This window comes from Patagioenas fasciata, chromosome 2 (assembly GCF_037038585.1).
Source record: "Patagioenas fasciata isolate bPatFas1 chromosome 2, bPatFas1.hap1, whole genome shotgun sequence".
NCBI classification, from domain to species: Eukaryota; Metazoa; Chordata; class Aves; order Columbiformes; family Columbidae; genus Patagioenas; species Patagioenas fasciata.
The window spans coordinates 61,515,682-61,659,860 of record NC_092521.1 but is presented as its reverse complement, the minus strand read 5'-3'; the positions used below and the strand labels follow the sequence as shown (position 1 = coordinate 61,659,860).

Genomic DNA, 144,179 nt, shown 5'->3' with positions numbered 1-144,179 from the left:
TGAAAATGAAAGAGATCAAAATTGTGTGTTGTGTTTTCTCAGGCTAAAAAAATATGTGTTAGGCATTTTGTAGGCAGATTACTTTTTGTGTCATTTGCGGTAGCTTACTCACTCACACTACACAGTGCTTTAACCTCAGTTTTAGACATGCCCACAGAATGATTTTCAAAGATGTTTGCTGTTGTTCACTGTGAACAGCACAAAGAGCTTGCAAAAGAAGCAGGATAGTAAGACCATAAAGCCAATTTCGAAGGGGACTGACTGTCAGTGTGCAATGATTGACATTGATTTTCAGATAGGCAATGATGACGAAGTATGCTGAAAATCTTGCCACATAATATCAGTCTGAAGCCAAGAAAAGCAGCACTAAAGAAACTAAACTCTTCTTTATTATTCAAATAACACATCTTTATAATCTTACTTTCCCTGAAGCAGTATTTCTTTGCTGATCCTCATGCAAACCTTTTTTTCTAACAACTGCATAGATCAAGTTGAATGTTAGATAAATAATGAATCAAGTGACTTGGGGTTATATGTGTTGTTTACCCAATTGACCAAATTGTTCCTGTTACACTGTCCTTCTCTATTTCAACTGCTATTAATACCCACAGTGTGACTTGAGAATTAATTGCCTGTTTAGTGCTATTGTTCTGAGGAACAGTTGAAAACTTATGCTAATAAATTACTTGATTAGTGTCATTTGACACAATGTGAATAATTTGTCAGTGGCAAGTGTCTTTCCTCTTGAGAGAGTGAAGGTTAAGCGGAGACAAAATAAGAACACAAATATGTGAACATCAGCATCATTATTCTTGGAACAGAATGTGAGTATCTTTCTCTATTTCCTATGTAATGGAGGTTCTTATTTACTATTTTATACCCTTTCCTGGTGACCAAACTTTTTTTGTTGTCTTGCCTACTTATGGAATAATAAAATGTGAAAGATTAAAAAAGATACTACAAGTCTAAGGAAACAAATGATAAAATATTTCCATACTTTAGGTTATAGTAATTGTTGTCCTTAAAACATACAGTATAGTTCAAAGATTTTGTATTCCACCAAGATTTTTTTTTTTCCTCTGAGATGAAGACAAATAAAAGGTGGATTGTTTAAAAAGTGAAGTTTCAAAGGAAAATCTCTTCATCTCTTTTCAGAGAACTTTTTTTTTCCCCCCAATAGCTGGTCTGGTATAAAATCAGTAGGATATGAATTTTTCCATCTTAATAGTGTCCATTTAAGGGGTAGACTTTTACAGAATGTCTGTCCTTTTGAAGCAACAAGACAGAACAGAGAGTGTGATAAAGGGATGTAGCAAACCCCTTAGACATGAATGTACAATACTCTGTATCTTCCCAAGATATTTTTCTACACCAACACTTTTTATCTCATTGACCTCAATATGTGAATTTAAACTCTAGCATAGTGAATGGAGCCTTCTGAATGTCATCTTTTTGTTCCTAAGTAAAAAAATTAGATATGTGTTTTCTCTTAAATATGTATTTTAGAAAACACTTTTCATTTGCCTTTTACTATGCAGTTAAAGTGCTTTCATGATTTAAGCCTGAATATGTAATACAATAGTGTTTACCTTCTGTAACTCTGCAAAATTACAGTAACAGTTCTGTTTCAATTTGTTCCAACAAAACCTTTTTGTGTTAATATATGATATGGAAACCAAGCTGAAATATTTCCTTTCAAAATAACTGAAATCTCCATTAACTATTTTTTTTTTTTGTATTTCTGTTATGTTCAACTGTGTTAGTCTTGGATGATGGTCCCACTGTTGCAACTACTGTACAAAAGCAGGACAAAAAAAAGAGTACCCGTGACTTTGTGCTTGAATTTTATCACAATGTGTAGGATGATCGGTGATCATAAAGAAAGAGCAAAGAAAATTACAGAGTAGTGGATATGACAGGTAGTCATTGCTGCACATTTTCAGCTTTATTATTGTCTTTGGTAGACTTCATGAAATGTGAGATATGCAGAAAGAGATTGTGGTCCTGATTTTCCAAATGCTGAGTGTCAGCATAACAGAGAGAAGAGTGGCCAAAAGAAACACACAGAAAAATGGCAATGACAGCTGTCACCATGGAGCAGTCAGAAGTGAAACTGTTATTTCTCATTTACTGTAGGAAAACTTAAAAAGGGAAGGGGAATTGAAGACAAGTTGCAGAAGTTTGATATTACAGTAAAAGGAAAAAAGCATTCAGAGATATGAATCATCTGGTCAAAGAGACAAATTGGGGATCTGATCTGTCAGACAAAATTCTGAATGTTTAGCAGTAGAGCAACACCAATCTTGTTCAGAGAAAAGCTTTTTGCATTCAATGTAACATAAAATGACAGCTGAGAATTTTAGTTGTGTAGATGGGAAAGAGCATGTACCTTCGACATCTTTTGCTGAATGATTCTGAAAATGTATCTTCCAGTGTTGCTCAGTTTCTTGTATCTTTTTGCAGGTGTTTCAGATTATTTTACTCACAGCTACATTTGAGAATAGGTAGTTGTCATAAATCATTGCAAAGCATTCTCAGACCTCTGTGTAGTAGAAAACAGAAGATAACTAAACAGAAGTTTCATGTGGGCTGTGGACTTACAGATGCTGAATGGTTGTTGTTTTATTAATCAAGGTTAATTTTGCAAAACAAGTTTCTACCTTTTTTAACATTGTTGCTCAGTTATGTTCACTAATAGAGCAAACAGTAATTGGGAATGCTCTTGAATGACATCATCTTTCTTTCAGAGTAAAAGGGAACTCTCCCATTCTATCACATGTATGACAATTCATGTGTTGTAGATTTTGTATGCCTTAGAGAGAACAGTGTCATCAAAAACAAAAACAAAACCAAAAGAGATAATATATCTTAGCATAAAGCTCAGGAGTCAGGAGAAAATGTGATGTCAGTCTTTTCAGCAAGAGTTTGGAAGAAAGATTGGTAGAAATTAGGAAAGAAAATGACTGAGAGATCATCAGTCTGAAGCTTGATGAAGCAAGAAAAAGGGGAATTGTTGAGCTTAGAGCAGTAATCAAACATGGTTGTGGGCCACGTGAGATAGGAATTTGATGAAGATATAACTAGTAGAGACATGTGGTACAAGCAGAAACAGGAAAATTGCTTAACCTGACAAGAAAAATCCAGTCATCTCGAAGCTGAATGTCTGCAGATTTTTTATGTTGGATTGTAGTTCAGAGATGTAAAATGGAGAGAGTCAGGATGTGCATACTAGGAAGAAGACAAGAGACTATAAAATTACATTTTCTTTCATTTAGACTTCATTGTTCCAAACAGGTGAATTCTTGACATGCTTGGTGGACCAAAACAGCTAGCAACCCAAACACCTACTGAGAGACCTGGAGGCATCTGACTGGAATGATATATTCTGCACACATTCACTGAAATCCTGCAAGTACCACAAAGAATAGAAGATTTTAAATAATAGATTAGTTAAGGAAAAGGATGAATAAGATGGTGAGCAATATTTCCAATGGAAAGAGATCCTCTTTGCAAATGACCTTAGTGATCAAGGGCATTGTCAAGAAGAAATATTTAAGAATAAGACATGCAGAAAAGAGAAACAAGGAGCTACACTTAAAATTTGGTTACAAAAATCAGAGAAATCTGGACACAGATTTTTTTTTTTTCTCAGACTTATCCTTGCTATTGTTGCCAGCTGGTGAAACATCAAGCAGTAAGCAATATCATTTCACACTACTCTAGCATCGATGTGGTGGTCATTTACACCATCTGTCACACAAATGTTATTGGACATAGAAAGCACTTCCTGAGACCAATGTTGAAATATCACTAGGAATCAGATAGATAGTTCCTGTAGCAAAAATCAAGGAAATCAATTATACTGCTACATACAAAACAGATGAAGGAAACAGAGCTATTAAATATAATACTTCTACTGTGTCTTGAAAGACCCTCTGCTACAGTCCTATTCCTGCCATTCATATTAAGTCAAAAAGATGATATCTATAATAAGGCTACAACTGGCTGGTGTACTTTTAAGACAGAAATAATGCAGAGCACATGCATTATTACGTGATATGATGCAGAGGAAAAGTATACATTGCATATTATTCTATGCCTTTGACACCATAACATTGATGGATGAGCTATAACTGCTAGTAAACATGCCTCCTAGTGAGACCATTGACTGTATTCATAGATTACAAGCCTTGATGATTTTATACTCTTCATGTCCCTGCACTATGAAGTTACTCAACCTAACTTAAAAAAACAGGCAGGCTAACAGTGCTAATGTAGAGCTCAGCTTGAGGGAATTATCAAGTCTTCTCAGCAAGATAAATTAGCACAAATTCGTGCAGTTGCAAAAGCTCTGTGCAGCTGCTGTTAGGCTACTTCTGGTACCTGATCGTTTAAACTGTCCAAGGTACCAGGATGCCATCTGAAGTATGGATATAGCCTGCCTCTATAGCAGTAAAGTCTACAGTTCAGTACAATAACCATGAAATCTCTAAAGCTTTCTGACTGGAATAATTGTCCTCCCATAGAACTTTATTCTGCAATTGCAAGCCTATAGCAAGGCAGTATTCACTAAAATCAACATTAATGCATGGTTCCCCAAAGCCACTGCTTTATATAAAAGGCAGAATAAAAGATGGAGTTGCCTGTGATATCTTCACACATAATATTAAGCATTTTTCTATCTGGTTGTTTTAAGTGACAATCAATGCAAAAGTAGATGTTTCCAGAGATTTTTTCTCCTGCTGTTCTGGCTTGTTCTAATTAAGCCTGTTTGATTTTTAGATTTGGGAGATTATCTCTGGTATTAGGCTACTACTTGCAAGGGTTTGCAAATAAAGAGGCTAGGGGTTTGGAATTTTTTTGTCTTTTTTAAAGTGATATGTTAGCTCTCATATTCCAGCATATATAATTTTTTACCTAAATCTCACAAACACCTCTGTTATACCTAAATAGCCCCCTTAAGGTCCAAATGGATTTCTTTTTAGACAACCTGAAAGCAGATGGAAGTATAGCAAAGTGTTTTGCCTGTACAGGTTAGACTGTTCTTGCAATATGAGCAAACCCCAAAGAAACAAACATTACTAAATGTCATTCCATGTTACTATCACAGAGAATTCAATTTGAGAAGGCTGCTTATTTAACAGTGCAATTAGATGGCATTTCCTACACTAGAAAGATGCTTAGCCTTAAGGAGATAGGGATGCAATTTCTCTAAATGACTGCCTTATGGTTAGAAATTACCTCAGGAGAAAAAAGAATGCCTGCATTTTAGTGCTCAGTTGTGCAAATAGAATATGGATTTCCATTCTATGCCTATTTAATGTACTTTTTGAGGAAAGCTTGTACTTTGAAAATCTTTCATGATCTTTGTAAGTATTTTGTCAATAGGGTAGTTGGCAAGGAAACATGGATTACATTTTCAGTGTTAGTGAAGATAGTGTCCATTATTAACTTCCAATTAATATAATTTTATATAAGTTTATAAACACTTTGTGTGCAATTAGTAAGGATATGTGTGCTTGAGTGTGTGAAAATGTGCTTGTATGCATTACTTCACTTCTCCCAAAGTCAATATTGGTGTAGTCTCCAAAGAATACATAATGAGCAAACCATTCAGGTTAAATAGTCTGACTGGCTCAAATTATGTACAACAGAAGGGCTCCTGAATCTTACACCAAAGAAAGGTCCTCGATTTTGAAAAGTGTCATTTCTGGTGTCACAAAATATTTCAGGACATCTTCACATACTTGAATACTGAAATAATTTGAATACTTAGCATTCTCAGCTATTTGTACCAGTTAGCACAAAAGGATTCACAGCTTTATTTAAAAATTTTTGGGTAGCTCAATTTCTACCAAAAGAAAAATATTAGTGAGTGGAAACACCTTTGCTGAGAAGACAATGATTTTGTTGGTGAGGTTTGTCAGTGGAGTTCCTTGAGGTTTAGTCTTCGGGGCAGCCTTTTTCTATTAATGACACTGGTGCAAACAACAGGATCATGCTGATGAAACTTTCAGTTGACACAAAGTTGATGAGAGATTGAGTCAGCACAGGAGAGGACTGGAATATTTTACAAGAAGATGAGGGCACAGACTTGCAAGCAGAAGGTGGATGGCAGAGTTGCAGGTCCATTAGGATAGCCCTTAGGAATAGGAAAGGTGCCTAAGCCCTTTGTAATAAAGATTTGAACATTCTGAAGATATCAGGGAACAGCAACAAAATCTATGAAAAAAAACCCAAAATTCTGCTGTGACGACAGTCTCACATCTGCTGGGTCTTCCTTTTATCTCCCCTCATCATTCCCTGCAACTAGGGGGGACAGAGGAGGACACAGATTATGCTCCTGACCCCCTAACCGGTCATCCCAAGGCCCTGAAGTCCCTCTTGATTGGCCTCAGATTTCCCATTGCAACCTCATTGCTGTCTACCTGAAAAATCAATTACAGATAATAATCTGCAGGCCATACCAGGGCAGGAAGTTTTCTTTTCACATCTTTAACCCTCAGCCCAGGGAGGCAGCAGACTTCCCCAAGATCTGGGTCCAGTCTGCATATTGAGCCTTCTGTTCCCTGCAGAAGGAAATTTTCTGTAACTGTCTTGTTTTCTTTATGGAAGAGGTTTTAACTGCAGGTGTAGACTGACTTACCCTCTATGACACCTCCAACTTATCTGAACCATTGTCCTAATTATGGTTGTTTGATTTCACTTGCAGAACCTCATACCTGTTGTGCAAGGGAACCTGGGAAGGTGGAGTAGTCACAGCAGAGACCTTCCAGCTTCCCCGGGTAGGAACATGTTGCCATTGCTCCCATCCCTTAAGTCATCAGGGCCAGCCATGCAGAGGGAGGACAGGGAGTCCTTCATGCCATTTGCCCTGTCTACCTGGTGGGCCTGCCTCAGGGAAGATAGGGTGTGACTCCAGTAGTCAACAAACAAAAAACTGAGCTTCGTGAATAGCTATTTGTGTCTTATTCAAAGCAAAAGCTGTGAATGATGTTTCAGTTCTTGAAATATCTGCTTCACTTCTCGAAATACCTACTTCACCTGTGACCTGTCTATCACCTGGCATGAGTAATGAACACTTCTCACTAGCTCTGTATCTTTAATCAAAGGGAAATGAGTGGATAACAAATAAAGGGTCAGCAAATTACAGAGGATCTTACTAGCAATAGTTAGAGAAACCCAAGGAAATTCCTGTGATTACAGTAATATTTGTGATTATAAAATACTTCTTGCACATCCTTTACTGTATCCTTTCTTCAGTGATATCACTGATACAACCTTTAAAGCATTTGAAAACTGAAAACTGAGTAAAAAATGACAGCCACCTCAACATGAAAGTTGTTGTCCAGTGTTCTTTGAGACTAAGATAATGAATAAACAATTTATAAGAAGCACTATGCACTGCTGTGACAGAAGTGATCTTTACTCTAATTTATAACTTTGCTGAGATGTTTTCTGTTCTTAAATACACTATTTTATGTGACTTGATAAAATAGATTGTTTCAAGTTTAAGTTTAAAATGTTCATTATTGGTACTTGAAACCTGATATTTCAGCTTATAGGAAACCATGAAACCACCATTACTTTAGAGGAAGATGATGTTATTTGTACAACAAATATTTCAAAAGTTATTTAGCTAAACTCATAGTTAGATTTGTGTCTGAACAAGACATGTTTCAGCAACTAATTCTAAACCACCTACAAAAACGTTGCTGTAGGATAGCAAGCACATTTTCTTTTAACAATATTTAATGTAAGCTACTTACAGTCACTATATATAACACTTGCACAGATACCTCTAATACATATGTGTGTATATACACAAAAGAGCTGGCCTCACTTTTTTATTTTTCCTTTTTTTCCCCCTGGTATTGGATTTTATATTGCTATCCAATGCTGCTTTGGTGTTTAATAAAATGACCCGAACCAGTTTTAATTTTCATTGTGCTGTTTTCTAAAACCTGATTTGAGTAACTTAAAGTGAACTTATGATTTTAACTATACAAAAGCACATTTCTCAGCTTAATGAGAGACATTTGCTTAATATACTAACACTGATGGTGGTAAAAGAACTTCAAATAAACAAAGTGCCTGAGCAGAGTGAAAGGCCCAGTGCACTTATGTAGATATCTTCAAAATGATATATCCACTCAGTGGAGAGAGATTAAGATAATTACTTCAAACAATGTGAGATTTTATAAAGGGCTTTTCTTCCCACTGCGATGTGAAGCTTTGAAGAGGGCTTCCACAGTGATATGAAGCTTTTCCTTATGAAAGGAGTTGCTCAGACTTCAAACATTTTTCACATTAATGGGAAAAAAAAAATTAGAAATTATAAGATTGCTCCAAAGGCAACATTCAAGACTGAAATATGTACATCAGACAAAAATCAGGAGAACTAAATGTTCACTTCATAAGACTGTATAAATACCATTGTTATGAGTATATCTTCAGTAGAAATAAACATGTGTTAACAGATCTTACTGTAGACTTATAGTATTACAGATTTTTCCTCCAAGTAACATATAAGACAACTTCCAATCTCTGTAGATTAAAAAAAAATATCTTAAATGTTTTTTGAGTCTTGAATAGGCTAGGTGCTGCTTACTGAAGCTGGTTTTACTTAGTAACTACTGTAAGTTCCTCCGGTTGTGGGAAATGTTATTCAGTTTTCCAGACAAAAAACTATGCTGATAAGCTGTGTCCAGCCTATTTAGAAGGCTGGACTCTTGTGAGTGAGAAGTGGCCTGAGTCAGGCCCAGGGTCCACACAGAACATCTTATCAGGAGTAAATGGAGATGGTGCCAGAGACAGGGCTGGAAACAAGTGGCAGTGTACGTACAAGGTATATGATAGTGTGTGTATGTATGTATATTTAGGAGATGCCTAACATAACTTCAAAGACAATCCAAGGAGCAAGGCCAGAGACAGGACTGGAGAAATGCACACCCACAATATAGCTCAGAAAGGACTGACAGCCCCCAGTATGAAAATTCCTGATCAAACTGAGGTAAGACAGGGTAGACACCTCAACTATCTTTGATCCTTATCAGTGTGGGTATGGAAATAGCACCATCCCTTCATTGCTGCTGTTCCACTCATCATATTGGTATAATTGCAAATGCCAGGCACACCATTACTTTTGATAGGAGAGCTCTTCAACCTTTGGGTAAACTTACTGCAGAAACATGTTGAAAACATACATCTTTCTGTCCCTGCACAGCTTCTCATTTATTTCTGCTTGAGCCTGAGAGAGTTTTGATAGTCACCTTCAGCTGTGCCCTACAGAGCTCCCTCTCAGGTCAACATGGGTGATTCTCATGCTCTGTAAACTTTCTCTAGCTAGTACAAAATGTTTAAGGCAATAAAAAGTCTGTTGAAATGTTTCATTTATGCTTTTTTCCTGTGGGTGTTTCGAGTATTTCCTCACATGAAACAATGACGTTTGAGGAAATTATAGTTGTGTTTCAAGGCAATTATTTTTGAGTTCCAATACAATCTGAAAACATTTTAGTTTGAAATAGTCAAAACTTACAGGTTACTTTGTGAAAGAAAAAACAGAAAACAAACAAAAAACCCTAACATAACAACAAACCTTTGGGAGACGATTTTGAACGAAAACAGTTTGTGGTTTAATTGTTTCTTTTGGCTTGGATTTTGTTTGTTTGGTTGTTTTTGTTGTTGTTGTTGTTTTTAATTGGGCTTTTGTTGGCCATTTTTTTAGAGGAAAGTACTTTTATATATTTATATAGTGAAAAAATTGACTCAGATTGAAAAAAGTTTGAGATCTGAAGTGAGAAATGTACTGTCCCTGTTAACGCTGAGACTCAAAAAGGACTTTTATTGGAAAAACTTCTGAATATTTTCATTTGTGTCTTCCATCCAAAACATCAGAGGTGCTCAATTTTTTGATGGTGTCTCTGTCTTAATCCTCGAGGACAGATAGTATGAAAATTTCTGGTACCCCACCCCATGCCATTGTCTTTTCTGAGGACTCTGCAAGCTTTTGCTAGTATGCTATCACATAACATCATGTAACACCATACCTTTGTGTGGTTGCTTGACCCCAGTACCCAAGCAGGAGTCAGAGCATTAGCATTGCATGGGATGCACAGAAACATGGGAACAAAGGGAAGTTGCAGCTTGCACATTCCCCTGTGCAACTAGAACTGCACCCATCAGGTGAGATGGACACATCTGCATTATATTTATGTAAATGATACATTTGTTATCCTAAAACAAGAGAGATCAGAGCTCACAAAACAGTAAAACTAATGTGACACCGTTGGTGTCTGCCTTTGCTTCAAAGACAATATTTGGTCCACCAGCTATAGCGAAGTTCACAATCTCTCTCCTCCACCCACCTACAGGATCTAACATCAGTGGGTAAATTGTTTTTTACAATCAGATGCTGTGGATAAATAAGGTGATAATTTCAAAGTCAGTAAAAGGGACATTTGGAGTAGAAAATACGGGTGTTTAGTTAAGAATGTATGTTATAGACAACAGGAGAGAAGAAGACTGGATGATGGTAAAATGAAACATGAATACTACTTGTCCAAAACAGGATTTTCCTTTAGGTAGGAATTTCCAATATTTAAAAAAAAATTCCAAATTATTCAAAATTTTTTAGTAGATTTTTGGTAGATTTTTTTTCTGGTTTAAGTATGCATTGCATTAAAAAAAAAAAAAAAGTCGATACCATTTTTAGTTATTAAAGTCAAACAAATTCTTGATGAAGTAAAAAAAGACACATTTTGACTTTCCCTGTTCATCATTTGTTGTTGCTTCTAAAAACTATGGGGGTATTTTTGACAAAGCTGCTTTTATATTTGACACCTGCTTTGATACCTTACTGAAGGATTTTGAGTTACAAGAGTACTATAGAATGTAAGGATTACTAATAAAGAAACAAAGAGAAAAGTTGAAAGTTGATAGGGTACAAGAAGAAGAAAGTAAGAAAAAAAAATACGTGGGAACTAGTTTTATTAGTACAACCAGAAAGTGTTTGTTCGGTTTGAAACTCAAGAGACTGACATGTTCAGGTGACCATTGTGTTGCTGAAAATTGAAAACTGAAATCGTATATCTCAAATACTCTTTTCAGATATAAATGCAAAACTTGGATAACTCTTTGTGAAAGGAGTATCTGTTTCTATCCTTATTTGCATATATAAGTGTAGACTAATGTATGCCTTTGTGTGATATGTACCTATTAAATTTGATTCAGTCCCTAAGAGCTGTGAAGAGTATTTGTGATAGATAAAGCTGAGAACTTTTCGCAGATGGAGTTGAGAGGGACCCACTTGACTCCTAAAAGCGAAGCAACAATAAACTTATTGATACCAAACAATGAGGTAACGAAGTTCAATGATAAATGCAATAGTGATTTAAGAAGATTCAATGTCAAAGTACCTGATTATTTACAGCACAAAAACTGTCAGGAAGAGCCTCCTGTTGAGTCATGAGCTTCAGAAAGGACTCTCTTGCATTCTAAACTTCTCAGAAAGGAGTCTAGGTGTGACTGGATCCAGATTTAGTCGCAGACTTGGTCAACAGTTCATGTCTAAAGGATTATATATGCTCAATCAATCCTTTATATCACTTAGCTAAGATTTCAAAATTTCAGTGTGCTTATTTCCAATTCACTTACCAAGTAACTGTCATGATAAGGATTCTTTCAACTTGGAGAAGTAACCTTTAGAGGCACCCATACTCAAGGGGAGATCCTGGTGTGCAGCCCACTGCCATGCAGGAGAGCTCAAAGGGTTCTGGGTTGCCCACTATTTATGGAATAATATGATTTACTCATAGTCATATTTGCATGCTGACTGCAGATGTTATTTTCTTCCAAATTTGACTTGAGCTGGACATTGACCAACACTGTGGTTAGGCAGGCGCATTAACCCTTGGCTATTGTGTTGTTGTCTGTCTCTTCTGAATCCACTATGAGCCAGATGGATCCATCACGACCACCACTGGTGGTTATCGCTTTAGCAGCGTTACAGGAAAAGGTCAGGTTGGAGGGGGGGCAGGGATAGCCCATTGTCACACAACTAAGACAGCCCATCCATGATGGAACAGTGGCCTCAGGAAAGGCAAAGTCATTGTTTTGTTCTGGAGAATAAATGCGTAGATGCAAATGTCGTGATATATTGCAAATTTCAAAAATAACAATATTCATAGTACACTGAAAATTTAAATAATTTTTCACTTTGTTGTGAAATTTAAAGTTCATCTTTACATTAAAATCCCAAATAAATTACATGAATTTGCTCTACTGAAAACATTGCCACAGTGTAGATGGTTGTTTGAAACCATGTCAGCTAGTTTGCAGGCCACATGCCAAGTGACGATGGCTGCATTTTGGCTGTGTCCTCTCCTGTCACCCTTTGCCAGACCTACTGTGGGCCTGAGCTGCTGTCTAACCTGACTCTGCAGTGGCTAAGAGTCTTTCCAAACCAGATTTCTTTTTAGCTGGTAGGGTTTCATGTTTCCTTCTTCTTCTGTAGTTTGGAGCAAACCAAGATGCCAGACTAGTTCTGAGGTTGCAACTCATTTGGTTTGGACTTACTAAACACAACATAACAAACAACTTCTATAAGTTATTACCCTGTTGCTTGTCCATCTTTCCTTCCTCAGCCTTACTGAAAGGTAATCATTAGTTTGTGTATCAAAAAATATAAGCACAAGTGGGCTAAGAAGGGTAAAAGTCAAGTCTGAAATTCTCAGACTCCTGTTGCTAGTAGTTTCAAGCAGAAGACCAAAGTTCTGGGAAGCTGGTTGAAAGCTGAGACATTAAAAGACTACAGCTGAAGACTCTAGCTGTGTTTCAAGACATGAGCTGTTGAGCCATTTCTTCTAAAAAAGGAGCTCTTTCATGTTAGAAGGTTTTTTGTTATTATTATCATTATATATGTCTATATATTTATTATATATTATTCCATGATAAGAAGGTTTAGGATTCTTTATAGCCACAGCTCTACTGCTGTAAGCAGTGGACATAGAGTCTGGGTCTGGAAATCAATACAGACTTCCAGTTCATTTCTGTAGAGAAGGCAGATTAGAGAGGGACTTGGTATTATCAAAGAGTCAGACTGTTCCACATGTACTGATAGTGTTCCTGAACCCTGTATATTAGAAATAAATGTTAGTAAAGTATCTAAGGAAAGCTGTGCAATATAGCTTCATAGTGAAAAAAATGTTAAATTGGGTTGTATTGACTGTTCTTCTGATATGGAACTAATATGACTTTTTCCATGTACAGCAAAAGGAAATGCAGAGGAGTAGCAGTATGATTGTTGCTTTAAAAATAGAGTAGTATTACACTATACTCCACTAAGTTTCTAGAATAACACAACGATGCCTTTGTGTTATTCATTTAACTTGTGCTCTTATTTTTCCACCTGCATTCCAACACTAAAAAAAAGTTGAGCTATTGATTTTGTTTATTCTTTCATCCCTTGCAGTAAGTTGCCTTACGTACAGTGAAAAGTGCTGACAGTTTCAAAAGAAAATCACCAACTGGCAGACATGTAGGATTTCACAGATAGCTGGTTAGGTTGTTTCTATAATAGAATATTTACAGAGTTGTGCCAAGAAATTAATGACAAGTGGAGCTCAAAAATCCTACAGGATATGCTTCTTTGCTTCACTGTAGCTATTTGAATATTTTATTACTTTCTTACCTCTTTGATGCACTGACATATTTGTCATATTTTAGTCAAATTGCTTTGCTATATCCAAAACCTTTAAAAATACAAGTTGAAACATAAAAAAGAATGTCAAATGATTCCTCTTTTACATCAGTATCACTGCATTCTGAGAATCATTCAATTAAAAGTAGTTGAGGGGCATGAATACTCTGTGGAATAAAGCTGCATAGAATACCAGGATTTGTTTCTTTTGAAGATCTTTGCAGCTTGTTCTAGATATTGACACAGGAACTCTCAGCATGCCGGTTCAGTAGCTAAACATTTCTACTATCCTGCCTGATATTTAGCACAGAGAAAAAAACATGTTTCAGGAATCAAGGAGAAAAATGGCTTCTGAAGGCCAAGTTGTTCAAAATTACAATTAACAATAAAATACATATTCCTTAATTTAAGAGACGTAATATTACAATACATGCATTGACAAATTAATCTTCATATTTATATCTACAAGCAAATTAACAAAAAATGTTAAACTGTAACCACACAGGCAAATCACTGGAAAATTGGAACACTTGCTTTTGACTCGTGCATCTTGTAACATCTCAACATCGAAATTAACAACAAAAGACCATATGTTGTCAAATTAGCAGAACTAAGTTCGTGGCTATCTTTCCTTCTCACATAACAAAGACAATTGTACGTTCTCTCTTTCAGTGTTAATGCCTGAAATCACTGTATTATCCCAATTAAGTATTTAATGTCTTTTCTTAAATAAAGAGAATTAATTAAATACATAGATTTTCTGCAAGCTTCTTGAATATACAAGGAGGGATAATCCTTTTTTTCTGTGTGTTCATAATATTCAGCATAGGCAGCCAATTTAAACATCTGGACATAACAAAAACCCAGAATAGCATCCAACATAGTTTTCAGAAAAGCTGTGATAGTATTCAGTGAGTAATTGACTTAGGCTATGTATTTCTTAATGACTAAGTATGAAAAAACTACTGTCAAAAAATATCAATATGGGTGTACTGAGAGCTGGCTGTTATTCTTTGTCTCCGAATGAACAAGAAAAAAAAGAGTAGGTTCTTTGTTATAGGTTGTTTGGCAAGCTTTAACTTTCTTCACATTTTTGTCATTTGAATTGCATCCTGCTTGGCTGATCTATAGCATACCTTGTCTAGTGATTGATCTCCTTGAAGGTTTATGGAAAACTTCAAGTAACTGAACAGTGTCTGCAGCTGCATTGATCAATATCTGATCAATTCTCCCCCCTGGCATTTAGTTAGAAGGAACCTGTAAATGACTGACTGGCACAGAAGTCCAGAGGACTCACTCTCCTTGCAATGCCTCAGAGACATTCTTCAATCATAGGTGGCAAAGTAAGGGGAAGCATACTGTGGAATTATGCCCCTCAAATTATAGGACTGGTTCCAAAGAACAAGATGCAAAATGCAGAGTGAAAAAAAATGTGCACCTGACTCTCAAACTAGTAACCAAAAAACATTCTTGTGAGCATTTGCTGATCTCTGGAAGCAGTTTCTAAGCATCCTGAGGATCAGTGGATTGCCCTGCACACAGCTAATCTGCAGCAGAGGTACCCTGGATCTATTTGTAGGGCCTCAAAATGGTCAGGTCCCCTCAATTGTGCATTCACACTTATTTCCTTTTCAAAAATAAAGCCAAGGGATAAGATGCAAGCATATTTTTCTCAAATAATTATAGAAGCTTTGATGGGGAAGTGAGAGATCAGTTTCCTCTGTAGTCTGATGGGGTCTCACACTCCCACATTTTTTCTGAGGGGTCCTCACGCTCCCACATTTTTCCTGAGTGAATACCCAAATTGGGTATTCAGATAACAGGTAGTCTTAAGTGCAGGAGAGAAGACAAAGTCTGTCCTGTTGAAGGTGTGCAGTTGTTGTCTGTGTTGGATCTACATATAGTCCCACAGAAGAGAAAATACTCAAGTTCTAGAAGCAGGGAGCAAATCCCTCCTGGATACAGTTTTGCAGCTTCAGCCAAAAGGATAATTATATATATCTTGTCCTCCAGCCCTCTGAAGTGAGAAGTAGGGATTTGAACTTATTCAGGTAAACCAGGAACTGGCTCTGGGCTCTACTTACCATACACGTGCTGTGGCCATGAGCTTTTTCTGCATAGGGCAGGAGATTGTGGCCTCCTTGTGTAATCTTGTGTGGCTCAGGTTAGCTCTCCAAAAGTAATGTTTTAATACCATCTTTCCATATTAAATAGCTTAGAGGTCCTTCTGGATCTCTAAGTTAGGTGTCTAAGATGTAGGGAGAGTTAAGGATCCAGACTTTAACATTATGTAAAGAATGCTCAATATTGTTTTTTTCTGGCTTATCCTTCTGAAGCCCTGAGTAAAGGTACCACTTTAAACCCTGCATTCCAGTCCGAGGGTCTGGCAAACGAAATGCTTGCAGAGCAGCACTAACTTGTAGGCCCTCATATCTTTTATGGCATATTATGTCCACTCTGCTGGAATCTTTAAATGCAATCCATTAATTATAATGTGTTGACATCACACCTTTCTGGTAAAGCTTGCATGTGTCAATTCACAATAAGATTGTGGTATATAGGTTTTGTAACTTTAAAAGCAGATTAAAACTATTCCCTTAGTTAATTACTTTGGATCCTGTGAAGGACTGACAACTTGCTTTTCATACAGCTATTTTCCTGGAAAAAAAAAAACGTGGTTTTTGTATTGTACTTGGTATGAAACTGATCTGATAAAGAAAGATTAGTCCTGTATAAAATCAGGACTGTTTAACAGTCCTTAAGATACACCACAAGAACAATATAATCTAAATCAAGTTGTAGGTGACTGAGCACATAATAAATGTCCATTCTTCATAGTTCAGATATTAATAGTGGTGACTACTTTCATTACTATTTTAACATCTTCCTTACATTTAAAAAAAAAAAAAGTACCAGTCTTGCAAAAAAAAAAGGGTTCTAGTAGCAAAGTTTTTGCTCAGTTTCTCTCCCTTCGCTATCACTCTCTCTGGTGTGAAGGAAAGGCAGTTGTCAGGATCATTCTGGGCAGAGAAGCTCTTTCAAAAGAATGTCTTGCACATCACTGAAAGTTCATAAACATAAGTGTCTCCTGAAACTTTGCAAACGTTGAAGAATGGTTAAAAAGAATGAGCTATTTTCAAGTAAATAGCTTATTACTAATATAAATTCTATATCTTTGAAATATTGTACAATAACTCTCTTTAATAAACTTCCTCTTTTGTTACCAACATATAACATAAATAACTACATTTCAGACAGGTAAAGCACAGCTTTTACACATACTAGTACTGAAGTTCATGGGGAAAAGACCAGAATGGAGATCCGAGATTTCGGGAGTTCTTCAGGCTTTAAGCTCGTATTTTATGTTAGATAGTTCAAGACTAAGAGCAAGACTCCTTGATAAGGAATATCATAAAGTTTTACAAATGTCAGCAACCTTATCTGGAATCATAGTCTCATTGATTTAGATGTATTTAATCAAAGATAAGGCGCTTTCTTAAATAAAATGACCAAACTTTAAAGTGCTTGTGGAACTATCTAGCACTATTTACCTATACAGAAGTGTTAATACACATCATACTGGAGCATCCTTAGAAGAGCACTCATACTCAATACCTCAATATAATGCCAATTTTAAACTATTAACAATATAACTAATGGATCAGTTGATTAATTTAACTCATGGCTTCCATTTAATACTGGCTAAGTGTTACAAACTTCAGAATTTGAGTTTTTTTAATGCAACCTAAGGTGTAAACCTCTTTTTTTTCTTCTTAGTTGTGCTAAACTCAAAATCTTGTCACAGTCACAAAGGAACACACATTATAGTTAGAGCCTAATTCATGATTTAACAGCCTAATCAAAATGCATCAAAGAGTCATTGTAGTCATGGTTCAAATTATCTAAATAAAGAAAAGCAGCATCAGTAGTAGTTAAAACTGTGTTTTAAAATTGTGTACATGGCAGGGTATTGTCAGTGGGGCACTTCAGAGGTGGCCTCTGTGAGGAGGTCACTTTGTGCAGGACACAGCCAGTTCCAGCTGGTTCCAACGGAACCACTGCAGGGCATAGCCAAGCCCCTCAGCCACTGGTGGGGCATCACTGGGAAAGTGTATGTATGAAAGGAAAGACACCAAGTCCAGAAGAGATTGATATTGTAAAGTCGACTAGTTGAAGAAGTTTCCAAAACCAGAATTTGTGGTTTTAAAAGCAAGCATCACCTTTATTGATGCACCAGCACACCCACGGGGATTGTTCCACCTAGTGGGGGACCCAAATAATTCCCAGATGCAGGTTATATCCACACAGATCACACATATTAATTACATTTCCGAGAAATCCTTTGCATATGCATTATATTCCTTTGTTATACAACCTGTAACGTGCTTGTGCTGGTGTCGCCACGTTATCTTCTGAGAGCAAGGACATTGTCTCCTACCATTCTTGTGACTTAATGCCTAATAAGTACCTAAAACCTAGCATCTGTGAACTTTATTAACTGATTAAAGTCTAAAATCTATTACCCTTTCTCATATAGACTTATTTTATTATGAATTACTGATTTTAAGTATCAAAATGGAAGGGAAGGAGGTGCTTGAGGTGCCAGAGCACAGATTCTCCTACAGTCCATGGAGAAGATCATGGTGCATCAGGTTGTCCTGCTGCAGTCCATCGAAAACTCCATGCCAGAACAGGCAGTTCCCTGATGGAAACTGCAGCCTGTGGAAGACCCCACACCAGGACAAGTGGATATTCCCTGAGCAAAATTACAACCCATGGAAAATCTCTGTTGGAGCAGGTTTGATGGACTGCAGCCCGTGGGAAAGACCGACCTTGGAGCAGGGGAAAAGTGTGAGGGGGAAGGAGCAGCAGTGAGGAACAGTTATGGACTGACCACAACTTCCATTCCCCATCCCCCTGTGCAGCTCGCGGTGGGAGGAGGTAGAGGAGTTGGGAATAAAGGAGTGAACTGGAGGCTGGGAAGAAGGAGGAGTGAGGTGAAGATGATTTAGTTCTTGGTTTCTAGTTTTAGTTCTGATATTTTATAAGCACAGAACCATGCAGAAAGGTCTTTTTCAAACCCATCCGATGACCATGTTCACCATAGGAAGCTACTTTCTTTATAAGGAGAGCAACTGCAAAAGTGTTTTGCCATTCTTCTTTACAAAATTCAGTATGTTGATGCCATTTTACTGCCATGTCAGAGGCTAATATATTTTCATTCCACATTTGTTGGATCAGCATTTAGATTAGAAAGAGTGGGTTACCTGTGGCTCTGCACATCTTATGGTGAAATGTGCCCCACAGATCAATCTGTATTCAGTTCATTTCTGGTGCCACAATCACAAATTAGAAGACATGATCTTGATTGACAGATGGACAACATAGTTCACTGGAAATGATATTCAGCATCAGCAGTCAGGGGTCAAACTTTGCTAGAACCTAACACTAAATAAGTTAAATATTTTCAGTGTAGACAGAACCTTGGCAACCCATTCTGAGTGTTATCAGCTTTTATGCGTACATCTCAAACACACAAACAGGATCAATTTTCAAGGCCATCATTAAATCCTTTGATAAACTTTCCACTTACAGGTCTTCTCCTTCCCAAACCTTCAGTTTCAATGAAGTTCTGGAAGGAGCACAAATAAAGAACAGAAAAAGCTTATGAGTGATGTGAATTCTTTGGAAAAATGAGTTTGCAGTATTTTATGATTACCCCTGTTCAGACATCTTATTAATATACCATATACCGATCTTTAAAGGCGTGTCCTTTGCTTAATGTAGCTTTTGTAATGTGGTTAAAATGTAATGTTTTCTTACTTGTGGTTGGCAGCATAGACTTTTGGACATTCTTGCCTCCCATTTGAAGGAAAGAGCTTCAAATAAGCTATGAAACTATGCTCTACAAAAGAAAAAACAAAACAGCATTACATCTGGGAAATGACTGACAGAAAACCGTCACAGTCGAAATGCGGAGGAATTGACTTTCCACTGAGAATTGCATTTTCTGAGTTCAGGAACCTGGGTCATATGGGGCTGATATGGATGTTAAACTTGCTCCATTTCTATAGCTTTCATGTTTTTCCCACAGAACAGAGTAATTTTGCTCACCTTTTCAACCTATTTTTCCTTTAAATGTGCAAGAAACTAAAAATTTCCTTGGCTTACAGGGAAATGATTCTGAGGCCCTGTACATAGCCTATTATACACATGTAAGGAGAGATTTCAAGCTTGAATACATTTAGTAACAAATTCTTCTCTTCAATGCATTTGGACAACTGTTGTTGATTTTAATGCATACATCAGCAGGTCACATTTGGCTCGTTGTCAAGGTTAATTTTAACTGTAAGTTTTATTTTTGTACTGTCCTGTTTAAGGTCAGGGAACAGAAAGTTTTATTACAAAGTAAATATATCCTTTTTATATTATCCTGTTCTTATTGAGCTCACTCAATTACAAAACTTTGAAAATGTTCAGAGTGCAATTTATTGCTTTCTTTTCATTAAGGTTAGAATCTTGAAACTCCTGTATAACTGAGGAACAATCATTTTAAAGAATTTATTTGGTACTTCTCTCAGATTTCTGGGATAATATATGTCAATTTCTATAATTTTCCTCTTTTCTATTTTGATTATACTTAGAAAATAATGAGCAGATTAGTCTTCTTGAGGATATATTATAAACGAGACATAATATTTTAAATTGCTAAATGCTCTTGAAATAGCCAAAGTTGAGACAAATAAATACATCAGATATGCTTAAAAACTTATTATTTCTTCAGAATTAGTAATTTTAAGATCTATTTTCTTTTTAAGGAAATTTGGCATTTGAAAAATTCTAAGTCTCAGCAAACCATTTGAAATGTATACTGAATGTTCGTAAGTTAATATTTTCTGGTGTTTTATCAGCCCTCTTTATCTTTAAAAGATTATGTATAAAGTTGCCTGTATTTATGTTATACATAATTTCATTTTCCATTGAATTTGCTTGCTAAATAAATAATAGTATAACAATATTTTTGTTGCAGTTTTATACACCACCGATGTAATTTTTCTGCCCTTTTTGTTCAGCCTTATTTTCTTACCTTTGTAGTGATATTTTAAACCAGAAATTAAATTATTTAGTAATCATAAAGATGCTGGGAAGATTGTCTCATTGTTTATCTCAGATAGTATTTCTTATCATGTTGTTTTTTTGTCTAAATTCTTCATATAAAGGCTGACGGTGATCTACAATTAGCCTGCCATTCTTCTGTCTCAGACCAATACTAAGATAGACAGCAAGATTTGTCTTCTAAGGTGTTTATCTTTTATGACTGATTAGTCAGGAATGCAGGGAAATTTAGATGTGTAATGTTACGGGCAATATACCATCTAAAGTATACTTTTTCCTATTATGTCCTGCATAATTTCTAAACTCTGCTACTTCCCACAGTTGAAGTCAATTTTTGAAAGCAGTCTAGTCAGTGATCACCTAATTGCACATAACTGTAGAAACAGTAAATATATCCTCAAATATGCACAGTGCAATTCAAACAAATTTACTAAAAGTGTTGAAATAGTAAAAAACAAATAATGCAAATAAAACAAAATCTAAAAATATAAACAAATGTACTCAGCCTGTAGTTGCCACTGCTGAAGTCTATCATGTACACTCAGATGACATAAAAGAGCGTTCGTACAATAATATAGAAAGTATCAGAAAGATTGGATTGATTTTTATAAGGCATACTAAAATCCAACATTTTAAATATCCTGTGCCACGCTTATCCTTTAGTTTCAATTTGCATTTGCAGAATATTTCCACACCATCCCTGAGCCCCAGTTCCAAAGGGGTAATTTTTCATTTGCTGTTATTACTCTGTGAGATATATGAGTTGTTCATCCAATAAATTCAAATTTTCAAATAAAATATTGATGTGTAAGGAAGTCTTATGAGAAAGATTTTTATGTTTTGAATTTTGAAAATAAACAACTGCTGCTTTTGTTAAAATAAAATCTGCACCTCTTAGAAAATGGTGAGTAGAATAGATTATGGAAAAAATTGCTTTTCTCAGGCTCTTATTGAAGAAAATTTTATTTTGCTTTCGTATTTAGTCCCTGCTAAATAATTTCAGTCATCAGTCTGGTTGCTGTCTTCGAATTTGTGACCACTTAAAGTCGACTTAATTGTCATCCCCTGAAATCTGTCATTTCTTCATGATATTGTATCTGTACCATATCCTGTTTTAAACTTTTTAATATAAAGAAAGTTATCATTCCTGATAATAAAATATCTATCCCAGGTTTTGGCCATTCTCAACACTTCACAACAAGGTACTTCAAAAATATAAAAAATAGTAGATTTAACGTGTCAAAAAATGTCTTCTCTTAAATGAACAGATTTGCAGCTAGTAAAGCCTGGAAGCCTCTTTTGCTGCTAGCTGTCTCAAAGGCAAAAAGATACATTAGAGAACATATGTTGAGGAACATAAAGGTACAATTATGTTGATTAAATCAGTGTATTATAGATACTGTCTTAAATTTTAAAATATTTTTCTATTTTAAAATGTCATTCTTCAAGAAAGGTAGATGGGAAGGAGCATAAGATAAGGAAGACAAAAGTGGCTTTACTTGTGATATGCGTTAAGAGGAGTGCATTACAAAACTCCTCAGTTGACCTTGCTAATCTTATTTCATTTTTTATTTAAACACACATTTTTTTTTTCAACAAGGTTTGTATGAGATTTCATTCCATGAACCCATAAGATACATTAGCAAGGATGATAGGGGTGTGTTTCCTTTTCACTTGGATGCTAATGCTCAGAAGATCATACCTTCTATTTCGCATGTTTTTATCTTAAATGTAAGTCCAAAGAGATGATTAAACTTCACTGTTCCTCCATCCAGGGAAGGGTTGTTGTTTGATGAGGGTCAAACATGAAGAACAATTTAAAGGGAATTCAGTTTGTTGAAGAAAATAGAAACTATCTGCTGTGTTTATGGAATAAGAGTGCCCACTTGAGTTGGTCAAAAAGAGAAAAAAAGCGGGGGGGGGGAGGCAGATCTCATTTTCATTCAGCTATTAAGTAGGCATCTCTGGCAGGCAATGAGTATTATTTGGTTAAACTCGACAAGCCTGTTTGAGAGAAATCCTGCCCACAATTCCTCTGCAACAGGAAATACATTTTCACTTGTACCTTTCATTCAAGACTTTCAAGCAGATTCCAGTCAGTATCAGCGAACTAAACCTTCCAGCAATGATGTGAGATATTGCAAGTTTTGTGTCCCTTTTTTATGACTTGAGGTCTAAAAGTTTAAATTGTTAATCCATAAAAGGCCTTTGAAGCCTGATATATCAATTAAATGGAATTTTAGGGTTCAAAACATAGGTCCTCAACTCTTCCTTCATCTGTGGTCTAACCCTGGTGATGCTTAAACTTTGTTACCCTCTCAAATTAATTTATTGGAGAGAAGGAAGGTATTACAGAAAAATTAATGAGTGTTAAAATGCTTTAATAAATAACTGGAATAAAAACACTGAGCAATTGGAGCAGGGCATGCAAACCAGGTTTCCTGCCTCTCAGGTGAGTACATAGTGAAACATACATAGTGAAATAGGAACCTTCTCCTCACATTTCTCATTTCAGTGAACTTGTAGCTCTACTTTGCAAAATGTGTATCTTCAAAAATAGAAGTAGACAGTGCTGTCCTGCTGCCTTGTGATCAAGTAATTCACCAGGGGTATAGGAGAGAACAGAACCAGATTCCAACATCCTGAATGGGCTGTTCAGAGTTACGGAATAAAGTATACATATTTTAAAGATGGAATAGGAAGTCAAGGGATTCAGAAACAAAACTTAAAAAATGAAAAGGAAAAAGGAAAATCACATGAAAAGGGAGATGGTGCAGAGGAGGGAACGAAAGACTGGACAGAAGTGCTCATATTCTATATGCTAATAGATCAAGAACTCTATTACATTTAATTGGCTATACTGCCTCCAGTTCTCAAACAGATTGTAAATCTCTGTAAATTGTGGCTTTTCACAATACTGAGAAATCCACCATAGTACCGGTAAAATTATTAATAAAAATAAGAAGACACCGGTTTATGCCCAAATCAGTGTTCATTTGGATGCATTTTTTATATTTCTGTAATATTAGGAAAGAGAACTACTCAAGTCCAAATGAAATATATCATAACTTTCTCCATAAGATGAAAGCAAAAACAAATCAAGAAATATATTCTGGAATGATGTGACATGAAAGCAACATCACACTGCAGTGATGGTATAGCTTTTCTTCTAGCCAACATAAATGGGTAAAAATAACCATTATTTCATCAACAAAATTATGGAAAAGAAATTCTTTATTTCACAAATAAAAGTAAAATTATAGTTTTGCATTGGTTTTCCTCTGGTCATCCTCCAAACATTTAAACTTCTTCAAATAAAACTAATGACTCTGGTTTCAATGTTTCTGATTCTGTTAATAAAATCCAGGCTGAAATTTAAAAAGGCATCACAAGTCATGAATCAAGAATAATGATGTGCATCTTATCTCCTTCTGCTTCCACTGAACAAATGAATATTCTTTCTCAGAATAGTTTTGAAAAAATCAAGAGAATTGTTCATGTTTTTAACAGAACATATGAACACATGGAGCATTTCTCCTTCCATATATAACTAGCATGCCTTTTAATCAAACATGTCCACTTGCTTTTGCAAAGTCAGTCTCTCTTCTAAAGTTAGTAAGAAGCTGAATACATTTTCTGTGGAATTTGCCTTTTTTTTTTTTTCTTTCTTTATCCTATTTGAGGTTGTATTTCCTATTTTTTATGGCTTTGTTTCTGATTTTTCACTACACTGTAAAATTACTTCAAAGGTTGATTTTTTTTTTTGTCCAGTGAAAATAGAGATTCATAAACTGTGTTTGTAGAGAGTTATTTGCACTATAAGGAATGGATCCTACAGTAGTTCGTAGTTCTTGGATTAATAATACCTTGTGTTCCTTACTTTGCATGTTTGCTGCCATCTTGCACACTGAGATTTTAAGAAGAGGAAATAATGTTACTTTCAGGAACACAAGATTTATATGGGTCATTATTGGTATTCAGCATTGTGGAAGGAATAAAATAAATCCATTATTAACTTCTTCATTTGAAGACTAACCTTCACATGTTGTACTAGCTCTCCAACTTAATTCCTTATCTATATTATAATTTGCACGTTCTTTTCTCCTCTGTTGCCATTTTGTGTGTTTCCCTGCTCCTCTCGCTCTTGCTTAGTCTCCCTCTCTCCACTTCTGCTTTTTTCACAAGTACTTTCCTTCCCAGCTCCTTCTGCCTGTTTTTTATTCCCCCTGTTTTCCTGTGGAAAAGCAGTCATCATGGTGTGACACATGTAGCTGAGCAGCATTTATCATAAGCAAATACTATTTGTATTATTTACAGAACCTTATTTACAGAATAAGGTTGACACCAAATTCTTTGACTAAATCAACTTGTTTTCTTTAAAATGAAAGTACTGAATGAGAAATGTATCCACTCTGGACTATCCAAACTGTACAAAATTTGTCCAATTCCTATATTTCTAGTTCTTCCCATCCTATTTCTCACAAGTGCTGAAACTTATTATGTGCTCAATACCTCTAAGTTTTTCTAAGAATCTAATAATGAATAATCATGAGTGCTAAAAAACATCTAGCTCCTACAAGTGCCGGTACTGTGAGAGTTGGTGGACTTTATTTACTTGAATTTCCTGCACCATTATGTTTTACAGAACAACAATTAAATTCTCTTTTATATTATAAACAAAGAAATCTGAGATCTAAGTGCTAAGAACTGCATAATAAAAGCTCAGAATTACCTTTTTTTTTTTTTTCTTTTTAATCTGGACCCCTAAGACATACATGCAGCAGACAGTAGATTTTCAGGATTTATTTGAGTTCATGAAAAATAGTGGATGACAAATTTGCCTGACCACTGAATAGAAAATATAGTGAATGTGTTCTCTTGGAAATATAGACATTGGTTTTATTTTATTTTTTTTTTTTAATACAGTAGTTGTTGATTTCAGAAGTAATGACCACTTATCTTAAGAAATGTTTTTTACTTCTGTAACTGTGTGTAAATTGGAATGCCTTTGCATTCTAAGTTTGTGATAGATTTCTGAAGCACACTTTAAAAAAAAAATTTTTTTGCTCTTTTTAGAGCTGATTATGCCATCAATGAAGTCTTATTGATTGATAGATAACATGTGTGCGTTGCTGACTCAATGTATCCATAAGTTTTTTAAAAAATATATACTGTTGAACACAACCAGCACTCAAATCTTACTAATTTTATTTTGCATTTATTAAGCTCTTGTATTCCAATTGTCTGATTATCTTTTGAGAACAGCTTGCAAGATCATTTTATCGCAGCATATTTTCCATTTGCAGTATCTTTTTCATGTGCATGCTTTCACAAACTGTCCCCATACATATGCTCTAGAAGGGGCTTACTGATTAGCCCAGGATGGATGAAAATGGCATAAAATTGTATTCAGGAGGTATGTCCCTATGTGTTTTCAATCCCATAAATTGAATTTTGATCTTCCAATGATTTCTCCAGCTCTGAACAGCTAATGTTTCCTTATGCCCTACTTAAAACTGCTCTTTGGAAACTGTTCCTAGCTAGTTCCTTTAAAAAAAAAAAAAAAAAAAAAAAACAAACCAACCAAAAACCACCACCACCACCAAAAAAAAACCAAACCAAACCAAACCAAACCAAACCAAACCAAACCAAACCAAACCAAACCAAACCAAACAAAACAAAACAAGAAAGGAACTTTCTTTTTTTTTTTTTCTTTTTTTCTTGAAAAGGAATGACATATATTGTATTTTCATATAAATTATTTTAAGTTTTGCATATTTTTTTAATATGTAGTGAAGCAGAAGCTACTCAGTTAAGGTTGTCTTTCCTTAAGGTTCAGAAACTCAAGCACATTTTGACTTTTAGAGCACTAGCTAGCTGTTTTGTATCAGCAAAAAGAAAGGGGGAAGTTATCAACAGTGCATTTAATCTATTGCTTTTCAAAAACATTAAGCAAACTGCATTTCATGTGATTGTGAAACTTGTATTGAACTAGATAACTAGATACTCTCCAAAGTTTCCAATATTTTGGATACACTCTTCAGTCTTAATTGAGGCATCTCTAAATGTTTCACACTATCTTGACATTTAGCTAATGCTGAACACCCCGTCTAATAAAGCGAATGTCCTGGTGACAGAAGCAAGAGATTCCATGTGTACATAAAAGACCATGGAACTTCTGTGAAACCATCCAACCTCTTCTAAAATCCTTTAGCACTGGAAAAGTTTTGTGGCAAGGAATTCCACAAGTCTTCTAAGCACAGTGTATAGACATATTTTCTTTAGTTTCTTTTGTATCTGCTTGTTTATTTGATGCCCTCTTGGTCTTTGACTAGAGAAAGCAGTGTAATGTTTCCGTTCCCCTTCTTTTCATCAGTCATGATTTTACGGTCTGAGGACCAGCCAGTGAGAGGATGAAATTCAAAAAAGACATTAAACCCTAGACCATTCACACTTCAGTAATTCTTGAAGTTACTTGCAACTTACATCAGATTTGGACAACTTTTTGGACTTACATAATTTATTTTCAGTCCCATCCAATGTAACAATTCTATATAATCTAGCTAAATTTCCAAGCCCAAATCAAGAACTGGAAATATTGCTTTAAAATGGAAATTTGAAAATGGACTGCAAGATTTCCAGTACACAGTAAAAAATATTGAAAAGTCAGTTTGCTTTTATTCTGTAAATACTTCTGACAAGTTTTCTGATATTCCTCTAGAAGGTTGACATTTGAGTCATATGGAGAAACCTAGAAAACATTTATACATAAAGTGACAGTAATCAAAGAGAGACATGAGTAGATTAGAATGAAAACAGTTTAAGACACCCTTAAGTGCCTAACCTCTTAGCCGGTGCTTTTTTAATGATGATTTGGGAAAAATATTCTTAAGCAGATGGTGTCATTACCTGAAGATGTAAATCTTCATAAAATTACTAATGAAGCCTGACATTTTCATACAAGGTTAAAACAATGTTACATTGCTGGTCGTCCAATTCTGTGAAGGAAACTACATTTAAGAAGAATTTGCTGAACCCTAGAAGCCACTTAATTGAGATTGCCCAGAGAATGACTTACAATTTTTATTATCAAGCTATTCAGGTCTGCAGTCATGTAGCAGCAGCAGCAAGTTTTTGTCTGGACAAACGGAGCATTAAAAACTCTATTTCAGTGTTTTTTGCCCATGCAGTGCTTTTTGGTTTGGCAAGAATTTACTCCAAACACTTGTGAGCATCATGTTTAGGAAGTACCTTGGCAAGAGGCTTAGTTTTCAGGAACTCTAAAGCAGACAGTGAGAAAGCTTGTCTGGTATGTGGTGGGAGAGATGGGATTTTGACCCGTGCATACATTGCCATACGTTTAGTTAGGATTGCTGTTGCACCTTGACTTCCACTGGCAATTAAGATGCTTTTGTAGTAAAAGACTTATTTAAGGCCAGATGGTGGGATGCTTATGTTTCTAGGTAGCGATAGGTAATAGCATGTAAGGTGAGAGGACAAGATCTCTTTCCCATTTTGTAACATCCCATGCCTTCCTTGAGATTCTAGTCAGAAGGCACAGAACAAACCTGACCATTACTGCAGCTAGTGCTCTGCATCGATTTTGTCTTTGTGAACTATACACAAGAGGTTAACTAAAGTTTACCTTTATTCCCCTGTATTTCCTTCACAATTTTCTGGACCTTTAATGCAATGATAAGCTAGCTAATATATTCCAAAAGTGCCACTCTGTCACTCTCTGTGACATTTCTTTTCCCTACGGTAGCATTTCTTTATATTAGTAAAATGGGATATTTTGATACAACAATGACTTTTTTTTTTTTTCCTGAGTTCAAATACTGTAATTTGTTGGCATTCTATGTGCAATAAAAATGGTCAATTAAAAAAGACAATTCAGTAGAAGGTACCTCAACTACAGATTGAAATGTATTTTACATATTACTGTTATTTAAATTCTCGGATGCTAACAGTGATTTACAAGGTGCAGCAATTTCGTCTTGGTAGAAATTTAATTCTCCAGAATATTGAGCTAGAAAACTAAAAATATTTAGTCTAAGATATGAATTACTGGTATGAATCTGTTACAATGGATGCAAATCACGTTTTCATGTAGTGTTACAGTAAGACAGCTTCTGTGTTACTAAAAATTTTGACTCATTAGCCTCAGACTAATATTAAGACCAAGATCTAAGTGTATTTTATCTACGATATAAAGAACAGTATTTTTCTCACTTTATTTCCTCTCCTGTCTTTAGAATGTCTTCTTTTAGTGTCTTCTGAAATGTTGCATGGTTTATTGCTGTTTTTCCCTTTGTGGAAATTATTAATCTCTTATATTCACTTTAAGTCTTGTGGATTTCTTTGTTTATCAGCCTGGAAAACATGACTTTCAATGAATAGTTGTCCATCTTATTTTGGCAGGATTTTACCTATTTTCTAGAAAATCTAATATCAGCCATGTGAAACAAGTCTGACCTCGGATATCTGTACATTCTATTGTATCCTCTTCAGTTTATGTCTGAAGCTCATTTAATTTCTCTCTGGATGAAATTCATCTTCCCATTTGTAACTGACTTGACATTGTTCTCTAATTTTATTTGTTCCATATTATTTGTTGTTAAAAATGCTCATTTCTTCTTTTTCTGGTATCAGTGTATCATTGGATCCATTGACTCTTTGCTGGCACTTGCTGAAAAATGTCTTGGCATTCTAATTCCATTATCTTTTCTATTCAAGTTATTCTGAGAGTTAAAATTGTCTTCTCAGTAATTCTGTGGAAAGAAATGTGCGATCATCTTTACACTGCCTTCCTACTGTCTGCCCTGTCTTGAGGGTCTCCTCTTCATTCCTTTCCTAGAGTCTGTCTTTCAAGTGCATTACAACAGTACATCAACAAACAAGGCAGTACATTTTCCCCGAAGTATCCTTGATTCACTCTTTCCTTCTTTGCCAGACAGTGTCTAGGATGGAAGAGAGCATCATTCCTTCAGCAATATTCCTCCTGTCTTCACAATTTATTCAATTAGATGGTCGAAACATAAAATATAGAAGGAATATGGATTTCACTGCTGCCCATTTTCTGGTCTTCATTTATCCTTAAAGGTATATGCCTAACTGCTGACCTGGAAGCAAACCTCTTTGAAAGTTTCCAGTGTGAAAAATTTAAGTTTCTCTCACTATGTATCAGTGTTCAAAATATGTTCTTCAAGCATAGGTGACTTGCTGACAAATTTGTTCTTGGAGTTTTTTCAGCCTGTTTATCTCATGGGTACTGTTGATCTTATGTAATATTAGGTTTTAGAATTTAGTTTTGGGATTCTATCACTACTGTCATTTTGAGATACAGCATTTTAGTGATCTATTAACAACAACAGGCAAATCGACTGTCACTATGCTTGAACTTTAAGACTATTTCTCTGTTTTTGTGTAACACTTGATCAACTGTTTGTTTGTTTTGTTGTTGCTAGTTGTTTGTTTGTTTCTGAAGGGTTCATAGGCAAAAAAAAAAAAAGAGAAAGGGTATTTTTCTATTTTTGTTGTTGAAAAATGCTTTCAATATATTTAGGTAACTGGTCTTTTTTGCTACTGAATTTCATAGGAAACTTTGTTACTTGTAATGTATGTTCCATTTTTTTAATTGCTACTGTGATTTTTATTACTACTGCGATTTTTATTTCTGTGAGTCTGATTCCCATGCTCCCATGGGAAGGAAAAAGAAAAATGAAATAGAACCACTGAGGCAACTCTTGAAACTTCCAGGATTTTTTCATGTCATCTAGAAAATTCTTCCATTGGCTCAGTTTGCTGCTTAGGATTTTCAAAACTTAAACTATTTATTTTACTTCATAGCACATCACGTGCGCACCTAGTTTTCAACACATCTTTATTCTTATAACACTCTTCCTGTACAGCTTTCATGTACTAAAAAATGTGTGCATGACATTGTGTGTTTTTCTGATATAGGGGTCATTTCTATCTCTTTTGCATCATCTGCCATGTGTAAGTGATAGTGTTGGATAATGATGGTTTGGTGTACTCTTGTGATTTTTCTCCTCTCAGGAAGTTCATGAGTTCCTTTTCCAGGATAGGCTACAGACATTCACTTAGATACATAATATAACAAAGTAAAAAACCAAGGTTTTGTCTCCAACAATCTTTATTTTTCTCTAATAATTTATTGTGATAGCAAGCTTTTAAAATTGTCTTAATTTTAGTAATGAATAATGGATGGTGTAATTACATGGAAATAGCATTTAATTATGCTTTTTTTTCTTTGCACAATATCACCTATTAGCAACAGTTATTGAGGTTCATTAATCTACAATAGACAATAACACTCACAGAGTGTGTCTTGGTCATGCCAGAAACCTTTTGTAGCATTCTGTATTGCTTTGCATTATTTTATTATGTTTGAATGACTGCAATGAAATATGAACTCTATTGTAGCTAAATTTAAAAATTCAAAACTGATTAATGATAGGAATAAATCTTACTTCATAATCCTAGCATTGTTCTTGAATGCTAGCACTTTATGCTCTCTCAATATAATTTTCTAGTGTATTGAAATAAAAGGAATAATCTTTTATTAATGGAAGAGCATATGGACTGTTAAACACAATCCTTGAAAAATATATGGGATAGCAAACAGTTAAAGAAATCTGGAAATATGGATAAGCAACTGAAGAACTGTCCATTCAGAGGGACAGCTATCAAATGTGGAAAATGAAAAGGATTTTTGCAGAAAGGGAATACCCACATGAGGTAGAAGCATGAGTAAGGAATTTTCTTTTATTGGTAAATAATTCATTCACTTCTATCATTGAAAGTGCTGAAGGACTGATATAAAAATAAAAAAACTCCCAGTAAACTAAGGACCTGAAGTATAATAAATGCTAAACTATAGAAAGTCAATGCCAATGAAGTGCTGTGAGTAATACTCTTCACTGTCCACCTGAAAGAATCTGATTTGATTTCTGGATTTGTTCTTTTCCCTTATCAGGTCACCAAGTAACTGTAGGATTCTAGCCAACATCCCGTTTCGCTAAAATAAGCCTGTGTCTTTGGATGTTGTCCAACCTTTGCTGAAAGTATAATGACTGCTTTGTTTTTCCATGCAGTTGATGCTCCTTCAGTATTTAACCCATGCTTGCTAAAACACATCTGAGTACCATGAGTGTGAAAAGAGCTACTTAGGAACCAAACTATTCCCCTTCCATTACTTATTGGAAAGGATGCTGGAAAAAGAGGTATAATTCCAGGGTGTGAATACTCAATAAAATTCACTCCAGGAAATCATAATCTGACTTTAATGAGAGTAGGAAAAGTCAAGTGTAACCTCCATAATGAACATGAAGACACAAAGCTATGACATTCTTATCAGAAAGCTGTGTTTGTACCCTACACTTGAGTTAACTTGACAAGCTTCACAAGTTTTTATCTATTGTTAGTACAGAGTAGCTAAAACACAGCTGCAAAACAAATAAGGTCACACTATCCTTAGCACCCCATCTCACCCCACCTATTCCAGGGCCTGATGCTACAATCCCAGCTCATATAATTAACTTTTGCAATTGTAGCTAGCCCCCTCCCTTCCAGTGGATGTCAAACAGATGAGGGACAATTGTTTCTGTGAATAGAGTGCATCAAGGTTTAAATCTCTCATTAAGAAACAGTTGCTTGAATTGAGCTGAAAAGGCACAGAAATATTTAAATGTGACCATTTTAGTATGTAAAACACACTTACACAGAGGTAGAGTAGCCAACTTATAGAAAATCTTTGCAAAGTCTTGGAACCTTACCCTCCTTAAGGGTGAGCTGTCTCCTTGAAGTGAAATAAACCAGTGACTAAACATATGCAAGTGTCCAAAGTATTTCGACTGTACTATTCCAGACTTGGTTTACATATATCAGACTCTTGCTATATTATGCCATAACCAAGAATTAAAAAACTAGACTAATTCGATCAGAGTATCAGTTCAGTTTTCTATCTAATTTCTATTTAAAAAGTGTAAAAAAAAAAAAAAAAGTAAATATATTGGAACCTAACTTTCAAATAAGACAATGGCAGACTGATGTCTTTCATTTGTCACTTGAATTTTTGTCATTTCATACCACTGTAGTGCTGGAGGTAAGACAGACTATTTAGTAGGAAATACCATTTATGCTAAGATGAATCAGTGTTTTAGACTTGCTGCTTCTAACACCTAAAGTAGATGTCTGGAGATCTACTGTTCTCCAGTGTACAGCTGAGGATGTGAAGGTTGAACAAGGATAAGAATTTCCTCCATTTCCACAAATTTAGAAATGCTGCATCAGTTTTTTTTTTTTAGGACTTCAGTATGTTTTCCTTGAGAAACAGTGGTTTAAAAGAGTAAGATAGTTGTACTTGCTAGTTAATTTTAGGAAACAGCACTTTAAAAAGCCTAGAAGAATCTCTCATCTGATTATCTTTTCATTTGAAGAGCAGCAAACCAAAGTCACTTGTACAAATATTTGGCAGTGATATCCACTAAGATCATTAGGAGCTTTAGAATCCCAATGAATTCTTGAGGCCTGGCAAGCTGCCAGTGTGACTTTCCAAACTCACTAGCCTAATGCAGGTTATGTAACAGAAGATACAGACAGAAGACTGGATAATTCCAACTGTTTGACACATTTTACTCGTACAGTATTCCACTATACTGTACAAGACACAGTTACTATTTGGAATGCATTTACTATGCTGGAGGTGCTTTAGTGCTAAACCATAACCTTCAAGTAAGGACAGATATGATGCAATCTGGGATGCAGTAGCTGCTAATGAGTATTAATACTGCACAGGAAAGGCAATTGTTTTTCTTGGCCTGTCAGGCTGGTTTTAACTAGAGAAATGCAGCAGAAATATTCAATTAAACATTTCTTTCAGAAAAATGGCCTTATTCTTTGAGTATTTCTAGTGTGCAACTGGACCTATATAATTTCCTGTCAGACTCACCAACTCCTGTTAAGTTTTAGCTTTTATTTTATTTTCCTTAAATATTTTTACTATTTTAGGCTTTTTAACAAACTGAATTAATGTGTCATAGCAATCATTGCTGAGTGTATAACATAGTCACACTTAAGGACCACAGCAGAAGGTAAGGACACTGCTTTAGTAGCTATTACAGGTATTTATATATTATAAGTCAAATTAGTGTTTTCTACAGAGTGTGTGCTTGTCTTTCAATTTTGTATATTTTTATAAGCAGTGAATGAAATTCCTTGTTTTATTCAAGATACAACCATGATGACATAAATCTGCTTCTCTCATAAAATTTTCACTCTATGACTGGATTGCTTTTCATATAAAGTGAGAAGCTCTTTCCTAAGGGTTTGAGACATGACTGACCTTAGGAGCCCAGATTCCTAGTCCAGACACAGCCGCTGATGTAAGGTACATTAAGCAGTTCTTTGCCAGGTGCTGCTTGCCAGCTCAGTTGGGAGAAGATTCAAAAGTGCAAGTTCTGAGCAACAACACCTCAGTAATTTTTGTTATTGGAGCTTGTGAGTCTACAAGGAGCTTGTCATCTCCTCAGAGGTTTTTTACATGTGTGACCCACAATGCAGTGTCTTTGTTTCAGTAAGTTTTTGGGTCAGAGACCAAAAAAACCTCAGACACTTCCTCTGTTACCACGTGGGCTACATTTAGCACATTTCTCTTCAAATTTTAACTAGAGATAGAGACAAGGAGCTACCACCTGGACTGCATGGCCCCACACTGTATTTTGGCCCTCCTTTGAAAATACCCTTATTAGGGGAAACACTGCAAGTGGGCAAAGAACACAGATCTTCCTCCTTCACCTAGGGGTGACATCGCTCTAGGTTAGAACTGCATTCATTGACAGAATGACACTGAACCTTCCTACTTAACTTGTAAATCAAAGACATGAGCTTGTAGGTGTACATGCTTTAAACAAGTTGTACAAATAATTTCACATTTTCTTTCCCACCTCTCACCCCTGGAATGAGTAACTAGTGGGTGCTAGAGTTAGAAGAGTGAGCACAAGTGTGAGTGTTTATCATTGCTTATTTGCAACAGGTAGCACATTTATTTCTTGCATTATTTCATTTCTTTTGTCAGACTCTGATTTATTTTTTCCTCAATATTTACCTTCTCATATCTATCCTACTTTTAACTGTGATAATATTGCAATAGTCCCTATGGAGAAGTATGATTTTTACAAGATAATTGACAGCAGCTGTCAAAATGGAATTGCTTCCATTTGTTGCAGTCTGAAAAAAAATCCTCTACTAGTTAGCATGGCTACTCCTTTCTGAGTATGAATTTTGTATAATATGTGTATATGTCCTGGTTTTGTTAAAAAACAAGTTTCTCTTTTAGTGAATTTGCCTGTCAGCTAAAGCCTTCATATTAGCTGCATTTTCTTGGAGAACCAGATACATGTTTTGGTAAACATAGCAATGGAATGTGAAGTTATTGATAAGCATGGATGGAAATCTCGCGAGAGGGGCAACGAGAAACAGGTGGCCAATAAACTGAACAACTGTGTATAACATTCCATTCGCATGAATACTTCATATAAAAGTGGGAGATCACAAGGATCTCGTCCCTTTTGCCCTTTTGCCTTCTTTTCCCTTCTGCTTATGGCCGACATTAGGAGAGGATCTTGCTAGTCGTCCCTGAGAACTGAGGCCTAGTGAGAGATTGAATCCAGCTCCAGTTGGCTGTAGAGTCCAATCCAGGACTTTGGGTGCCAGCTCTGCAGTTGCTGAGACTTTCAAGATTGGTTTTGTATATTTTGTATTATTTTCTCTTTTCTTATTAGTAGCATTAGTAAAACATTTTTAATTTTTCCAGCTCTCTTCTCTCTGTCCTTCTTTTCCTCCCGATCACCTGTCCTTTGTGGGAAGGGGGAAGAGGGAGGGGCAAAAAGGGGGAAGTGGGGGGGCAGGAGGTTAACAATACATCTGCCAGGGTTTTATTGTCACCCTGCAATCTAAAATCTCGACAGTATATAACTTGCTTATTTCCTATATAATATCTTTATTAAAATCACATGAACTATAGAAACGCTTAGATATATTTTGTTCAGTTTTGCTAGCTTTGCTGAGCATGATGGGGTGAAGGATGCTAATTTTAGCATGGATCATCTGATGTATGCTGTTTGTTATTCCTGCCTAAGTCCTTTCAAAGTACAAAGTATGGTGGTAAAAAACCTGTTGTTCCTTGTAAATTTGTGGCAATAGATCTACTCTTTGGCTTCAAAGCAGCCTGTGTCTTCCTGCTAAATATTTTTCTGATTATTTACTAGTCTTCTCAGTCAAGGAAAGAAAATGAACCAAGTGTTCATATCTATATTGTGTAGGTCCTCCCAAGTTTAACTTATATTGAGCGTACACTTGTTCAAAGTACTGAAATATATATATATGTAATTGTGTACATGGCTGGGTAGAACTAACCGAAGTTTGTCTCTTCTTCTCTTGGGATTTAAGAGTGTCAAGTAGAACTCAGATTTTTGGACACCAATAGTTCATAACCTTTTCTAGCCAGTAGTTTATAAAAATGAATAATGTTCTTTTTCATTTTTTTTGGTTACTGAAAGGCTCAATTAGCTGTAGGAGGTGAAAGTAATAACTTTGAGTCTCCGATTTTGGCCCTTTAGGATAAACTCTTGTCTAAGGAATTCACTCTGTCGTGTTGTTAAAAGATGTCAAGCTATTTTCTGTGAAAACTTCGTTCAGTACAAAGTCCAAATTCTTTTACTAGGAAAGAAAAAAAAAGAACACAAAACAAACAAACAAAACAACAAAGCAAACAAACAAAACAACAAAACAAACATACATACAAACACAAAAAAACCACAAAAACAAACCAAATCAAAACACATGGGAAAACCTGTCTTTCTTTACCTTCCTTAAGCCTGTTAAACACAGCTGTCTGTCATGAGATTCATTTGCTGCTAAAATTGGAATCACTTTGAGCCTGAACAGATACCCAGGCTGCTCTTTCTCTCAAATGGTCTCTGTGGAGTCCTTAACTGTAGATCAATGTTTCTGAATTTTTATACAGGCTTTAAGAGGGCTATTGAAAGGAAATGCTCTGTTTCCTAGAACTAGTTACATTTGAAGGGATTTTATAAAGTTGTTTCCTTACTGGTTTGTCAGTGTTATTATCTGGAGGATCTGTTGGGTATAAGTTGATGTACCTCATTCTTTTCCATCTGTCCACACTGCTAGACAGGGATTATATTCCCAAATTCTTTGTATATATGAAAAGAACTCCTAGTGCCAGAAAGACTGCTGGAGAGATCAAGCAGAGCAGACACAGGTCACCAATAATGAAGGAATTCTTTATAATAAATGAGTGTTATGGAATAGGATGGAGTGCTCTTTGTGTTGTTAAAGACCATGTCTGAAGGGCTTTCTTGAATCAAGGCTGAACATCACGAGGCATAGAAATACAAATTTTGATTTAAAATGTCATCCCAAAGACAACCGGTATTGTAGATTTTTCAAGAATTCCAAAAGTCCTTATGTTCTTTATTCATTCACAATCTCATCAACCTGTTTGTCAAAAGACTTGTTTTATTTTTCAGTTCCAAGAAGTAAACCCTCATTCTTGCAATTTTCTTTTATTTTCTCTGGACACTACCATTTCAGAACGTTAATCTAGTAGTACTTTAAATCTTTTCATATTGGTTCATAGAATCAATTTATGTAAAATATTTCTGTAGGAAATCCATAGGGTGTGTACTGGCAGCTCCTGAAATCACACATCTGCCTTCAAGCTTCAGTTAGCAAAAGAAATCACTGAGGAAGTTATTTAGAATTAAAAGCAAAAGCCTATGTTAATGTGAATTTAAGATAAGATTCTAGTTCTTGAACATAGACAAGTTAATTCGAAGATTAATGTTCACTGACAGCACTGTGTAAATCTTTACTACTGTACTCCTTAACTATTTGTATTACATTACAGAAATGAACCTGGATGAAACCATTGGTACATCCTGTCTATTTTTACAGTAGTTGAGGTTTTGTGTGGTTGAGGGAGGGGGGGGGGGGGGTGTTTGTGCTGGTGGTTTTGTTACTTTTTTGTTGTTTGTCTGTTTGTTTGGGTTTGTTTGCTGTTGTTGTGTTTGGTTTGGTTGGTTTTGTTTTGATTTTTTGTTTTAATTTTGATTTTTTTTAATTACCTAAAATTTGAGTACAGATATAGGCAGCCTCTGGAAGTGCAACATGCACACATGTACACACACAAAGAAGAACGCTTATCTTCTTGTCAAATTGTTTGTTAAGCCACTGGTTATCAAGGGACCTGGCCAAGTAAAACAAAGAAAGAAGTCTCATTAATTGCATCAGACAAACAAATACAGGGGGGTTGCTAAAAGGGAAATTGTTATGTCTGAGATTTCAGAAAATTCTTTTTGGAAAAAAAAAAAAAGTTTTAGTTTCCCCACAAAGAGATTCACATAGAGATTCACCCTGGTGTTCCCAGGCTCAAACTTCCCTTCTATCTGAGCCATACACAGAACTTCAAATCTGTTCTTCCCAATTCCAACAAGTGCTCTAACTTCTCCATTTTGAGGCTATTCTGTTTCATAATGTTTAAATAATTAGTCCTAAAAATTGGGCAAGAGTCCATCTGTATTCAGTTTAACGAATCAGCAACGTGTCAGTCCTGAGTCTTGCCTTACCTGCTTCCCTCCATTCTCTTCTGGAAGTACATGGAAGAACAATTTATTCTCCTGTTAGATACATTGTTGATCTTTGCTAAGTGAGCTCACAAGATACTTAATATCAACCATGGTAATAATTTTTTCAGCCTTGATTTACCTTCTAGGTAGATCAGTGAACCACTCACATTGCTGAACACATTTCCACTGAACAGCTTCTGTTTATAATCAGTGTGGCTAGACTGTGAACAAATGGTTACAGGACTGGTGGCACAGCCAGAAGTCTGGCTACTTAGGCCATGGGATTTGCTTTGAGAAACCTGGTTTACTGCAGGCTTATGGGGTCCATCTGTCAGATAAGGAGAAGCACATCTTTGTTCATAGGCTTGCCAAGCTGATGAAGAGGGCTTTAAATTAAAGAGTCCAGGTGAGGGGAACTTGAATCCATCCCACTCCTGTCAGTTTGATGCCAGTGCCAGCAATAGATGCCCAGAGCCTGGAGAAGGCTCACAAGTCAGCAGGAGACCACCTGAAAAGCAGCACAAAGAAATTCCAGCCACTCCTGCCAGTAAGTCAGCTTAATCAGGGGCCCAGTTTAAATGCCTCTATGCAAACACACATAGCATGGAGAGTAAACAAGAGGAGTTAAGAGATGAGCATACACCTGCAGGGCTGTGATCTTATTGGCATCATGGAGACATGGTGGGATGGGTTCTATGACTAGAGAACTGAAATGGAAGGATACAGGCTCTTTAGGAAGGATGACCAGGGAAGACAAGGAGTGGGTGTCATCCTCTGTGTCAGTGACCAGCTGGAGTGCATGGAGCTCTGTGTGGTGACTGATGAGGAGGAGACTGAGAGCTTATAAGGATTAAAAGGAGTGCGGGGACAGGTCACATTATAGTGGAGGTCTGCTACAGGCCACCTGACCAGACAGACTGAGTGGATGAGACGCTCTATAGACAAGAGCAATCTCACATTCGCAAGCCCTGGTCCTCATGGGGGACTTCAACCATCCTTATATCTGTTGGAGGGACAATACAGCAAGGCGTAGGCAGTCCAGGAGATTTCTGGAATGCTTCATTCTCCAAGTGATAGAGAAACCAACAAAGAGGTGTACTATGCTGGACCTTGTTCTCACCAACAAGGAGGGGCTGGTGGGCAATGGGAAGCTCAAGGGCAGCCTTGGCTGCAGTGACCATGAAATGGTGGAGTTCAAGATTCTTAGGGAAGCTCACTACTCTGGATTTCAGAAGAACAGACTTTGTCCTCTTCAGGAGTCTACTTGGTAGAGTACCACGGGATAAAGGCATGGAGGGAATAGGGGTCCAAGAAAACTGGTTAACATTTAAGGATCACCTCCTCCAAGCTCAGGAGTAATGCATCCCAACAAAGAGGAAGTCAGGCAAAAACTCCAGGAGGCCTGCATGGATGGCTCCTGAACAAACTCAGTCACAACAGGGAAACCTACACGGGGTGGAAGCAAGGACAGGTAACCTGGGAGAAATGCAGAGAAATTGAACAGCCAGGTGTCAGGTTAGGAAAGCTAAAACCACAATAGAATTGCATCTGATCAGGGGTGTCAAGGGTTTCTGTAGGTCCATTGGTGTTAAAAGGAGGATTAGGGAAAATGTGGGCCCTCTCTGGAAGGAAATGGGGGATCTGGTTACCTGGGATATGAAGAAGACTGGAGTACTTAATTACCTTTTTGCCTCAGTTTTCCCCAGCAAGTTGTCTAGCTACACCACTCAAGTCACAGAAGGCAAAGACAGGGACTGGGAGAATGAAGAACCACACAGTACAGCAGAAGATTAGACTTGAGGCTATCTGAGGAGCCTGAAGGGGCACAGGTTCATGGAACCAGATGAGATGAATCTGCTGGTCTTGAGGGAACTAGTGGATGAAATTGCTAAGCCACCATCCATCAGATTTGAGAAGTTGTGGCAGTCCAGTGAAGTTTCCACTGACTGAAAAAGGGGAAATGTAACCCCCCATTCTATAAAAGGTAAAAAAAAGGAAGGGCCGGGGAATGACAGACCAGTCAGTCTCACCTGTGTGCCTAGCAAGATCATGGAACAGATTCTCCTGGAAACTACACTAACGCACATGGAAAATAAAGAGCTGATTTATGACAGCCAGTATCACTTCACTAACGGCAAATCATGTCTGACAAATTGGGTGGCCTTCTACGATGGGGTTACAGTGTTGGTGGATAAGGGAAGAACAACTGATGTCATCTACCTGGACTTGTGCAAAGCATTTTACACTGTCCTACATGACATCTTTGTCTCTAAATTGAATGGATGGGCCATCTGATAAATAAGGTATTGGCTAGATGGTTACACTCAAAGAATTACAGTCAATGTCTCAATGTCCAAGTGGAAACTAGTGATGAGTGGCATTCCTCAAGGGTCAGTATTGGAATTGGTGCTGTTTAACATCTTTATTGGCAACATGGACAGTGGGATTGAGTGCACCCTCAGCAAGTTTGCCAACGACACCAACCTGTGTGGCATGGTTAAGGTGCTGTAGATAAGGAATATTATCCAGAAGGCTTGAGAGGTGTGCCCATGTGAACCTCATGAATTTCAACAAGGCCAAGGTCCTGCACATGGGTCATGTCAATCCCAAGCACAAATGCAGGCAGGGTAGAAAATGGGTTTAGAACAGCCCTGAGGAGAGGGAGTTCGGGGTGTCAGTTGATGAGAAGATCAACACGACCTGGCAATATGCACTTACAGCCCTGAAGGTCAACCATATCCTTGACTGCATCAAGGTTAAGGGAGGTGATTCTGCCCCTCCGCTCCACTCTTGTGCTCTGTGTTCTGTTCTGTGGCACCCAAGATAAGAACATGGACCTGTTGAACTGAGTCCATAGGAGGGCCATGAAGACGATCAGAGGGCCGGAGCACCTGTCCTATGAAGACAGGCTGAGAGCATTGGGGTTGGTCAGACTGGAGAAGAGGAGGCTCCAGCAAGACCTAATAGTGATCTTTCAAAACTTAAAGGGTGCTTTTAAGAAAGCTGGAGAGGGACTTTTTTACAAGGGCATGTAGTGATAGGACAAGGAATAATGTCTTCAAACTGAAAGAGGGTAGCTTTAGACTAGGTATAAGGAAGAAATTCTTCAGCATGAGCGTAGTGGAACAGGCTACCCAGAGAAGTTACGGATGTCCCATCCCTGGAAATGTTCAAGGCCAGACTGGATGGCCCTTTGAGCATCCTGGTCTAGTAGAAGGCGTCTGTGCCCATGGCACAGCGGTTGGATCTTGAAACAGATAACAAAAAGTTGTTACTTCATGAACTATCCAGTCTCTTCACAAAGAGTATCCAAAGACATTCCAAAGTGGATTAGCCTTTCAAGTGGATTAATTAAATACGTTAAATCTCTGTGTGGTGATGCTTAATCAGAACTACAGGATTTCAGTTCAGCTTAATGTATTTCAATGTGAATTGCACCAAATCAATTATTCCATTTAAATTTTTAATGACATATTCATATGAATAGTAGATGGGGTTAAATAATATACTTTAAACTCACACCTTTAGTTAAATTAATTATCGCCTTGACCATGTTCCTTTAGCCTCAGTGAATTTCAGCATTTATAGAACCACTAGGAAGTTTAGCCCCCATTCTTTTACCCTTTTTCAGGCCAACATTTTACAATAACTAGAGAAAATCTAGAATTATTTTTTTCTGAAAATAATTCCTCTCTCTGACTGCTTGATTAAATCAGATTAAAGTTATTGAACTTATTTCACAAATTAAGAATTTCAGTAACAATGTCTGAGGTGCTTGATCTTGAAATAAGTAAATAAATATACTTTTTACTTGGTAAATAGCATTCACCAAAGTTGATGCTCAAAGAAAAAGAACCTTCTTAATAGTTGCTGTTCTATTTAGAAAAATTAAGTGCAGAATCTTCTCAGTTATTCTCCCTCAACCGAAACCAGTTTTGAGTCAGGGAAATTAGATTAGTTTAATTTATTGCCAAATAGCAAACTTTTCATTACTGATTCTTGTGTTGAAAGCTAAAACCAAAAAAGTAAACACTTACAGAAAACATTGCAGCTTCCATCTGAACACATCTCCCCCCCTCTTCCCAGTTTCCAGTCCCCTCACTGCAGGTTACACTCAATCCCTCTAGGGAAGCGATGGGTGGTTCAGGAGATAGGAGTCAATATGTTGTGGTTCCTAGGGTTAGGAATACTCAGCTGTTTCCATGTGGGTTCCTCCACTGACTGCAGTAATTTCTTAAATGTCTTCCCAGAAGCACTATTTCTTCAGTTTTGCCAGGCAGTGCACTTATATTTGCTGTTGTGAAGCTGTCTGGAAGTGGCTGTGTCTGGCACAGGCAGCCCCTGGCCCCCTCCTACACAGGTTCCTCCTGTGCCCTCTCCACTACCAAAATCCTGACAGTTAAGTCCAATACATCAATCAGCTTCTAAATTTCTTGTTTGGTTAGACTGAGACAATAAACTCGTCAAAATTTTTCCTATGCAAGACCTCTAGAGAGCAAAAAGGTTTACACTGTAACTAACAGATTTCCTGTTATTACTCTGCACCCATGTATTACTGAAGCTATTCTGCTTCTGTTGGTGACCAATTTAATAACCCATTGACCATTTTTTGCAGTCTTCATCCAGGTGAAACTTTCTTGGCATGCTAATATTTCCAAGGCAATACAGAAATGTCTCCTTATAAACCTATAATAAAGACTTCATCATGTCTGAAACATTTGCTTGCAAAAATGATATCTACTGGGAAAACCTGATCTGTTAAGAGTGAGACATTCATCACTTTCAATACGGAAATCAATTCAGAATTTATTTTTTATTTTCAATTTTGAGTTTCACTTAGACCTTGGTGGTTGCTCCCTAGACAAAAACAACAAGCATTTCCTGAGAGGACTGGCATTGTCCACATTGAAGTTTCACCATTAATTGATAGTTAACTGGTTGCTAGGCTGAAGAAAAGGCGAAGCTTTTTATGGAGACAGTGATACCCCATGCTGTCTAATGTTCTACTGATATTTTGGGTTAAATCTTCCTGCTGTTTCTTCCTGGCACTTTTTGTTTGTTTGTTTGTTTTGGTTTGTTTGTTTGTTTGTTTGTATTCCTAACAATCACTTCAAACTCTGTAAGACTCTTCTAAGCAGTCCACTTAGTACAACAAGACACTATTTACCTCAACATTTTCAATAAGAAATTTATGCTTGCCCTGTCTGCCTGTCACCAAACACCAGAATATTTTCTCATGGGTCAAGAAGTTAGAACAAAATCTGATAATGAATCTAGACCAAGTCATAGGTAAAGTAAAAGGAGACAAAAGGTGGATTGGAAAGAATGAAAGTCAGAGGGTTTCCACATAGTGCAAAATGACGGAAGTGGAAATTAGTCATGTGTGTGAATGAATGTAAGATTAGGACTATGCAGCCAGAGCTGAACCACTTATAAGTGTCTAGTGGTGCACGGATCCAGAATTAGCTTTCACATCTCATCCTTAAGTTAAATCACATGAAATTAACATTTTCATATTAAACAGCAGAGGATTATAAAATTAATTTTTGATCCATCAGTCACAGAATATCTGAGTGAAACTCCAGGGCAACACGCATCAATCTTTTCATGTCACCACTTGACAAACTTTCTATAATATCACAGGTCACCAACTTACTGCAGCTATTAGTTGATAAAAACAATGTAGGACATCCCAGGTCAGCATTTTTTTTCAAATGAAACAATTCCAGGATCTATAATATTCTTTCTACACTTACCTAGAGATAAACGTATTTTTTGTGTTTTCTATAATAGTTTACATAACTTTGTAATCATTAACATTTTGTTTCAAATTAAGGAAGATTTATTCTTAATTTCAGTATACTTTTTACTTCACTACATATAAATGCATCCAATAGAATAAGAACTAGACTGATTACACTATGTATTCAGGTTTTTCACAGGTTTTGAAGACCTTTACAAAACCAGTTTTAAAAATTTTTCCTTCCCCTCCCAGCAAGCGTGTTAGTTTGTAGGGCAGCAGCCAAAGATGGTTTTGTAACAAAAATTTCCAATGTGTGAAGGAAACTTTAAGTAACAATATGCAGATCACTATTTAGAAACCACTCATATCTGAACAGATGGTGAAACCAATTCAAATGACAATGTAAACATATTTTCAAAGCTCACAGTACCATAAAGGAGAGTGCTAGAATTTATTTATCTTGAACATTTTTATTGTCTTAAAATCAAAGGTATGACTACTGAGACCAAGACTTTATCTGATAATTGTCATTTTAGATGTCAAAATCCAAACTTTAGATCCTTAAAATCTCTTTATAACTGACAAGATTCCAGTATTTCCAAAGTGCCAAATTTTAATGCTAAAAGGAGACTTATAAGCCAATATTTCTGAAATGGGGCACATTTCTATCTGACTAAATTTGACCACTGTTTGATGCTTAGTTTACACTTTGTGTTTCCTGTTTCAAAAGACATGACCAATGCTACCTCATTACCTTCCTAGCCAAAATCTGAGAGGATGCTTGCTTTTCTCACAGACTACAATAAACCTGGAGAGCTCACTTGGGACACATGAGACTCAAGACTTGTCCTGAACTCTCCTGAACTTCCCTTCTCTTCTCTACCTTTGCTCCCCTTCATCATCTTCTATGCCCTTCTGTTTTCTAAATTCTGATTTTAAAATCTGTTGTGGGTCATTTATGACTGACTGAAATGATAAAACTGCACTTTTCTTATGACGATAGACTTTAAGTGTTGCAATTCATCACTTTGGAGCACAAGATCTTGGACCTGTTAAAAACACTCACTCATCTGAAACTACCCTATTTTTGTCAGATTTTTTTTTCCTTTTGCTCATAAATCTTTTACTAGGGAAATGTAATAAAACTCTATGATCCTGCTCACAAGTAGTTTGTCTGGATTTCCACACCTCAACTTGTCCCTGAACTCTCTATGTACAACCAGCAATAGCTACTTTTTGCAGTTCAGAACAGAAATAGTCTGTGACCCATGGGATGAGAGGAATCTGATCCCAACAAAATTGTTGTTTGATACCACTATGGAAGAGTAACAAGACAGGACATACTGAATAGGTCATTGGTACTGTGAAGTACATCAGCATGTGTTCATTTCATTTCCAACATAAACTGGCCACAAGCAGGTACCTCTTTTTGAAGAAGGTACATTAACAACAGAAACTTTTAGCTCTGATTCCTTAAAAGATTTCTCATATTGTGCTTCTTTGAAAAAAACAGCCAATCAACCAGGATTTTGAGGCTCTTTTCCTGTTTTTAAAGAATTTATCATAATTTTTGCTAGTGCTTCCAACCACTTCATGAATTTTTATGCTCCAGTCTTCAATATTTGCATGTGCCTTTACATAGCATAAACTAAAAATAAGAACTGGCTTTCTGTCCCACATTCCACCATCCACTGACTGTGAATAAAAAGAGATCAGACACATTTCAGTATTGAATTAAATTGGTTCTAGTACCATGATTTCTTTATATGCAAGTACCATAGCATGAGCTTATCATAGGATACACTAAAAATCACATTTATTATTGCCAAGTACAGCCAGGCTGGAGTATGATTTAAGACAGTAGGTGATTCCTTCAAACATCGAATTACCTGTATGATGTCAGCAGATGACACAAATCTAACTCCTGTTTCAGACTTGCGCCAGTCCTGCTTCACTGCTATGAAACTACATCTGTTATATCATATTAAGAACTTTGAAGGTTCAAACTGATGATCATAGAAAAAAAGTAAAAAGCTTATAGCTTTGATAAAATGCAGTATACATATAATGAGAGGTTGCATTTAGGATATGAATACTTACAGAAAGAGTGACAAAGTAATTTTTCAAAATCCTCTTCCTGTTTTCATTGAGTCTGAATGGCCATTAACTATTTTAAGGAATGGCATGATTACTTATATTTAACTAACTCTTTACATAATGAAAAAATGTAGATCTTAGTATTTGCACTGAGATCTCTTGTTATTCTTGAATAGTAAAGCAAGGACATTGATCACAGGTAGCTATCTTCTTACTTGCTCTTGATGAATTATAAAGTGTTTTTTTGTTTGTTGGTTTGTTTGTTTTTTCTAGTATGCCAAGAAGTTTGCATTATAAGTGATACAACTTCTGGTCAGAATACCAGCTCTTACATTCATTAAAGCCTCAAGGCCACTAGGTATTTTGGCCAACAAATAAGGAGCCCAATCCCATTTGCTGTCTTCACTGCCTATTTTCCATGTCCCACCAGAGTGCCCCTGAGAAGAAAGCAATGGCTCATTTTTATATGTATATCACAAAAAAGCAAGTTAAATCATGCACAAACCTTGTGTGTGACACTGTCAGTCAGAATAGATGATTTAGCCATCATGCAGACATTTTGAAGTACAACTGACTAACATATCTCTTCATCTTCTCTGTAATTTCAGTCTCATATGAAACATGTCTAGTTAAGAGGAAAAAAGAATATTTTTAAAACCAACTTGTCATGTTCTTGCTCTGAAATGACACTGAACCAAGAGGTCCTGTGCCAAGTCAGAGCATCTTTTTTTCTATTCCACATGTTGCTTTTTTTCCTTACTACCCTAAAGTTGCAAGTACAATTCAGAAGCTGGCCATAGAGTTTGCACATGGAAAGACAATAAGAGACAAAGAAAATCACTTGCAGCAAAGTAATTTTTCCTCTTCACGGTGGTCTGTGTCTGCCTGTGTCTAAAAGCAATTTTTCTGTGCAAAAGAAAACCAGACGTTCTGATGTCAATGACAAACTCTGTGTATTTATGAACACATACAGACACATTTATATAAACGGACTGAAAGAATAATTATGAATTTATCATCAGCTATAAATGAACATGATTTTTGTGACAAGTTAAACAATTTACCTTTAAAATATATTGTACAATAGTTGATTGCAAAGAAAACAGCAAAAGCATGTTTTTCCTACTATGCCAGTACAATCAAGATTTTAATGAAGCCACACAGTTTAATCAGTTTATTTGTCACATTATATATCCACTAAACGTCCTCACTGTAGACAGAGGGTCTTCCAGGCATCTGTTGCGTATTATAACAGTAGTTGTCTAAGGTTAAGAAATTTCTTGACCAAGTAATCAAGATGATAGGAAGGATTGCAAAGGCTGAAGAATTTTAAGATTCTAGAAAAATAGTAGCTACTAATACTAAATTGAGGGAAAAAAATCAAGAAGAACCCATTAGTTGTTAATATCTTAACAGTCTTAAAAAATAAACTCCTTATATTTTAAAGTACACTTTTCCATTCACCTTTTTATATTTATTTTTCTTTTTTTTTCTAAAGCTGCCAGGTTTCTTTTGTGTCTGATTGAATAAAAGACAAATCTTTCATATCCCATATGTCTGCTGTAGCTCAAGCAAAGAGGTATTGCAGCTCATCTAAGAGTAGAAAAATATGAAAGAGGAAAAAAGTATGTAGTAAAAAAGAACACTTTACTGCCTGATATTGTGGAGAACTTATACTGCATATCATGTGATCAGACTACCAAAAAATCTTTCTTTGGCATGTGCAGAAATCTGACAAGACACCTAACAAAATAGTACTGGAAAAAAATAAATATAAGCTTTTTTATTTTGTAATACAAACCAGAGATATTTAATATTTAGTTTGATTTGGCTATAATAATCAAAGCATGGATGTGACATTGTAAGTTTACATTCACTACCAAAAGCCTAAAGAGAAATAAAATCAACAGCTGTGACATTGTCTGCCATTATGTCTCCTTGTTAGATTTATATTTGATTGGTTTGATAAATTCTTCTTCTGGAAATGTATTATGGTAAGATCAATCTGGTGATATCTTTGTTAATATTTTGCACCAAAATAAGCCTAATATTCTAAAGCCCAAAACAAGTAGAATCCTACAGATAGACCCCTCACTTGCTGTCAGTAGGAACTGAGCCATGACATTACTCATGGAAAAAGGAGAACATTTAGATGGCAAAACAACTATATGGTAATTCATGAACAATAGAAGTTAAAGGAATTCTGGCGTATTTTACCTCACCCTGTACAATATAATGAAATGATGTTTGTGATTACTGCAATGCAGCTGCACATAGTGTACTGACTTTTTACTGACTGAAAACCTGACGAAACCAAATGCATTGAGAATGTATTGAAACTAAGCAACTTCAACTGAACTTTGAATGTGCATGGGTAACTGAATTTTGAATGTGCATGACTAACTGAACGTTGAATGTGCATGGTAGATCGTTTCTCTAGATATTAGAAACCTGTGTCACATAGCACCAAGACATGTTTTCTCATTCCTTTTTCCAGTCAAGAAATTTCTGATTTTCCTATAATTTAAGGAATTGACTTGTCTGATTTATCTTTTTAAGCATGCTTTCTAGAAAAGACTTATGTATGGTTTATTCTTTCTATAATGTTTGATGGTCATGACTCATTTTTCAGGTGACCAATCTATGGGATTTGATAATGGAAAGACACTACTTCTGCTTAATTTAGTTATCCCTAAGTGGGAGACAGTAAGATCAGAAAATATTTGTAATTTTGAAGAAAATTTAGGATGCTTACGATACATAAGCTGTAAAATTTAGGATAATGCGATGAAGACAAGATTTTTTTTTTTACATTTTTATTGAATTTTTTTTCAAACTGAGTCCAGCAACTGAAATCTGAAGCTGCTTTAGAAGATCAGGGAGAAGATAGCTCTTAGTACTTCCATGTGTAATTTTTCAGTGTGTCTCAAAATAGAACTACATTCATGGGTGAAATGCAAGTTATGGTGCATGGGGTAACCTACCTGTGTTGATATTCCTGAGGTGAACTTCTGAGATCAAATTTTCTGATACATCATCTGCACATGCAGGATACTTTCTTAGTCATAAGCACATATGATTATAAATGTTTCAAAAAGTATTTTGAGAACATAAAGAGAAGCCAATTATGTAGTTCTGTTTCTTGGATCCTAACAAATCTCATTTATGTACTTTACAATTCAGCATCTTGATTAACTGAAATTGAAATGAATGAAAGTATAACCCCTTACTGACAGTAAATATGATCAGACTTGTTTCTCTCTGAACTGTTAAACCATATGAAAGAGAACTCTTGCTTTAATGCATTTGAAAGAAAAAAAATCTTGCCAGGAAACATATACTGACTGTAACTTTTAGAGGTCTTCTGCAAGTTCTTTTGATAAAAATAGATCAGAGTGGAGACTGTGAATACATGTGCTCAGAAGGAAGCAATTATGACTTCATCTTACGTCAGAACATTTTTTGTTGTGTTGCATTGTTTCCATATGTTGGTGAAAATGTTATCTCAGGATGATTGCTCAAGGTCTTGACCTGTGGTTATAAGATATTTTGAGTGAGATTTTTCAGCATCAACCAAAAACTGTTTTGGATATTATTATCCAAGTGAATACCCTAACCTTTATGCTTAAAAAGCACACACTGAAAGCATTCAAAGGTTTCTATTTCATTTTGAATCAAACAATGAAAATAAATCATAAGAAGAATGCAATTATTTTCTTCTGCCGTGTTCCATTCACAGATCTTGCAGCTTAAGGCAATGATCTATATCAGCTTCAGAGAGGATTACAGCACCTACTTGATAGTTCATAAGACACCAAAAATACAAGTAGTTGCTTATTTTCAACTTGTGATAAACAAGGCCCAAGGACCTACTATTAATATCACTTTCTCATTCATGTCACCATTATTAGACTGCCTTTACAACATTCTAGTGGTATTTACCCATGAACTGGTGCTTGAACAGCTTGTATAGTTTGTGCCTGAAAAATAAATCACTATCAAAACTTTCACATCCGCAGATATGTGTCCATACCATTAACAGTATCTGTTTTCCTGCATGACATTTTTCAATGTATTCAGAACTGTCTTATTATTCTTAACCTCATGGACATTTGACATCATGTGGAAGGTTTCAAATTAACATCTGCAGGTGTAATTGCTAAATAAAATCTTGTCAGACTTTTCATTACCTCCTGGAAAAGTTGCAATCTTTTTTTGCAGTGGCTATCCTGTAGAAATAGTAGAATATACTGCTCAAGGATATTTTGCAGACAGAAAGGCATTTTCTGCATAGAGTGTTTATATAAAAATGTAATGTAATATATGTAATATCCTGATGATTTTGAAACCCTAATGTTATGTTGATATATATGACAATGTAAGACACTCGTGACCACATGAACATTAAATGCAAGCCTAAATATATATATGATCTCATTTTCCAAGCTACTAAAGAATGCAAAAATAAATTGCTACACATTGCTTGCCCCAAGGGCAGCAAACTTTAGGTGTCAAAGCAGAGAAGACTAATTAGTCACGTTTCACTACCTCAAGGTCAGAGGAACAAGATTTTTGTAGCTTACATAAAGTAATAGTCTACTCTCTCCTGTGGCCAGAATGTCCCTCTCCTTTTTCCTCACTCTGTACTGTCAGAATGGGCATCCATGAGGAAAAGATTGTGATACTGAAGTCCTAATTTTGCAAAATGTTTTGGTGATTGTTATATCTTTATTTTTTTCTAATTTATTTTCTTCATGGCATCCATTGGTCTTGCAGTCATCTTGGCTGTAATTTGGTGAGTAGTCTGCTATTGAAGTCTGTTATCTTCACATTAATTGTGTTTTGGATCTTTTTGATGCATACCAGGCTTCTGCAACTTCAAAGGATGAAGCCACCTTGTACATCTATGTGTTTAATGTGCCTGTATGGCAAATGATTGTTCATCCTCACTCAAGCTTTCCTCTTATGATGTCTTTTAAATGGCTTATGCTACATTAATGCTGAAAATAAGTTCTTACTCATTTCTAATGCGCTATGTGATGTCTCTTCATACACAGCTGTTTAAAATTTTACACAGTGCAAGCTTTTTTCCTAAACAAAATTATTTTCTTTAAAGCATCCTGTAACTGTCATATTTTGCACCATTCAGTATTTATCTAACCACAACTATTGTTCAAGTAAAAATTTCATAATTTAATAGTTTTAAAAAAATTCACTGTACTTCTGTAATTGATGACACACAACTACAACACAAAGGTACATATTCTTTTTTTGAATGAGTTTTTTTTACTTGTGAAAGTACAACTCTTCAGTCTTGGTCATACAAATCAGATGATCCACAACCATATTACACTTTAAGAAGTGTAGATAGGATGCATATGTTAGATTTTCAAGAGAGAAAGGTCTTCCTCTTGTGCTATAGGACAATGAAAGCAAAGTTGTGGCAGACACTCCAGAAAGAGTTCTGCTTATGCTTGAATATTAATGCAGTTCTCAAAAATTCACCATGGAGAAAACACCCCCTTTCATCTAGGACATCTGTACGGCACATAACGAAATAAATCTACTAGTTGATGTATTCATCATGCTTTTTTTTTTTGTTTGTTTCTATTCTGTTCTCTCTCCAGTTAGTCAGTCATTCAAAGAGAATATTTGCTCCCATCCAAACTGCAGTGTCCAAACCTAAAGTAGTTTAAAAGAAGAATCCAATAAGTCTATAATTTAGCACAGGAAAAAATATGAATATCAGTTATGGGTCCACATTAAATTCAGAAAAGAAAGGAAATTCAAACTGTGATTAAGAGTGAGAGACTGGCTTTGAAACCAAGAATGTAAATAGCACTTTTTTTTTTTTTTTTTAATGTATAGCTAAGAGTATAACATTTTATATTGTGGTTATAGCGAGATTTTGGGAGTACTATATCTCATTTAGTGCACTCAAAACACACATAAATGCAGAGTACATTGTGGGCTAAGTAACAGCAAAACCTCTGAATGAATTCCATTGCTTCTGTTTTGCACCTTGAGTCATACAATGCAAGTAAATTTTATTCTTTCTCTTTTAAATATGGCCTTTCAGTGTGGCATTATGAAAAGAGAAAAAAATTAAACAAGGTCCATTTTACTCAGGATTGTGAAACAGAGTAAAGATGTGACTCAAGACACAGCTTTTATTATAGTCAAACTTCTAAATTTTATGTAAAGTTCTGTAAAATAGTGGTGATCTGTTGTTTTTGGGGGTTTTTATTTGGCTGGGTAAGGTTTCTTTGTACTCTTCATAGCAGTCTGCAGATGACCTGAGTTGTAGAATTAATAGTTTGATCCCTATATTGATCAAATTTAAGCTGAGATTTTGCCTCTGGTAATGTAAACAGATCTAATAATTGAGTATATATTTCAAGCACTAAAGCTGTGTAGCTAGCTATAGGTTTTTACCCAAATTGCAGAATAAGCAAAGACTGCAAGACATTGCCGATGTACTGACAGTGAGTCTGGAAGACAGGTTTTCTGGACTCTGTAGATGCTCAGTGTTAAACCAGGGACCTCAGAAACCTCAGGAAGGATATTTGGCCAAAAGATGACCTTCCTGATCACCCCTGGAATGTGAAGAACCTGAAAACTCCAGACTCTTAGTCTCATTCATGGCCACTTGGGAAGACTAAGAGCCCTTGGCACTTCCAAGCACCTCAGAGAACCTTGAATATCACAAGATCTTTGTGGTCACCAAGGTGGAGGAAGATTGCTTGGTAGAACTCTCTTGGAGCTTGAGACTCTTGGAGTTTGAGACTCTTGGAGCTTGAGACTCTTCAAGTCCTGGTGACCTGTTTGAGAATACACGGGGAAAAAAAGGAACAATCTTTCAGATCTTTTGTAGCAGTTGGTTTAATTAGATAGCTGGTGGGCGAACAGCTGACTTTGGAAAAAACAGCATCACTCAACAGAAGTCTGTACCAGCACATGCTGTACTTGACCAGCAATCGATGTGATATGACCAAGTCCAGGTAAAAATTTCCTTGTTTTTAGACTTATCATACAGATTGCGTGCAAATAATACTTTGACATGCATTTTTTTGAACAGAGCGTGAAAAGCACACTAATAACAATATTTTAAAAAATGAAGCGTTGCATCAAACCAAAATTAAAAAGAGCAGATTTTTAAAGAAAAAAAAAAAACAACAAAGATATTTATCCCGCCAGCTTTTCCAGCTTGCCCACTTCATGTTACTAATAATAACTGAGTGGAGCCCCATTGTATCTGTTGTCAGTAGTCTCTCTCCAAACTTATAGAAGCTACTCAATTTCTCTCAACACACTTCCTATGTTTCAATCCACATTTTTTTATTTTAATGTAAGTTTTCTGAGGTGAGATGAACAGGTCTGTAGGTAGCATGTAAGAATGTGCATTCTAGCCAAGTTACTTTTTTTTTTTTTTTTTTTTTTACTATTCCTGATCATGGCTAACACTCATTTTGCCTTTTTGCCTGCTGAAAATTCTATTTCGTATTTTCGAAGAGCTACCTACAAAAACTTCAAGAGCTCTTTCATTTATCATAATAGAGTCTGTTTTTGTGAGTATATCACTGGGTGATATTTTTTTTAAATGAATTACCTTGTATTATCTCGTTTGAGTTAATCTACCACTTCATCTTCCAGTGTCTTGAGGCTTCATCCAAATATTATAAGGTCATTTTGTAATACTTCACATTCATCTTTGACTCTTCTCCATGATTTTATATTATCAACAAGTTGTATCACATTGTTTCTCATATAATTTCCGGATTTATTTCTAAATATACTTAACAACAGAGACTCAAAATTGTCCCTCTGAGAAGTCCCTGTAATTGTGTAAACTGACCGTTTATTCTTGTGTTTTGTTTCTTACCATGGGAAAATCTTACCTGGTATCTCTGATGTCTTAGTTTATTTAGGAACTTTGATGTAGAATATACTAAAAATCCAAGAATTGTTTATTAACTAAATTGTCTTCTGTTTACTCACAAGTTCATTGCTGTCTTGGAGAACCCTGGTGGATGTACCACACATGGCTTTCTTCTACAAAAGCTGTATTGATTCTTTGCAGCATGCAGTATTTAACCTCGTATCACCTTTTGCTTTTGTTTCTACCATTTTACCCACCCTGGAGCACAAGCTGACCCATAGTTGCCCAGATCATTATCCAGCTTTCTTTCACAAGCTGGTGTTGCTATTGTCACCTTTTATTCCTCTAGCACCAATTCCACTTTAAGTAGCACTTTAAAATCACCCATAAAGAATAGTTCCAGTGAGGGAACATTCTCACCTCCTTTGTGATGAAAATCAGTACATAGAATTAATCTACTTCTTTTTCTGATAAAATTTTTAATTTTCTTGCATATATATATAAAATACATATATAGTCTGTATCTACCTTATATATACACCCTATATATCTACCCTGTCAGGTTATTATTAAACTATGAAGCAATGGAAACTAAATTAACACATTCCCTTTTCCACTACATCATGTATTTCTGATTCTGAAAGTATTATGAAATCCAATGCTAATCCTATTAAAACTTTCACCTCATAACACAGAATGTGAATGTGGCGGTGGTGGACTCTTTCGACAAACACAGCTTTCAGCTTTCACCAAATGAAATTAGTGATGTATTTATTCAGTTCAGACCTATTGTGGAAATTAAACCTGATCAATAGGATATTTTTAAGTTGAAATTCTTTTACAAGGGTAAAGACAGCAATGATGAATTTGGGTCTATTTTTTTAAAGTGCATTTCAAAGAAAAGTTAAAGACAGTATAAATTTTGTAACATGGTAGTCATCACACAAAAGGATGATCCGACTATAAATCTCAGAGCATTCTTGAATTAACTTTTGAATTATTTCAGAAATGTTATCATCTGTAATTTCTCCCTTTCTGTGTGACAAGTGAGTTTCTGAATATTTTTAAAGTGAATGGGTATGATTTATGAGTATTATTGCTTTATTATTTTCACAAATACCATCATCTGACTGTTCCTGAGATTTATTAGGAAGTTTAGGTATTAGGAAAATATTTAGATTCCAGCAAGCATCTTATAGGAGGCCCTTGTGCTAGACTATATCTTCGTATTATATGCTGTGGATAAAGCATAAACTCCTTTGTGCTTACTTTGTAATTTATCTTTTTTCTTGGTTATTAAAGCTTCATGCAGAAATGTGCTATGAGAACCAAACTCTGATTAGAAGCAGCAACCAAAATGGGCAAGGTGAGCAATAGTGAGGGGATATCATCTCATGTGCTGCACAGGAGGGAAATTAGGAAGGAATACTTGGTACTGCAGATGCCTCAGGTATGTGTTATATTGGATCCTATACCACAAACAGACTAAACAGTGTAACTGAACTGAAACTGCAATGCTTTCCATAAACAACTGGGAAATTACTTAAAGAATTCCAGGTATAAGCTCTCAAGGGCAGCACTTTGTCAAAGACTTGTTCTGCAGTTAATTTCAAGGGAGGGACTATGAGTGTTAAGTACATAGTTTATGTTTTGGGATATCTCTTGTTTGGACTCTTTTTTGTGATCTCTGTTTGAGCCAAAGACTAGACTGATCATAATGTTTAAGTGCAAAATCTAGTTCCCTTAATGGGAAAGTAAGCTTCAACTGGCCAGCACCACTGCACCTAGAGCAGTATAAGTCCAGAGTCTCGAGATGCTTAAACATGTTCAGCTGGCCCATGGCATTTTGTCAAAATATGGTGGATTTGTATCCAGAAAGATTCAGATTGGATATTAGCATAACTGTTTGCAATAGTAGGGTTACTGAAGCATGGAAATAAATTGTCCATAGAGACTTTGTTAAAGGTACTTCACTAGAGATTTTTAAGGACTGACTACACAGAAATGTATTAGGAATGACAAAGATATAGTTCAACTTGCCCTGTGCCAGAGAACTCAGTGACCTCTTAAAGTCCCTCTCAGCTTTATTTTCCTATGATTCTAGGAAGATTGGAAAATAAATATAATAAAAGCTTTAAGATGCTCACAGACTGCAGTAAAAGAGCCATATAATGCTTTGGACGGATGACACCAACACTGTCTTCCTGGGACTTTTGCCAGGTAAGTGATTTTGAACTACAGCTTTTCTGAACACTTATACTACCAAATCCCTCAATTTATTTCCAGTGAAGCCTTTATTCTTAAAACCATAAAAATAAATTAGACATCTGGAGAGAAGGGAATGCATTCTGATTGTCAGAAATCGATTAGTATGCTACACATGTTAATAAATGTAAATATTGCTATAAAGAACAGCTCTCTGATTTAGTCTATTTCCTTTTAGACCTTTGGAGACCTCTTTCAATTCTCATCACTGTGTGGGTCATCTGATCAGCAACACGTACATGGAGATTTCAGAGGGTTGTATGGGTCTTTTCTGGTTTTCAAGTCTTTTAATATTGCCAGTGGAAAAAGGCAAGTTTTCTGTGGTCAAAGGTTCATGTTGGTATAAATTTTAAAGATGAATTCCGAACAATAGTGTCAATTACTGCAATGTAATTTAGCTATGATAATACATGTAACATTGAAAATTACCTTAAAAACTGCCTGAAAACATAAATATTATATACATTCAGAAGTTAGGTATACTATGTGAGATTATTTGGTATCCTAATAATATCTCGGGTTTGTATAACAATAGTATAGACCCTAATTAATTTCTTGCAATCTATTTTTTTTTCTAAAAATATATATATATTTTTTTCCACAGGAGTGAAGCAATAGCACCATCTAGAAGAAGTGTACTTTCAGTTATGTGTTAGTCTCATCATATCCATCTTTTTCTTCTTTCCTTCCTACTGGCTGTAAGGTAACCCTAATGTGCTTCTCAGTCTCCTAATTTGGTCAAATTTGGGTAGACTTTTGTTAGTTTTATTATTTGTATAAGGTATTATAAATTTAGCTTAAATTCATATCTGTCTATTTAAAATCAAGTATTTATAAAACTTTTCCGTGAAACAATTTTATACAAAGAATTAATTAGCAGATTTTTTTCCTTTACATAAGACTGAAGAGTGGTTGAACCATTCCTGACATTTTTTCAAAGGATGAAGATAGAATCAGATACTTGCCGGGAAATGTCTACACAAATGCATAAGGCTTAGAAAAGTATAAGAAACTAAGAATGGACCTTAAAAATGAAAATGTTGAAAAGCTTGAGATAAGCCTTTGTACACTGTCCAGGACATGTGCTCATATGAGTAACACCGGGCCAATATTAATGTGTCACATGACAATGCTGTAGGTTGTGAAAATATATACCTCATATAATACCATGATAATCCTGCTGACATTTTCTGCCATAAAAAAGATTATGATATAAAATTTTGTCTATAGGCAAAAAGGATTTACTCAAGTGTGCAGGACATCAAAAGTAAGTTTCACTGATCCTGGATCAGTGAATGGTCAACCTGTTGAATGGTTAAACTCATTCTCTGTTCAGAGAATGAATAACTGAACACCCCTCTCTGGGTATCTCTGTTGAAAATGTAAATCCAGGAGCCAAATTCAATAATGTTCTTGGTATGGATATTTATACTTTACATTTGGAGTTTCAGTCTCCAATTCTGCAACTGATCCCATTTGACACCTGAGATGAAGAATCCTCATGGACTGTCCAACACAGTTTTCGTGTTGCATCAATTAGTGTGATTAATATTACTTGAGCATTTCATGTCTTATTGCCTTGAGTATGCAGTGGAATGCTTTGCTTGTTATTTCTAGATTGCATATGTATTATCTTATATTTTGCAAGAGCTAAGACTTTCTTCAGTGCAGCAATTTGACTGAAGACGGTTGGGTTTGTTGGTTTGGTTTGGTTTGGTTTTGATTTGTTTGATTTTTTTTAATCAAAACATAATGACATGTTGAGGTGAAACAAAAGACTATGATCGACATCTTGACACTTAGGATGCAACACCCCTGGGTTAAATCTATAGTTTGAAGTGGTAAAAAAAATACTTGGATCAAGATTTCTCAGATTCCAGATGCAGGCTTCCTGTTCAACTTTTTAAAGTATGTTAGAGAAGACAAGGTCAAGGAGACAAACCTCAATGTGCCCTTTGCTTCATAGTGATGATAAAACCTTACATCAGTTTCTTAAACTATCTGATATTCTTACAAGCTAGACCTGTAATCTGCAACAAAGTTTTGATATTTGTTTTTACTAGAAGAGTAAACCTCCTGTCTGGATATTCCTCCCCAGAATTTGAACTGATCTTTTAGTTTCCCTGGACCCTGGCCATAGAATAACAATCAAATTAGAAATTAAATGGAAAGTCATGTATCATGGAGGGGGAAAGACAAGCCTAGTCTGTTTTTCTTGTCAAAAATATGTGCCTTTTTAATCTTCTTGCACAAGAGGAAATTTTCTCCACATGGGAAGTTCTGTGCTGACACTTATTGCATTACTGCAATTCCACTACAAGGTGAGATAAACATCACAGGCATAAGTAATATCAGATCTATGTTGGGCAAAGGAGCTTTGTACATAGATACCTGAGCTAGCCCCAGGCAGTGCTGATGCAATCATGTGGCACACACAGCATCCTGTTCTGGAAAATTAACCTGGTTTCCTATGGGTGCCTTGTAGCTCAAACTTCTTCAGGCCATGGTGATTATCCCATTGGAGATTCCTGTATGACAGCGAGTGGGATCAGTGCTAGCTTGGGAGCAACCATGCACACTACATGGCACACTGCAGACATATCTGCTGAGACTTTCACTGCTCCATGAGGAAAAAGAATTGCCAAATGAGAGACTGAAAACTTGTAGTAGAAATCAAACTATCCCAAATTTGTTTCTTCACGTGTAGAAGAGTGCCTTCCTTGTGTATATTGTAATTTTGGACATCCTGGAGAAGCTGTAACTTACAAAGCATAGGAAGTACTGCTCCACAGCTTCAGATGAAAAATGTTTTGGACCTTGCACCTTCTGTGAACCTGTAGGTGTCAATTGTCATAACTACACAACTCAGGTCTGACATCTTATTCTATATGAATATGGTGAAAAGACCTGTTATGTACCAGTTGATTTTCCTACTCAGCATAAGTTGGAAGAGAATCAATAAGAAAAATAGCACAGCATAACCAAGAAATATGCTAAACGATCTCACTAACTTTTGATTTTTTTCTTTTGAGTTAACTTATAAATAGCAGGAACAAGTTATATACCTTTACTATATTTCAACTTCCATTTAAAATGTATTAAATGTAACTGATTTAGATTTTTTTTTTTTTTACCTCATATTATAAGTACAAAGAAGCAGGACATTAGTGTTTAGTGTTCTTTTAATTAAAATAACAGTTTACTCTAAGCCCTGGAATTAATTACTTTTTGAACTGCTTCTCTGCTTTACTAATAATGTTTAGCAGTTTTAAAATAAAATAGCTAAACTTGAGGTTATTCATTTTATAAAGCTGATGCAGAATACACTGAGTAAGCTGAGCTATAATTTGAAAAACTGTTACATGCAAGTGCATGTTATTTGTTTAACCATTAAGACGTCTGTGAACATTTGCATGTGTGCACTGTGAATGAAAGGTCATTCAAAAGATGGATATCAAAGCTAATTTTAATATTATTGACCTAGTGATACTAAATTTTGCCCTAGCTATGATTCTAAAGACAGCTGATTATTTTTTAATGATCCTAGCTCTTGGAAAGAAATAGTTTGCATTTTGCAGGTTATGAGTACTAAAAATGTTGGGGTTTAATGTATTTTTCTCAACTATGAAGAAGGGCTACAGGATGTAAGTGACAGGACATGTATTTTAAACTAGAAACTGAGAAAAGTTTTCACCTGGTAACAACTTTGTGATCACACAGAATCACAGAATTGGTTAGGTTGGAAAAGACCTCAGAGATCATCAAGTCCAACCCTTGGTCCAACTTCAGCCCATTTACTAGATCATGGCACTAAGAGCCATGTCCAATCTCAGTTTAAAAACCTCCAGGGATGGTGAGTCCACCACCTCCCTGGGCAGGCCATTCCAATGCCTGATCACTCTCTCCGTAAAGAACTTCTTCCTAATATCCAGCCTAAACTTCCCCTGGCAGAGTTTAAGCCCATGTCCCCTTGTCCTATTGCTAACTGCCTGGGAGAAGAGACCAGTTCCCACCTGGCTATAACTTCCCTTCAGGTAGTTATAGAGAGCGATGAGGTCACCTCTAAGCCTCCTCTTCTCCAGACTGAACAACCCCAGCTCCCTCAGCCTCTCCCCATAGGTCATGTGCTCTAGTCCCTTCACCAGTCTCGTTGTTAAACAAGAGCTCTTCATTTATAGGTATCTTCTTGGAGAAATTGCAACCTTAATACCTATTAACACTTTGTCCCAAAGGGTAATACAATCATTTTGCATATTTAGAATATTTTGATGCCAGTCTTCTAAAAGTAAAACCCTCATGTATGCAGAACAAGAAAACAACCCAGATAATTTCAGACATTAACAAATTAGGCTCCTGCATAAGGCAACTGACTTCTGAAAACAGTAAAAAGACCCAGCTGAGGACAGATGTGGTATCAGTGTGTCCTGTGCCATTATAGACAGGGACTAGCTGTGTGAACCATATGTGACACTATCATGGTTTGATGCCAGTAGGGTGCTCAGTCCCACGAGCCACTTGCTTATTCTCCCCAGTGGGACAGGGGAGAGAACTGGAAGGTAAAAGTGAGAAAACTCATAGGTGAAGATAAAGACAGTTTAGTAGGTAAAGCAAAAGCTCATGCAAGCAAAGAAAAATAAGGGATTCATTCACTACTTCCCATGGGCAGGCAGGTGTTCAACCATCTCCAGGAAAGCCAGGCCCAATCACTCATAATGGTCATTTGGGAAGACAAATTCCCCAGCTCTGAACATCCCTGCCTTCCTCTTTCTTCTTCCATACTTCCATGACATCATATGATGTGGAATCTCCCCTTGGTCAGTTGGAGTCAGCTGTCCTGGTTATGTCCCATCCCAGATTCTTATGCACCCCAAGCAGCCCACCCACTGGCAGGGTGATGTGAGAAAGAGAAAAGATCGTGACTCAGTGTGAGCCCTGCTCAGCAGTAACTAAAACACCTCTGTGTTATAAACACTATTTTAGCCACAATCCAAAAGCTAGCACTGTACAAATTGTTGTGAAGAAAATTAACTCTATTCCACCCCAAACCAGCACAGATACATGGGCAACAGTCTCTTCCAGACACCTGGAGTGCTGATAAACATTCCCTGCAGCAACAATTGCCAGCCCCACTTGTGTAGATGGGGCTTGGGCAGTGACTCTTTGGAGTACTTTTCATGTTCTGCCCAGGTCATCTGTCCCCATTTTGAGGGTCCTAGCACTTGAATTTGCTTGTATTACTGAGACGCTCAGTGTGATTCTGTTTTCACTCACGGTCACTGTGTTTAAAACACAAACACATCCTGGAGGGTATATGATCGGTGGTATGATCCTGAATTAATCCTACCCTGATGGAGCTTGCCTCTAAGTACTTCCATCATGTGAATTCAGGTGATCAGAAGTATTTAGATTTCTACTGTTAGGTGTTTATCTGATACTTAATAGCAAGCTTCCTGGATTTTTAAGTATTCATAATGCAGTTTTACCTGAGAAGAGTTTAAGTCTGCAATATTATCCATTAATATCAAAGCATCTTTATTAGGAGTATGTCTCATTTGCCTTCATATATGTACTCTTTCTACCCCCTGCCAACCTTCCCTTCCCACCTCAAGATTAAGAACAGAACAATACAATGAAAGTCTAAACTATGTGTTAATCTAGAAGTTAGAAATTTAAATAGGACTTCATTTGGACTAATAAATGTGTATCTAACTTCTTCAGTGAAATTTTGTTGATTTACACCTGCTGACCAAGCTAGGCTTCTGCTCCTAATTCAAAGTTCCCATGTAACTCTTCCTCTTTTACTGTCTCAATTGAGTTTGCAATGCATCATTTATTTACTTGTAGTTTAGCTGTATATGCTACATATATAACTCGTGTGCTGGATGTAGCAAAGATGCTGACTTGGCAGTTAGTAAATTGCATCCAGCATTCAAATTCTTTTTCTCTAGGAGATTATAAATAAGAGCTCTTTTTGAACCAGTTCTGCAGTAATGAATATTTTCATTGTATCTAACAATAACTAATTGGAGTCCAAAATGTGTGACCTGCCACTGCCCCTTTTACTCTCTCACAAGGATAAAAAGTTTGGTAAAACAGCATGATTCATGCTCTTCTTTCCACGGCATGATTTCACAAACACTACAACTAAATAGTAAAGACAACCTACTCTTCCTCTCTAGTGTGAAAAAGACTATTTGTCTTAAAATGTAAATTAAGTCCTATTAACAAAGCCAGGAAAAATGTATTTAATCACAGTGTTCCACTGGAATGCTAATGAAATAAAAATAAGTTCAACTTTCCAATTAATTATTTTAAGATTCCATACTATCAGGTAGGAGAAATGGTGCTGTTTTGCCTTATAAGGAGGTCATTTCTTTTGTCAGTGCCAAAGAGCATATCTAATGAGCTTCAAGAATACATGCAAGTAGCTTTATAACTAGATTAGACTTTGCCTTAAGACACAGTGAAGAACAAGTACATACAGTCCCTATATATGTCACATTACTTTTACATACAGTTTTCAGGTAGGATCCTCGTTTGGTATTTGGATATGTTTACCCTAAATACAGTTATAGGTAAAAATAGTGCAGGGAAAGCTGCAGTGGGATGGTTCAGAGGCAACTGCATATGAATCACCTAATAGTTAATGTCATCAGAACATGGCTACAGAGTCTACATTATCTGCATATTATGCTGAGGTCTTACTGTAATGAATCATTAGGCTATCATTTATTACCACAATAGTTACCTGCCTTATTTCCAGACATTTTCTATTCATACATGGTAGACCAATAGGCAAATGAATGCTCTGATACAGGAGGAATTTTCTATTCCTCTGTAACTCAAAAGGGAAAGTTCTCCTTCAGAAAAGCAACAGGAGTAAGGACTAGAAATATCTTACCTGTGTGTGCAGAAAGTTCCTGCAGTTCATCAGCAGCTTCTTTTGGCTATATATGGGCACTGGAGTCCTCCTATGGGGTTTACAATCACTTGATTTAATTGAGAGATCCATCCTACAATTTACATTTCACTCCTCCACTTTGGACCCTCACAGTTTTATCAGATGCTTTTTAGTTTCGATTAACATTTTCTACAGCTAGCATCATTATAGGGAGCATTCTTCTCCAACCCCCCCCCCCCTTTTTTTTGGGGTTTGAGCAAAATGTGTGCAAGGACTCATTTTATTTCCAGTAAATATGGAAATTAATGCTCTGACCTGTATGGGTATTCACACTTGACTTAACATAGTTCAAAAAAGATGAAGTTAGAAACTGTGTAGTTGGCTTATTTCTAATCTTCATTGCACAGGATAAGGCAGTACTGTTATGAGTACTTAACTCCAACATTCTGTATATGCATGCTTATGCATATGCGTAGCATTCGATTTTAGGAAGATATAAAAATGTGAAATATATTTTGGGATATAAAAGTGAAAGATGGCCTAGACATTTTATAGGTTTAAAAAATTCACAAACTTTTTTTTTTTTTTGGCATAAATATGAATCAGAGAGGAGCATATTTTTACATCCAAGGGATTACTTTCTGGATTTAAAAATAGGTAGGTATATCAGCATTTTGAAACATTCTTAAGTATTCTTTGAATCCTTCAGTATCATATTGATCTTGAATCTAACATAGTCTTTCTTAGTAATAATTATCAGGTTTAATAATAAAGTAATTACAGAAGGACTGTTAAAATATTTACCATTAATGTATAATGATATATTTGTAATTTATTTATTCATAAGAAATATCAGATAGTTTTAATTCTTTAATGTATTTGTTCAACATAACATTCTGCTGTAAAGTGCTGCATTTGATTTTGCAATAGATCTTTATTGTATCAATTATTCATTCTATGGTGATTACCAGGTTTAAAGAGTCACCCTTAACTGTGATATAAAGATCTGAGTCTTCCTCCTCAAATGTGGCCAGTCAATGTTATGTGGTAAGCAAATTCAGTGGAACTTTCTTCCTGTAATATTAGTGATTTGGATTAGATTATCTATGTAAAAGAGATTTTGACTTTTGCACAACATGTGCATTGTGTGGAGGCAAACTGGAAGTTATTCTTTAGAAAAGATGCAAGTAGCAATTTTTAAGTAAGTACTTTTTGTGTGGTAAATTACAGAAGTTTCGTAAAGTGTAAGTTATCCATTCTAAGATTAATTTTATTTTCTGAAATTTCAGTTTTCAGTCTGGAATTAAACACATTCCCACAGTTTATCTTCTGCAGTTGTTTTCAATTCTTAGTCTGTGATTAATGATTCAGAATATAATCTCAGAAAAGGTTTACCATGAGATTCCTGTACTGTTATAGCTTCTCTTTGGAAAATTGATTTTTTTTTCTTTTTTTTTTTTTTTTCTTTTTTTGACATTAGTTATTCTGGCCAAAGAGCAGTAATCACAAAATTTCTACTAGATGACTTGGAAAGGAGAAAATATTTTAAAATATTCCTGTTTAACATTTTTCTTCCAAATTTTGCCAATAACAAGCATGGAATTTCAAGAGCTCTTTCAGATAGCAAAAGGTCTATGTTTAATTCATAAACCAACTCACCAACACATGAATCACACACACACACAAAAAAAAAAAAAAAAAAAAGCCATATTCTGTACTAAGAAATTCCATTAAGAATGACCCTTATTCTTTAAATGGTAAAAACAAAGCTTCTTGAAACTCTTAATTTATGTGCCAAATATATCTCAGCCTGAAAATTGGAACCCTGGCTAGCATTTTTCCAAGTGTCATTTGCTCCAGAGATGATACTTGGCAGAGATTTTCGATACCAGTGGTCTGTAAAATTTTTTATTATGAACTCCTACCAGTAAAAGATTTTTGAGCATGCACCCCCAATATTTGTATGTTTATTTATTTATATATTATATACCTGTACTGCTGTACTAATGTACTTCATATATTATAAAAGACATACAAAAATAGAAATTAAAAAGGATGAGATAAAGATGAAATAAACACTATTTTTTGAAATATTCTCTTGTGTATTAATTGTGTAAAAAAATATTTTCTTCCCACAACTCAATGGCTTGTATTGTGCATGGTATGAGTGCACAATTTCTCCCCATTTTGGAGACCTCTTTCCTAGATAAAGGAAAGAAAACTGAGTATGGTACACAACTTTGTCAATTCCTGTATTGCACGACAAATACTTTTTCGTTCATTCCATTTCAGACTGGGACTAATCAAACCAGAAGGTATAAAAAATTTAAAAAGAAAAAAAAGAAAAAAAATATGTAAGCATCCTATAGAAGTCTATTATGTAGTTGAAATTATGGGGTATCATGTAAATCCAAATTTCACTTAGTAAATCCTAGGCTAATTACAAGGAGCTCTTGAGATAAAATGCATTAGATTTTTCTTCTATCCTTGTTTAAACTGCTTTCTTCTTCTATTTAAGTATTATTGCCCAGACCAGTTTGTGGATGGGAAACATACTTCAATTTCCAATAAGAGTTTGAGAGAAGAGGTGTTGTAACCCTGTTGTGTTTAGGAAAGTTTTGTTGGAGGGTGCAGACCCAGAGTCCTCCTGCACTTACAGGAGAGAGGTCTGCAAATGCTCAGAAAATGGATAGTGAGACAACATGTTTTATTTTAAGGGACAAAAAGGTGCCATTATCCTGAAATCAAACAGAGACCGGTGTCTGTATCTATCATGCCTCTCAGTAGGCGTTTCATCAGAAAAAGAATGGAGCATATTTCAGTTTTTCTTGGTTTAGCTTCTATCTCACTTGAAAGAAATATTGGATAAGTCCACATTAATAAGTAACTCAGTGCAAAAGAAGCGTATCTGAGAGGTGAAATGTTTGGTACTGAGATGTCCATGCCTTCTCTGTATCTGTTTTAAGGGTTATTTATTTAGCATTAGTTTTACTCTGTTTCTGCAGACTGCATGCGCTTTAAAAGTTGAAAAGCAGGCTCTGCTCCCGGAACACATCTCTCGGCTTAGTTTCATCCATAACTAAAACAGCTCGCACACTTAAAGACTGCTCCAATTTGCAATCCAAAATATGGTAGGGGCAATTGCGATTTTCACTTAAAGAACACGTTCCAAATCTGAACTAAAAGATGAATGTAGATGTGCTGATCAGCTTGGTGATTCATTTTAACGTTTCCAAATGTCACTGTGCATAGCTGTATTATACTGAGCCTGCAGTTTGGATTTGCTACATTCTGGCAACAAAAACCATTCACAAGGAAATTGTGACAAAAAGTGCATCTGCGATTACGTATGTCAACAGATATTCCACACTGTTTTTAAATAAAGTGTAGAGATATGAAATATCACTCTCTTACATCTTCTTTCCCACCCTCAGGTGGGTAGTCTACTCTCAAAAAGCAAGGAAGCCAACACCTCCTCTGTTTCATAACTTTGCTGTTTCTTGCAGTTCAAGGAGTCTTTCAGTAGGAATGTGGAAGTAACTCATGCCTACTTTGGATCCTTTGAGTCTTTCGTCTACGGAGAGAGAAATCAAAGCCATTAGGAAATAAGGAGCACAGTTAGAACAGTAGGCAGTGGCAGAGCAGGGATAGGACAGACTATCTGAAATGGATAAGAAATTATATAAATGCTGCACATATTCTGTTTTCACAAGATTTTAATGGAGGAAGGTACAGGGAGAATTTACCTAGGGTGTCTCTGTGTTGGGGAATTTTAACTCAGATTGAATGATTTTCCATTTTAACTCGAACTGAATTATCTTCTCTGGTTCAATGAGAAAATAATCCAGATACATTGTCTAATTCCATTATATGTCACAAATGAAAGCAAGCTAACTCAATCCTGAATAATAAGGAGTTTCTTTTTCTCATTAACCATAAAAAAAAAAAAAAAGAAAAAAAAACAAACCAAAACAAAAAACTGTTTCCCTTCTTTATGCTCCATTGTTGCTCATTGATTGCAGAATCACAAAAGCACAGAATGTTTGAGGTGGGAAGGGACCTGTGGATGTTGTCTGGTCCAACACCCCTGCTCAAGCAGGGCCACCTACAGCCAGTTGCCTAGGACTTACTTCTGCTATTTATCATATAAACAATATAAACACATAGATTAGCCACAGAAGGTGCAAAGCAATGAAGATTTTTTTTTTTATTATTTTGATTGAAACACCCACATAATGCAGTTCAGAGGCAAAAGCTTCTCTTCTTTCCGTTAAAGAAAATTGGCTAGTCCTCCATTTAACTCACAATAGAAGACTGTACACTACTGTTTCTGACAAAACTGTTGGTAATACTTTTGTACTTGCTTGTCTTTTTTCATTTTGTAATCTCAATTTGAAAATGCTCCATAGTGCTTACATTGGTTGATCTTTCTCTCATGCTAACTATCCTCAGGCCAATCAGTGTCTTAGGTTAGTCTAAAGATGTTAGACCACAGGAATTAAGTGCTTCATATCTTCCTAAATAAAATATTCTGGGTCCAAACAAGCTCCCATAAAAATCAATAGAAAAACTCAGCTGTCAAAGTGAAAGAGAGGGGCTGACAGAATGTGCTATATGAAGAGTTTACCATGTAATGGAGGGTTTTAAACCACAAAGAATAACATTGTATGTACTGAATCAAATAATATAATTGTGTTTTGTCGTCTTGCTTAGTTTTGAAAACAAGGTTTCAGCTGACATCCAATAAAGAACTAATAAAAGTACATTTCTAATCTAAAAGTGTAGCTGTCATTCCATGTAATGAAAGAAGGCAATGTTCTCACTCTAAGTAAAACACAAAACTTAAAACTTCAAATCAACTTAAAGCCATTTGAAAATCAATAGGACTCCTACCAAGTAAAATCCCAAGGATTCCAAGCAGTACTAAGATGTCATTTGAGACAATCGTTTATGGTCACTATTCTCTTCCTTTTTTTTTTTTTTTCAATCATTTCATGTTTTATTAAACGTGAGTCCCTTTCTCCCTTTTTTAGTTTACTGCCAAGCAGAAATGTAAGAGTATGGTTATTGGCTAATTAAGGATGCAAAAAATACACACTAAGTATATAAACATTTACCCATGCAAAACCATGGTAGCGAAATGTGCATGCTGGCTGGTGAGATCCTGCCTTTTTAGAAAGACTATTTACCAAAACTTACGTAAAGAGACATTGCAACAAAATGAGAAGCAAAGCAAAAAAAAAAAGCTGGTGGTGGAGACTTTGGTAGTTGTATGAAGCTCAAAATTACAAATTCTCTACGGGAGGGAGATCTATTGAGGTACAAAGTGATTTTGACCAGTTTCTAGCTTACAAACCCTGTGTACTTGCTTATAAACATAACTGAATAAGCTTTTAGCATCCAGCTGTGTAGATGCCCTTAAGGTCTCATTAGTAGGACATGAAATGGGCACTGTGGCCATTCCTTAGCTATTTTGTGGATATCTCACTGCATAATGGTGGTGACTGATTACATTTTGGCACATTCTAAACCTATCTGGTATGTATCGCATGCTATTCGTCAATATTCTTGCAATGATGTCCTTAAAATTTAGACTGCCAATCAAAAGAGATCTAAGATCTTTAAAGAAAACACCCTGTTCCACAAAGGAAAAATGTTGAAGCTCACTGTTATGTGATGTGACACAGCACATTTTCGCAGAACAGCAAAATCAGCTGTTTTGTGCCTACTTGTTCTGTAACTTTTTTTTTTTTTTAATAACTGTAGCTTGAAACAGCCACATGGATGTCTGCATCATCCTCCAGAAGAAACATCTGATTGTCCATAAACACTCCTATGACTCTTTGCAACAGTTACTCTACTGCTGGTTGACTAATGCAGACTGCACATCTGTACTACGGAAGTTTGTCCTATAGATAAATCAGGTGTTTTTCAATTATTGCACAAATAAACTGCTTTAACTTGGTGGGAGAGAATAGGAAAGGTCAGAGAAAGTGTTGAGAGGGTTAGAAAGCAGACTACAACAGCTGATTAACAGCTGCAGTCTTGGTGTTGCTAGTGGCAAGACAGATTACACAAAACATAGGTGAATTATTTCATGGAGTCTTCTATATTCCTTATCATAAGGACCTTACTGCAGAGCCCTGTAGCTGACTCCTGTGCCTTCCTCACCCAGAAGGATTTTTAAATGCTCAGGCTGGCTGGGGTGATGGCTGACTGGCCGGGTGAATGGATGAACTCTGCTCACCAAGATCAACTCAGACTTATCCTAATGTGCGTGAGCTATTGCAGACTGTCTGCATTCGTAAGCATAGATGGCAGATATATTCTTGATTTCAGAGTACAAAGCAGACAATCCACGGGCTGAAAAAAATCCCCGATGTTCTTTGTTAAAACAAGGAGATTTACTGAAAATAAATAAATAAATTGAGGCTTTCTCAGCCTTCACCTTCTGGAACAGCAATAGTGCGTGTCAGTGCTGTTCCAAAGAGAGGAGACGTATCCACCTCGTTAAAAAGCTCCCTTAAAGATAACAGACCGCCCGATTACTACATCACCGCCCACCAGGTAGCCGGCAGACCCCGGACTCGTGGACCCAACCCCGGAGCACAGCCCGGCTCCGCGGGTGCGCACCGCCCCTCCGCGCCCGGCTACGGGGACCGCTGGCAAACTGCGATTGGCGTCGTCCGACCTGCCCTCGCCTCCCCTCTGCCTTTCCTCTTCCACTCAAAAGTGGATCTCGAACTATATTTTACTATTAATTAATATACAGCCTCCTCCCCAGCGCCTCTCCGACTCCCCCCACCCCTTGCCCCGGTGCGCGCTTCCAGACACACTTTTCTTGTTGCGAACGACATGAGGCACGAACAAGGTGGTGGCTGAGGTGTAGGGAGCCCTAAGAAGGGGCTGGGTGTGTCCCGGGACTCGGGTTCCCCGGTTCTGTCCCCCGACCCCTCTCCTGAGTAGGCTCTGCCCCAGCCTCTCCGCCGCAGCAGCGATATAGAGGGGCCGGGGGACGCCATCCTGCTCCCTTCGCACTTCTGTGGGACAAATCTTCCCTTCTCCTCCGCCCTCCCCGCCGCCCCAGACGTACTCTTTTCCCCTTCTCTATCCCCGCCGCCCTCTCCTTGCCCAGGCCGGGGATGGCGGGGCCGAGGCGCTGAGGGAGGCAGCTCTGCCGGCTGCGGCGGTCCTGCAGGACCGGCTCCCGAGGCCAAGAGGGGATCTTGCCCTTTCTGTCCATCCACTGCTCTTCCTCTCATTTCAGCTGTCTCATTACTCTTATTATTAATACGTTTTTTTCCCTAGTCTCCCCGCTCCCTTCCCTCCCTGGCCACTAGCCCTCTGCAACCTCGTCAAAGGGATGGGTGTTTGGGATGGGATGTAGCTGTGGGGAAATATAAACCTGAGAAAGGATTGGGGGACAGAAAGGGAGAGATTTTGCTGTCGTCTCTGGGCTGATTGGAAGAGGCAATCATTGTGTCTGCGGTCAGAGGATTAGCAGCTAAAGTTTTATTGCTCCCTTTCGTGAGTGTGCGTGAGTGTGGGGGGGTGTGTAAATGGAGAAGTCGCCTCTCAAGGAGAAAAATCTTTTAAATTTCTCTTTGGCAGGTGCAGTTCAAGGAGGAACTCATGAGCATTTTGTCTAATCCATGAACTGATCAGGGAAGAGCAAAAAATCCCTCTCCTCTTGCTCTTCCTTTCCCAGTTTTTAAATCATTCTTTCCCCATCACCGCCACCCTCCCGCCCTTCCCCTCCCCTTCCCCTGCACTGAATGAGTGGAAGAGTCTCCAAGGTTTTCTTCTGCTTCTTGCTCTGGTCTGGAGAAGTGAGGGGTCATCTCTCTACCCTCATCCATCTCTATCTCGGCTCCAGTCCATTCCCGAGAGGATTTAAGACGGTGCAATGTGTTTTCAGCCTGTAGTCGCTGCCACCACTTGATACTATGCTACGCGCAGGGAGAGGTTTTTGCAAAAATGGATTTATTCGATTTTAGAGGATTTCTTCTCTAATAAGGATCACATCGTACATAAATATGACTAAATCCCCTATTTGGTAAATCTTTCTTCCCCCACTCCTCCTCTTTGGGTTCCCTCCCGCCCGCCCCCACCCCTTCAGAGGAGCAAGCACAGGGAGCTGATGACGGACCCATTAATCCCTTCTTCAATGCATCAAAAGAAGCCGAAGGGCTGGAAGTCGCTGGGCTCGGAGTCCTGCAGGAAATGCTTCGATCTGCTTTTGGTTTTGTATGAAACTGGTGACTAGGGGCTCGGCTCGCCCCGCTACCACCGTCCGCCGGCACCTGGATGCACGGGCCGCCGCCGCTGCCGCCGCTGCTGCCGCCTTGCCCGCCGCCGCGATGCAACGCTTATGGTGGTGCTGATGATAGCTCGAGCGTGATGGGATTGAGCCGGCAGTGATTATTTCAAGACGGTGAAGGAGAGCGAGCGAGAGGAAGGGCTGCTCCGTTCTGCTGTGTGTGGGCTCTGGGATTTTTTTTTTTCTTTTCTTCTTTTTCCTACTTCCATCCTCTCCCCGCCACTGGAAGTCCTCCCGTATCTAAATGGAATTAGTGGAGACCGAAGCCCCGTGTGTAAGGAACAGACATGACCCATGGGCGCAGCTTCTTTTACAGTGAGTATCTCCTCCTTCCCGCCCCCCGTCTGAGCTCCGCAACCGCGCACGGGTTCCTGCCCTCCGATGCCTCCACAACTAGCGTAGCGGGACTCCCAGACCCCCGCGGCGTGGGGGTAAACTCCTCTCCACGCACACACAACACCCCCTTTCCCACCACTCTGCAGTGCAGCGGAGGGGGTCTGGTGTCTGTCGGTGCTGTGGGGCGGGGGGGCACGCTCTTGCGGTTCGGGCTGGAGGTTTTAGCTGGGGCGCGACGCGTCTGATGGCTTTCAGGGTTACGGTGAAGAGAGGGGACAACGGCCCCCGCCGTCCGCGGCGGTGCGGTGCAGCCCCAGCCGAGGCTCGAACCGGGGCACTTGGGGCGAGGGGGCGCCGGGCAGCACCGAGCACCGCGGCGGAGGCCACAGCAGGCGCGGATCCCGACGGGCTGCGGGGCGGCCCCCTCGGGAAATATCCTCCAGGAGGCACCGTAATGTAACGAATACTCGTCGAAGACCCCACCGGGGGCCTCGGGCTCCGTGGATGGGATCCCCTCTCCCGCTTCAGTTTTGCAGTGGGTCCGGTCTGCCGAAGGGGTGGCCACAGTTCCTTCCAGCACCTCTCGCTACGCCCACACCTGTAAAACAGCAGCGCCATGGCAAGGCATTGCCTGTCCAACAACTCTTCGCTAGGCTAAGTCATGTCTATGCCAAATCACAGCCTCCAAAAAGCTGCCTGGCCAAGAGATAAATCTCTTAATGACAGCTTGTAATGGAAAAATGAACATATCCAAAAAGATGCAAAGATATATAATCAGAGTGGCACTAGAAAGCGTGATTGTAATTACACCCATGATTAGAAGGAAAAGTGGAGGGAGGAAGCCAGAGAGAACACAACAAGAAATTTGGTGGAAACTTCTTTAAAATAATTCCCAAAGCCAGATAATCACAATATTATTGCTGTACTGCCAAAGCTTCCCAAGTGACAGTTTTGAGTGAGTGAAGACTGTGTGATTGGTCTCTTTGGGGTCTTTTTTTTTTTTTCTTTTTTCTTTCTGTGAGAAGTGTTATTCTTTTCCTGTGCCTTGAGAAAGAAAAAGGCAAGGGGTCATGGAAAAACATGGACTGCCTTAACTGCTTAAATAAAAAATGATGAGCTACCTTTTCCCATAAAGCCAATAATTTTAATTTCTGTCAATGTACAGATTTTGGTGATGATAGTGTTACTGTCACAAAATCAAGAAGTTTTTTCTTTTCTTGGTTAATATGAGAAAAGTATTTGACTTCACACAAATTCTACATTGGATATGTCCGGAAAAATGTTTAGTCTGTTAGTGTCTTCTTGGTTATTACATCTTATTACCAAGATTATTTTGCCTCCTTACTAAAAATGGATACTGGCATGATAGTATGTAAGTATAGCTCCATGCTTTGAGGTAGCTAGAGCTGGAATTGAAAAGACCTGTGGTTTTTCCATCATCCTTGTAATATTACCTCTGTGACTTGGACCAACTCTCTTCCTTTCTTCAAACTTTTTTTTTTTCTTTTTCTATATAGAAAAGGAAGGAAGAGCTAAAAGATAACAGTGATTGAAAAGAACCTGTAAGAATCAGACATGAATTGTTATTAATAGCCTAAGAAGAAACATTTCTCACATAGGATTTGTTTAGCTGCTGTGTCTCCTATTCCAGGTTCCATAAAGTCGTGGGCAGAAAGAACACCAGCAGCTGGCTCCGTATTCTAACACCAATACACCTTACGCTATTGAGAAATTAGGTTTTGACTGGTGAGGATTACAGGCATAGATACACTATGTTCACTGCATGAAACACAGCTAACGTAAATGAGCAACTTATGAAGTGGGTGAATCCTTCAGTGTCTTCAGATTCTGACACAGCCGGCAGGCTGAGTCTCAGCAAGCATGTATTTCCAGAATCCATCCCTGAGGAGAGTAAGGACATGAAAGTTTGGGTAGCATTCAGATCTGAGCAGAAGATGTAATGTTCTCACTGAATGTCAATGACACAGAAGAGTTTTTAACTACCAGCTTTGCCAACATCCATCTCTGTTTGCTGGGGTATTCAGAAAGACACCGGGGCTGTGAACCTGACCAAGAAATAGTGAATAGGCTGCCAAACCTTCATTTTCCCAGCACTTCAGTCTTTTCCTGTTTAATCAGTCAACCATAATCCATTCCTCATACTGTCCATGATGTGGGAAGGGTCAAAGACATAGAAATGAAGATGTCAATACACTCAGAATACTGAAAATATGGAGGGAGTGGCATCCTTCCAGGTAAAAAATTGTACTCAACTTGCAGTATAGAAGCTGAAAATGATTCAAGCATCATTTCTGAAAGATCATTTAGGTAACTAGTTACCACCCCATTATACCTTTTGGTGACTCTCAGTGATAAGAGAAGGAAAGTGTGCTAATCAGTTACATTTGTTAAAGACCACAGATCCACAAATTCCTCATCATAAAAACAAATGGCAGCTGATCGATCCAAAATATTCAGAATAAACACATAGCTTCATCTCTGTTTTAACTTTAGTGCAGTCTGGGCACTATATCGAGTCTTAATGCCAGACTAGCTGGGATCAAAACCCAAGCACTCCAGGAACTGATGGATGTGTGCTCTTTTGCTCTTGCTATCTCGCTTTCTCCAACAGGCAATGAAGACATGGGTGATGACAAGAAAATACTATCATTAGTTACTTTAATCTTCCATAGCACTCTCATTACAACTGGTTTAAGTGTTTGCTTCTTAGCCTTTCCTGGTTAAAATGTTATGTTCAGAAACTCCCAGAAACTCATGAAGTATCTCTGGGTTGAAGTTCCTCTAAGAGAGGCCACGTTTCTTCCCAAGAGGCACAGCTTCCCTATCGTGGTTGGAAATAGGAGATTTCTGTTTGTCAAATAGGCTGCAGATTCACTGCAGCACAAAACAACATCCCCTCAATAAGTAAAATAAACTAGATTAATGAGACTGTTAAGCACACAAAATAATTTACTTCACTGTGGACTTGCAAATTCTTTGATGGCTGTGAACCCCTCACTTTTTTCATAGTCCCAGTACTCATTTTCAAATTTTATTAAGCCATAGCAAGAGAAATAAGTGAGACAAGTGGTACTGAAACCTTGTAGGTTGTCCCTCTCTGTTAAAACCATCCTCTTTTATATTACTGGTTCAAGCTATGAATATCCACATAAATGTTGGTGAAATGTTTTTCCCTTATGTATATATATATATATATATATATAATGGAGGGAAATATCAGTGCCTGGTGATTTTATTTAAACCCAAAAAATCTCCTCTTTATTTGGATAAATTTACAAAGATAAATACAAGGACAGACTACAAAGAAACTTGTTTGTGCAAAATGCACAATTTAAGGATGCAAGTTAACATGAAACCTTTTTTTTTTTTTTTTACAGTAATTCTATTTATTCTGTATTCTTTTAAGATAGAGGTCTACAATTGATTTGATAGCACACACTATCACACTGTGATATCTAATGCATATTTCTCTTTCAGTTGTAGCAAGTCTAACCATCCTACATTTGTCTGGGGCAACCAAAAAAGGAACAGGTATGTAAACTTCAGACATTTTTTTAGACATTAGATTAGAGTCCAAAGTATGAATTTCAGTTGTTTAGTTCTTGAAATTTTTAGTAGCCCACCTACTTCCAGTGTCTGTCCTTTATTCATTTGAGTATTAGTGTGCCTGTATGTAAAAAAAAAAAAAATAAAAAATCCAGTGTTTTGATTGTTTGTTTGTTGTGGTTTTTTTGTTTGATTGGTTTTTGTTTGTTTGTGTTGGGTTTTTTTTGTTTTTGGTTTTTGTTTTTGTTTTTTTTTTTTTAAACAAGGTAATGACCTGATCTACAGCTAAATCTAACTAAAGTCTCAACCTGACTTTAACCAGAGACTGTAAAGTATCCCCAGTTTCAAACTGGGATGTCCAGTTTGGGCACCGAGGTATCTACATTTAAGATCTTTTTTCCTTGGTGAAATAGAATTCAAAATCTGAAATTGGTGAGGATAGAAAGAGGTTCTTAAAAGCCCTGGATGCTAAGCACAGTAAAAACCAAGCAGGGAAAGTTGGTAAGCACAATATGTGTCTGAATTTGTGTCTGAATGCTCAAACCCTGCAGGCTTGAATTCATTTCAGGAAATTAGGATCCATGTTATCCTCAACTTGGATACAGATTGGGAAGAAAGAGAAACACTTTTAGTGCATAAAGCAGATCTCAGGTGGTTAAAATCATCCTTAGAAGGTGCGTGTCTCCCTCCATTGATCATAAGAGGGATTCTCAAACAACTCGACTGCACACATCAGAGGCTTAAGTTAGATGAGACACTTCTTGGGTATAGGTACCTCATTCAGATGAAAACAGTGAGTCCTCTTTGGACACTTGTGTGAGGTCTAGAATCTACCATCCTTCCTTTTAATACCAGCTTCAATATTTTGCTCTCCAAATAATCCATTTTATTTTTGCCTATTTGTTAAAGTGTGATGCCCAGGAAATGATTCTTCATCTTCTTCAGACTGAACACTCTCAAACCTTTGTCTCCAGGCTCTCTGCCAGTGTGCAGAAAGGAGTGCAAGAGTTTCAGGGCTAGAAAGAAAGCAAAAAACAAGGCCTGACTCTGCTTGCTGATGATTCACCTAGGAGAAGGAAAGTTCTGGACTGTGATTCCTGGCCTCAGAGCTATTTATTAATTTTATGCTAAACAGCAAGATAAAAATAAAGATAATCTATGAATCTGAATCCAGGAATTCGCCCCTCCATCTCGGTCTAGTGAATATAGAGTCAAGCTGCTATGAATTAAAAGCAATTTTTACATCCTATCATAATTCTGCTTTTTTTTTTTTCCTTGATTTTGTAGCTTTGATGTATTCCTGTATTACAGCATGTAGCTTGCTCACCCAGCACATACTTGAGCATTTTCAGATATATGAGTGGAAAACTCATGTCTCCCATTTCTTGACTACATGCTTTCCTTACAGGATTTTATTTAAAAAACAATGTCTTCCCCTAAACATCCAAGTCTCTGCTTTGAAAAAAATGTTTTAAGAATTGTATGTTCATACCCCTAAAGAACAGCTTAATTTTCCCCCAGGTCGAAGATCACGCTCTCAGTCTCAACAGAAAAAAGCAGAGGCTACTGACAGAAGGGACTGTTTTATTCTGTAAGAGTTATAGGTGTCATAAGGATGTAATAATTTGGGAGCTAATTATATAATGCTTAATGTGATCATTTCACAGAAAAACAAGCTACTTCCGAAGGACAGAAACCAGTGCAGTGTGGAACTTGGACAAAATACGCAGAAGGAGGCATCTTCACTTCTCCCAATTACCCCAACAAGTATCCTCCTGACAGAGAGTGCGTCTACATTATAGAAGGTGACCAGCCAAAAAATCTTTTTATTCTATAATCAATGGTATTAAAAACAAAGTGTTTTATTTCATTATGTGTGAAGAATAGGTAAAGCCTATATGCTCATGATAAATCTTCTCAGAACATAAGATTTAGGGAAGCTCTATCTCTGCACTTTTTTTTTTTTCTTTTGGTAAAAAATGTAAACATTTTGTAGGACATACTAAGAAATAATAGAAAACATTTGATTTATTTAGTGACATCATTTATAAATTAGTTCAGGTGTTAAGTACACATTAGTCACTTAGTAATAAACACAGTAGAATTTATTTCAAGATATTCAGGGAATGAATAGAACCTAAAATGCTGTAACATGACAGAACAAAGAATATTTTTAAATGGGTAAAAAATGTGAACACAAGAAACAAAAATGATTTTAACTTTCATATAGGTAAACTTATGATAACTGAGATGACAAGTATAGATAGGCAAAGCACAGTAAAGAAAGTCACACAGAAAACATCCATATAGTGAATGTAAAAAATATTTTCTATTCAAGAGTTCATGAGAAATGAAAATAAATGAAAAAAAATAAACATTAACAGTGAACAGTTGTTAAGACACAGTTTTCAAAGAATGGACAGTTGCAGACATGAAGGTATATAAGAAAGATTAAAGATATATTATAAGCAAGTTACATGGTTTCTTTTCATCAGTCTTAGTACAATGGCTATTGAAGGGACTGTTGTAAAAATGAATCTGTGGAAAGTAATAGAGATTAGATACTGTGGGATTTTAGGAGCAGAAAAGATGAATCAGGTACAAAATGGTAAGTCACTGGAACCAAGAAGATTCATTTATGAGTTGTGCATATACGCAATATACAATACTGACGCTTGTTCTACCCATGATTGGTTGGACAGAATTATTAACTACAAATTATGGAAACAGAAATTATAGAAATATTTATTTAGCTAAAGGTGCAGATAGTTCCAAGAAAGGTTTTTGAAGATGTATAGCTAGTTCCAACAGAATTAACTGCTTTAGAACCCCTCACTAGACACTTTTAAAAAGAAGTCTGTCTTTTCAAATCTGGTGCTAAGTCACTAAAAGGAATGTATTTTACAAAGTCTTCTAGGGGGATGATGGATATAAATGTTTTATGTATTGGTTAGGAAAAGAAATGACAGCAAAGTGACTGAGAACTCTGAATCCCACTTTAGCACTAGGTAACTTGACTGAAGTCAGAAGTAAAGAGGTGATAATAAATCATGGAGTCAAACAAGCCCTTTAAAGAAAATTTATGATTGTCCAGTCATCCCTCCTGAGTCAGAAATTTAAGCAGACCTATGGTAAACATTTAACTTCTTTCACAGTTCAGTAATTGATCTAAAATACCTTTTTAAGATAAATGTATAGATTCAATACATACTACTTAGGGTTATATTTTTTGTTACACTTATGTTGGTAGATTCAAGTCTTTTTGCATATATTGATCAAATAATCTTTCTAACATTCCTGTGAGGTTGGGAAGTAGTAAGCCTATTTTTTCTTTAAGGATCTGAAACACAGAGGTATATTTTATCATTAAAGAGAAAGGCTGTGCAAAAAAAAAAAAAAGAAAAAAAAAGAAAAAAGACCATTTTCGTAAACCCTACTCCAGTATCTATGTTCTTGTTAGCAAGAAGGTGTCTTGAAGAGCTCTTTTCTAAAGACCTTTGCCCTTTTTATAGTAATTCAATACTTAGAAAAATATAGTTAATAAGTTGAAAAGTAGTAAATACATTATTGAAATAACCGGATTTAAAATACCTCACATGGGAAATGTCTAAGAACAATTTAGGAAGGAAAGATTTAATCAAATAGCTTCTATGATGAAGATGAAATTCCACACTGACAAGTTTGTATCAATGTATAGCAAAAAGAATAATCCAAACTTAACAGACATCTCGTTATATTTTAGGGGAAAAATCAATCTGGAAAAAAAAAATGTTTAACAGAATTTCTTACAACATTGATACATTCTGCTTCTTCTCCAGCCATAATCAACAGTTTGGATTGTACCAGGGTATTTTAAAACCCATGATGATCACAACACTATTAGTAAATAATTTGATAAGAACCATTCATATTGTACAATGTTTTCAAATCTGATCTCCTCCTGTCTATTTCCATCTACCTAAAAAGATCAGGAATAGCCATGTACGAAAAATTTGACAAAAATAAACACACTTTGAGTAGCTTCTGGTTGCTGTCAAATACCAAGTACCAAGCTAGGGAAACTGTTCATATGATCTGTAAAAGCGTTCCCATATTACTATTTCTCCTTTGTATGTCTCAGTTCAGTATACCAGGACTGTATATGCCATACAGACAATTGTGTGATGCAAGTTTAAATACATGTATAAATCATCAGGTTTCTTCCTGTCTGCTTAGAATCATAGAATGTCCTGAGCTGGAAGGGACTCACAAGGATCATGGAGTCCAACTCCTGTCCCTTCATGTGACAACCACACAGTTCACACCATGTGTCTGAGGGCGTTGTCCAGTCTCCTCTTGAACATGTCAGGCTTGGGCTGTGGCTGCCTCCCTGGGGAGCCTGTTCCAGTGCTCCACCACTCTCTGTTTGAAGAACCTTTACCTAATGCCTAACCTAAACATCCCTTGCCACATCTTCCTGCCATTCCCTCAGGTTCTGTCACTGGTTGCCAAAGAGAAGACATCGGCACCTATCCCTCCTCATCCCCTTGCGAGGAAGCTGTAGACCACGATGAGGTCTCCCCTCTTCTCCAGGTTGAGCAAACCAAGTGACTAGCTGCTCCTCATACGGCTTCCCTTCCAAACCCTTCACCAACTTCATAGCCCTCTTCTGGACGCTCTCCAGTAACTTAATATCTTTTTTATCCTGTGGTGCCCAAAACTGCACATGGTGCTCCAGGTGACTCTGCACCAGTGCAGAACAGAGAGGGACAATCACCTCCCTCGCCCAGCTGGCAATGCTGTGCTTGATGCACCCCAGGACGTGGTTGGCCCTCTTGCCTGCCAGGACACACTGTTGGCTCATGTTCAACTTACTGTCAATCAGAACCCCCAGATCGCTCTCCACAGAGCTGCTCTCCAGCATCTTGTCCACCAGTCTGCATGTACGGCCCAGGTTGCTGTGTCCCAGGTGAAAAATCTGGCACTTGCGGTGGTTGGTGATTGCCCAGTTCTTCAATTTGTCCAGATCACTCTGCAAGACCTCTCTGCCCTTGAGAGTGTCAACAGCTCCCCCCAGTTTTGTGTCATCATCAAACTTACTTAGTATTCCCTCAAGTCCTGAGTCCAAGACATTTATGAAGACATTGAAGAGTACTGTCTCTAGGTGGATCCCCGTGGAACCCTGCTAATGGTCACCAGCCCAACAGAACCCCATTTACTAGAACCCTTTGAGCTTTGCCCATCGGCCAATTGCTCACCCACTGTATTGTGTGTTTACCCAGCTGCATGCTGGACATCTTGTCCAGGTGGATACTGTGAGAGACAGTAACAAAGGCTTTGCTGAAATCCAAAAAGATCACATTGACAGGCTTCCCTTGGTCAAATAGGTGGGTAACCTGATTGTAGAACAAAATTAAGTTTGTTAAGCAGGACTTTTCCTTCATGAACCCGTGCTGACTGGAACCAATGACTGCGTTGTTGTTCAGATATTTTTCAATAACTCCCAGAACAATCTTCTTCATGTTTTTGCCAGGAACAGAATTGAGGCTGCTTGCTTTCACTCCTTCATTTTTTGCTATCAAACACAATCTAGGGTAAATTCTGATGGCTTCCCTCAAGCACAATTTCTACTGATCTTAGTGGACTTGAGTGAGGACTTCAGCAGGCCGTATATAGTAATAAAATTGAATTCCATCTCATGATACAATTTTTTCCCTCACATTGTTGCTCATCTACAATGTACGCAAACCTTTTATCATTTCGTATTTTGGTGATGTAAAGGAGCTGACAAAAATTGCCAGGACTATGAGTTTCTAAAAGAGAAGAGGATTTCTGACTGCAGAGGCTTCTATCCTAGCAGTCGAAGGCATATTCAGTTCAAACAGCTAGAAGTTTCTTTTTCTTTTTTTTTTTTTTCTATTATAGTATTAATGATATTTAACTACTGGAATAACTAGGAATTTTAAAGTCCAGATTGGATACCTTTATAAAAGAAATCCTTTAGGTCATCCAGAAGTCATGGACTCAGTATAGAAAAATTATTATGCTATAGAGGAGCTTCTGATGAATCCCATCTGCCTTTCAAAATGCATTGAGAATTTTTTTTTTTTTTCTCCCAGTCTTATTTTGTATGTAGAAAATGTAGGAAATACATGAGTGTACACATTAAATTCCCTGTTGGGCTCAAATTCACCCTTGTTTTGCATATTCATGATTCTAACCTGGTAAAATTCACAGCTGCCCGAAACAATTGCAGTGGCAGCATTAGGCTCTGCCAGACTGCAGAAAATTTGGCATGTACGCTGCAAAAGGAAATTTGCACAGGAGAGTTTGTAGGAGTAAGGGCTTTTGTTTGTGTCAAAAATATTTCAAGAGTGATATAGTCATACTGTACACAAGATTTCTTAAGAATTGGAAATCCTGCAAGTAACGTAAGATTTTATCCATTCTTCAGTTTTTAATAATTAAATTCTTATTTATAAATATAGGTAAGGACTAGAGCTGCTTTACAGAGATATGAAATACATCTTCCATTTTATATGTTTGTTGACATTTAGAGCTATCTCTCTTGAAGGTCTTACGTATTTTCACTAGAGATTATTAAACTTTTAATCCTAGGTATTTCACAAATGGTACAAAATGGTCATGCATCACTGTATGAAAAATTTGTGCTCAAAATCCTTTTGTATTTCATAGTGATTTTTGTGTTCTAAAAGTTTTCCTCAAAACCAAGTAAGAATCCTCTTCTAAAAGGAGGCTTTGGGTGACTTTCTTATCAATAATAGCTGGACAATGAGAAAGATCAAGGATTATTGAAAACTATTAGTACTGTAGCAGCTCAGATAGATGGGGTAGCTGTTGAGTTCAATGTCTCATTTCCACATATCTGGTAAATTGAAACAGATTTTTTGCTTAAATTCAGCTATCAGTTACACAGACTTAGAAATTGATCAGAATTAAAACCTTAATTGTGAGGTTTTGCTGTGACTGTTCTTCTACCACAAGTTGGAGCCCAATGGCTTTTTTTCACTGAATGTAAAATCTTAAGAGAGCATTTATGTAAGATAATTAGATGAAAAATATGACAAAACATGCAAGCATTACATAGTCTTTCCATGTTATTAAATTTTTTTGAAGAAAGATAATTGAATGCTAAGTATGGAAGATATTTAAGATTTGAAGTAAAATCATTTTATGAGACAGCTTCAATAGATTTCATTTGGACTTGACAACAACTTTTCCTGACATTGTAGCCACAGAAAAAGTTTGGAAGACATGAATGGTCTTCACCTGTGAATAAAGATACCAGAAATGACCTCTCCATCCCTCCTTTTGTGATTAGATGGCCAGATTCCAACCCAGTTTGGAATAATTGAATATTTTAGTCTTTTTGTTTGGTTGGTTTTGTTTCCTGTTACTACACATACATTATTATTAGTCATTGTTCCAGACTTGTTCTCACTTTATTTCTGTATGTTTTACTGTGATCACATTTGCACACACTTCGTTGCAAATGCTGTGGCACAAGACATGTATTTATATAATGCCTGCTTGTTTTAGCTTGTGATGGGCAAAGAAACCTTTTGCAAAGACAGAGTGTAAATCTAGAACAATAACTTCTTGTCTAAAAGGAAATTAAAGTTGCGAACTTGAATTGTGTACTTTCGTTCCTTATGGTCATTTCCAGGATGACTTAAATAGCTTTGTTTCTTAGGTAGATTATTGCAAACAAACATTTAATCTTTAAATATTGTACAAGGTGAAGCACAGAGATGCATTTAAAAGCATGTGATGAAAAAGTGCATGGATGCATATATAGCACCCCTTCCTCCCTTTGCCCAATCTTTTGTGATACCCACAGTCCTCACGGTTACAGAAACATAGTATGTTGCTTTTCTGAGAAGAATTAAGAGAAAGGGCCTTGTCCTGTTTGGTCTATCTTGCAGAGCTGGCTGGGACACAAGGCAGTACCTATCCTAATACCTAAAATAGGTCAGGAAATGCTGAAATAAGGTCAGACCTTAATGCTGATATGCACAATCACGCATGTATAGATTAGCTCCTTTCACCTTCCCAGTCAAGAGTATAGATACAAACTGCTTGCTGTGAATGGTCCTTCACTGATATCAGCCTAAGAATGGGTTTTAGGAGTTCTGACTGGCATGGCCAAAACGATGACAGGAGGTGATTTTAACATTTAAGGAGTGCAAATGGCAGTGGTCCAACCCTGAAATTCATCCCCCAGCCTTCTTTTATTTAGCAGTGGAGAAACAGTGTTAATTAACTGTCAATGTTCCATTCTTAAAGTGGAGCAACCTCTACACATGGGAACTTTGAGGGAAAGCAGAAACTCTTAAGCACTCTTTGAGCTGATGTGATTCTTTCTGATCCGTCAGCAACAGCTGAGCTTCGCTAGGAAAAGCCCCATCTTGACTGTATTGAAAAATAAATAAAAGCAGAGAAGAGTAAACCATAGTCATATTCTGATCAAAAAACTAGTTTGCAATGTGAAATTCAGAGAGCTACATGGAGGTTGTGGAAATTGTGCTTTCACTGAGTCAATACCCCTCACGTGCAACTCTGTAGACCTAACTGTCGTTTACCCACAAAGACTCAATTAATATTATACTGAGGCTATAACTGGGCTCCTTTTCAACACCAAAAATCATATCAAATAACTGCTATAACTCAGAAGGTAACTCATGCTTGTTTTTATCCTATATTACATGAGTCTTGGATTCAAAGAAGATTGGTTAAGTGTTTGACTACGGGCCAGTACTTGTAAGCCTGCTCTTCATATGAAATAGAGTACTGAAAACCTAACACAGGAAGTTTTTTAAAGGACAAAAGTGTTACATTAGTGACATAAGCCATTTTTGAAGCAGGTACCTCTTTGTTGTTGTGGAAATCAGAGCAGCCATGCACTGTGGTATGATGCTGTGTGACACTAACAACACTATCAGAATTCATCTTCATATCTAGTTTGCAACATCATAACATATAAAGCTTTAGGTAGGATAATAGCATAGTATTTGAATAGTGCATATACAGAATTTTCAAGCCATAATGATCATTTTTAAGGTTGCCTAAAATGTAGTCAGGATGGAGTTTCTGATACTTGACCCTGCAGTCTCTATGTGAATGATGAGTAGTTCCCAACAAATCTCCTTACATGGAATAAGAGCATACAAAATAGGATGCAAGATTGAAAGGTGCTGATTTCTCTCTTCTGCCCTGCTGTTGCTTAGTTAAATTTAGATCAATGTATGTTACAAATATTTGAAGCCAAGGGCAGAAACATCTGAATAAAATTAATTGATGATGTTTTCCAATTATTTAGTCTTTTACTATGATCTGAAAGATCTACTTTGGTCTTCAGACCTCATCCAGCCTAGCATTAATAAGATCTTATTTAGATGCTTTATTATCTGATTTTAATTTTCGTAAATTTTTTCACACTTTCAAAGTAGTTTCATTTCCATTGACTGGTGCAGTTATATATAAAGTTTAAGGTTTTAATTTTGCTACTGAATCTGTATGTGCTCAAAGATCACAAATTTCCTGTAAATTGGTATATTTAAGAACAAGCCAATAGTAAGTACTTCCGTAATTGTGAATGTCTTCAATTTGAGAACAGTAGATAAGGTTTCTTTTTGATGTTAAATTAAATATTTCAATAAATATCCATCACTCAATTATATTAATATTGAAAGTAAAGCTTTCTTCTCAAATAATGTGTTTTATAAACCACTTCAGTTCTTCTCATGAAATGATACTGTATTTATTTACATGAAATAGTTCCAAATGGGATCTAACTGTGCTTTTATGTAAAGATCATAAGACTTACCTAATGCCTTATTTCATTTTAAATAGTCTCCCTTCTTATGTGAATTAAGGTCATGCCAAAAGTTTTATTTTACAACATTCCAAAATACAAAATCTAGGTTGTCATTACAGTAATAGTTTTCCTATTATTTCTGAGGAAAGAAATGGAAGGATATTGACTGCTGGAGTGGCAGCAGTTTCCAGGCTAAGCTTATGCACTGGGCTTGGAGTTTGGTCCTACATGTTTTCATGTGAAAGGAATGGTAACTCAGGCAAAGCTCATAGCAATTTCAACACTTCAAATACGTGTGAAGTGTAGGACAGTATCCTATGAGAGGCACAGTAAACAGTGACACAACATACCCTTGTCTTAGTGGGAGGCTTTGTCAGCAAAAGATTGTATTGCACCGTGGTCTAGACACTGAAGACATACATGTTTTGCTATGGACTGGATTCAGTGTAGGAACAGCGCACCTCAGGGATGGTGTATAAGAAAAAATTGTAGACAAAACTATTTTTTTTGTCCTTTGAAGAAAATACTATAGTTCAATGAGTAACTATTTTGTTTTATGCAGGATATGCCAGGGAATATTTGTTTTAGACATCATTCTGATTGCCACTAAGCTTAGTTTCTATGAATAAAGGTGTTTTTATGTCTAATCAAGTGATCGCTATAAAGTTTCTTCAGGGTTTTCAGTAGAATATTATTTGCTCTTTAGTTAGATGTTAATTTCTCTTCATGCTTATCCAGTTCCTTAAGTGAGAATTCACTACACTTGCCCTTATGTTTTAAATGAGATGATAAGTAATTCTGAGTATAAACAATTACACTCAAGCTTGTCATTGACTGCAATACATATAGGAATAAAATTTGTCTTTTTTATTGTAGTACAGTTCTGATCAGGTTTTTTTTTTTTCATCTTTGTAAGCATTAGGTAAAAACATTATTCTGATTAACATTCCCCTCTCCCCTTGCCAAATATGAGATAACACTGTTTTCCAGATACATAGGTTTCTTAGAAATATTTTATGTTTGAACCCATTGTTCTCAACCTGTGTTTTGATTTACATCATTGATATCTCTTAGTTTTGCTAAGAACTGCTGTCATGAGCACTTTTTTAAAGGAAAAGAATAGACAAGTAAGCTAGTGCTGTAAAATCTATAAAAATATAGATATATTAATTTTCAAACAAGTTTTTATTCAAAACATTAAGGTGCATACAAAATTTATATATTTGCTTTTCTTTAATTTTGTTTTAGGTTTGAAGGGTCTTGATTAGAAAATAATAAGAAAATTTTCTTTTCATCTCTAGCTGCCCCTAGACAATGCATTGAATTACACTTTGATGAAAAATATTCCATAGAGCCTTCTTGGGAATGTAAATTTGACCATATTGAAGTACGAGATGGACCTTTTGGCTTTTCCCCAATCATTGGACGTTTCTGTGGACAGCAAAATCCACCTATGATAAAATCCAGTGGCAGATTCCTATGGATTAAATTTTTTGCTGATGGTGAGCTGGAATCTATTGGGTTTTCTGCTCGGTATAACTTTACACCTGGTGAGTACAAACCATCACACTTTTTCATAGAAAAAGCTTCGTAACTTCGTTGATGATGTATAATTGTGCAGTTGAATGATATCTTTAAATGGGACTATGTTTATTATCAAGGAAATTTTTATGTTAACAGATGATAGAAAAATTATAGAAGGTATATATATCTTTTGCATAACAAGTATTCTTATTCAAGGAAGAAATTCTCAATACAATTTTGTCCAAGATGCACGTATTCAGCCTCTGTAGTTTTTAAGACAATTGTTTTCAATCAAATTCTATTACAGAAAACCATTCAAAATGCTTCATGGGAAGGTACATGTTTTATGCTTGATTGTAACAGTGTGCAGCTTTTCTTTCAAAACGATCATTGATAAAGTATTCTAATAAAAATATACAGTTATCTCAGAAAATTCCATCATTGCTTTTCCACTTCACTAATCATTTCTCTAGCTGAGGAGTGGAATAGTTCTCCCTTCTCAATAAAGCAAACTATTACACATATTGCCAGAGGAAGCGTGAGGTTCAAATAGTAAAACCTATTAAATATTTTTTCCTAAAAAATATGTAAATGTTAATTGTAATGGTACAACTATTCCTTGTCACTTTTAAAGTTTAATTCATTAAAGTAAAGCAAAATTCATAGTCATACTTTCCATTAATTCCCCTCCTCTCCCCACTTATTAACAAAAGATTGCTGATTTTAAATTTCCTTTTTGGCTGAAGCTACAGTATACTGCACTGCACTGCTGGATTTGACGTAGTTCTGTACCTTCTTATGTATTGAGTGATGAGTCATACCTTAATATAGCTCACTCTAAAGCACTGTAATTATTATGTAATTTTGTCAATTATGCCACTATTGTTTCAGCTAAATTGTTGTATTAGGTGGACAATATTCTTTATAATATCTGCTAAAATTAACAGGCCCCAAATTCTCTTTGCTTAATTATTCCAGTATCATCACAGAAGATAGCAATGTTCCTCTATGCATCTTCTTTCCTTGATGCAAGGAAAATAGTTATAAAATTACTCAGCATAGTTCAATTTTAAGTTAAAGATGCTGTCTTCCACAGGGTAAACATATTTAGGAGGTTCAAATGGCAACAGAACACAAAATTCCTGTAGTAAATAGTCTGATAGCCAGATATATATATCCATTTTAAGTGTAAAGACAATAGATGAAATTTTATTATATCCACACATACTTGTGTCTGAAAAGTGAGTTAAATTTGTGTCTCTCATTTACCATGGTTCTGTGGGCTTATGCCGTTTTCCTTCCCACCTCTGCCAAAAGTTTTTTGGTTTAGATTTCATGTCCATTTTGTTTCAAAGAGTCATGTATTATGGCTGAAAAGATGTCCATAGCACAATCTGCAGTTTGTTCTGTCTAAAAAACTCTCAAGTGAAAAACAGTTTCATGGACCACGTTTTATTCTCATTCTTTTTCTACTGATGTAAGGTGCATTTCTGCACAGAGATCAATATTGGTGAATTGCTGTAGCATTTTTTTTTCCTTTTTTTCTCTGTATAGATTTCAGTAGAAAGCTCTGCATATGATAGGGGGTTTTGAGGAATATTGGCCAAAATGAGAATATGATTAATCTGACAAGTGCAAAACAGCACTGCTGCCTCCTTGATCACCAGTAACAGGAAGCAGTTCTCATTCTGCATGATTACTTGACCAGTCCTTTACTATATAGGTATGGATAAGACTTGACATTTTCAGATCTGTTTTCCAAATCTATACAGTGGGAGGGGTCACTGTCAACTCATCAAAAAGAGTGATGGCTTTCAAGAGTGTATTAAGAGTAGCATAGAGAGGAATTGCCTCCAGAAATTATCATCTAAATCATCTAGATCCATCTTCGGTGGTGACAACTTATGCAATTAAATTATGAAGAAAGGAGAGATCAGAAGAAAAATTTCAGCTAACCTCTCTTTAAAGAACATCAAGAAAATCACCCAAAGCAAATAATCATTTGGAAACAATACTGTCTAGAGCAGCTGAGCACCTAGGGGAGGGGCAGTGTGTTACCTCCATCTCACTGGGCTCAACCAGCACACTCTCCCTAACTGCAGCCTGCGTTGGAGGCTTTCTTCATCCCAGTGACAAGCACAACAGAGATATTTCTTTAGCACCAGTAATCTTTGATGTTCCCCATCAGTGTGGTACCCACCCACCCCTGAACTGTTCCTCAGCTGCCACTTTTGCATTTAATATCTTGACGGAGGCTCTGGTTTTGCTGATAAAGATAGGAAACGTGATGTTGAATGTGTGGGTGTGTGGCAAGATTTTTTAAAAAGTGAGTAAATTTGACTAAATTGAAGATTTATTATTATTTGAATGGTACCTGGAGATGCAGAGAAAGAAATTATTTGCTGTGTCTTCAGGGTGTGCAAATACTGCCAACTGAATGAAGTTGAAAAAAGAAGATCAATTAGGATATCAGGAAAAATGTTCCGATTAAGATCTATTAATCTGTGCTAATGTAAAGAACCCTGTCACCTGGGGCATTTTAAAACTAGCTCGGATCAAGTCCTAAAGAAAAGGAATTATATAGAACAGTCCCGAGGAATAGACTAATATTTTGCAATTACTAAAGCTTTTCTGTTCAATAATTACTTTGAGTCCTGGGTACTGAGATGGTTGGGACTCCATCCACTGGTGCAAATGTCCAGTGGGGTCTCAGCAGTCTCTCAACAGACTGGGAGGCTGGGGTTTCAGGCATCTTGAAACAAACATAATTCTCTTGCCATAAATTCTGTTTCATTTAAATAGATTTTTTTTTTTTTCCAGAGAGCTATTCATTACTCTAAAAGATGAGATCTACCAGAAGAAACAACTTTAATGACAAATGTAGAAATAGACACAAATACAAACACACTAAGTAGTAAAAACACAGAAAATTTTGCAAAAATTTCTTTATTAAGAGGATAATTTAGGCTTTCACTTTATTAATTATAGAGTTAAGCAATATGTGGTTGATAGAAGCTGTACATATAGTATAAGAATCAACTATTTTAAATGTCAAAACTCTGGGTTAAAGGAAGAAGTTGTCTTTTTCTTTTTCTTTTATATTCTTACATCTGAATACCAGTAATAACCAGATGCAATTTGGATGTAAAGTAAATTTTCAACAATTTTCAATCATGAGAGAGCAAAAAAAGCCCATATTTACTCTTTTTGTGTTATTTTATTTATTTTTCTATCATTAAATACTGATTAACTACCATCATTTCTAAATGGAACTATCTGAATCTATGAAACCTTCTTAAACATATATAAACTTCCTTTTTTTTTTTTTTTTTTTTCCCCCAAATCTCATGTATAAAAGAAATAACATCAGACTACAGTATTTTCAGATTGCTCTGGTTCATTGTTGATGCAAATATGATTGGCTAGAGAAAGACATACGAGACAAGTCACACTATCATTCTGGCTTGCTCTTGTTTTGTCATTCTTTGGGCCTTTGAAAGGCCTACAGCTGTAATCACATTTCTCACCTCTGGGTCCTCGGACTCAACCAGTTACCCTTATTTTTCCTAAAAAGTTATGTTTCAAGAACATTTTTTTGAAATGGTGTTGAATTACTGTTTTCTGTAGAAAAATTGAAGTATACTTATTCTCGACAGGCATTCTTTAAAATGAGTCAATTTTTCAGTGTACACAAGGATTCAGAGAGAGGATAGGTTTATTTGACCTTTCTTACTCAGCTAGAATAATCAGATTTCTGTTTATCCTGGTCTCTGATTTTGCAGGACAGTGGCTTAAGATAGCACATCATTACTTTAAGTTCCTTCACTTAGTAGAAGCCATCTGTGTTTTTATTTAGCCTCATTAATATAAAGGTCAGCCAGTAATGTTTTCTGTTTAACTGCCTGATAGTAGAAGAAGAAAAAAGTGGACTGTAAAACACTGTCTGATCAGAATGAAGGTACCTTTACATCACCATTGCAGTGGTATAAGTAGCTGTAGAATATCAGAGTAATAGAATAATGACATCATAAATCTTGAAGGAAAACAAACAAGCAAACAAACAGCAAAACCAAAACCACCACCACCCCCCCCCCAAACCAAACCAAACTCTTGCTGATTGGGTGATTTCCATATTTCAGGATTAATGAAAAATGTATTGTGAATTTATTAAATTTGATCACAGTTTTCAAGAACTTAGTACCGTTCAACTTAGTGTCATGTACAGACTTGCTGAGGGTGCACTCAATCCCACTGTCCATGTCATTCGTGAAGATATTAAGCAGTACTCGTCCCAGTACAGAGCCCTGATGGACACCACTTGTCACTGATCTCTATCTGGATATTGACCCATTGACCGCTATACTCTGGGTGCAACCATCCAACCGATTCCTCATCCAGCAAGCAGTTCACCCATCAAATCCATATCTATCCAATTTGGAGAGAAGGATGTTGTGGGGGATCATGTCAAAGGCCTTACAGAAGTCTGGATAGATGATGTCCATAGTTCTTCCCTATTCCACTGATGTAGTCACTCCATCACAGAAGGCCACTAGGTTGATCAGGCAACCAACTTGTAATCCAGTTAAGTCTTTTGAGAAACAATAAGCAACTCAGAGTCATGTAACTTTGAATGAGTCAAAGTTTTTCCTTTGGAATAAGAGTTGGTTTGGAATCAGAAGAAATTACTCACCATGACTCTTCCTTCAAACTTTTGAGTCAGAACCTTCTGGTTTTTTTTTTTTTTTTTTTCCTTTTTTTGGTGTGTGTATATATTTACCTTGTATATTGATATTTCTAGCCCTCAATACTTCCAATTTTTATCAGCAGCATCCTTGAGTTATGAACTTTTAGTGTGTTCATACAAGTGCACAAGAGTCAGGCATTACATTTCTGACCTTGTGAATGACAATGAATTTCACTGTAACAACCAGGATGTTGCATTTGCACGTTACATTGAAAATAATAACCAGCTACATAAATATTGTCCTTTAAAGGGAACTGAATTTGCTTTGTGCTTTCCTATAGATTCCATTAACTTACATAAATGTAGGATTAGACACAGAGTATTTCAGTACTACAAATATGAGAATGTAATGGGATAATGTATTACTTTAAACTTCAAGTGCAAAATAATTCCTTGTGGGGAGCACATGGGTATCTAAAACATCTCACAGAATGCTTAGGTCCCGTATTACTTGTTGTTATCTCATACTTATGTTTTTCTTGCTACATTACCCAAAAGGCAACTACAGAACTTCCTGTTTTAGAAATCATGCATGCTGTGAGTATCTTACTACCAATAGAAAGTAGCTGAACACTAAAATTCCTACTGTGTTGAGCTTTGCCGTGAGAATAAAAGCAATAGAAGATAAGGTATATTTTGAACTTTCTAATTCTGGAAGAAAGAAGAAACTCTATTGCATGATTTGATAAGAGCTGCATTAGCTAGGGACATTAGAGTTGCATTTGTATTGACTTTGTCTGAACACTGGGGTGAATGGGCTTTCCAAGTTACATAGTGTTGTCTCACACACTAGGTCTGCAAGCAGCAAGTTTCCAACTCATGCCACAGATGTTTAAATACGTAACCCTCTGTTGATAGATCTTAAAAGACTTTCAGAGTTAATTTTGTTTGTGTATTTTTTTCTTCAGTGATTGTTATGGAAGATTGTTCCGGGATCCAAATTATTAGGAACGTTCTTGTGATTTCTTACCTAAAATTACTCATAGCCAGCTTATGTTTTTCCTTCTTATACCAACATTACTTTTTAGCTTTGAAACTCTGTTGTGTTATGAGCTTAGAGATGGCAGTCATCTCCTTTTTTAAGATGTCAGTTTGCTTACCTACACAAGCCAAATTCTGGTATTTCCCTTTTATGCCACAAGCTTTTTGTTCCCCATGCCACTGTTGCCATCCCGTCTTCCTCCAAGAACTTCTCTCTTTCTGTTCCACAAGTTGAATACAGCCTTCTAGAGGAGGTTTACTAAGATATTGTACTGCAGAAAAGGTACAAATTATTCTTTTCTACCTCTACAAAAATAACTCTCTTGATATGTAGGTGATCTTAAATAAAGGTGATTATGGTGTTGCACTGCTAAATATTAGTAACAGAGGAACCACATTTCTCTGACAAAAAGTAGATATTTTCAGAAGCACCCACAAGCAACTTCTAACAAGCTTAGATGTGCATTCAAACATAACACTAGAAAAATCAACATTTTTAGATTAAGCTACATTTTTACATCACTATTGTCACAATTCTCAAAATAACTCATATTATTACTTAATACAGAACAACTAAATCTTAGGGGTAGAAGAGGATTTTCCTTAAATATGGTCCTTTTCTTATGCACTTTCCCCTGAGTATACACTTTTGGCTTTAGGCAAATACTGTACTGAATTAGCTTAACCTTAGGTCTGATACAGACTGATTAACCTTTGCTTTGAACACTTGCAAAATGTGGAAATAACCAGTGAGCCCTGGCATTTGTTTTCCCTATTAATTCTTGATTTTTCTATAAGATTTGTGAAGCACTTGGAAATCACAGAGCAGGGAAGATAACATGGAATTTGTACTGAGCAGAAAGACTGGGTAATCCCCTTCCGCAAGTGTTTGGAAATTACTTGTTTACAATGAGAATTTTCACTACTAATATACATATTCAGAATAACACCTCCAAAACCTGTTGTTAAGTATCTTAGTAGTTCTCATTCAAATATTTTAACACCATTACTTCAGGGAAAAAATGAGAAACTTTGTGCCTCATATGTAATGAATAAGGAGTTTCTGAATGCTCTTCAAAGTTGTTCCAGTTCTTTTGACTTCCTTATCTGGCAGATTTTCTAATAGCTCTTACTGGGATGCCCTTCTGGCTGATTGTGTTGCGGCTTCAGCCTGGCAACACTGTTGTCTATAATAGTTCCTTTTAGTGACCTTGGCAATGTGGATGTCTGCAGAGATTCTGCTGACGTAGAAGCAATTCTTTTTCTTTACTTATCTATTCTTTAAGTCATTGAATAGTCACCTTTATGTATTGTATCTACAGGTTTCTGATGAGTTGTGGGTATGACAAATAAATTTTGACAATCATGTCAGTGTCTTTGTCTCATCAACCTGACAGTGACCCTTCCATTAGACAGAGAAATTATTTTTTATACTAGGCACAGAGTTGCAAGTATTCTGACTAGCTATCCTTATAGAAAATGATGTTTTTACATTAGACACAAACCCATGCTTATATAATTTGTTTTCAGTCACTCATATTTTTTAATTTGGTATTTGCGTAGGTTCAAGTAACTGTGTTGATTTTGCTGTTATCATCTGCTTATTTAATGAAATATCTCTCAATTCTAACAGCAATAAGACACAATCTTTATTGACATATTTGGTTTCCTTAAAATATTTTTTACTTTTTGAATAGTGTTTCTAGCTAATTCTCTAAAGAAATGCACACAAACCCATTTTAGAAAACTCTGAGTTCTTTTCAACTAATAAAAAGAGTTCTTGCCCAAAAATCAGTAGCTCTGATTCCTCACACTGCAGTCTTTGGAAAAGTCAGTCATGTTTCTGTTTCTAGAACTGAATATTTTTGCAGTAGGCAGTAGTTAGTAAATGAGTAAACATACCAAATTCGAAATATATTCTCTCTCAGCCTTTGCCGTTTATACTCATCAATGGTTTAGTATAGGTTAATTTTCTTATGGTAATATTTGTATTTTTTGTAAATAAGTCAATCCAGAGAGTTTCTTTTTCTTACCGGTACTGAGGCGAATGTTATTGAATATTGTTATGTATATTTGTAGTTGCAGTAGGTGTATGTTTTCACCTTAATGTACCTTTTGTCATATTGATGGCTATGAGCAATGTTGATTTATTTACTGTCTGTTGAGAAATGCAGACTATGTAATTCTTCCATCTCACAGAATCACAGAATGTTAGGGGTTGGAAGAGACCTCAAAAGATCATCTAGTCCAATCCGCCTGCCGGAGTAGGAACACTTAGATGAGGCTACACAGGCATGTGTCCAGGCGGGTTTCGAATGCCTCCATAGTAGGAGACTCCACTACGCTCCTGGGTAGCCTATTCCAGTGTTCCGTTACCCTCACTGAGAAGAAGTTTCTTCTCAAATTTAAGTGGAACCTCTTGTGTTCCTGTTCGAGCCCATTACCCCTTGTCCTGTCATTGGCAGTCACCGAGAAGAGCCTGGCTCCACCCTCGTGACACTCACCCTTTACATATTTGTGAACATTAATAAGGTCACCCCTCAGCCTCCTCTTCTCCAAGCTAAAGAGACCCAGCTCCCTCAGCCTTTCCTCCTAAGGGAGATGCTCCAGTCCCTTAATTATCTTTGTTGTCCTGCGCTGGACTCTCTCCAGCAGTTCCCTGTCCTTCTTCAATATCTCAGATTTGAGTTCCTTTGGTGCTCAAGTCCACAAGGAAGATCATGCTCTCTTCAACACTGAGAGAAATTCTGTCCTAACTTGTGTGCAAATGAACTTTTAGCTGGCCCATTAGAGTATCTATCCCTTTGATCTGTCTTCTCTTTCACTCTTATTATGGGATATCAAAGAACCTGCAATCTTTAATATCATGCTACTCTCACGTGGTAGAGAAATGCCTTTATATAATGCCTTTACCTTACACATATACTAAATAATTATGAACAAACCTCATCTCAGTAACATTATAACTGATATTATGTATACAATAAACGTAAATATGTTATCCTAAAAATGATCATGACAAACTGAGGAAGTGAGAAGTTGAAGTTTTAAAATCCAATTTTAAAAGAATCAAAACTTCAAAATATGAAAATCTCTTATGAAGGGGTAGATAATCATAATAAAGGGTTTATACAAAAGTGAACTGCATGTTGTAGGCATTGTTTAATGTTTGTGAATGCTGAGTAAAGGTTTTAGTTTTTTTTTTCTTATGATATTAATTCATATTATGCAGAGATATTCCTTTAAAATCTCATAAGTAGCATATTCGTTGGTCAATGGGGTAAAAATTCAACCACCAAATACAAGATACCTTATTTAAGTTCCAGAATTTGCTAGCATCCTGTGGTCTGTTTTTGTAGTGTCAAATAATGTCATTTCCACTGTGTCTTTTAGGCATTTTATTAGATAGCTTTGGAAAAAAAAAAAAAAAAAAGTCACATAGTTTTCATTCCTGCAAATCTTTGAAATCATCTTTACATGCAGAATGCCACTAACATGGGTAATGTTTTTCTTTTTTTTTTTTTTGGGAAAGCTAGTAAGTAATTTTTGTTCAATTTATATTCAATTTGTAGATATTTTCAAGCTGTATATGTTTTTTACTGTGGCAAGTTCAAATGCTGGGTGTATTTATTTATTTATTTTTCTCTGCAAAACCTGTTCATCTAACTAAGGCCTTCAGGCCAAATAAGAATAACAGCTACTATAATTTAACAGAGTAATCCATCAAAAATCTCTGAAATTACTTTCTGATATGCCCAAGGATAATTCCAAAGAACAGTTGCTTAAGCTTACTATTCTCAAATACTGCCCTGACAAGCCACTAAATCTAGTCCCAATTTAGCAAAGAATTTCAGGAAACCTACATTTAAACATGTGCTTAAATCTGGGCAATCTGTAGGCTTCGGTACTTACTTAAAGGTATGTACCTTTAAAGACTGTCCTCTACTTTTTCATCTATTGAAATAAGTCAAAATGAAATATTTGTTTATTTGGATAAGTGAACTATTATTTCTTCAACTCTTTTCATGAATGAAAAATGAGTTTTCTACCTTTACACAAATTATGAGGTAGAGGTATATCAATTCAGTGTTTGTCTATTTGACAAATATCACACTTAAGTAGGCCCAACTTACTAACTCTCAGTATCCACTGGTTTTCGTATTCTGTTCAGTAAGTTGAGTTTTTCTTTGAGTTTGAACATTACAATTAGTGATTTGTCTGTCTTCCTGTGCTATTCTTCCTCTAGATATCATTGTTCCTTGGAATGGTTTGAGATGAAATCATTTTCTGTATGTAAAAATGTACAAATTAAAACAGGCTTAGAACTGAATTCATTCAGATAAGTTTTTTGCTCAACTCGTTTTACAAGTAGTAAACCTGATTGATAAACTGAAGTCATACTAGTTCTGAAAACATTTGCAATGAGTACTGGTTCCACTCCTTGGATGTTAAATTTTAAACATAAAACAAAGTTTCCAGTACATTTTTACAACATTCCCACTATGAAAACTTGTGGTGGTGCATCCATTGCCTAACGGGCTTTTTAAAATAAAAATGGAGCCATAATTAAGGATAATTTTTTTGAAAGGAACAGTTATTTATTGATATGAAAATAAGACTGTGATTGTTTAGTATCTTACTCTTCCGGCAAAATCTCATCTCACCAGTCTAGCTGATTTTGGAACTCAGGAGAAGTCAGGACCAAGGAGCGGTTGTCTTTTTATTGCATGCCTTTCCAATAATGAAGAAGCTCAGAACTCTTAAGCCAGAGCTAGCTCAGCGACAAATCTTCCAAAGAATGGTGTTTGTCTTCCACGTTGTATGTTGCTGACAGCTATGACTATTTATTACTGGAATATTTACACTTTACTCAATCATTTATTCAGCAATCTGCAGACATTTAAGAATGTCTACATTCTCTGTTAATTTATTTTCTTAATGAATTTAGTAGTAAGCATAAAGACATTTAGGTGTTGATAAATCTGTTGAAATAAACAATCATCTAAGCAAAATCACTGGATTGAGGAAGATTCAAATTTAAGAAGTTTATTTTCTTTGTGGACCTGACACTTTGTTATCTTTCAATTACATTTTTCATATTTGTATTTCCTGCCTTTTCCCTTTAGCAATACAAACAAAACAAGCAAACCAAAAAAACCCAGAACAAACAAAACTTACCCAAACTTGATTATTTGCTAGAAATTGTATTCTTTTAGTAAAAATGTGATATTTTATTACTATAGAGAAATGTTCAAAACTACTTTCAAAACTTGCATTTATAATTACTAAATAAAGATTGCAGAATTCCTTTACCCCTCCGGTCTTCCTAAAGTTTTAGTGTTTTTTCCTCAAGTGGTTTCTCTGCAGTCCAGTGTTTGTTTAACTAGTAGAATCTGATGCATAAAAGCATTATCTGCAACTTCATACAACACAGAAACGATTTCAGCTAAACAGGGCAAATTCTTCTCTCATTTAAGAATGAGACTTCTACTTATAGCAATTCTGTGATTCTGTGAAGTTTCATTCCCTATCAGACAGGTTTGATTTAGTCTTGTATTTTGGTGAGCCATGATATTTCCAACCAGATTTAAAAGCACTTTGCAATCCCATGAACATACAATCTAATTGAGAACCTTTCATTAAAAATATGCATGTTATTCACAATCAAATCAGGTAACTTTACTGTTAGCAAAATTACTTCTGTCCTTAGAGTGGAGTTCTCAAGACAGATATTTTTTGTTTCTTATTAAAAATGTATGATATAATAAATATTACAAATATTCAAGTACACAAATAACTTTTGAAACAGGGAGATCTAGTGCTCTCAAATTATTCTTGCTCTGAAGACTCTTCTCAATTACGCCAAAGGCACATTATTTACAGGATCACAGCATAGTCTGCAATTCACTAGGTAAATTAGTGTCTGACATTAGTGTTTCTTGAAATAGAGTTGTAAAGGAGAATTTAACTTCAGTGAGACAAAATGTTTTGGTCTGTGCTACACAGCCTAAAATGGATTTTTAATATTTATTTTCTTAGTGTTCAGGGTGACGAAATCCAAACAATTTATAATGCTATTGAAATTAATACATTAATTGCATAATTGTGAAAATAAATAGGCAAATTCTTTTGATCAACATTTGAAAAGTATTTCTTCAGAGATTATCACACATTAGAGATGCAGTAAAGTTATTTGGATACTTTGATTTCAAAACACTACATCTAATATCCAGCTTTTTGTGTTAAGATTACTTGAGTCATCAGTAAGAAGATGGGAACAGAATTGATAAATATTTTCTGAGAATTCAGATTGAAATAAACTGATGTCTCTGGCACATCCATTATTAAAAATTTGTACTAGCATGACAGAAGCAGGCAGCAGGAAATGTGTTATTCTAGTCACATATCAGTCCCCTAGATGACACTGAGAAGCCAAAAGATGTTGTGTAACAGGACTTACAAACATCATTTGCCAGATGTTATCTGATAGTTGAAGCTCAAGAGACAGTGTTATCAAATCTGCTGGTTGCAGTATGTGGGTTAATAAAAGATTGTATGATACCACTTCTTTTCTCTTGATTTTTGTTTTTTTTTCCTTTCTTTCCTTTCCTGTAGCTCATTTCTCAACTCCATGTGAAAAATAATATTAAAAGAGAATGCAGAAAATTTGTATTAAGAAGGTTTTGTTCTTTGATGCTGATTTCATTATGTGGATTAAGCAGTTGGTTATTAGCTGTTACTAACTACAAAGTCTATGCTGAAATTATATAGAATAAGTTTTTAGGGTTTGTTTGTCTGTTTTTAAATAAAATATTCCTTATTGTCTCAACAGCTTAAAATCAGATTCAGGTAATTTGAATCTCTGTAATTCTATGTGCTGAAGAATCATTTGTAGCATTAATATAGTTGTATTTCAGAATATTGCATATCAGTCATATTCCAATATACATATAGATCAACGATTTATCAAGTACTTTTAAATGAAAGGTTTTATTTATCTTTGATTATTTTCTTTATCACTAGAGCTTAAAATGTCTCTTTCAAGCCACACTAGGAATAACCCTGCTCTTTGTCACTCAAAAAGTTGGTCTGGTCAAATGAAATTTAATTATTGCCTGCTTGTTGGATAAGCAGCTGACCCATACTTAAAAATCTGGAGTACTGTAACTGACCATCATGTTTGACCTGCTGCTGTAGGTGAAAACTGTCCGGATACCTCGTTTCTTCTGAATATTATGACAACAATGGAAGAACTGGACAACCTAATCAGTACCCACTTTGCTGTTCTTTTCATAGTCTCTTCAGCCAGTTAATGGCAATATTGCATATTTTATAAAGTAGACATAAGGACTTCTGAACATTGTCTTTCTGAAGTGTGATTCAATGAATCACAATGTTTTTTTTCAGGGCCAATGGGATGCAAAAGACCAGTTTTCATTCTCTGCATGAGGCTGAGCCAATCAGTCAGAGTAGCACTCAATAAATCAATTTCTAAATTCAGGTCAGATGGTGGGCATAAACCTCTTTCCATTAGAGTCAATGTTGAAACTGTGAATAAATCTAGCAGAAACTAAATTGTTGCTTTGGACTAGTGGTTTTTGAATAGTGGGTAAAACCTGCAAATTTGTTGAATTCCATGGAAACTCTGTTCTGGTGGTTTGTTTTTTTTTTTGTTTTTTTTTTTTAAATCTAAATTCCTAAGTTATGACAACAGAATAAAAAATTACTAATGTATACTAAATATATTCACCACCAGTTTCTGGGATGTGAAAAAAGTCAACAGTGATCAAGACAAATCTAAATCTAATCAAACTCTAGATTACAGATCTTTAGTTATCCACAAACCCATTTGTTTGCTCATATTCATGACAAAGCAATTTGAGAATTTGTTAGAGAACACAGAGCATGTGGCGTAAATGATCCTCAAAGAGGACTGAGAATCCATTAGAAGGATCTTATTTTTTTAAAGGAAAAGTTAAAAAAAGTTGAATTCAAGACCCTTTGATATAGAATAATCATCCTGTTGATTATTTTTCATGTAGGCGCATAGCAAAATATGACTTACTGATGAGAACATCTTTATTCATTAACTTAAGTGGAAACCATTTGCGGCTAGGGTTAGTATGAATTATGCTTGTTTGAGTCAAATACATAGTAAAACATTTAGTAGGTCTTTCCTCATCAAAATAATAAAAGTCCCAACCGACCAAGAGTCATGTTTCTAACAGATTATGTCTATGTTCAGTCAGTATTAGCAATTTATTGTGGTTTGGAATGTTCTTTGGCAATTTGAATTGAATAAAAATGAAGAGAAAACATCTCTTTGAACGCAAGGGAATGTCATTCTCATGAAGATGTAACCAACAGGAAGCAGATGAATTGTGAGGCAAAAAATCCTGACTGTAAAGCCTTACTTAAACAAAAATTTGTCAAAATATTTTCCTCCCACAATCTCAGTAGAAGATGAATTTCAAAATACTGGAAAGTTTGGAAGGGTTACTGCTCCCTTCTCATATATTATTTATATCTCTTAAATATCTGAATGTTATCTTGTATAATAAAATGTAAAATTCATAGTTTTGTGGGTAATTTAAGTAGGAATTCACAGCTTAACATATAGAGTTATCTTATTTCTGACAACTGGACTATACTGAAACTCTTCCTCAGGGAAAACTGCTACTCTATGCTGTTAAAAAGATGAAGACGCAAAAGAAAGTGCAAGAATATCTTCAAGAGAACTCCATTGTATACTCTGCCTCTAAAGCTGATGGAAACCCATCTTCTCATCCCATAGACATGGCTTTGTATGTTTGGGAAGACTACTGGGATCAACAGCTTAGTGCTCCCTGAAAGGATTGTTTCTAGGCAGGAAACCTCCTAAAAGTAGCAGAAAGAGAAGAAAAATTCTGGGATCACTGAAAGGTATACTGTTATGGGTGCTGAAAGGACAGAAAACTTATGTTTCCTGCAGTTGTTTCCTGGTCTTGGTGTTGATATGCCTTCCTCAGCAACTCATTGAGTCATGAGGCTTTTAGAGTTCCTCTTCTTGCTTGCTGAAAGTGTAAGTTTAAGCTCCATCGTATTGCCTGTGATGAGCACATGTAGTTACAATTAGAGTTGACAACTGGGTTTAACAAATTAATTTCCATATTCCTTTGATTTGGTTGGGGTGTTTTCACCTTTTTGTTTGTTTGTTTGTTTTTGTTGCTTGTTTGTTCATTTTCCTCTAGAAAGAGAGCATTCAGGCTGCAGTGGGAATGAAGACCTAGAGTTCTTCCTTTGATGTTAAACACTAACAGATTTCTACTCTGGATGTAGAATACACTTTGAAACATCCTGTGACACTGTCTTTTTGAATCATCCCTTCTTTACGCTAAGTATAATATTTTCCAAAATGTCGTGTCTGGTTCATCTCGTTCTGGTATTCTATACAGTGAGATGATTAAGCAATCAGTTGTTTTTGCAAACAACTTTCAGTGCTGTCTGACATGGTTATTCACCTTAGCAAAAGTCTACCTGATGATTTACTAGGCTGTAAGAGAAAAATATTTGGAGACAGCACAAGGAATCTCTTACTAAAGTGGAAGGTAAACTGTGAAAACACGGAAACTAGAGGAAATATTTGAGTTTCTCATGTGAGATGTAATTATCTTCAAAAAGATGCCAATAACCTACATGGCATATCTGGCATGGCCAGCTACCATAACGGAATGTCAGTAGATGTAAACATTGTCTTGACATTTCTGTTTGTATTGGAATTCTGTCCTAATGTGTGGTCAACTCCAGTTTATTTAGTACTATTTGAAGTAGCACAAATAATATATTCTGTTGAGTATAACACCTGAAATGGGTGTAGCTCTTCAAAACTGGAAACATTGTAGTGAATGTATTCCGTTGAATGTTCTGAGATAAAACTAGGAAAAGGTAATTCTTTTGTGATAAAGCAAGGTTACTTCATATCACCAAGTTACTCTCATAAGATCCTTCTGTCCAGGGAAATCCATTCTATGAACTGCTACAGCATAGACCGATACAACTTGAACAGCTGCTCTTAAAAGGATATGTAGACCTAGCACTCAATGGTAGCAAGCAATAATCATATATAAATTGGTTCAGTCTGACAAAACAATGCCTAGCAACCAACTGTGGCCAAACCCTCTGGATCATTTTTCCTTATACTTTTGCCATGAACTTGAAGTGTTATTAATATTTCCTTAGGCTAGGCTAGGAGTCATCTCTAACAAATCAATGAGACAAATCCTAAGCTTTAGTAGTTTTATGCTGAAATTGCATGACTAGGCCATACTTAGTATTCATTGTCATTCAGGAAAAGCTCCATAGGACTCTTAAGTTGCACATCTTTCTTCCTAGTCAAGTTCAGAGATCATTGGTCAGTCAAAGGAAGTCACTGGGATATTATCCTGGGGAGATGCATACGAGATACTGTCCTTGACCGACAATCAGTCCTGGCAGTCAAGTCAGCTGCATTGTCATAGCAAGGTTGCATTGTTCAGATAAAGTGGACTCCTGAACTCATTCAGTCTTATTTCATATGTTTCTGGGTGACTAGCAGATAAAGGTATATGCAGCCCCTGAAATATTTGTCATAGGGTCATTTTCCCCTGTGTTTGCATATGCAGTGTGCTGCATAAGGGGAGGAACACTCAGCTGCTAATGTAAAATATTTAACATCATAAAAATGATCTGTGAAATAATCCCACACATATCGTCAAGTCTCCCAGACTTCCTCTTTCCACTCCTCAGTCTGCGTATGACATTGTTGCCCATTCTTGGTCCCCTTTCTCACTGGATCAGTTCCAAGAAGCACTTCTCACTTCTGGGATATAGGTGTACATATCGAATAGTCCAAACAGTGTCTGAGGATGAAACTTTGGCTCTCATGAGTCTTCTTAGCTTCTCACATGGTTGCCACCCATACAGAACTTGCACTGGACAAAGAACCTACTCTGAACACTTTACAGAGTAGACAAGGAAGGGAAGCAGCTTGTAGATCTCACAGCCTGACATTTTGTGCAGAAAAAAGAAATGTAGGTGCAACCTCTGCAATCATGTGGTCTGTTTGTTCGGTGAAGTTCATACAGACCCTTCTTGTCTGCTTAGTTTGACCAATCTTAGCAAGAAGTTGTGCAAAGACATGAATTTTCTTTTTCTGATGATACCGGCTTCTCACTTCCAAATAGATGTTGAAGAAACAAGTATTAATTTTTGGCATACAAATGTCCAACTCTTGCTAATTCTTGCTGTATACCTCAACTTAATGAGATGACCATAGCTGTGAAGTGTGTAAATCAGGATATACATTAATTACACTATGAAGATACTTTGATTGTGAGTATAAGCTGAGATCAGTAAATGTGACAAAATAAAAAACTAAAAAAAATAAGTTTTAGAAATCAAACTTTGGGCAGCAGCTTGTGTTATTTTAACAATGCAAGGGATCTGGTACAAATCTGTTCTGGTTTGTCTTCGTATGACTTCCTGCTGATCTAACTGAATGTAGAACTTCAAGGTGAAACACCAAGATATGTAGTCACTTTTACATTCGTACTTACCAGCTTTAAGTTCTTTCATGACCATGCTAAGAAGTGAAAAATTTGAGCAGCATTGTTTTAGATGATAAATATGTAGCCTCCAATATAGCTGCCCTTGCTCCCAATATTATTCTTAAAAGAAAGAACATCGAAAACAAAGAGAAAATACAGCACATACTATTGCCAGCTGCAATTATTAGAGAATTGGTTTTCAGGGTGTCTAGCCAACTGTAGGCTTTTTTTGAAGATACTTTGATATCTTTAATACAGATATAGACATATACATTGAAATTTCAACAAGACTACACAGTTCAAAAGATTAATCAGAACAAATTTATTGTTTGGTTGACACGACAATAATTTGGATATGTTTGCTCATCTATTTCACTATAATATCTATTTTTACTTAGTACTTTTCCTTTACTCTTAGCAGAATAGCTAAGTCCCCTTGTTTGTACACCTCACAGAAAATGTTTACTTACAGAAATGTTTTTCTCTTTGGAATTGCTTTAGTTATTCTTTGAGCAGATATTTTTTGCTTTTAAAATCTTTTGGCTATCATCTTCCAATATTTTCACTCTATCATGAAATACTAGGAGGGAACCACATAAAGTACTTTAGAACAATCCCACAGTTCTGTACTGAATTCTGCAAGCTCTGCTTTTATGGAGCCTTGTATTTCACCCCTCAATAAGGCACGACCGGTTTATGTTCTCAGAAATCAATTGTAAAAGAACCTGACTTCATAAACTTGAAAATAGATAACTGGTGGTTTGCTGAATAGTGTGATTGCCTTTACTTTTTCCAGAGCATTTACATGTAAAATCAAGTCTCTAATCAGTTCTAGGACAGAGACACAAGAGTGTGTGTGTTTGTGTGTATCTTAGAATTTCTTAAATATTTATAGAAGTTGAATGCCTATTTCTAGTGATTCAAAGACAGGAGAATGAAAAGATGTATTTACAGCTGTCTGTTCAATGAGTAAAAATGGATAGTTTCACAAATTATCATTAGGAAATATGGTTTCTATGTATTGTGACTGCTTTGTGCATATATACACTAAAAAATGAGGGTTTTGTATTCACAAACAACAAAGCTGGTTTACATCAAACTTGCTAAGGTATAGTATGAACAAATAATTCCTTCATTTCTCATTTGTGCAAGTAAAGAAAATATCTTAAAAGTTAAGCATGATCAGGTCTTGTATCTGCACAATGATTTTGTGGTTCATATTTCCTTCATCTTGACTCCTGGCCATACTGTAATTTCTCATAATCTGTACTGTATATACTGTACTTCAGATATTAAAATAATCTGTGAAATTAAGCATGTTCTAGTCCAGATGTGCTAAGGAACATACAGGCTAAATCTTCCATCTTTTAAAAGAGATCTTGAAACATCTGCTGACTTTAATAATTTGACTTCTGAGAGTGAAATACCTATTATTTCTATCAGTACAAGCAAAATGTTTGATGTTGATGGTGTAAGAAATGTCCAAATGAATTTTATATGAAAAGCTGAAGAAATTTATGAATAAACTATGAGAGGTTTACTTGGTGCATTTGTAAAAAAAAACGTTTCCGTAGAATTTAAAATTACTTTTAAAAGTCTCACGCAATATGTCTTTGAAGGCAAGTTAAAAACTTTTGATAACTGTGGATTTTTTCTTCAAAATTTGGTCTTTTTAAATAGATTACCTTGTTGCTAGCAATTCATTTGAACTTTATGCATTTTTGCCTGTTTCTGTTATTTCCTATCTACTTGTCTCTTACAGAAATCACTGAAGTAGTAGAATTTTAAACAATTTCACTCTCTGTGCAAATGACTTAAAGAGTGCATGCACAGACATACACATAGGTGGGTAAATATATTTCTGTGTGGATATGCCACAGTTGGACAACCACACAAGATGCTGCAGTTTGATTGTAAACAAAGCGATTTACATACTTTTTGAAGAGTTAATGCAGTTAACCTATAATCCTTTTTTTAAAAAAATATTTTTTACGTTTTTTTCTTTTTTTGTAAGCTTTTTGAGTAACCAGGTGCCCTAAATCATTACAATTTTTGTCTTGTTTTTGTGTTTAAATTCCATGCTTGCCAGCTGCTTAGAAAAGCCAGACTTGTTACATCTTAACAGTGAGACTAAAAATAAAGAAATGTCTCAAGGTTTCCATGGGCTAGGTGTAGAATAGATCTTAGAGCCAGCATCCAAAACCTTTAGAGGCTCCCATGAATACGTAATGGATTAATTTGAAACCAGTCCTAAATATTAGAGATTTCTCTAGAACGGATCTGTAATCTTCCATGACTGAAGGCAAATTCCACCAAAACAAGTCTACATAGTGAGAGAGATTTTCTAACCCCTGCTATTACCTTAGATTTGTCTTTTGAATAGCTGTTTCAATATTAACCAACTCTGGTGTTTAGTTATTACAGAATCACTAAATGACTGGCCTTAAAAGGGACTTTTGGATGTCATCTTGTTCAACCCTCTGTCCAAGCAGGGTCACCTAGAGCAACTTGCCAGGACCATGTCTAAACAGTTTTTGAATATGGAAAATCTCCAAGGATGGAGACTCTACAACCTCTCTGGGCAACTGTTAGCAGTAATGGTTCACTCTCACAGTGGAAAAGTGTTTCCTGATGTTGACTCGGAACATCATGTGTTTTAGAGAGTGCCCATTGCTTCTGGTTCTGTCAGTGGGTACTACTGAAAAGAACCTGGCTCCATTCTCTTTGAACCCACCATTCAGGTGTTTATATACACCAGTAGAAGCTCCTCTGACCCTTATCTTCTCCAGGCTGAACAGTTCCAACCCTCTCAACCTTTCCTCACATAAGAGATGCCTCAATCCCTTAATCAGCTTCATGACCCTTTGCTGAACTGTCTCCAATAGCTCCATATCGCTTTTTTACTGGGGAGCCAGAACTGGACATGGTACTCCAGGTGTGGCCTCACCAGTGCTGAGTAGAAGGGAAGGATCACTGGCAACAGTCCTCCTTATGTAGCCCAGGATGCTGGCGGACTTATATGCTGCAGGGAAACATTATTGGTTCAATTTCAACTTGGTCTCCACCAAGACCCCCAAATCCTTTTCTGGAAAGCTGCTTTCCAGCTGGGTGGACCCAGCGTATATTGGTGCATAGGGTTGTTCCTCCTCAGGAACATGGTTTCACCAAGGGGAAGTCATGCTTGACCAGCCGCATTGATTTTTATGAGGACATAACAAGATGGATGTAGTCCATGTTGACTTCAGTAAGGCATTTGAAACAGTCTCCCACATCATCCTTACAGCTAAACTGAGGGAGTGCAGTCTGGATGACCGAGTAGTGAGGTGGACTGCAAACTGGCTGAAGGAAAGAAGCCAGAGAGTCGTGGTCAATGGGGCAGAGTCTGGTTGGAGGCTTATATCTAGTGGAGTGCCTCAAGGGTTAGTACTGTGGCCTATATTATATATTCATCAACGATTTGGACAAGGGAATAGAGTATACTATCAGCAAGTTTGCTGATGACACAAAGCTGGGAGGAGTGGCTGACACGCCAGAAGGCTGTGCTGCCATCCAGCGAGACCTGGACAGGCTGGAGAGTTGGGCGGGGAGAAATTAAATGAAATATAACAAGGAAAAGTGTAGAGTACTGCACCTGGGTAGGTTCTCCTTCCTCTCTACTCTGCCATGGTGAGACCACATCTGGAATATTGTGTCCAGTTCTGGGCCCCTCAGTTCAAGAAGGACAGGGAACTGCTGGAGAAAGTCCAACACAGGGCAACAAAGGTGACTAAGGGACTGGAGGATCTCCCTTATGAGGAAAAGCTGAGGGAGCTGGGGCTCTTTAGCTTGAAGAAGAGGAGGCTGACCTCATTAATGTTTACAAATATATGAAGGGTGAGTGTCACAAGGATGGAGCCAGGCTCTTCTTGATGACAACCAACAGTAGGACAAGCAGTAATGGGTTCAAACTGGAACACAAGAGATTCCACTTAAATTTGAGAAGAAACTTCTTCTCAGTAAGGGTAACAGAGCACTGGAACAGGCTGCCCAGGGGAGTTGTGGAGTCTCCTACTATGGAGACATTCAAAACCCTCCTGGACACCTTCCTGTGTAACCTCATCTAGGTGTTCCTGCTCCAGCAGGGAGATTGGACTAGATGATCTTTTGAGGTCCCTTCCAATCCCTAACATTCTGTGATTCTGTGAGGTGAGGATAATTTCATTTTCCCATTCTGGAACTTTATAAAGTTTCTGTCAGTCCATTTCGCCAGCCTGTTGAGGGTCCCCTCGATGGTAGCATGACCCTCTGGTGCGTCAGCCGCTCCGCACAGTTTTGTGTTATCAGCAGACTTGCTGAGGGTACACTCTGCCTCATCATTTTGATAATTAATGAAGATGTTAACCAGGATCTGACCCAGTATGTACCGCTTGGGTATAGAACTCATTACTGGTCTTCAACTAAGTGGACTGCTTATCACCACCATCATGGGCCTTGTCATGCAGCCAGTTTCCAATCCACCTGACTGTCTGTTGATCAATGTCATTTTTTTCCTGGTTAAGGAAATCTACAGATTATCATGATTTTCTCCTTTGGCTGCTACGAAGTTTCTCATTCTTCTTGTTTGTCAGCAACTCTAAATAATGTGACAGATTTTTGCATCTAATAATAAATCGCAAATGTAATTCTGTACTTCACAGAGACTTTTAAAGAAAAGTTTATAGTAATAAACATCTATTATTTGTGGAATAAGATGAAATATATCACCAAAGGAAATTTTCAGATAACCTTTTTTTCTGTTGTTTTTTGTTGGTTTTAAAAGAGAAATTCAGTGTTTCAGGAATGAGCCACAGAACTTCTTTTGGATTCAAGGTCTTACATTTACATAAGCTTTACACATTTTCACATGTCTATGAAAATTCCTAGTTTCCTCTTTACATACCTACTTTCTCCTTCACAGAGATCCCCATTAAAAAAAAAAAAAAAAAAAAAAAGCATTCCCCTCAAGACCTATTACTCCCTGTTTTTCTCTCTCATTATAGGTGATCAATCTTATTTTTTCACAGCAAAATTATCCTGTCTGGGGAGGTTTTCCTAATAGGAACATGATTTTCATCAGGACTATCAGTCTAGCAGAAGATCTAGCCAGACAGGGTTTAGATATCATTAAAAGGGTTCTGACTCAGCCAGACTGATAATAACAATTTGATTGAATTACAGAAGAGCTGCTAAACTATAATCTGTTTAATACTAGGCTATTTAAAAGACAAACATTCTCTGGGTAAATATGCTTAAACATGGTTGTAATTTCAGCATCTCTGATAATACCTTATTTACAGATTGTTGTTTTTATTATAAAGATGTTGATATACTTTTAATATTCAATGAAGTGTATCACCTCAGATGATGTAGATTTCATTTCACTATCACTCTTGAGATGTTGAAAGGTTGTAACAACATCATTTTTCAATATTGAGCAAGGTCTATCATATTTCTAGAATTATAACAGATTGTGCACTTCTATGTGCTTTTGTTCTAAATGTATTGTTAATAAATGAGAACCTTCTTTCAGAATTGAGGGTCAAATTGCATTGTCTAAATTACAGTTCAGCCTGGATTTTTGCTGCTAGCACTCCTTTGTATAAAAATTCCTTCATAAGGGAGAAATCCTGTCTGGACCTGTTTGTCCTTCTTTCCTCCTCTGCATTTTGCTATTGTGGTGGAGTTTTTCAATAGATCAGAGTGATCCTTGCAAACTTGACAAAAGGAAGAAATGTAATGGTTACACTAGACCTACTTTGGATTTTAATTTGAACCAATAATCAAAGTTTCCTTTAAGTATCTTGCTTTTAGCACTAGATATCAACATCTGAGTACATTAACTGAAATATTTAATTACATTTAGTGTTGTTGGTTATCGTGTGTATCTATTGATCTATAAAACTACTTCACAGTTAGTGCTAATTGTCTACTCAATTATATTTATGGCCCCTTAAGTTCATGAGCATTTATTCACAATTTATATTGTGGAACTGTAAGAGATAACTGGGAAGAACAACAGCCTGATTATAAAGGGACAGTTTAAAAAAAAATGATTTTACAACTGCAGCTTTTGAAGTCAACAAATTCTCACTGTTTAGGTTAAAATGGTTGATCTTGCTTATAGAGCACTCGATTTTTTCAGAGTATCATTTTGTTATTATTCTTACTGTTCTGACTTGACTAAGACTAGAGGAGAACAGCAGTTTTGATGTTGGGTCACTTTTTTTTTTTTTTATTTGATACATTTCCTACTTCCAAACACTCTCTTCATTGTTTTATTTCTAGCCTTTTCTACACCAACCCAATCCTGAAGCAATAAGATCAGTTCCGTGAGTGGACTGCATGGCTCAAACTCTGGCTTGTTTTTCCTCTTATGCAATCCTTTTGAGGCCTAGACGTTATGCTCGTAGCTCAGGAGAAGCTTAATGCAGAGTGTTTGTGTAGCAATTTCTATCATTGTTTTCAGAAGACCTGAAAACAGAAAAACAGTTTTCTCCAGAAAAGCAATAAAGTGGATTCCTTTCTTACCTTCTTTTTTTTCTCCTGAAAGTGAGAAAAAATGTGCAGAACCTTCATTTTAGTGGAAAAAAAAAAAAAAAAAAAAAAAAACACAAAAAACAAACAAACAACCACCAACATCAACAAAATAAAACCAGTATATTCTGAAGGGATAATCTTCTCTTGAAACACTTTTCCCTCTTTCACATTTCTGGTTTTGGACAGCAACTTTAAGCAGGGCCAAAGTTTGTGAAATTATGGTTTGTCTGTGCATAACCATCTACTGAAGCATAGGCCTAAGAACAAACTAATTTCATCGATCTGTTATACCTGTATACAGATAAAAGCATGATGCAAAGCATCTCAAATAGTAAATGTCATATTTATCTGATAAAAAATAGCACACGTATTAGACTTTACCTTGTTAGCATAATGAATTCCATGGTGAATCCCTATGGTATTTATTCCAGGAAGATCAAATGGATGGTCTTTTACAAAGAAAGTGTTTCATCCTTGTCAGTAGGGATGGCAGAGTATTCATAGACACAGAATGAAGTTTAGATTTCACTAGTTAAGTTGAGCGCTATAATCATAGTGCAAAATGCATAATAGGCAAAAGGATTCTGAATGGATTTGTAAATATATCCTCTTTCATTAGACTGATGTATTAAAATATCATGTTGTTAGCAGTGAGATGTTCTTGCTTGCTAGTGTATGCAGAAATATTCTTGAACTCACTCTTCTGAAAGAGAGAGACCAAGAAAATCAGAATTTCATAACAGAAAAAAAAAGGAACTTGGTATGATAGTATCAATAATTTATGCATTATCAGTGTGTTTCCACAGATTTGAAATATTTCTAATATCCAAGAAAAATATATATGTAATCACATATATAATATCTATAGGATATTATTACTGAAGTGCATTGTCAAATTTTAGCACATTGACATTACAGCCAAGATATTGAACAAAACTAATTTTCTCTCTCTCAATTTTTAAGATCCGGATTTTAAGGACCTTGGTGTTTTGAAACCATTGCCAGGTTGGTATGTTGTGGGGTTTTGTTTGTTTGGTTGGTTGTTTTTTTAACTTGGAGGCCATTGCACTCTGCTGTAGAAAACATTTTTGTTTGCTGTTCAGGTTTCATTTTTTCTGGTATTTTGTTATTCAGTTTGTGAGTTTGAGATGGGAGGACCTGAAGGAATTGTGGAATCTGTACAAATTGTCAAAGAAGGAAAAGCTTCTGAAACTGAAGCAGTAGACTGCAAGTGGTACATCCGAGCACCACCTCGATCCAAGGTCAGTCGTTCATCTACTGCTGATTTGCCATTTAATTTAAGGCATTGACTTTTCTAATATGTTTTGCATTTCTTAGTACAGTCAGATCTTGTTTAATAACTTTACAGCTTGAACTTCTAAAATATTTTTTTCTTTCTGCTGTGGAAGAGTAATTTGTTACTTTAGCTAAAATAACCTTCTTTATATATAAATAACGATGTGGGCAGAGTTAATCTGCTTTCTGTGCCATAAGTAATTTTCTTAAATTCATCTTTAATTTTACTCATATTTTTAAGGAATCAATGTGTTTTCTCAAGCAAGAGGTAATCTTTCAGCTTCGATTTTTAATATATTTCGAATACCTAATATACATACTACTAAGGGAATGTTGCTGGCTTCCTAAGGTCAACATTGTTTCTCATCTGAGAACTGTGAAAATAGAGCCGAGGTAAATTCACATTCCTCTTCTTGAGACCTTTAATTCCTTTGGTTTAAAGACACAGAAAAAAAATAGTGTTCTCATTCCTCTCCCACCAGAGTCAGCAAGTCATGCCTTTGCAACAAACAGGAGAAGGCTGCAATGAATTTAACAATTATTTTATTGGATTCTCTTTGGGTTCCTCTCTTATCTTAACTTACCAGTTATTATATGGATTAGTTGTTGCTGGCTACACAACCATTTCTCATCTCTTTGCAATCGAAACAACATTGTGCCTTCCACCTACTTTCATTCACTGTGTTAAAAACAACTCCACATTATACTTTTTCTACCTGTCTTCTATTAGACAAGAAAGGTTTTACAAGGCATCCACTAAACTCTGATATCTTTAAACAGATAAGGGATTTTTGTTTTGTGTTTTTGTTTTTGTGCAATCTCAGAGCAGACTGTACTGAATATATCTGACTGTTCCAGCATTTGGTATTGAATAAACAGGAGGAAGGGTCTCCAAAAGAGAAAAAAAAGCCATTAGTATCAGCATTTTTCTGTTGTGAAAGTTTAGAAGAGGAGTTGAAAAGTTGGCTCCTAAAGACTACAGAAACAGTTACATTATTTCCAGGATGTATATATTTTTTTTTTAATTGGATGAATTCAATACTCATAGAGGTTTTCAATTAAGTAAATTAACTTCCCACTTTGCTACATTAAGTAGCTATAGATGTGAAATGACTGGACTGCAGAATGATTATTGCCTATGCTACACGCTGGGGTACTAGTAGAAAGAAAACAGGTAAACACAAAATTAAAATTGTGCTTATTAGAATCAGCACAACTAAATAAGCTAATAAAATCATCCTATTGTCTTAATTTCAGTTTATGCTTGGTTGGTAAATAATGTCATTGTGATATTCTCACCTGATCTAAATGTAAAGTTCTATATGATTCAAAGTCCTGCTAGAAATCCCATATATACTTACCTGTGGGATTTATCCACACTTCAGTCCTGAGGTAGAAATACAAATTGTGTAGCTACATAACCATAAACACATTGTGTAACAGAAGAATGACACACTATCACTGTTAACAGAGGATTGAATATTGTTCAGTTTTTCATGAGCTTCTACACCTGCATTTAGTTTTATTACATTTCAAAAAATATGTACCAGTTGAAGAACATCTGGAAGGGAGAACAATGAGAGAATTCTATAAAATTTGAGGAAAGACTGAAAGTTATCTAATGTAATCTAGAATATTTTTTGAAGGAGCATGATACCTCATGATAAAAGCCTTTCAAAAAGAGAAAGGAATGCTCTGATGTCCATGTCTACAGGGTAAGTCATGGTCCTGCACTCCAAAAGAAAGATTCAAGTTAGATATTAGGGAAAAAAGTTTCAAATAACAGGGAGGGGGATTATGAATGATTAGTTAAGGAAGTTTTCAAGCCTAAATTCATCTTAGAGTGGTAAGTCCAATTTAGCACTTGAACTTTCTTACTGTGTTTTTCACACACACACACACACACATATATGTATATATATACACACACACATGTATTCATACACACACTCACAAACACACACACATACACACATACATATGGTTATGGTATCGCCATACTGGAACAGTTGAAAAATTGTCAGATATAAGGCAGGAATTAGTGGATACAAATTTTAAAACCCTTGTATGAAGTAAGATTTATGGTACGATTGTCTATGGACCTAATTCAGTTGAACTGGGTTTCATTGTCACAGAATAGAATCTCAGAATCATTTGGTTGGAAGAGACCCTCAGGATCATCGAGTCCAACAATAACCTAACCTAACTCTAGCACTAAATCATGTTCCTAAGAACCGCCACTTCCCTGGGCAGCCTGTTCCAATGCCTGGCAACCGTTTCCATGAAGAAATTTTTCCTAATACACGGTCTAATCCTCCTCTGGTAAAACTAGAGACCATTTCCTCTTGTCCTATCACTTGCTACTTGGGAGAAGAGACCAACACCCTCCATGCTACAACCTCCTTTCAGATAGTTGTAGACAGCAACAACGTCTCCCCTCAGCCTTCTTTTCTCCAGGCAAAACAACCCCAGTTCTCCTAACCACTTGTCATCAGACTTGTGCTCCAGGCCCCTCACCAGCTTCATCACCCTCCTCTGCACTCTCTCTAGTACCTCAATGCCTTTCTTATTATGAGTGGCCCAAAACTGAACACAGTATTCAAGGTGGGGCCTCACCAGTGCCAAGTACAATGGCACAATGACTTCTCTAGTCCTGCTGACCACAGTATTCCTCATATAAGCCAGGATGCTGTTGGCCTTTTTGGCCACCTGGGCACACTGCTGGCTCATATTCAGCCAACTGTCAATCAAACCCCCCAGATCCTTTTCTGCCAGGCAGCTTTCCAGCCACTCTTCCCTGAGCCTGTAGCACTGCCTGGGGTTGTTGTGACCCAAGTGGAGGACCCAGTACTTGGCCTTGTTAAACCTCATTACAATTGGCCTCAGCCCTCCAGCAGATTAGCACTCCCACCCAGTTTGGTGTCATCTGCAAACTTACTAAGATGTACTCAATCCTCCCATCCAGATCGTTGATAAAGAGATTAAACAGAACTGTCCCCAGTACTGAGCCCTGGGGAACACCACTTGTGACTGGTCACCAGGTGGATTTGGCTCCATTCACAACCCTTCGGGCCTGGCCATTCAACCAGTTCTTTATCCACCAAAGAGTATACCTATCCAGGCCATGAGCTTCCAGCTTCTCCAGGAGAATGCTGTGGGAAATAGTGTCAAAGGCTTTACTGAAGTCTAAGTACACAACATCCACAGCCTTTCCCTTGTCCACCAGATTGGTCACCTTGTCATAGAAGATCAGATTGGTTAAACAGGACCTGTATTTCATAAGCCCATGTTGACTGGGTCTGATCGCATGGTTTTCTTGAATGTGCGATGTGATGTCACTCACGATGATCTCCTCCATGACCTTGCCAGGCACCGAGATTAGACTGATAGGTCTGTAGTTCCGTGGATCCTCTTTCTGGCTCTTCTTGTAGATGGGCATCATGTTAGCCAACTTCCTGTCAGCTGGGACCTCCCCAGTTAGGTAAGATTGCTGATAGCCAAGATTGCTGTTCGTATTTTACAGTCAGCTTCCTTTGTGCTTATCTAACCTTGAATTAATGACATATTCAGTACAATAATTCAGTGACATCATTCTAATTTATGGCATCTTGCACCTATGAAAGCAGGCTTTCCTGCTAAGAACAGTAAGAACCCAGCAGACGTCTCTAAATCCACATGTTCCTGTACTCTGGGCTGCACAGTTTGTTACTGGGAACTATGCCTAAAAGGTCAGAGTTTCTCAAACAGAGTTTGGGTTAGGTCTTTACACCTTTAGTTTCTTAATTATTCTGTGCCAGAATGTGGGCTGCTTGCAATTTCATTTGGCTTAAGCTCATACAATCTAAACTGTCTGCAGAAGCAAGATGCAAGTCCTTTCCTTTGTTTGCAATTCTAGATTCAAGCCAAGTCTGAGCTCAATATATGAGCAATGAGATCAGTCAGAAAGTATGAGCTTGAGATCTGTAAACCTGAGCTTCAAACTGACAGCCTGGGGGTAACATTGCTTCTATCATCAGCAAGCTGGAATGGGACAGAGAACAGCAAATCTCTTCCATGCACTTGAAACACGGTTATCACTGATTACCTTATAGAACCAAAAGTAAAACGCTGAAAATGCATGCAGAACTGAAACTCTCCAGAAGTGCAGAAGACAGGATAAAGCAGTTTAAACACAACTTCAATCTATATGCAGACCTGAATCCTTAAATTTCATAGAAACTAGTTGCAAAGTGTGTGTTTCTTGTAATTGTTTGAAGTCAGTTCCTTCTGAGTAGATAGCTGTGAATCTCGAGTTCAGAAATACTGATGGGTTCTGCACTTCATATATGAGCAGGCTTCAAACAATAGAGTCCAAAATGGAAAATTAAGTAGAGACTCGATGACCAAACATATCAGCCTACCCAAAACAGTAAAGAGTCGGGGAAATGTCCCTATCCCGAAATTCTTCACTGTAGACCAAAGCACAGATGAACTGGATAAGATTCTTGCACTGGGATTTGAAAAATTTCATCTATATTGTTGGCTACAGTAGTAGATAAGAATTCTGTACTTATGAAGAGAAAACAAGAAAATTAAAAGAATTATAGTATTTTGTCACTTTCTCTTCAGGGTGAAATGTTAGTGGAAAATATCAATGACAAGCATTTTTCTATTTTAGATATGTCAGCAGGGTTTGACAAGTCCCCCGAGGAACACTGGATGTACATTTGTTCTCAGGTAGTGCTCCCTTTAGTGGGTAACTTTCCCAGGAAGGCACCATTGTATTATGCTTTTTCCTTGGGAGGTTTTGTACCGTAAAAAAAAAGACAGCAGACTTTGTTAGCAAAAGTAATAAAACCTTTAAAAAGGTGATGTTCTGATGCTTGGAAAAAACAGAAGGCAGTGCTTATAATCAGAATCTCTGGTTAGCTCAGAAATGAACATCCAGACAACAGACAGAGAAGCATTAATTTGAATCCCATCCAATGGAAGTTATCTGTTCAGGAGGAATGAACAAGAAGTACATTTAAATTGGGCAAATAGTCTAGACACATCACAAGAAATAAAATCAAGTTTTAAGCTACTTAGGCAAAGCGATGCCTAATTTTCCTACCCTGTCTGATCATGCTAGTGGGCAAAGAAGATACCTTTACAGATTATAAGATGCAAGACTTAATAAAAAGCTTAAGAGAATTAAAAAGATTAATTAACAAGTATCTACTTATTATTCCAATGTCCTTAAACCTGAACTGTTTATAAGCAGTGATTTTTGTTTCCAGCAGAGCTGTTGGGGAGCAGTGGGAGAACAATGTGTAGTGCATGGGGCAGGGGCAGGGTGACCACAGGACCAGGATGTGGCTGACAAGGAGAACCAGGTAGGCCCAGCCACAGTGATCAGGGTGCTGTGGTGGTTGGGCTCACCCATGGCAATGGGACCAGCAATAGCTTGAGCTGGGGCGGCAGTTCATCAGCATGAGGCCAGGGAAAGGAGACTTGAGGATGAGCATGGTCCAAAAGCACAAGTGTGACTAGCACACTTGCATATTTACACAGGATAGGTACTGCTACCTAGTGGAGGTTCTAAATCACTTACCACGGTTTTCATGGTGGAGTTTGTATCCACATACCTGATCAGAGAGATGATGCTTTCAGTTCCAAGTGCTTGACTTTCAAATTGAATGTAGTTCAGAGAAAGAATGGGCTGTTGTGCACACATTTCCTAGACAGTTAGGAAGAAACATAGTGAAGCAAATTGCGAAAAAAAACCCCTCACTTTTAAATTACTATGAATCTGTTCCATTCAGGTATAGAAATATAACCCACCTCAGCATTCTGAAACCAAATAATTGTTAGGAAATGCAATTAAAGAAAAGCTACTGATGAAGGTGAATAAACACCTACGAAAGAAAACAGCAGAATCAGGATGTGATATACAATTTTCAGTGTTAAAAAGCAAAAGAGCACCAAGGAGCTGAAAAGCTTTTCAGTCTAGAGCATTTTGCCACTGTACAAGAGAAAAATGAGGTTGACTTGACAGTTAGAATGAATGTCAGTTATTTGGGACTTGCAGAAGTCTGGAGAAACAAATAGGTCAAAGCAAAGAAACCTGAAGAGCTTCACTTGTCCAGAAAAATGCTATTTTGATGTCTGAGCTTGGCTGTGAATCACAGGGTGTTAGAAGAAGAATCATATAAGGTTGTTACCCTTGAGAGACAGTATTCTCCAGATCCCATCAGAGAGGAAAATATGATGTATGGAGTTTTCTGTCTGCACAGCATGGTCTTGGACTGGTAACATGACGCACAAAAATGTAAAACAAAAACAAAACAAAGAAACAAATGAACCAACCAAACAAAAAAAAAACAACCCACAGAGCATGTACTGTTTTTGGGCTGAAGTAATGTTGATTTTATAAAACAAGTTTAGGATCCATGCAACAGAAGAGGCTACTTTAGAAGACAAATTCAACTTTATTAATACTATGTTTTTTAGGCTGGTATGCTTGTTGTCTTTCTGCCTTGAAGGAGATTAATTAGTGTTGCACAATCCGCTTTAAAGAAACCCTGGGCTTCCTAGGCCTAAATACTGGAGGTACCACCTTGAAACTCTTGTTAGTCACATAGAGCTGAACAAGATGCAGAACAAAGCAAACATTTCAACTGGTCACTGAGCAATGGGGAAGGACATAGAATCATTGAACCCAGTCCTGTGCTTACAAGAGAACTGACTGAACCTAGAAACTGAACATGCAAAATCTGGATGTTAGGCCCTGATGAAGAGACAATTTTTGTCTTCCATCTAAATACTTTTGGCAGTTGAATGATGGCTTTTTGTTTATTTGTTTTGTTTTGTGTTGATGCATTATAAAGGACTGAATGTCTGTGCACATATATTAAGTCTGATATGCTGGAATATAGTTTGAATCTTTTCCTGACTGGCCTGATCAATCATGTTGTCAGCCCCAACCTTCCACTATTGATTAAAAAGCAGAACTTATCAAAAGTGATTAACTATGAAGAGATTATAATCTGACCATTTTACTGAGACGATACATTATTCATAGTTTACAACCATTCTTCTTTTTTTTCTAATATAGACAGAGATTTCTGTTGTTTTCAAATTTAAACAAAACCTTGGTAAAATTTATCTAGTATTTCTTTTTTTCATTACTACAATGACAATACAAACCTCAAAGGTGCCAAGACAAATATTTAAAATATAATGTGACCAAGTGTAAACGATATATGCCACAGTTGCAGTGAGGCTTTATCAGTTTTGTTACTAATGGCATTGGTATTTGTGGTGACATCTTGAAGCTCAGTAAAAGCTAATACCTGTGTAATAGCAGCCTGTTTTTCTAAGTAATGTAGAACAAATTATTTGAGTAAAACATCTATTAAAACTTTACAACAAAACTATGATACAACAGTTATGCTGTTTCTTTCAAATAAGATGTTCTCTTCAACTAGAATGTCCTGATTATGACAATATGAATTGTCAGTACCCAAGGAAATGTTATCATTCTAAAAGCTCTTATTGGCATCAATGAAAAATGGCTTCTTGAAGGCCTTTTGGCCTTGGCATTTTAATTTGTGACTTTTTTGTTCACTCGTTTTGTTTTGAGGGAGCAAAGTTTCTTAGGCATTGCTGGTAGAAATAATGACTAAGATTTCAGTAAATGAAATAACCAGAAAAATGGATAATTTTTCTCTCAGTTTCTGCTTAATTTCTTTTACTGAGATCCACATACCAGGGAAAGTAATGAGGATGTTGCCAATGATATCTGAAAACTATGTATCACTAACATTCTGCGTTAGATAACAGTTTGTCATATAATCAGTTTTATTCTTTCCCTGAGGAACTGAATTTATTAGTCATTTTCTTCTGCCAGTGTGGGTCTTACAGCTAGTGACAGGAACAATGGCAAATATATAGTAATAAAACCATAAAAATTGGCAGAGGTGTTCAGATGCAATTAAATTATTCCAGCTCTTTAAAATAAAATCTGATCCAATATCAGGTTGACAGTTTGTGTAATCAGTTTCCAGTTTTTAAAAATGCACCGCAGTCTCAATCCATAGGTCTGATCCAAATAAACTTCAGTAAATGGAAAGATACTGACTGATTTCAATAAGTTTTGGATCAAGTCCCTGTGACTTTATATAAAAGTTCTGGGAATAGTCGTCTCCAAATGAGAATATGAATACCAAACTCCAACTCGCCTCAGAATATCAGGAATTTATTTTCTCTAATTTATGAAACTTCATGCCACTGGAGAAGGTGTCATCTTTCTTCTTACAGATGGACATAGATTTAAAGCCAAATATTTCTTTTCAGTGGTTCCAGTACCTATCAAGTCTATATATATTACGATCTTCACTGAATTTATCATACAGACAAATGAACTGGTATGACTGATAGCAGAATTCAGTCTTGGGAAGAACTGCAGATGTTGGCTTCTTCACTGAAAGACTCAAAGTGAAATGCTGTGTTATTGTTCTCTTGATTCCTTCCCAGCAGTTACAACTACTACTCTAAGAAATATTTTAGTATTTTATAAGGCTAGCCTCACACCAGAAACCAGAGAATGTCAAATGATAAGTGCCTAGAAATAAGACTTTGGCTGTACTGTTATATGAACCAGCTGTTTGAATGGATCAGGAATAATTAATGAATGCTGAAAATTGCTGTGAGATATGATATTTTATAACGACACTGAGGATTAGCACACATTTCTTGTAAGAGTGAAAACGGATATGAATTACATCTCAATACTGAAATGGGATGCCCTATACAAGATATATATCTGCTTATATATATGTATACACACATATATATGTATATATAAATGAATCTACAGAAGGCGGCAGGGCAGAAATAAAGAACAAGTGAGTAAGCATAAGAAGTCCTTCCCCCATTACGTGAAGTATAGCTTTACTATTGTTCTGCAGTCAGAACAAGGTTATTTTTTTCTGGAGTAAGAAAGAGCTTTCCTGAAGAATGTAATAAGACAAAAATATTATATACATACCTGCATTATATCTGTATGGTCTATCATATCTAGACATGTTATATTAGTATATAAATGGTGTATATGTGATAGACATATATGGCATAAAAATAATTATTCATGACAATAATGTGTTGGAAGCCTTTTGTGCGTAACTATGAGACAATTATTTGATGTGCTCTGCTTCCTGCAAAACAGTCACATGTATACAGTGTCGCATATAATCAGCTGCAGAAGGATTTTATTGTATTACCTGTGACAAAGCTGGCAAGCACTGAAGCACCCATCTGAAGCTGGCTGATTCTGTTAGCAGAGGACAGAGAAGCAAGGTGCTTCTTGTTCTAAGTGAGAGATGCACTTGTTCTATGCAGAGATGGACTATGGACTATCTCAGCAGCTTCACAGGAGAGGCTGGGTGCTAGGGTTTCACAGTGCTGGTTATGCTTGTGTTTGAGCAGGAGTGACTGGTCTTTAGGACACAGGATGCAGCTCTCCAGTGTGTCCCAGCTATTGTCAGTTGCTGGGTGTGGGTATCAAGGTTCTGCCTCTTCCATACATCTCTCCCTCATGCATAAGCTAGCACTGGCAGGACAATGGTGTGCCTGTGTCAGCTGGACCCCAGGAGTCACTAATACAAGAGAGTTATCAAATCACAGGGGCGAGAACTAAGAGCTCATATCACATTGCCCACCCCAGTTCTGCATGAATGAGCTTGAGTTACTGACTGGTCCAAAATTCCTGCCTCCCTCTGCTACCTCAATTGCCTTTTCTGCTCATTTTTGCTTGGTTCCAGTTAATTTTTGCACATTTTCATACACTTACTATTAGAGGTTTAACAGTCTTTGGGAAGTAACTGACAGTGAAGGTCAGCCATCTGCCTGGTGGCCATGAAATTTGCTATATAAAAAGAGAAGAGCAGGAGCCACACTGAAGATGAGGTCTTCATCAAGGGCTAAAGTAGTCAGGCATCAGCAAGAGAGAAATATTCTAAATAGCTGGAGAACACCAAGAACAAAGATTTGGAGCTCAAGAAGGAGTAAAGGGTTAGGTGCCTGAGCATCTGTGCAAGGGAGGAAGAGAACAGAGAATGAAAAGGAGACTTGTAGAGGGACATAGCCACTGCAAAAGAACTTCAGAAATGCATTTTCTGCTCTCAAAAATTCCTCAGAATTCAAAACAAGTCTTTAAGTATGACTTCTCCAAGAAAGTAGGTGACCTGTTTTAGTGGGAATGGAAACTTCATGCTCTCCAGTAGGAGAGAAAACGGTAAGACATCTCAAGACAACACATTTGTAAAAAGTGATGGACACTGTGAGAAAATTTCAGCAATGCTGCTTGACTGAACTCTAGTGTAATTTTTCATTCCACTGCAGGGATGGAGCAGCCAGTAAATGAAATGAAAACACTGTAAAGAGTATTCCTTGATAAAAGATATTACTGTTGGAATATTACTTTGTGTATTGCTGTTAACTGTTCCATTTTGTGAAGATCAATATAAGCAGCTTCCTTAATTTATAGTATTTATAAAACTGCATACATGGTGAAAATAGAATTCACTTAACTGTAATTTGATTGAAATACATTCCTCTGAGTTCTTCTGGAGGATGGGAATATTGGAACAAAAATAAGGATTATTGTAAGAAATAACATACTAGAAAAAATCAGGCAAGCAAAATTTAACTTAATATACCCAATTTCATATGCTAGTAAAAAATGTTTTACAAATATTCTTTTCAGAGAGACCAGCTGCAGAGCATAACAAGGAATGAAAATGTACTGTAGTACACTATCTGAAGAGGCTCATTTAGAAATCTGAGCTGTTATTAAACAGTGGCAGACTGATAATAGCACAAAATTCTCAAACTATCAAAGCCTTAATACATTAATGAGGTGAAGTGGTGAATCCTGTTGCTACTACGATATGCTATGTTTGTGTACTTTATGCAACTCCAGAGAAGCTTTTTAAGTAATTGTTTTGAGCATGTAAAATCTGCCTAAAGTTACTTAGATTGTTTGTAAAGAAGTAAAAGAAGTATATCTGATATCTAATACGGTCGAGGTTTGTTTTTTTTTCTTGCTTGTTTGTTTAGGGTGTGGTTTTTTTTGTTTGATTTTTGTTGGTTTGACTTTTTGTTTGTTGTTTGTTTTCTGTTTATTTGTTTGTTTTTTTAAAGTGAAAATGTGCATAGCTGGATGCTGTATATGTTTGTTGGCTTTTTGTACTATTTCTGCCCTAGTTCACCTTTTTGTATCATCCTCCTGAAGTCTCCTGGATACACCTGACCGCTTGATTATATATCACGTGTTTATTTAAAATATAACTTACCTCTTTGTTACTGGAATACTTGATGTTGCTTGCAATTGCAATTTCTTTCAACTTAATGGTTTTCCTTATTAAAGTTCTTCTATAGTTGAATATAAAATAATAGCATTTTCTCCTCTCTTCTGCTTCTTTTTGGGTAAATTTAAAGAGTTCTTTGCAAAAGGCAAGACATCTATTAAATTTACTAGACAACTTACCTTATATGAAAGAGAAATTTCCTAAAAATCTTTCTAGATTTTTAACAGTTTCTACAAAATACTCTAGATTTTAACCCTGTTATAATTATGAAGATATATGCCGTAAGACTTTGTTTAGAAAAGCCAAATTGATTGAGAAAACATAAAAAGATTAATGATTGAGTACTGCCTGGCTCCCAGATTCTCACTTCCTGGATCAGTGTAGCTGAAACATCACAAAGATGACACATATTGACTCTGGGGAGGGAGCAGCAATTATTTGCCTTATTATTTTCCATGTCGGGCAAGTAATGGAGCAATACTGCTGCAGCCACTGAAAGAAGAAATCTCAAGCTTCTCTGTCATTCAGCTTGAAGAACTATGGTACATACTTCTCAAAGATGGGTATATATTTGGAAATTTGGACCTTACTGCAAAGAAGAACAAAAATATTTAGATCTTCTGCTCGATTCTACTTTGAAACAACACATACTCATAGGAAGTGTAGACAGTGTTCAGTTTCCCTTATTTATGCCCTTCCAGGGTAGTGGCCCATGGATTACCAGCTGCAGATAAAGTATTTTGACAGTGGTATTGGGTAGTTTTTCTCCCACAAGGGAGAGCAAAGGTGTTTAACGTTTGTTTAGTCATTGTCAAATGTCTGTACATGTTTCCTTTGCTTTCTGTTTGTTTCACAGATATATTTGCGATTCTTGGACTACGAGATGCAGAATTCCAATGAATGCAAACGGAATTTTGTAGCTGTCTATGATGGAAGCAGCTCCGTAGAGGATTTGAAAGCAAAGTTTTGCAGCACTGTTGCTAATGATGTAATGCTGCGTACAGGTCTCGGTGTAATCCGCATGTGGGCAGATGAAGGCAGTCGAAGCAGCCGATTCCAGATGCTTTTCACATCTTTCCAAGAACGTAAGACCCTAATCAGTGTGTCTGCCTTTCAGTTTGTTAAATGATACAAGCCCCCAAAATTTTTAACATTTTCTTCATGCAGAGTAGTCACTGAAGAATGTTCCCAAACAAGCTGTGTAATTTTTCAGAACAGTTTCTATTCCAAGCATTTATAGTGTGCAATAATTTGTAACGCAGTGGATAGAGCACAGGATTCAGAGACAGAAAGGCAGGTATGACCTGTCCAGTCACACAAATGCAAATTTTACCTGATCTCCAAGCTACCAGACCACTATGTATCAGTTTTGCCTCACACAGGATAGAAAATAATACAGCTCTGAAGGTTTTTACCAAGCCTGATCCTTTTCTAGAAATTTAATTTTTTAGATCTCAATATATTGGGCATTTGAAAAATGTCTTATTATTTTGTCACAGATGGTGGATGTGTTTGTTCATATTTGAGAATACATATATCAATAAACATATATGTAATATATTGTTAAACAAAAATTTAATTGTTGGGGGTTTATTTAAGTATTAGAATGTATTTTTTGGTTTGTGCATCATGTGTCTGACAGGAAGATTTCAGTGTGGCTGTTAATGATTGGAATGGAGGCACAATCTTACCTAACACATTCTTCATCTATATTCTCTGTGTGTGTACCCTGGAATTAGGCAATGAGGCTCTGTTGAGAGCAGCCTTTGTAATTCCTTAATTATGTCTCTGATTAAAAATTTCTGACAGTCTACATGCCTGACACTGCATACGCCACTCTTCTTTCACACTGCAGCCTTAGGGTGGATCATATTTTTTTTGTCTGTAAATCAGGACAGGGTCTAAAATATATTGAGAACCCTCAGTTGAGATGATACTGCCCCTTTTCTCATTTCTGAAACCAGAGATGTCTTGAATATTCAAGATCGGATTCATTTTTTTTTCACAAGGCATGCTGATCTGTTACCTTAGAAACAACTGCATAGACATTGGAGGTTCAGAGCATATAAAGAACTGGAGAGTGAAGCGTTATGACGACTAATTTGAAATGAAAATTTAAATAAGTGTGTGTTTCCAAAGGTTTCATATTTTAAAGGAAAACAAGGAAAAAAAGTGCATTTTTTTCCTCTTATAGTATTCCTAATATGTTTACCTGACATGGTATATCTTATGAGCTACTCCGTTCTTGTAAACATATGATAGTTTATATTGTATGATATTCTGACTGGGAAGCTGAAAATATTAGCATGATGCTTTTTCTGAAATTTATTCTGAACAGCCACTGAGTGCTAAAAGTTGAAAATTTATTATGGGATAAATTGTGCTTTGAGATATGTATACACAGCCTGCTCATAAATACTTCAAGAAACTGCACCTGGGGTTTTAGTGCTGGAAGTTGACTTTAAAGGTCTAAAGGTGATGTCCATTGTACTTTCAGTGCCATGTCAGTTGTCCGTGAGTTCTGCCCTATGCCGCAGACTGGTGCTGGCTGTCAGGTGTCAGCTCAAGCAGATGTCTGTGCACTGAGAGACACAGCTCATAGCACATAAACTGCAACATCTTGCAGCAGCATGTGGGAATAATTAGATCATCTGCATGGATGAGACCTCATTCAGGGAGATGTGCATCAGGGAACAGACACCTGTGTCTCTACTTGGGAACAATGAGGAAAAAAGCTATTTTGTTCATCTAGAGCTGAGAAAGAAACAAAGTAGATGACCTTTCTGCTGTGGTTATGTGCATGGGAAAGAGTGACAAAGTAAAATTACTGTATTTTCTATTGTTGTGGGAATGGCCAGGAGGTGTTGTTATCTTGAGTTCCCCAAGTTCCTCTCGTTTGTGTGGAGTTAAGTTGTCGAGTTTGTGAGTCTTCTCTTACAAAAGGCTCTGTGAACTGAAAGTGGTTTAGTTTTTTCTTTGTGGAAACCGGCTACTTAGCCTGAGGAATGTTTCCTTTCTGTGTATATTTAGTGTTAATTCTTGTTATGGAGCTGTTTCCTGGGGACTTGACATTTGTGTAGAACAAAGAAACCTTAAAGAGTTTTCTTAGACAATTATTTTCATATCGTTTGATCAGCGTGCTCCTATTACATTTGAAATGTATGTCTGAAAAGTGGTCTTACAAGTTTCCAAACCTCTAGCTGTGATGCTCTGCAGAACAGCAGTGCTATAAATTCATCTGAAGGAAAGGCATACAATGCAAGAAGTTGTTAAATTTCCTATGCCAGATAATCAATGATGATTCTCACATCGTCAAAATAGTAGTAAAACTCTAACACTTAATAACCAATTAATTCTTAATAGCTGATGAGTTAGAGTGATTATTTGATATTTTGTGATCAGCATTATTAGCTTTTCCAACTATCATTATGGGTTTTATGCCCTTATCTTTTTAATCTTCAATATATCTTCTAAGCACATATACCTAATCATGTTTTTGTGTATGATAGTCACTGTCTACAATAGATTTCAAATATCCAGTAAATTAATTTAAGAATCACAGAAAGGAAAACAAAAACACTGGTGTCATCAAAGGGTGTCTCTTCATCTAGTAAGAAGACTTGAAAAATGAGTCTGTTTTTCCACCCACTGACTAACTGTTCATTTCGTTTTCCATGACTGTGAGAGTGATCTCCAACCTGATTAATGACAGACGCGGTACACCTACAGCTTCTTCAAAGAGCTGTTTCTGAGCAGACACATGCCTTAACCTAAAAGCAGATTCGCAGAACCAGGCAGATGGGCTAAGAGAAAATCCCTCTGTATGCACAGCAGGCACGATGTTCATTCTCTCACCTCTGGCTTCTATTTGATAGCATTGCTTCCTTTTCTGTCCATTACCCTGCATCAAAAACAACAGACCAGAAAAAAAAAAAAATTCCTTCTTTTCTTTTGTTGCACCTTTGAGCTCTAAGTCTGCTTTGAAACCCACCACACATGACTTTCTTAAAGGAGCACAAGTTCTATAATTCTTATTTTCTTTTTATTGACAACATCTTGACTTGGAGAGAAATCTATGGCAATGTATAGAAGAGCAGTACACAGCTTTATTGAGTAACAGTGCTCAAGACCTTGTTTACAACCAGAATCACTGATGATGATCACCTCAGCACAGGGAATTCTCTCATGGGGAACAGGCAGGTATACAGTATTACTGACTGTTGTGGTAATGCTAAAGGAGCTACTGAGAAACAGAACAAAGTGTGACACATGTGAAGAGATGGTTTCCCTTTGTGAGGACTTAGGAGTGTAAATAGATTACAGTATTGCTAGTTTTGCTCCCTACTTCCATATTAATACATAAAAAAATAACATTGAGAGTGCCTCCTTACTGGTGAGCACTCATCTATGATTTTCTGCCCCTCTGTGCTATTTTCAGTCATCTCTAGTGAAAAACCCTCACTGCCTAAGCACCCCAATGCTTCTCTGTCCTGAACAAAGTAGCTTTTTGTGATGCCTAAAGCGTAAACACTGAACACAGACTGGAGCTCTGAGCACATGCTCCTGAGCTGTCATTCTCTGGTGAGTCTGTATTCCAAAAATCCCATGAAACCACACGGAAATGTTTTTTAAAGAGTAGATTATTGATGTGTATCTGGTATTAACTACCCATAAAAGTTACATTTATCTTGAATGGAGCTCTCTGAAGGTGGCTGAGAAAGGAAATTCAGTATTAAGCACATTTCATTTTCAAGTTTCTAATAGCTGCATTTTAATATCTTTTTCATTACTGGAAAATGAAACATAAGTAATTTTACTTCAGGTAATATACTTCTAGTGTACAGTACTAAAACCACCTTAATAATTTCATAATTTTAATAAAGTAAGTGAAACAGTCTCTCAGCATGACCAATGAACTGTTCCTTGGAGATGTTGAGAGAAAACTTCTTCTTCTGTTTCAAGGGTGATCCAAGGAACATCTGAAGATTTTTTCTTTTTTGGTCTCTTGTCAAAGAAAGAAAGTATTTTTCAGTAAGGAGCAGTGGGAAAAAAAATCCAAATGATCTATACTTAAAGAATTCATGTGTAGATCATGGTGCAATGAGCTGTCTTGAGGACACGAGGAGTAGGTGTGGAACGTCCAATGAGTTCAGTGTAAAACATTTCTCACATGTAACCATTATTAAGATTTCAGAATTTTCCCATTCAATATCAGAAGAAAGCAAGACCTCTCAAAAATGTTATGATAAGAAGGGAAGAGGGAAAGAGAGATAAGTCTAAAAATAGCTAGTAGGGTAGGGCATTCATTTGAGATTAGGGAGTCCCAGAGTGAAATCCCTCTCTTGAAACAGGCTCAAAGGTTAAATCCACATGGTTCAATGAAGTATGACGTAGATGCCCAAGCTAGCTTGCTCAGAGCTAGTTCACAGCCCAGAAGCAAAGGAATTGCATTAACTCTGCATGGTGCTGAGAAACAGTGTAAATACACTGGAGAAAGTGCTGCACTGAAGTGGAACAGCCAGGCCTCACAGCAGGAGCAGAACAAGTCAGATTTTGACTTCACCTTGTAAAAGTATTTTGACCTGGCCGTGTTTGCATTTTATACCTAAAGTATCCTGTAATGCCCAATAAAATAGTGATCAGCAAACACAGATAATGTATTTTATTATTAATGTCATAACATCACATTAATATAAATATAATTAATAACACAGAATATTTAATTGCTAAAGTGCTCTATAAATATTGTTATTTTATAGTATAAATGTGCATGTATTACTTGTGAGTATTTATCTTAATGCCTTAGTGAAAGTAGTATTTAAAAAAATAAAATATGACAGCTTCTATTTCACGTTACTTTGTAAATATGGTATTTGGAAGAACTATCAATGTTCTTTATGTTACTCTGCCTTGGGGCTATGCAAGATTAAAAGAATTTATGATCATTTTGTATTAGTAAATGAAAAAGTATAGATTACTGGCTCCATGTGCATTCCCCAAACCTTCTAATCATAAGAAAATATAGACAAGTCCTTTGGGTTGACTTTTACAAATTTTGAAAGCAGTAACCTTCAGATACTAAACTCAGGCTTTTTTGAATATTGTGATAGTAAACTTCTGGAAATATGATCATTATAACAATCTCCTAACTTGTATTGGAAGCAAAATATATTTACATGACAAATAAGAGAAATAGGGTTATTATTATAGGGTTTTAAAAAGTATAGATTTTGTAAACCTGAAAGAGGTTCTAGGATATCATGTCTATTCCTGTTAACTCACTTGCTTATATATCTTCTAGGATAAGTGCACCATCTTGTGTTCAGTATAAAACCTGTTGCGAATCAAAAGATGTTCTATTAAAATTAATTCAATAACTATTAAATCTGTTTGTATATTAAGATACAAAGTATCCTTACACATACCACTAAAAAAAAAAAAAAAACTATTATCATTTAAAAAATGTAGAATTAAACTTTTTGAAGTATTTTGTTTTGTATATAATATTTCATATATATTATATTTTTACATTAAAAAAAAAATTAGTTTGAATCCAAACTGGAAAAACAACATTTAATAATATATTTTTTCTTTAATTGGTGATTTAATTCAAATCATAGCATTTTCATGCTGTAAAAATTCAACAATTTATCAAAGATTTAGAGTTATTAAAATACACCACATTGAGTGATATGCATAGTTCTGATTTGTTATCACTTGCCATAATAATTATAATAATTCATTGTGTTGAATACACTGTCTCACTTGTTTCTAGGCCAGCCCTTTGGCAGAACTTGACTCAAGACAACTTTGGGACACAGGAGAAATAACATAACTGTGTGTTCCCAGTTGTTACTTTTAATTTAATTACAAAGCCGTCTTTTCAGAGAGTCGCAGAAGGGCTGAGGTGGGAAGGGACTCTGAGATATGGTCTAGTCCAATCCTTCTGCTGAAAGCAGTGTCAGCTATAGCAGGTCTCTCAGAGCTGTGTCTGGTTGGGTTTTGAATACGTTCAATGACGAAGACTCCGCAACCTCTCTGGGAAACCAGCTCCTGCAGAGTGTTTGACCAGCCTCAAAGTAAAAGTTTGGTTTTGCATTTAAGGGGAATTTTCTGTATTTCATTTAATGTTCATTTCTTCTTGTCCTGTCACATATCAAGTGCTTGGAATTCCAAAAGGCAAATCCCACTGAAAAAAAAGATGGAGGAGAAGGTGGCATTCAGTACCTCGGCCGTTTCCATCTACTTTAATGCCAAGTCCCCTACTCCATTCAGCATCACACCCACACTTTCCTTCATCTTTCTTTGGCAGATGACATACCTGTAGAAAAGTCATTTTTGTTGCCCTTTACAGCCCTCACCAGATTCAATTCTAGGTGGGCTTTCCCAACTCTATCACTGCATCCTTGGTCACTGCCCATATATTTCTGCTGGGATCATCTGATCCTGCTGCCACGTCTTATACGTGTCCTTTTTATGTTTGAGTTTGATCAGGAGCTCATTATTCATCTGTGCAGGCTAACTTCACCTGATTTTCTGCTTGTCAAGATAGACAATCATTGCAGTTCGAGGAGGTTCATCCTATAGAATTCAACCAACTTTCCTGGATCCCTTATATTTCCAGGACCACCTCCAATGGCATTCTTCCGAACAGATCCTTCAACAGTGAAATTTTGCTCTCCTGAGGTGCAGGACTGTAATCTTGTTTTTCACTTTATTCCCTCTTTGTAGCATCACAAACTCCACCATGTCATTACCACTGCATCCAGGGCTGCACCTGACGTTTACATTCCCAACTGGCTCTTGCTTGTTTATGAAAGCATGAGGCCCAGCAGAGCTCCCCTTAACACCTCCTTGGTTAACTCTATCAGGAAATTATCATCAACACACTCTGGAAACCTCCTGGCTTGTTTGTACCCTTCTGTGTTGCCCTCCACAGATACCAGGTAGTTAAAATTCTCCATAAGGACCAGGCTCTGCAAATGTGAGGCTTCTTCCATCTGTCTGAAAAGGTTTCACCTAGTTTTTGTCCATGATCAGGTAGTCTGTAGCAGACAGACACTTACTACAATATTAGTATCTGTGGGTCGACACTGGGCTGCCCACTAATCATGACCCCAAAACTCTCACTTACCTCATCACTCAACACAAGTCAGGACTCTGTGCATTCCTGCTGTTCTCTCATTTAAAGGACATTTATACAGTCATGTGGAAGATCATAGACTGATTGAGTAGAACTTCTGCTGGATGTAGAGGTTTGTGCTGCTTTATCTAGTTGAAGCTGATGGTAGCAGTAGCTTCCTTTTGTGACAACATCCACAAACCTTCCCCAGGTTTAAACATTTGCAATTGAGGCATTGACATAAGTGTTACTCTAGACTTAGGTTAAGCTATCAAGTGTTGCTGCCACATACCTTGTCTACTTGTTTCCACTCCCATCCTTGGTTCTGTAATAGCTTCAGGAAAGCATCAGGACCAGATCCAACTTTCTGTAAAATAATCCTGTTTACTACTGGTTCATTTGTCTTTTGCTATTACCAGAATGTCCTTGATGTAGCATATCAAGACCCCTTTGCTATGCCTCTTCAAGGGAAAAAAAATTCCTCAAATGTACGATGAGACTGAGAAGTTTTCGGCTTCCCTTGATACTTTCATTCATTCCAACAAAAAGCCTTCATTAGAGTGAGGAAAATATATTGATTTCTGGTCCAGCGTAATTACTCCAGGTGCAAAGGACTGTAGAGAGGACTTGACTAAACTAGTTTTATAAACATAAACAAGAGGGAGTTGTTCGTCATTAGGTTTAAGAATTTTACACTTGGATTTCTCTCATGTTAAGTTTGCTATACTTATTGTGAAATTGTTCTGCCTCATTAGTAATTTAGTTTTGACTTTTATTCACATACCGTCTCTTTCCTCCATAGTTCAACAGCACAATGTAGAGAAATAGAAATTTTCTTTCTGTTATCTTCCTTTCTCCTGCCTTTCATTTCCTGATGTCCCTACCACCACTTTGCACAATTATGTCCTCTTCTTAAATCTACAAAAAAATAAAAAATATCTTTTTTACTACTCTTATTTTTTCTCTCTTATTTCTTAATGTTTTTCATTTGGTATAAAATCTCTTGTCATTCCTTTCAGTGTAGAATGCCTTAAGTATCAACTATTTCTTCTATGCAGTTCTCTCTTTCTTCTTCTTCCTTTCACTTCCTTTACTACCTTCCCATAGTTCTTCATTTTACCACCATTATACTTCTGAATTCCTTTATTTCTGCCTTGCACAGTTCTCCTTTTTTTCCTTAAATTGTTCTTTATTCTTTTGGGGTTGTTTTTCCACTATAAATCCCTTCTTTGCTGTTACATTCAGGATTAAATCATATTGATTTTAAAGTGGCAAGAGCAAGTCATAGACATCTAAGAGATTGTGTGTGCTCAGACACAACACTCTGTTCTTACTCCTTCACTTCTAAGCCCTTTCATGGCACTTTGCATATTTTTAAGTGTTTTCGGGTTTTTTGTTTTGGTTTAGGTTTTTTTGGGTTTTGTTTTGGGAATTTTTTTTTGTTGGTTGATTGTTTTTGGTTTTGTGTTCTTGTATGTATGTGTGTGTGTGTGCTTGGTTTTTGTTTATTTTTGTTTCATTTTTTGCTCCTCTATGGCTTTATTAACATACACTTTCCTTATCCTACACTTTTTTTTCTTTTTTTTATTCCCCTATCACTCCTTGTGCTTTCTCCATTCGCCATTTAGTTCTTCTCTTCTTGTGCACTTCCCACTTATTAGCATGTATTTTGAACGGGTAGTTACTTAGATTTACTTAGGTTTCCCTTTCACAAATTCTCTCTCTCTCTCACTTGTTTGTTTAAAGCAGGCAGTGAGACTCTGTGTGTTAGAAAGAACCAGTCCCAAAAGATCCTTGCCTTGCCCAGAAACAGGGATTCCAGCCAAAGTTTGAAAGGATGATAGTGCCTATGATGTGTCCCCTATACAACGTGTCACATCATGATGTATCATGATGTATCACATCACATCACATCACAGTATACTCCAGACGCAGCCCCAAATTACAGCAGCAGATAGATAAGGACTGTACCCAAGCACGCTCCCTTGTTAATATGCATGCTTTCTGCCCTTTCTGTCCAGTTTAAAGTAAAATCTTTCCTGTACCAAACTTAAGACCTGACCAGGGACACTGCAGCTTAGGAGATGGCATAACAAATTTTTCCAAAAATTGAACAGCAGGCAGAACAACTCTGGTTGATCCATCTTCTGCATTGGCTAAGAGATACAGTATATATATACTGTTATATCTGAGTAGATGGTTGCATATTTGCTTTTTTATACAAGTTTTGATAGCATTTACTATTTGTTTAAGAGACCATAACTGCCTTTATAATCAGTTATCGATGTCTGAACTTAAGCACTAATTGAAAAGTGAATTTCTTGACATAGTATGTGGAGTCATGGTTCTACAATATGAAGCACTTCTGTTGTCCTTAGTTAGCAAAACACTGAAGCAGGTGTCCACTCTGAGCTGGTCTCTGTGATATGCATATATGTTGTCACAGGAACTGCTTTTAAATTTGATGAGTGGAAAAACTGCCATGAAGAATCAAATTCTAAGTATCAATAATGTAAGCATCATAACTCCTCTCTGATTAGTTAAGTCTTAGGTTATTTTTTTAACTTTCCCTTAAAAATAATTACAATAACAATTTGAGGTTGTTTAGCTACAAAAAAAATGTGAACAGTTCATTTTTACTAATTTAACACAATAAAGTTTATAACTTTTTTTCCAAATGAAGGAAGATTTTCTGTTTTGGTTTTAATAGAAGAAATTTGAGGAGTAATTCTTCTTTACTATGTTATATAATTTGGAGTAGTATCTTTGCAACCACAGCATCTAAGGATCTCCCAACACTTGAGTAAGTAGCACAGTTTAGCAACATGTACAATTCCTTCTGATGGCTTCCAAGCTGTTTCTTCAAAGTAACAGAATAAGGCCTTCAGTAAGCCTTTGTGATTCTCCTGGACGATGGGCTTCAGGGACACTGAAGGCTTATGGTTTTTTTCATCTTCAAACTTGTGATTGAAGGGGTACTTTTTTACTGTAGCCAAAAGGTTTTAAAATAATTTTATTTTCTCTGTGGATAAATTTTCAGGCATAGTTGATATGGGCACTAAAATATTATACATATCTTTTTTGAGTCACACGAATTTTCTTCTAAAACTGGAGTTTCAGCAACAAACTTTAAAATAGATTATTTCCCATACACTGTTTCTGGCTGGGACAGAGTCAACTTTTTCACAGCAGCCCATAGTGTGCTATGCTTTGGTTCTGTGGCTGAAAGTGTTGATAAAACATCAATGACCCCCACCAATGCAAGGAGGACCAACTCACTACAACCATGAGAGTCAGATTATGGGAAAGTCTATCTATCTTAGACAAAACTGAAAATCTTTTGCCATAGAATCTTAAAAGGTACGTGACTTGAGTGCTCTCAATGCTGCATGTTGAATATGAAATATACTCAAGGAACCTGAGCTGTACAGCTTTCTCCTATTACAGATTATGTCATCACTCTCAGATGTGTTTGTTGTGCAGAGCTGAATGATTTACCACTTAATATCAGATTTTTCTCTTTTGTTTTTAGCCCCTTGTGAAGCCAACACATTCTTTTGCCACAGTAATATGTGTATTAATAATACATTGGTCTGCAATGGACTCCAGAATTGTGTGTATCCTTGGGATGAAAACCACTGCAAAGGTAATGTGTAGAATTCAAAACATTGAGTGGGATACAGCATATTATCCTTAGTTTCTTGTAAAGTGTGTGTCAGGTGGGTCAATGCTAAGGAAGAGTAATTCAGGGGGGTGCATACATCAACAGAAAAAAATAGAGAGAGGTAAAAATACCAATGGATTTTACTATCACTGTTTCCAATTTTTTTCTTAGTGTTGGTTATGTCCTTCTGGCTGGTTGTGTCCTTCTGACAGGTATTCTGATCACTTGGTCTCTTTTTCCTGTGCAATCTAAAATGTTAATAGAAGTAATAGTTTGGTTCTTTTGTCATAGTTACCTTTGTAGTGGAGTAACATATGGGTAGCCGGTGTCTTTTAACTGTATACCATGCACTTGCCTAAAACACCAAGCTGAAGTGGAATTAAGACTCTAAGACAGCAACCAAATCTACCTATAATCAAGTGAAACTGAAGAGCAAGGAACAAGCACAGAAAATCAGACATAATGTCTATTTCATAGGTAGGGACTAATGGTCCTAACCAAGTGCTGACAATGGCTTCTAAATATGGTTGTGGGGTTTCTGGGGAAAAAAAAAAAAAAAAAAAATCTACATCTGTGTTGTCTTCAGGGACAACTGATTTACATTGCAGGCTAGGGACACAGTTTGCTTCCCTCCTGCTGGCTCCTCCTGCCACTACTCCTGCAGATTTGTTCCTGGAAACATGGGATATGCCAAATTTAGGAACCAATCAAGAAAAAATTCAGAATGAGATGGATTAGCAGTCAGCCCATAAGTCTGCTGAAGCCTGTAAAATCCTGACAAGCAGTGCAATAGGGCAACAGCACAAATGAAAAAATACTTCAAAAGAACACAGCAAAACTGTGGCATGGAATAATATTCCTCAAAGAATCTAAACATACAACTGGGAAATAATTATCTGTTCTCTGATTTTTCAGAACAGAAGAAAGCAGAAAATATCCCCTCCTCTTTAATTTCTGGAATGATTTTCACCTTTCATTTGCCAAGTATCTTTTATATCTGGTCTTGTGCATTTATCTTCTCTTGCTTTTCTGACTAGAAAAGGAGGTTTGCTGATTACAGCAAAAAGTTTGTTTGTAGCTGTGTTGCATTTTCTGAGTCTGCTGCTTCCCCAGAGTCTCTGTTGGTTAGAGAAACCCCAGTTCACTCTACAAGAGAAGAAAATTAGGAGTACTGAAAAGTTCATTTTTGGTATCTAGGAGATTATAAAGAGATGGATGTTATTGTTTTGGTGCCAATAACTTTCATTTCAAAGACTTTTTATTAAATCCTTTGGTATGTTTTAGGTTGCCAGGAAAAATTACACTAAACTGGGTATTGAAACTTAATCACAGTTGTCAAGTGTTGCTATGTCTGTGAGAGACTGATGCAAGTGGTTTCAGTTTGGATTTGTACAAGACTCAGTCACTATCTCATGTGTCTGCAGCCATTTGAAAGCAAATCACAGAGAAATATATGTAACAGTAGGCTGAGATTGTTTTTCTTTTTATTATTTTACTGCATATTTTCTGTTTTTCTTCATACAAAAAGCTAAATTTGCTGGCTAATGTCCTAGAGGCCCCTGAGTAAAGGACAGTAGGTAGGATCAGCTTTTGTTTCTTTATGAGTGTTCAGAAAAGTTGTAGTAACCAATAGGACAGAAACAAAAGAAATAAATTTTTTTTTTTTTTTTCTTTTCTGAAACCTCAGCTAAAATAACTTTTCTATTTTCTCCTGATTTATTTTTTTCATCGATTAGTGTCCACAGACCTGGTCAGCTTATAAATATTAGGACTTCAATGAAATTCTCAATGCAAAAAATAATTTCTATATCCTGTAGTCTTGCTCTTTGTTTGTCCTGATGTCCTAGTTGCATGTGTTTACTGGAAGAAAGGGACAGAAAAATAGTGAAGAGAGCACCTGTAACAATCTGGAGCTTTAGCAATTCAGAGGTGAAAACAAAGCCATCTCCTTCTTATAGTGGTTGTTTTTTATAAAAAGTAAAAATTATTCTTTCATCTAACTAAGCTTGTAGCATATCACTTACCAAGTGAATAGGCAGACAGAGGACCTGTGTGTTATCTAATTGACTTCCCCAAATACCTGATTTCTTCCTGTTTTCTTTTTGCCAGTGAGACTGATTAAGTGAATTCAGACATAGACTAGGCTCAGCTTTGCAGTAAACTGTGAATCCATCATGACTGTTTTAATTCTTGAACTGCACTCTTGAACTTATCATTGTGATTTTTTTTTTCTCCCATCACACAGAAAAGAGAAAAGCTAACCTATTGGACCAACTTACCAATACCAGTGGGACTATAATTGGGGTGACTTCTTGCATTGTGATCATCCTCATCGTTGTCTCTGTTATAGTACAGATCAAACAGCCTCGTAAAAAATTTGTCCAAAGGAAAACAGACTTTGATCAAACAGTGTTCCAGGAGGTGTTTGAGCCTCCTCATTATGAGTTATGCACTCTTAGAGGGACCGGGCCTACAGCTGACCTTGCTGATGTTGCAGATGACTTTGAAAATTATCATAAACTGCGGAGATCGTCTTCAAAATGCATTCATGACCATCACTGTGGATCACAAGTGTCTAGCATTAAGGGCAGCCGTAGTAACCTCAGCACAAGAGATGCTTCTGTCTTGACAGAAATACAACCACAGCCTGTAAAACCACTCATTCAGCCCATGAACAGGAGAAATATCCTTGTCATGAAGCATAGCTACTCACAAGATGCTGCAGATGCGTGTGAGATAGATGAAATTGAAGAGGTACCAACCACAAGTCACAGGCTGTCCAGACATGATAAAGCTGTTCAGCGGTCAGTATCAATAGATTTTTGATGAAGGCTGTTGTCTAAGGACTTGATTCCCCAAACATATTCACTTTTTATTCAGTAAAAATGTATTTTCTTTCTTCTTTATTTATTGTTTAAACTTCTGTTTCCTGATAGCACATACCATTATATTATCTCTCTCTTCCTGTCTCTCATCTCTGCTCCAGTTTGCTGAAGGATCCTGTACCTGAGTTTTACCTTTCTATTTTATATCTTTCTTTTTCTTTTACTATTTCACACGTAACCACTTGCATTCACACACAGATGATCAACAGAGAACAGGTACAATTTTTAAAAACCAAAGAAGATTTTGCGTGAATCTAGTTTTTCAAAGAACCACATACATGTGGTTCCCTTGTAACTGAGGTGGCCTTGCGTATCATCCTCTGTTGTTCTAACATTTCTAAATCAATACATCAATAAGTAAAAAATATATGTATCCATTTCAATGCATGGCACAATAATGAGAAACACAGTCCTGTGGTAAGGAAACCCCATTTCTCATGAAAAATTATGTTTTATATAATGGATGACAATTTTTGCAAAACTTTACTGTATCTGTTCCATTATTAACCACGGTATCTTCACTTCCCATATTAACATACATATACATATTGATTAGAACATGAGACAGTATACTGAATAGAGAATACTCATATATTTACATATAAGAATGTGGTCAAAATGAATCTTTATAATCAATAAAAAGTTGGGCATGATATTTTTAATAAAAGAGTTATTTCTGCCATATATTGCACTTTGAATTAGTGAAAATACGAATGATTAAAAGTTTACAAGTAAAAGAAAAAGAAAATCAGAAACATTTATGAACCATTTATTTGAAAAAGAACACAGAAACTTTTTTATATATATTTGTGTTTTCTCTTGCATGCATTATTTATGCACTTCTTGTGACTGTTTACATGCCATCCATATTTTCTTTGCACATTAAGGCTTTTCTCTCTCTTAAAAAATAAGTTTTTTGATTATTTTAATCTAATTGCATGCCAATGTAAATTACTTCACTAATATTGATCAGATTATCAAGGTATAGTGTTTATTGAGTATCTATATGCATATATTTCTTTTTTTCTATGCAAACATTATTATTTTGAATGAAATAGCCATAACATTCCAGGTTCTGCCTCATTGGGTCTCTAAGCAAACATGAGTCTGAGTACAACACAACTAGGGTCTAAGAGACAAACCTGAGGTAAGTAAACAAACTTATACAACAATTAAATAATCTGTTGTTTTCCATTTTCTTTGTTCTATTGTTAAAATGCATGTTAGTTCTCAAGTTATATGTCACCTTGTATGGAGACAACGAGGTTTGGATACTGAGAAAACTGAAACAGATGACCACTTTGGCATTGTAAATTAAGCAAAATCTATTAATTCCTTAGTCTTGACAGCACTATAATAATTGCTTAGCTAAATAGAGACTTCACTCCAAACCTATTATAAAGACAGATGTTTTTCATGACCTTGGTGTTTCATTTATGTTTGTGGGTTTATTTTGTTTGTTTTTAGTTTTTGTTTGTTTGTTTGTTTGTGTTTGTTTTTTGTTTTTGTGAAAATAAAATTCAGAGTCCCAGTATGTGAAATAGTATGCAAAATGTGGCAACCTAACCCAAGACAGCAAGATGTAGAACTGTTTTCAGTTCATTTTATTCATTCAACCTTGTGAAGTGTCAGGGGAAGGATATGTGGTAGTACTGATAAACTTAGAGATTCTGTAGTCCTAATGATAAAGTCTGCAAATTAAACTTTCTTTTTGGAGTTTTTTCCTAAGCTTTTCATTTTATGTAATTTATTATCAACACTTAATCTCAATACACATAATCTCAGGTGTTTATAATGAAGTTATAGATAGCTTCTTATCTGTCAATTTATATATGTATATGTCTATATGTATATAAACACAGATATGTGTATATACATGTTCGTATGCCTATATATATGTATCTAGCAATTTTACTGGGAGAGAATACATTAATGTTTTTATTGCTTATAGATAGTTTAGGTAAATATTTGTCTGTATTTTTCCTCATAGAGAGAGCATATCTTAACTTTGTTTTACTTTCAGACAACTCTTCACACAGTCATACAAAATATGAACGGAAAAATCTGTATTGTGTTATTTTACCTGTCTGAGAGAGTGAACATGTTTCTAATTTCATTTCATTGCCTTTATCCAAACCTAAGAAGTACAGACATATCTTACTTCCTTAGTAAGATATTCCATTGCAGAATAATATATTTCTTCTGTAATTTGTTTGCTGGACACCAAGTGCTTCTTAGTTTTTAAATACATTTGGAGATGTCATGCAAACCTGAAGAAGAAATTATCTCCTAAGTGAGACTGTCCCTTTTAGTTTTTTTTCTTTTAAATCTTAGTTTTAGTTCAGTTGACATGTTTTATGTCTATTAGTTACTTGTCCGTTGTGTGATATGTGGAAGGTTTACATTGAACTTTTGTTATATGTGCATTGTTTTCATTATATAGACTGCTTGAGAATAGTGCGCTCCTGGGTGATTTTGAACATGCTACAAAGAAATGTGAAACTATCATCCTTGGAAACACCAGCTAGAGGTTTTATGGACTCTCTGACGAGCTATTCTCATATCATGACAAAATTCAGCAAACAGTATTGAGTAAAATTACTAGAAGGCAATAAGATTTTGGTTATTATGCTTATTGGTCATTTATCTTTTTCTCTCTTCTTTTTGTTGCAAGTTAAATTCCCAATTTCAGGAACAATTTATTGAAATCAGGTATTTAGCCATTCATAATCACTTAAATAGAAATGTTTGTTGGATAAGCACCTAGCAATATGACTGAATTTGACATTGAGAAAATAATCTGCATGTATGTTACTGAATATTTGAGTTGGCAAATATCCCTTTATTAGATACATTGTAAAAAGCATGCATTCACAATTATTGCTGTAACTGTCCCATTTCTGTGTCATATGCTTGCTACTTGTAACTTTTTATATAAAGATACATAAAACAATGTATAATAATTTCTTACCTTGAGTTTAATGTCACTGTTTTCTTTTACCAAATTTACAAATCTGTGTAATTTGGGATATTATGTTCAAAATGTAGCTTCTAGGAACTTGAAACCCATGTACATCAAAGAATCAGCTGTCTCTCATCCCTCACTGAAAATCAAAACACATCAATTTCTCAAGATTCAAATGAATTCATAACACATAAAGTTGATAACATAATTTCAGTTAAAAGGTTTGTCATAACCTTTGTTTTCGATTCTGTACTCTTTACTAATTTACTTCTATGACAATTATTAGGAAGTTTGCTTCAGTGTAGCAGAGTAGCAGATTTTTATCAGTTATACAAATGTTATGGCTGGGGTCCCATTTTAGAGATACAGATATAAACCCAAATGATATCCATAATTCAAGCTATAAACATTAATAACCAACACCAAAATCAAACCTGAGAGATTAAGTTATTAATTAATTATTGTAGGCTGAAAAGGCATGATTATATAAAGTGGAAAACTCCTCATTTAAGAACTCGATAACCATGCAGAAATTCATAGTTTCATTATCCATTTAAAGTGTTACCTTCCAAATTCTGTTACAAAACAAATCCCAGTTCCCTCTCAAACATGTTGTGTCATTCATGGCTGTTAGGTTTCTCTGTATAAAAAATTTGCTATTAATAGTTTTATTGAAAAGGTGGGAAGAATTCCATGCATCTTCCCAAAGTATAAATAAATGGGAAAAGAGAAACCTTGAAAGACTGATATAAAAAATAAGGTGATCTATATCAGCTATGTAAATATACAGTACGTATTTTACATAATTATAAATACAGGAAATCTGATTTCTAAAAAACAATTTCTACAAACATGATTTATAAATGACATGAGAAGAAGGGTTTCAGGTATTTTGCTTCTTTTTTTTTGTATACTATGTTTGCACTGTATTTTGCATAATTTGATTGTAGCTTGATTGGTTTGTTATTACATATTAGCTGCAAAACAGTCCTCCATCCTCTGCAGTCATTGAGCCATCTCTCAGTTACATGCACTTTTTGCATGCACCAATAGTCCATTCATATACTTCATCATTATTTTTTCCTGAATTTTTCCATGTCCTATCTAGTGATACTTTCTTAAGTATAGTGTTTGCCACATCTGTGCTTAAAATGGATGTATTTTTCATCCTTTACAAAATCAAGGGAGAATGAAAGACTTACTGAAAGAAATGCATATACATGCACACACATTTATGTATATTTATAAATATTTGCTGATGGAGATAGTGTATAAATAAATATGTAAGGAGAAATCTAAATATGTGAATTTAACTTTGAATGAATTATATTGGAAAAATGCTGAAGCCTTGGATTTCAAAGTTGCTATATATTTAAGTGCCTAAATCCCACTGAAACATAGAGTGGATATAGTCCCTCCTAGAGAAGCACAGAATGAAATCCATTTTATTTTTCCAGTGAAGTGTTGACTGAGAGAACTTAACTGAGGAAGATATAGGTATTAATAATTATGTGGAAAGCACATCCCTGCTTTCTTAAAAAAAACTCTAATTGCATCAGAGAAAGTGAATGAGAAACATAAAAACCTGTGTAAATAGAACAGGTCAAGCAAAGTGAGAATGGTAATACTCACTTGATCTTGGAAACTCCTTTAGAAACAGGTTGTCTGACAGGTATATTCTTAAACAAAAACACCACTGAAAATGACAAAATATGTGTATATTGGGGAAACAGGGTTAAATTATAAAATTATCTATTAAAAATAAACAACTATATTCAAACCCAATTAAAATACTATAATTAAAATAATGAATTTTTAGTAGTTATATTCTACATATAGTCAGTGTAAATACTAGCCTATATTTACTGCAAACAATAAATATAATTTCTGTTTGGTTTCATACAATAGTCGGATATCTTAATGTGATCTATAAAACTCAAAATATTAAAATAAAAAGGGTTGCTAGTGAAAGTAAACACTTTGCCTTTCCTATGAGTATTTTTTTGTTATTATGGACCCACTCTTTAAAAAATCAGAAAGCAGTTATGCAAGCTAGTTCAAACAACTACGTGTTCACACAAGTTCAGTTATCTATAAAAAGAATACTCAAAACTGGTATTTGACCACATACTATAACTGAAATTTAGCCTATTCTATTATACCTTTTCCACTTTATAGAAAGAAGGTATGATATCTTAAATTAGCACAGCTATGCGTATCCTGCATAACAAGTTAGTAAACTCCTGTGGATTAGCTGGGCTGGTAGTATTGGCTTAATGCATTTTGCCTCATGTTTACCTTAAACTAAAACTATGAATGGTAGTAACCAGACCGTTTTGGTTTGACTCATGCAATGTGCATGATGTATAGCAATGTTGAAAGTATGCTTATTTCTCACACTTTTTTTCAGATTAGCTTTTGTTATCACAATGCATTGCCATATTTTTCACAGGTTTTTTTTATTTTCTCTTTCTTCCATGAGTGTGGTGTTATGCATATACTTTTCAGATTATAGTGTAAACAATCACTTGCAACCATTTTTCTCCGCTTCAGGAAATACATCTTCTTCAGTTTGTGAAGTCTTCTCTGTAGCATCATTTAAAAATCTCAGGAAGTCCATTTTGTAAACCATCCCAGTGTAATTTTGTCTTCTCAGTTCTAAAAAGAGGAGGAAAGGGGGTGGAGGCGGGGGAAGGGGGAAGGCTCTGAGAAGTGTTAGTACCTTATCCTTCTATTTTTCTCCATTTTTATGCAGGAGATATTCTCTTGAACCTAGGAATTATGTAAGCAACGGGAGGGAATAACTGAAAGTAGAAAGGTTTCCTGCTCAAAAGAAATTGTGAGCACCAAAAAAACCACAAGCCAAACCAAACCAAAAACCACACAAAAAAATAAAAAGTCAGGCAGAGAAATGCATGCTGATTAGAATAGTATGAAGGATTGTTGCTCATATCCATTTAAAAATTAACACATACTTTTAGGAAGATGGATTCCTCAACCACCAAACAAAAATGTACTGTCCCTATGCGGCTCCAAAAAAATAGCTTTAATAATTCTGCTTTATAAAACACTGTTCTGCAAACAATAATTTGGCCTTTTGAGTTTTCTTATCTCTCCCTGCTACCACAAAGATATTT

At 36.3% G+C, this 144,179-nt stretch overlaps 1 protein-coding gene across 2 annotated transcripts; it reads left to right on the top strand.

The window, feature by feature from the left end:
* The first annotated feature begins 71,243 nt into the window (after nucleotides 1-71,243).
* NETO1 (neuropilin and tolloid like 1) lies at nucleotides 71,244-141,272 on the top strand. 2 transcript variants are annotated; one of them, XM_065831753.2, is made up of 11 exons: nucleotides 71,244-72,007; nucleotides 75,527-75,580; nucleotides 77,263-77,400; nucleotides 86,714-86,962; nucleotides 111,744-111,785; nucleotides 111,915-112,042; nucleotides 124,263-124,491; nucleotides 135,061-135,174; nucleotides 137,438-137,996; nucleotides 139,150-139,224; nucleotides 140,521-141,272. In XM_065831753.2, exons 1-10 carry the CDS (start codon nucleotides 71,980-71,982, stop codon nucleotides 139,208-139,210), a joined length of 1,602 nt encoding a protein of 533 aa, XP_065687825.2. In that variant the 5' UTR covers nucleotides 71,244-71,979; the 3' UTR covers nucleotides 139,211-139,224; nucleotides 140,521-141,272. The 2 variants fall into 2 exon arrangements, with proteins under 2 accessions (XP_065687825.2, XP_071660391.1); XM_071804290.1 differs by lacking the exon at nucleotides 111,744-111,785.
* The last annotated feature ends 2,907 nt before the right edge of the window (nucleotides 141,273-144,179 follow it).

Bases quoted from the DNA above. Each gene is read 5' to 3' on its own strand.
- NETO1 (XM_065831753.2), top strand. From the start codon at position 71,980: ATGACCCATGGGCGCAGCTTCTTTTACA. The intron at 75,581-77,262 runs GTATGTAAACTT...ATCATTTCACAG, and splicing joins GGCAACCAAAAAAGGAACAG to AAAAACAAGCTACTTCCGAA. The intron at 86,963-111,743 runs GTGAGTACAAAC...TCAATTTTTAAG, and splicing joins TCGGTATAACTTTACACCTG to ATCCGGATTTTAAGGACCTT.